Source organism: Mobula birostris, chromosome 26, assembly GCF_030028105.1.
Source record: "Mobula birostris isolate sMobBir1 chromosome 26, sMobBir1.hap1, whole genome shotgun sequence".
Classification (NCBI taxonomy): domain Eukaryota; kingdom Metazoa; phylum Chordata; class Chondrichthyes; order Myliobatiformes; family Myliobatidae; genus Mobula; species Mobula birostris.
The window spans coordinates 47,252,458-47,396,636 of NC_092395.1; the positions used below are offsets into that span (position 1 = coordinate 47,252,458).

The 144,179-nt window shown below is 44.7% G+C and overlaps 2 protein-coding genes across 3 annotated transcripts; both read left to right on the forward strand.

Annotated features, from left to right (window-relative positions):
• The first annotated feature begins 13,331 nt into the window (after window positions 1–13,331).
• On the forward strand, window positions 13,332–118,100 carry LOC140187960 (phospholipid phosphatase-related protein type 3-like). The gene is made up of 8 exons (XM_072243821.1): window positions 13,332–13,432; window positions 62,162–62,291; window positions 81,844–82,029; window positions 82,787–82,916; window positions 89,443–89,638; window positions 106,499–106,556; window positions 107,073–107,246; window positions 114,407–118,100. Exons 2-8 carry the CDS (start codon window positions 62,211–62,213, stop codon window positions 115,697–115,699), a joined length of 2,118 nt encoding a protein of 705 aa, XP_072099922.1. The 5' UTR covers window positions 13,332–13,432; window positions 62,162–62,210; the 3' UTR covers window positions 115,700–118,100.
• A 21,344-nt stretch (window positions 118,101–139,444) lies between these two features.
• Window positions 139,445–141,340, forward strand: LOC140188281 (sin3 histone deacetylase corepressor complex component SDS3-like). Of its 2 annotated transcripts, none has more exons than XM_072244381.1 (2): window positions 139,445–140,118; window positions 141,049–141,340. In XM_072244381.1, the coding sequence occupies exons 1-2, from the start codon at window positions 139,445–139,447 to the stop codon at window positions 141,338–141,340; spliced, it is 966 nt and encodes a 321-aa protein (XP_072100482.1). The 2 variants fall into 2 exon arrangements, with proteins under 2 accessions (XP_072100482.1, XP_072100483.1); XM_072244382.1 differs by having other exon boundaries at window positions 139,445–140,085; window positions 141,046–141,340.
• Window positions 141,341–144,179: the final 2,839 nt, after the last annotated feature.

The following is a 144,179-nucleotide window of genomic DNA, read 5'->3' on the forward strand; positions in this document are numbered from 1 at the left end:
GCCAGCATCTCATTCATTAATGCTGACAGCGGCCTGTCTCCCAAACCACCCAGGTGCAGTAAGCAGGCAGCTCGTTCGCGCCATGAGAGTCCGAAAGTCCTTATGAGCAGGGCTTTGAATGCTGTGTATTTGCCGTCCTCCGAGGGCGACTGTATAAACTCCTCAACTTGTGCAGCTGTCTCCTGGTCGAGGGAGCTCAGCACGTAGTAGTAGCGAGTGGACTCCGAGGTTATCTGCCGAATATGGAATTGTGCTTCTGCTTGTTCGAACCATAAATGGGTCACAGCGTCCAGAAGCTTGGCAGTTTTAATGAAACTGCGTGAACAGATGCAGCGTCGGTCATCTCTGGTCCAAATATCGTTTGGGCCGTCAGGGTCACCATTTGTAGCAGTGTGCTACACACAGCGCTAGAATAACCACACGTAGTCAGTGAGTTAGAGTTGCGATGAAAGAGATTTATTCAAACTTCGCGGTCTGCTTTAAAGCCTTCCCGTTCCCGCCCATCCTGGGGCGGTACTACTGTACCTTGGAAAAGATCCTTGTGCCGTGTAGGCTTGCTGCGAAGTCTTGAATGTGCGGCACAGTACTGTACTATTCCCAGACCCTTTCTGCACGTGGGATTTTCCCCCTGCTGGTGAAGATGGCCTGGCGCCCTTTTTGGGGCCGGCCCTCTGCCTGCGCGCGCTGTTGTGAGCCGGTTCGTGGGTGCCAGAAAGTGGGTCGCCGCAGTGTCTTACTATATCGCCCAGTACATACTCTGTCCCATCCCATCCCAGCTCTGCCCACCAGAAAAACCCTTGGGATAATTGCCTGGCACGATGAGTCTCCTCCTGCTCTTATTTCCTGTGATGTTTACTTTGGGAAACAGCTATTCCACCAGGGAAAATTGCCCAGAAAATTGATGCTTTGTGTTAATGCAAATTTAACACAAAGAAAGTCGCTGTTACTCTGTGATAGTCTGCCTTACTGTGAGTGGGGTCTAAGGTACAGCTGCAACCTGTGATCCAGTTCCCAGCTCTTTGGCATGGTCCAATTATGGCCCCACATTGATTGTTGCTACTCCTGGGCCATTGTCAAGCATTAGAGAGCAGGGCCGACATGTTAAAATTTTAAAATACTGTCAAAAAATCTTAAAAATTACTTTTTTAAATCTAAGAAAAAAACAAAGCAAATAAGAGCATTTAAAATAATTTAATTAGCCTAAATATGTAGCTCATTGTGCCTTTCTCCCTGCAGTCAGTTCCTCTTCTGTTCTAATGCGGCTACTGTAATCGCACTGTTTAACCCTTGCACGGGCTCAGGCAGCTGGGAAATAGATATGTGGAAACATGGGGCAGTGGGAAGCGGAAAAATGAAAGCACCTTTCAGTTCTTTAAGTCTGTTCCCCATTCATTGATTCACATGCTGCCCAGCATGTTCATGCCTATCTGTGCCAATCCCATTTACCTGCATACGGCCATTACCCTCAAATACAATTCAACCTAGCCTCTGGGGAGATAGTGATGGCTTAGCTGTTTGGTCATACTTGCTGCTAAGCCTGAAGAATGGGGCTTCATTGCAACACACAGGAAGCCAAACACACAAAGGTTAACAGCTGAGTAAGTGTACTTCCCACTGCACTGTCAGTCACTAAGTTGCCCAGTGATGTCCACTCGCACTAATTTATACTTGATGTCATGTCACCTCAGAGAAAAATATTTGATCTCCTCCCTAGATAAGCTCCCTCCCATCTTGCCTCAGTTCCCCAATTCCCCTCCTCTCCCCAGTGGGGGCAAACTTTGAACTCCCCTGTATCATTCAGTCCCTGATTGTCTGCCCTCCTTTCCAGAGAATAATCACAAGGCAACCATCCCTAAAGCATTTGCTCCAACTCATGCTGAAAGCTATTTCAGGAACAGCTGGGAGCAGAGCAGGGCACTGGAAATTTCTGCAGGATGAAATATACAGCTTTAGACTTTGCAACATTCAAACTGCTGTTGCTCACCTAACATTTCAATGGCCCGAGGCCAAGTGGATTAACAGGCTATAAATTCCAACTTGAAATGCATAACGTGCACAAATTGCTTCCGGATTTCATGCTGAATGAGCACATTGATATGTTGCTGGACTGCACGTGTGCTATCTCACAGACAGTGATATGGGAGTCCCATCTTCCAACAGCAGTCTAACAGTTAAGTGACAATGAAGCATTATCTCATTTAAAAATTAAAGGAAACCCCTATGGTTCTGTCTAACTACAGTTCCCGTTCATTTAATTTTACATCCTTTTATCCCATTCTTGTACTAACTTTATGGTTTCACAGTATGTGAAGAAGATGTCTTTATTACGATCTTCATGTAGTGGTGATCCACTGACTTGTAATTAAGAAGAAAATCATTCTGGGAATCTAAAATAAGAACTGAAATTGCCATATACACTCAACAAGTCAAGCAGCATCTGTGGAGAGGGAAACAGTCAGCTTTTCAGGTCCAGAACATTCCATCTATTATTAGTGATTAGGAGCATCAGGCTATCATTCAGAGACACATATTCCTCTCCCACTATGAATATAAATTTAGCCAAAAATCATTGGAAGTTATGAAAAACACAAGTCCTGGTAAAACTGCCAGACTGCAGTCAACAGCATTGATATATTCAGAATCAGGTTTAATATCACCAGCATATGTCGTGAAATTTATTAACTTAGCAGCAGTGGTACAATGAAATGCATGATAATATAGGAAAAAAGTAAACCAATTACAGTAAGTATATATACATATAAAATAGTTAAATTAAGAATAGTGCAAAACAGAAATAATATTTAAAAAAGTGAGGTAGTGTTCATGGGTTCAATGTCCATTTAGGAATCGGATGGCAAAGGGGAAGAAGCTGTTCCTGAATCGCTGAAAGTGTGCGCCTTCAGGCTTCTGTACCTCCTTCGTGATGGTTACAATGAGAAGAGGGCATGCCTTCGGTGACGGACACTGACTTTCTGAGGCACTGCTCTATTAAGATGTCTTGGAGGTTAGTACCCAAGGTGGAGCTGACTAGTTTTACAACTTTCTGCAGCTTCTTTTGGTCCTGTGCAGTAGCACTCCCCTCCCCGCCATACCAGACGGTGATGCAGCCTGTCAGAATGCTCTCCACGGTACATCTATAGTTCCTGAGTGCATTCAAGGGCAGTTGGAGAAGCACTTGAGGGAGAAGCAGATAGAGAGATATGCTGATAGATTGTGGGAGGAACAGGGGAGGAGATTTGAATGGAGCAGAGCCATTAGTATGGATGTAGTGGCCTGAATGGTCCATTCCTGTATTGTTTATCCGGAATAACCTGCTTCCAAAATGTTCTTCAGGGAGGGAACCTGCTGCCCTTGCCCAGTCTACCCAACATGTATCTCCAGATATGCAGCCAACTTGCTGACTCTTACCTTCTCAGGAAACCTGGCACGCCATACAATGGCGCTACATTAAAGCAGAAATGTAATTTCAGATGGACGGCCAGATTGGCATCAGGTTACAGGTGGCAAGGATGCCAGCAAATGAGCACCTCCCGTGGTCCCTCCTGATGAATTGGTGCTCACTATACGGAATGGCTTTTGGAGAAAGCACTGAAACTGAACAGAGAACAGGACACTCTCTGGATAAGGACTTCAGTGACAATCGTTAAATACTATGTAGTATTGCCACCAGCTCACTGACTGAACTGGCTGAGCTCCGACGGAAAGAGCTGCCAGATGGAAACAAATGAGAGAGATATATCCACCCCCTCACTGATGTACCTGTCCGTGACATCATTGATCGCGGTGACCCCCACACAGTTATACAATCGCGGTGACCCCCGCACAGTCATACAGCATGGGAACAGGCTCCTCATCCAACTCACCATGTTGACTAAATCTTGTGACGGAGTTAGATGCTGAGAGGGAGGAGAAGATGGCTGCGTGACGCAGCGTGCGCGGCCTCTCCGGTGAAATGATATCGTATTTGTTAAATAGGGGGCCATGCACTATTCTGATTTGATGGAGACAGACGTGAGAAGCACAGAGGAATATCTGGAGAAACTTCTGAAATGCCCGGTTCGCTGCCGCTGCCACTGTGCGATCGAGAATCTCTGGAGGGGAAGGCCCCAAATCCTCGGCTTTGCCTGATGCTGGTGGCCAGGGCCGGGGTCGAAGTGCTCAGCAGAGGTGGTGCTCGGTGCTCAGTGTCGGAGGGCTGGTTGGAGGCTTGAAGTTTTCGGACGACTCAGAGTCGGACTGTGATCGGGGTGCTTCCAGGATGCTGCATCGGCAAGTTTGCGGCGCTGGAAGCTCATGGCAGGGAGAGTTTTCTTTCTTCTCCCGTCTGCGTGAAGTCATGGGACTTTCGAGAGACCTTGAACTTTTTTACTGTGCCCATGGCCTGTTCCTCATCAAGTTATGGTATTGTTGCACTGTTGTAACTATACGTTATAATTATGTGGTTTTTGTCAGTTTTTTAGTCTTGGTCTGTCTTGTGTTTCTGTGATATCACACCGGGGAACATTGTATCATTTCTTAATGCATGCACTACTAAATGACAATAAAAGAGGACTGCGTGTCCTCATAATCTAATCTAATCAAATCTAATCTGCCTGCACTGGCCATATGCAGCTAAACCTTCCCTATCTATATCCCCATCCAAGTGCCTTTTAAATGTAATCGTACCTACTCTAGCAGGCTGTTCCATATACTAACCACATCTTTTGTGAAGAGGTTGCCCTTCAGGTCTCTTTTAAATCTTTCCCCTCTCACTTTAAACCGATGCTTTCTAATTTTAGACCCTCCTACACTGGGCAAAACTCGTTGTGAAGACAAAATCGTACTTTCATGCTGGGGATACCCTCTATTCATACATGGGATGACAGTCAAGCAAAGTGGGACTGACTCAAAACAAATCTGGCTGCTCACAAGTGGGCATTCATGAGGATCAGTGATTCACTTTCCCAAGGGAGTACCGATAAAGAAGAACGGTCGATAACCTGATCACTCACTGATGCCCTGTCTGGGCTTTACCAGGACCACTCTGCTCCAGGTATGGCCACAGCCCTGATGCAAAGATAGATGAAGGAGCTGAATTCCAGAGGTATGAGCATGACATCAAGGCAGCATCTGACTGAGTGTGGCATCTAAGACCCCAGGGGAAACAGAAGTCAAGGGGAACCAAAGGGAGAACTTTCCAATGATTAGAATCATTCATTGAATGAAGGCAGGTCGTGTGCATTATCAGTGGTCAATTATCCCAGGCTCAGGACATCAATGTAGGAGTTACTTAGGGCAATATCCTAGACCTAATTATCTACAGCTACTTCCATCAAGTGACCTTCTTTCCATTATTAGATCAAAAGTGGAATGTTTGTTGATGATCACACAAACCTCAAACTCACAAGTAATGAATCAGGTTGAAGCTGTGAACCCTTACCACATCTAGTTGTGAATGGTGGACCATTAAACAACTAACAGAGGGAGGCTCCGAGATATCCTTGTCTTCAACTTTGGCAGGGTCAAGATGTGATGTGAGAGACAGGAGTGAAGTATTCACACCCTCTCCAATGAAGCACTGAATGGGTGATACATCACATTTACCTCCTGCAATCTCACCATCACAGAAGTCTCCAGCCAATTCAATTCACTCATGCGATATTAATAAATACTAGGAGCAAAGGATGCAACAGTGGCTACAGAAGCAGATAGCATCCCAGAGTAGTACCACACACCTCGTCAACAGAACTAGCTGCACCTCTAATCAAGCTGTTACAGCACAGTTACCACACTGTCATCTGCCAAGCCATGTAGAAACTGTTGTTAACACTGCTATCAAATGTCATTCACTCACCAGCAAATGACTCACTGGTGCCCAGTATACTTTTCACCAGGACCATTAATCATGTCTCAGGCCAAATATGGACCAACAAGAAAAGGGCAGAGTGGCTGATATCAAGGCAGTGTTTGACCAAGTGTGGCATCAAGTAGTCCTGGGCATCAGGGAGAAAACACTCCAATGGTTGGAGTTACCTCTTGCACAGAGGCAGAGTGTTTCACGACAATCATCATAGCCCAAAACATCATTCTAAGCCTTAGAACAGGGATTCTCAACCTGGGGCCCACAAACCCCTCAGTTAAAGGTAGGGGTACATGGCATAAAAAAGTTTGGGAGCCCCAGTACTAAGGGATCTTCAGTGTACTATTGTAGAGCCAACCACCTTCACCAAGAACCTCCCTTCATCATAAACCCAGAAGTGGGGGATTTTCAACGATGATCAATTCCATTCACAACCCAAAAGTTGATGCATTTCATTCCCTATTGCATTAAAACCTGGACAAAACTCAGACATGGGCTGAGAAGTAACAAGTCAACATTTACATCCCCAAAGTGTCAGGCAATTGACACCTCCAACATATAACCATATAACCATATAACAATTACAGCACGGAAACAGGCCAACTCGGCCCTTCTAGTCCGGCCGAACTCTTACTCTCTCCTAGTCCCACTGACCTGTACTCAGCCCATAACCCTGCATTTCTTTCCTGTCCATATATCTATCTAATTTAACTTTAAATGACAACATCGAACCTGCCTCAACCACTCCTGCTGGAAGCTTGTTCCACACAGCTACCACTCTCTGAGTAAAGAAGTTCCCCCTCATGTTACCCCTAAACTTTTGTCCTTTACCGCTCAACTCATGTCCTCTTATTTGAATCTCCCCCATTCTCAATGGAAAAAGCCTATCCACGTCAACTCTATCTATCCCCCTCATAATTTTAAACACCTCTATCAAGTTCCCCCTCAACCTTCTACTCTCCAAAGAATGAAGACATAACTTGTTCAACCTTTCTCTGTAACTTAGGGGATGAAACCCAGGCAACATTTCAGTAAACCTCTCTGTACTCTCTCAATTTTATTTTCCTATAATTCGGTGACCAGAACTGTACACAATACTCCAAATTTGGCCTTACCGATGCCTTGTACAATTTCAACATTACATCCCAACTCCTATACTCGTTGCTATGATTTATAAAGGCCAGCATACCAAAAGCTTTCTTCACCACCCTATCCACATGAGATTCCACTTTCATGGAACTATGCACCATTATTCCTACATTTCTAGACCAATACCAAATACTCAAATCTATCGCATTAAAATAATTCAAAGACTTTTTCTTTATAGAAATTGAGTTGCACTCTTGGAATATTTTTGTACATTAACTAAAATAAATAAAATCATTCATTCTTTTCCATCTCAAAACAGACACAAAATATACTTCAGTTACTATAGCTGACCTGTAAAAGGCCATAGGACTACAATCAATGCTTTAAGACTCTAAGACATAGGAGCAGAATTAGGCCATTTGGCCTATTGAATCTGCTCCAGCATTTCATCATGGCTAATCCAGTTTTCCTCTATGCCCCAATCACCATGTAAAGTCTCAACATTACATCCTTGCTTTCATATTCTAGTCCTCTTGAAATGAATGCCAACTTTGCATTTGCCTTCCTCAGCACGGACTGCACCTGCATATTAACCTTTAGGGAACCCTGCACAGGGAATCCCAAGTCCCTTTGCACCTCAGATTTTCGTATTTTCTCCCCATTTAGAAAATAGTCAACTCTTTCACGTCTTCTACCAAAGTTCATGATCATGCACTTCCTGACAACTGTAAATCAATTACTTACCTTAGAAATAAGAAAAGAAGTCTATGGTGATACAATGTTAAATTCTTGTTGGTCATTGACAACACATAAGCTATACAAGTCATTAAGGAAATAACAGTTCTACATTATCAATGGGAAAGTTACTTGCATGACAAAGCACACAGAGGTTGCTACCCTCAACTAAACAAGTCCAGACATTCCTTGGTCAGCAGCAGGAAATCGGTGTGACATCAGTATGTTTTTCCATTGCGAACTTTCTGAAGAAGGTTGTCTAAATCAAAACATTAACTGGTTCCTCTTTCCACAGATGCTGCTTGACTGGCTAAGTTCTTCCAGCATTCGTTTTTCCAAATGAAATCTTGCATGTTTCGTGCATGATATCCAAATCTGTGCATCTGAACTCACAAGCCAGCTGCCCATCCAGTCAGAGCTTGCCAAAAAATGACCATACCTCCCACTTCAAACTAGTTTTCAAAACCAGTTTCCCTAATTCTAATCTCCGTCAAGACAACATCAGTGATTTCCTTCAAATTTGCTAAAGCCCTAACCTCATCCAGCTCAATCTTCTGCTCTGAGAATGGCATGGTAACATAGTGGTTACTGCAATGCTTTGCAGCACCAGCTGTAAAATTGATCGGGTTCAATTCTCCTTGCTGTCTGTGGGTTTGTACATTCACCCCATGACCGTGTGGGTTTCCTCCCACATTCCAGAGATGTACAGGTTAATGTTAGTAAGCAATTCCACATGTTCCCCTCTTACAGCCGGGTCCCTGCTCTGCGGTTCAAAATCCTGTCAGTTAATGGTTGCCTTTCTTGGGAATATTTGAACATTTCCAGGTTTTGTTCTATCTCCCTTTTGACTTCAGTTTACGGCCAAGGCCTTCCCTTTCCTTCTGCCTCCAATCGTTCCTCCTCTATGTTCACCCGGCTTCCCCATAAACTCATCTGTTCAACCACTCAAGGTGGCAGAATTTTTCTGCATTTTTCCTGAATTTATTAAAGATTTGTCTCAGATCTTTTTGCAGCATTTTCCAGTCTGCTTTCCAAACATCTTAGCTTGCAAGCTACTGTAACGTAGCAATTAACACAATGCCAGTGATTGGGGTTCAATTCCTGCCACAGTCAGTAAGGACTTTATACATTCTCCCAGTGGCTACGTGGGTTTCCCCTGAATGCTCTCGTTTCCTTCACATTCCAAAGATGTAGAGTTAGGGTTAGTTAGGTGTGGTCTGCCCCAGCACATCGTCAGACTATGTTCGTCTTTGATGCAAATGACACATTTCACTACAGTTTTATTTGTCATATAAATATCAAGACATAATCTCAAAATTCTTTTAATCCCTCCGAATCTAATTCATTTGAATGGTCCAAAGTACCTCTCACGTGTCCCCCAAGCCCATGACAAACCATAGGCACTTTGCTGTGTGAGATATGGTATGTGATATGACCAGACAAATTGCAGCTGCTGCTTTCGGAAACAAGATCCCATGATACTCTTTGTTCGCACCCATCTCATTCCCCTTCGACTCTTCCTTTATTTATATGATATAACTATTCAACGTTTGGGCCTATATTTCTGATGTTTGATATTCTCTGTGTTGTTCACTCGCATTTGATAATAATACATGTACTTCGAATCAACTCCTGTGGTACAATAATTGAAACAGGCATCTTGGAACGAACAGGAATGACAATTGATTAAACCATAAACTCAGGTAAAAACATAAAAATACTGCTGACCCCAGTACAGTTGAGAAGTTAATCTGACTGACCATGACACTACCATTGCTAACCTTCCTACTATCAACATCCTGGGATCATTATTGATCAGAAGCTCAGCTGGACCAGCTGCGCACCACAGGTACTGTGGCTACTAGGACAAATCAGAGGCCTAAGGTGTGTGACTCCCTTCCTGACACCTCACCGTCTATGAGTCAGGAGCGTGATGAAACTCTGGAATAGATGACAAAATGTCCTAAAAACACTCAATAAGTTCAACACCATCCAGGACAAAGCCAAGAGAGGGGGAGAAGGGGAGAGGGGGAAAGAGGAGAGGGATCATAATTCCCAAAATGCTTTACAGCTAATGATATAATCTGGAAGTGTTATCACTGATGTAATGCAAAATATAACACAGTCCATATGAGCACAGTTAGATCCAAGGAACAAGAATGTGTTATTGAAATGGAACTAATTTGTTTTTCCAATTCATTGTATATTATACCTTGATCATTATGAGGGAAGACTCTACCTAAACTGCCATATTGTGGAAAATGTATTATCAACAGTAGCATAATTGGGCAGGTTTGACCAGATCTTACCTCTAGAGCTCTGCTCTCCATCTCAGCTACTCTCAGAGATCTGTGACCTTCCTCTCAGTCAGTCCTGGGTCCAGTCTCAGGTTGGAGGATCAACCTCATATTCTGTTTGGCTAGCCTCCAAACTGACTACATGAACATTGATTTCTCTAACTTCCAGTAATTTCTCCCTTCCTCCTTCCCTCTTTTTCAAGTCCCCCTTCTTAGTTCCCTCTTACCCCTTCTCTACTCCTCATTTGCCATCACCTCCCTCTAGTACTTCTCTTCCTTCCCTTTCCTGGGTGGTCCTTTCTCCTCTCTTATCAGATTAGCCCTTTACCTTTTCCACCTATCAGTCCCCAGCTTCTCCCTTCATCCCCCTCCCTCACCCACACACCTTCCCCTTCACCCGGCTTCACCTATCGCTTACCGGCTTGTACTCCTTCCCCTCGTCTCACCACCTTATTCTGGCTTCTTCCTTCTCCCTTTCCAGTCCTGACCCAAAACTTTGACTCTTTATTCCTCTCCATAGATGCAGCCTCACCCACTGATTTCCTCCAGCATTTTGTGCGAGTTGCTCCAAACTCATCTTGTTTAAGCAGCAAATCCTACAAACCAAATCAATCCATTCCTTAGGCTCGAGTAATGAACTGTACACACCAAGGAATATGCAGGTAAAGAAACAATGACTACAGTCATCGGATGTACAGTAGCTTATTGGTATTGGTTAAATGATTTCATAAAATTGTTTATGTTGCGTAATTTGCTTTCCTCTCCAGAAATTAATTGATTTATACAAATTACCATAATTAATAATAAATATTACTTTTCGATAATAAAGTCATGAAATACTGGGAACTCTCAGTAGGTGAGACAGCATCTGTAGTGATAGACAGAGAGTTAATGTTTCAGATCAATCATGTTTCAATGACCTTTCATCAGACCCAAAATGTGAGAAAGCAAGAAGTTTTCAGTTGTAGTGAAAGAGTGTCTGACAGGATGGAGATATGGGTAACGTGAACACTGCTGGACCCATCTCAGAGAGGATGGTGACTGATTGCTAATCGTTCACTTTTGGTGCTTGACCTACAATTCATTAATGTTCAGCCCCAAATTTACATAAAACTATTTGCTTCATGAATACAATAGATTTCTTCTTGATAACATTGTGGCTTGCTCTAAAATAACATTGAATTATCCAGCTAGTTAAACAGGGCTTCAAAAATGACTGAGCTAGTAACTTGGATGGTTCAGTTAAGAACACACTGTCCACTTTAAGCAGAGATCAGTCACAACAATGGAAGAATTGCTGCATATAATGAGCTTTGTTCTCAGTCTGAAAGCTGGAAACAGATTGAATGGTGATCTCCAAAACCCAGTGGGATATACACCTGAAGGGGATAAATCTGGAGGACTGTGGGGTAAGCTCACACGGATTGGTTCAGCCACACAAATAAAGCAGGTATGATGGGCTGTTTTCTTTCTCTCTGTGAATCGGCTAGGAACTGTTTAAATGTGAAATGCCAGCAGTAGATGGAGTTAATCACAATTAGGATGTCTTATGTTTCTTCCAACAGGTGTAAAATTATTTTATTGATACTCGAGAAAGAAAGGTAATAGAATAGGTTAATACTGGTAAAGGTAATGACCGAGCTGGTAAATTGATAGCTGATTTCCAGCCACAGCATCTGGGCTCATTGAAACAAAATAGAGCAAACGCCTGCGGCATTTTCAGTGTATTAGTTGGGAATATAAACACTTTTTTCCCAGGCCCACACAATCCATAGCACTCGCTGAAGGGTCCATCCATCCGAATCATCCCCTTCTCTCAAGGCCAGCCATACATATGTGGAGAGTTGGGAATTCTCAGCCGCAGCTCCGATGCCGATGGCATTCAGCACGCTGCGCGCAGAAGCACGGGTACCAGAGGTCTTGTGTTAATCAAGTGCGACCGCATGGCCCGACCCCGCTGAACTCCCCCACTGCTGCAGCTCTCAGTACTTCAACTTCAAGCTGCCGAAGTCCAGTCAGGTACCGAGAGCAGGATACACCTGTGCAGCTTCAGTCAGCAGATGTCACACAAATCAAAGCAGCCAAATAAAGCTAATTGAAAGAAAAGCCTAAGAGAAAAGGCATTAAATCAGCCATGTGAAGACGAGTTAATTCTGCAATAATTCCATTGTGACATCTGGGAATGCGAGCCCCAGTCATCTATCGATTACTATCGATTCTGCTATTTATTGCACTGATTCAGGAGAGATCTCACGCTGAGGTGTCTATATTAATCAGCCTATCTGGAAAATTAAATATAAATTCACCTCAGCAATATAGTGGCTGGCTCAAGCAGACAGATTTTACCCATTGTAGAAGGAATGGATTTCAGAGATTTTTTGTTCTTGTTGAATATGGACCAGCAAATGTAGTTGTTAATATATGGTGTGCAGGTGTAAGAGTACGCAGATCTGGGAGTGTGAAGGTTAGTGTGTCGGTGCATGTGAGTGTGAATGTGTGACCGTGTATGTGTGAATGGGCGTGTGTCCACAGAACGGATGACATTTCCGACATTACAACGATGTCAACACGTCAATGAAGTGTCGCCGAGATACTTTAGCATATTCCGAAATTACGTTCGTGCGAAGGAAATCTGCAGAAGCTGGAAATCAAAGTAATACACACAAAACGCTGGAGCAAATGCGTTTTTCTCGTACATATTTATACTGCATTCATCCACACATGTATGGGTATGTATTCTATAGAAATAAATGTAAAATATATAAAGCACATGCAGCAACAGTTAAATAAAACCAGTATGTATATATAGTGTATGTATATTTAATGTAAAGACTTTAAGAGGAGGACAAACGGTCTCGAACCCCCCGCGGCAGGGAAATGGTTAAAGTGATCTCATCGCCTCACGGTTTGGTTTGGTTTGGTTTGGTATGGAGTGAGCCACGAGGTGCCGAGGCTGCCAGAGAGGGCTGGTGTTGGTCGAGGTGACCGGGCGCTCGGCGCTGGGATGTGGGACACGCACGGAGAGTGCGGTCAGTGGCTGTGGCTGGCAGGGGGCTCCCACGTGTTGACAGCCCGCTCGGATCCTCCAGTCACCTCCTGTTGGGTGTGATGGAAGCCGCAGTCTCCCCTTTGTTCTCCCCAGCCCGGAGATCTCTCCATGGTAACGAGGCCACGGGGCAGCGAGCACCCTCCAGCTTCGTGTGCACGCCGAGCAAGGGACATTGGTGTTAAGTGGCGAGGAGGCGACAGCAGCTTCCCCCGCTCCCAGGTGTGGCGGGCTGGTTTGGAGATGCCTTGGTTTTCCCGCAGCAGCTCCGCCTCAGTTTCCGGCCAGGCACAGGGCTGAGCACACCCCCTTTTTTTCCTGCTGGATTTTCCTCCCAACATCTGTCTGCAGAGCAGAGGGCAGTAGACACACTGCAGGGAAGCAACAACCTTTCCAATCTCCGCGCACCTCCTCTTCCAACAAAAGGTAAGCGGCTCCTTAAAACGGAATCTTCGGTCTTGCCCGTGCGTACTGCAGGGCTGCAGAGTGACAGGAGGCTGATGGAAGTTTCATTGTATGGACGCCGCTGTGATCTAAAGGGAAGGCTCCTCGATTCTTTGTTAACAGAAAATTAACCCAACACAGAAGTGAGAGACTGCCGAAGATAAAACGGCGAGGAGTTTAAGCACTAAGATTGTTCGCTTGTTTGGTTGCAACAAGGTCTATCCGCTGCTGTTCCCCATTCATGTCATGTGCTGTCCAACTTGATTAGATCGGTATATTTAAAATTTAATTCTGGGGAGCATTGTGCCTTTCCCCTGTGTGTTAATTGCCCTGGGGATTGAGGTCACAAGATTGGGCGTCCCTGGGATACTGACAATCATTCCCCCCACCCCATACCTCTGATGCCGAGAAAAGAAAAGGAAAGCTTGCATTTCGGAGCCACCTCCTTCAGTTACTCAGGAGTGACAGGAATATCTGTGTGTGTCCGCGTGCATTTTTTTTATTCTGCGTTTTGTACTTTTTTTCCCTTACTGTTTGTAAAATGTGACAAGAGATGTCTCAACTTTTGACTTCTGTAAAGTGAAACTACATTGAGGCAACAATAATGGAAATTGCAGAGCAACACACACAAAATGCGGGAGTAACCCAGCAGGTCAGGCAGCATCTATGGAAATAAATGCACTGCCGACGTTTCGGACCGAGGCGTTCTTCAGCACTCGTATTTGTCCCGATTGTATTGCTGCATCTGCAGAACCTTTCCTTTCTTTGACGGAACAGCAGTCACTTTTTGTGTTTGGTTATATTTCCGCGGGACAGCTGTCCTAGCCTTTCTTACCCTGATGCCAATGACCAACCCATCCCATAAACAAATGGGAGTTGGTTTGAGGAAGCATTTGAAAGTCAACTGTAGGTTCTTAATGCAAGTTGAAAAATGTAAATTCTCTTTCATGGTTGACACAGTACATGGAGACAATCCATGAAAAATGGTCACTTTTCTAGGTAGGAATGTGCCGGTGCCTTTTAGCCACTGAAACCATAGATCCATGTGTGCATGGGGATGTAGTCTGTGCTGGAGTCTGTTGGTTTGACAGTACCATTACTGATGACTGGTTGTAAGCTTTCCTTCTTGTCGTGGTTTCTGTGCTGTACAGGATACACTCAATGTTGCCCCTTCATATGGTCTCCTGGCTCCTTTCCCATCCATTGGATCAGTTCATAGGCTATTGTTGAACTCCAGAAGATGGCACCTCTTACAGTGATGATCGGGTCCCACCCCAGGAAACAATCTGAGTCAAGGCTGGTGCTCCACCGTAGTGCTGAGGAAGTGCTGCATTGTCAGTAGTGCCACTTCTAAAATGAGAAAATGATGCTGCCTCTCTCTTCATGAATGTGGTGTTATGATGAAAATTCCCCTGTTGACATAATAGAATATGGCTTGGTTTTCACCTGTTTGCAGTTTGCTGTTTCCCTTATTTCAACATTGGCACCCAAGTCTGCTCAACTCCCTAAGTGAAATTCATTCCTAAAATACTCCAGTACAATGATGGGTTTGCTATCAAACAGACCAACTAATATACTGTATATATAAGTTTCAACTAGACATGTAGTGATGGGTGGATAAAGTTACCTGACGTGGAGTGTCAACCCTGTGTCTGTGCACATAATGGAAGGTCTGTGAACCCCCTGGAGAAGGATTGCTTCATCACTGTATATTAGTTGTAAAACATCTTGGGACATCCAAGGGATGGGAAATGTGTCAGTGAATTCCAAATCTTTCATTTTAATCCTTAGCTATGACTTAGGAATGATTTTGTTTTTGTGTTACGTTTCAGAGGGTAGCAGAACCATGACACACATCATCATTTTTTGAGAGCTTGAAAATGAGAACTTGAGAACACTGTGTGATGTACATTGCTTGGAGTGTTGGTTGAGTGTGGCTTGGTCAGTCTTTGTGTTAAGTTACAGGTGGTAAGTGGAGTACTTGAGCACTGTGTGCAGTTCTGGTCCCCTTAATTAAGGAAAGATATACTGGTTTTAGAGGCAGTGTAGAGGAAGTTTAGTAGGTTGAGTTTGGAAATGAAAGGGTTAGCCTATAAGATTGAATTGCCTAGGGCAATACTCACTGGAATTCAGAAGAATGAGAGTAGATCTTATAGAAACATATAAAATTATGAAAATGATGGATAAAACAAAAGCAGAAAAGTTGTGTCCATTGCTAGGAGATACTAAAACTAGAGGACATAGATTCAAGAATTCAGGGGAATAGATGGTAGGACAGAGATGAGGAGAAACTGCTTTTCCCAGAGAGTAGTAAATTTGTGGAATTCTCTGCCTAGGCAAGCAGTTTTCTCCTCATTAAATACATTTAAGACATGGTTAGATAAATTTTTGCATAACAGGATAATTAAGGGTTATGAGTCCATGGCCAGAACAGCCAACCTCTTATTGAATGGCAGAGCAGGCTTGATGGGTCGGATGACCCACTCTTGCTCCCAGTTCTTGTCTTCTTGTGAGTGTACCATGATCTTCCTGATGAATCTCCTGGTGGGTCACTTTACTGTGCATTCAACCTCTGTTTTGGAGACCTCAGCAGATATTTTACACTCAAGGTGGTGAGCCTTTTGGATAAAATGTTTGATAAGGTCTTATTTGGTCCCTCAGGAAAACACTAATGATTTGAAGGAGACATGACATTGTATGTTGCTCTAGATTCCAGCACAGCCAATCTGCAGGAGGAGCTCAGCTGGTTGAGCACCATCTGTGGGAGGGAAAGGCATCATCGATGTTACAGGTCGAAGCCCTGCATCAGGGCTCGGGTCTTAATGGCGTGATGCTATTTGCAGAGGAACTCTGACTGGCATTTTGGAAACTATTTAAAGCTTGCCCAGCTTTAGGAAAGACATTCTTTGATCATTGTGTCTTTGCTGTCTGTGGAACTTTGTACACAATCTGATAACAATGGTTCGGACACTATTTTGCAAACCTACCCCACTGCAGTGCAGTCTTTCTGTCCCAAGGATGTAAACAGAGCTGCAGGAGTTTAGATTTTCTTTCTCCCTTCTCCCTTGCATGAAGGTTCTGGAAGAGCACCCCTTTTTTATATAGTCCAATCTTGCACTATTTCAAGGTTGAGAAAGTCTGGATGTAGCACCGGTAATTCAGTGAAGATTCTCTATTAACTGCTTAATCCTCAGGCAAACTTCTTGGTACCTTTTTTCTATAAACTGTTACAAGTTTCAGCCCCAAGTGGGGGTGAAGCAGTGAGGGCCAGGTTCTTGTTGTTTAAGCTCTGTCAGAAAGGGGGGCGGTGGTGGCGGACCCAAATGCAAGACATAGACACTGAAGTACTAGGAACAGGACTTGACTAGAGAGCTGGGACAAGAACACAGACATGGACTAGGACATTGGCTAGGCAAGCGGGACCAGGACAAGGAACCGGGAACTAGGAGCCTGGGCTTGGGCTCTGAGCCGGAGACTGGACAAGGACCCAGAACCTGGGTCTTGACTTGGGCTTGGATCCCCCAACTAGGTGGGAACATGACGTGGCTACAGAACAGGACATGGCTTGGGCTCCTTGAGGCGAGGACATGACGAGGCTTGGGTTCGCACTCTGAACCAGAGACTGGACAAGGACTCAGAACCTGGGTCTTGACTCGGGCTCAGACTCTGGAACTAGGCGAAGACATGACATGGTCTAGGGAAATAGGAACCTCGGAACATAAAGCTGGAAGCCTCGACTTGGTCGAGGGGGCGACAGGGAACGCAGAGACTTGGTCGAGGGGGCGACAGGGAACGCAGAGACTTGGTCGAGGGGGCGACAGGGAACGCAGAGACTTGGTCGAGGGGGCGACAGGGAACGCAGAGACATGGAACACAGAACCGGGCCCCCTCCTTGGGAACAGGACATAGGGCTGGGACTCATACATAGAATGCTGAACACGACGAGATGGTTCCCAGCACTAGGTAGCGGCAAACGGCCAGACCTACCTAGCAAAGGCATGGACACAGAGACAGTTCAAAACTACGATAGACAGTTCTTTATCTTGCTCTGGCAGTTGAACATGACAGCGGTGCAGCCGAGGGTTACAGGCAAGGCAAGGCTTTAGACGCTGGTTGCAGGGCAAGGCTTCAGGAGGAAAAGGCAGAGAGGGAATTCAGACAGGGGGTTTGGACAGGAACAATCTAGCAACTGAAGCTGAACCAAGGAGCTATTTATGTAGCCAGCCCAAAATGTGAACCAACTGCCTCAATTAGAGCACCCATCAGAAAAAAGGGAAAACCAGAAAACTTGGAATAAGGAACAATGGACCAGACCATGAACCGGAATCCAGACTTCACGGACCGGACCATGACAGTACCCCCAACCCATGGGAGCCTCCTGTCGACCCAAAATGCTTCCCCAGACTATGGACGGAATGGGCGGTTGGGGGGGGGGGGCATTCAATGGGAGAGAACCCAGGATAGCGAGAGTTAAATGACAGTGTCTGTGTTGCTGGGTCCATGTCTGGATGGACTGTTCTGTCATAAAGTGGGGCATTGGTGGCGGACCCAAATGCAAGACACAGACACTGAAGTACTAGGAACAGGATTTGACTAGAGAGCTGGGACAAAAACACAGACTTGGGCTAGGACACTGGCAAGGCAAGCGGGACCAGGACAAGGAACTGGGAACTAGGAGCCTGGGTTTGGAATCCGAGCCAGAGACTGAACAAGGACCCAGAACCTGGGTCTTGACTCAGGCTCAGACCCTGGAACTAGGCGAGGACATGATGTGGCTACAGGACACGACGAGGCTTGGGCTCCTCGAGGCGAAGACATGACGTGGCTTGGGTTCCTCGAGGCGAGGACACGACGTGGCTTGGGTTCCTCAAGGAGAGGACATGACGTGGCTTGGGTTCCTCGAGGTGAGGACCAACGTGGCTTGGGCTCCTCGAGGCGAGGACATGACGAGGCTTGGATTCGGACTCCGAGCCGGAGACTGGACAAGGGCCCAGAACCTGGGTCTTCACTTGGGCTCAGACTCCATAAATAGGTGAAGACATATTGTGGTCTAGGGAAACAGGAACCTCGGAATACAAAGCCAGAAGCCTTGACTTAGTTGAGGGAGCGACAGGAACGCAGAGCCTTGGAACACAGAGCCAGGACCCCTCCTTAGGAACAGGGATGTAGGGCTGGGACTCGTACACAGAATGCTGAACACAATGAGACAGTTCCCAACACTAGGTAACGGCAAACAGCCAGACCTACCTAGCAAAGGAGAGGACACAGAGACAGGTCAAAACAACAATAGACAGTTCCTTATCATGCTCCAGCAGTTGAACTTGACAGCAGTGCAGGCAAGGGTTACAGGCGAGGCGAGGCGAGGCAAGGCAAGGCTTCAGACATTGGTTGCAGGGCGAGGCTTCAGGAGAAAGGATTCAGACAGGGGATTTGGACAGGAAAAATCTAGCAACTGAAGCTGAACCAAGGAGCTATTTATGTAGCCAGCCCAAAATGTGAATCAGCTGCCTCAATTAGAGTACCCAACAGAGAAAAGGGAAAACCAGAAAACCTGGAATAAGGAGCATGGACCGGACCGTGAACCGGAATCTGAGTCAAAGCTAAACAAAACAATTGATATATTTGTGTTCTCTACCATACAGAATGAGGTGTGGCAGTTTTGATCTCTCAGGCATGGGTCAACTATGCAGAGCTATCACCACACTGGCAAAAAAATGTTTTGTGGACTGGTGCTGGCATGATGTGGGACTGTGTGAAGAGATTAGGGCTGAGAGAGAGTGGAGGGGAATTCACTCTGCTCACAAGCTGGCTCAAGATCTCAGCCACTTGCCGAAGAGAAACTCCATGGAAGGAAGGAGACTTGACTCAAGAGTTGCTGCAGTGTGAACCATTATTGTGCAAAAATAAACTGCTGGAGAACCCTGTGGGTCAGGCAGCAATGATGGAGGGAAATGGACAGTTGTCATTTCAGATCTGGACTGAAAGAGGTGAGGCAGCTCGTACAAAAGGGGAATTTGGGTGGAGCAGGAGCTAGCAGGTGATGGGTGGGTCCGGGTGAGGGGGGGTGATTAACGGGAGAGAGGAGATAGCAAACAGAGGCTGGGAAGTGATAAGTAGAAGCAGCGAAGGGCTGCAGGTGATAGAATCCATTAGTAGAGGAAGGCGGAGCATGGAATCAAAGGAGGGAGGCGGGGAGGGCAGATGAGAACAGTAGGAGAAGTGTTTTGTGATGGGTGGAGGAGGGAAAGAAACAAGTGATATGGGTACATGGGGAAATTGAGTAGACCAGGAGAAGAGAAAAAAAGGACAGAGAAGGAGCAGTTTACCCAAAATTGGAGGAGTCTGCATTTTATGCCATCAAGTTGTAGATTGGCCAGGCGGAATATGAGGTCCTGCTCTTCTGGTTTGCATTTAGCCTCACCCTGGCAGTAGAGGAGTCCAAGGTGAGGAGGTGGGGAGGAGAATTGAAATGGTTGGCGACCTGGAGATCCAGACGGCCATGGCAAGTGCATTGCCTAGTCTGCACTTGGTCTGACCAATATAGAGAAGGACACATTGAGAGCTCTGGATATAATAGAGAAGGTTGAAGAAGGCACCCGTGAACCTCTGCCTCATCCTTAATGCAGGAATCTTGATTATAAAAATCCAAGCTGGTGTCCTGGTGTAGAATTGAGTCATTGCTGTACTTTTGGTCAGAGCCTGCTGCAAATGGGACACTTAACAGTGAGCTACCTGAGGTAAGGGAAAGTGAGCCTGTGGCAGATCTGGAGGATAAGCAGCTATTCGAGACCCTGATCAATATTTCTCCCCCGTGCCAGCTCGCTAAAATAGATTATGCTGCCAAAATCACAATTCTTCCATGTGAGTTTGCTGTAAGCAGGTTGTTGGATACATTTTCTGCAATACAACAATGATTACATTTCAGGAAATGCTTAATTGGTGGAAATTGCTTTGGGTGTCCTGAGGTTATGAAGTGCTAAAAATGCAGGTTAATAGGACTAGGCAGAGCAATAGTTTGGCACAGACTAGATGGGCTGAAGAGCCTGTTTCTGTGCTGTGGTGCTCTATGTCTCTGCTTTGTATTCCCTTTCAAAAGAATGCCAGTCAACCTCACTGCTCAGTTGCTGCCAGGATGTCCCGCTGGAGGGGTGCTTTCTATTACAATCACCAAGTGTGCACAGGTTAGACAATGTACTTGTAACACTAGATCATAGTTGGAAACCAGAGCTGAAATCCAGCCTGAGCTTCTCCTGCTTAATGCTAGTATGTAATGAGTGCATCTCCGTGGCCTTTGTGTACGCCAGGTGGCCTCTGGTAGGGAGGTGGTTCCTCCTAATCTCAGTCTCCATCATCCAGCAGCCTCAGATCTTCCCAATTGTGGTGGAGGGAGGAATTTTGTGCAGGGACCTGGTGTAGTTTCCAAGCAACAGCCACAAGCAGTGAGGCTGCGGGATAGAAGGATCAGTTAATTCCATTGGTATGCTCATTTATAGCTCACACCAAGGCATTATTCTCAACTAAAAACTGGAAGAATGGAACAATAGCCACTGGGGTCTGGGTCAGCAGAAAGACTCTGCAATCAAACAGAAAATTTCATAACTTCTAGGTGTCCCAAAGCACCCTGTAGACTGTCTGACGTGTGACCAATGTTGCCTGGATCAGCCAGTTCGTACACAGCAACATCCCACAAACCATGATGAACTACTGACCATGATAATTTGCTTTAATGATATTAATTGTGAAGTGGAAACACAAGAGACTGCAGATGCCGGAATCTGGAGCAACACACAAGATGCTGGAGGATCTCAGTAGCTCAGGCAGCATCTATGGAGGGAAATGGACAGTCGACGTTTCATGTCAAAACCCTTCATCTGACTTTGCCTTCACAGATGCTGCCTGACTGGCAGAGTTGCTCCAGCAGCTCTATAATCCACAGGTGATTTGGTCAGTACACAGGGTAGAATCTTCTTCCCAAGTAGTTCTGTGGGATCTTGTGCCAATCGATGTCTGAGAGGACAGGTCGGTTTAATGTCCACTCCGACAGTGCAGCTTTGTTGTCTGAATCAGGTTTATTGTCACTGACATAAATGGTGTTATTGGGGCAGCAACACAGTGCAGGCATAAGAAACTGCTATAGGTGGCAATAAAATAAAGTAGTGCAAATGAAGAATGGCAAGGTATCTGTATGAGTTCATGGATTCATTCGCAATCTGTTTCTAAAACATTGAATGTGGGTCTTCAGGAAGCTGTACCTGCTTCCTGGTGGTATTAATGAGAAGCAGACATGTCCGAGATGGTGAGGGTCCTTTCTGATGGAAGCCATTTCCACGATGTTAGGGAGGCTTGTGCCTGTGATGAACTGGCTGAGTCTATCACCCTCGAAAGTCTCTTACAATCCTGTGCATTGTGTCTCCGTACCAGACTGTAAGGCAACTGATATATAATTCTCCTCACAGTACATCTGATAGTCTTTGGTCACATACTATAGAACATAGATGAATACAGAGCAGAAACAGGCCATTCAGTCCACAAGGTTGATCAAACCAGCTGAAAAGCAAATCAAAAACACCCAAAAACTAATCCCTCCTACCTACGCCATGTCCATATCCCTCCATTTTCCTTACATCCATGTCCCTATCCAAACATCTTTTAAAAGCCTCTGATGTATTTGCCTCTACCACCAAACCAGACAGCACGTTCCAGGCATCCACGACTCTCTGAGTAAAAAACTTACCCCTCACATCCCCCTTGAACCTACCCCTCTCACAATCAATGCATGCCCTCTGGTATTAGACATTTCAACCCTAGGAAACAAATACTCATGTCCACTCTATGTCTCTCATAATCTTATAAGCCTCTATCTGATGTCCCCTCAGCCTCTGACGCTCCAGAGAAAACAACCCAGGTTTATCCTGCCTCTCGCGATAGCACATGCCTTCTAAAACAGGCAGCATCCTGGTGAAAGTTGTCTGCTCCCTCTCCAAAACCTCAACATCCTTCCTATAGTGGGGCAACCAGAACCATACACAATACTCCAGATGTGACCCAACCAGAGTTTTATAAAGCTGCAATATAACCTCCTGACTTTTGAACTTAGTGCCCGACTAATAAAAGCATTCTTTACCACCTTATCAACCTGTGTAGACACCTCAAGGAGCTATGAACTTGAATCCCAAGATCTCTCTCTTCAGCAACACTGTTAAGAATCTTGCCCTTAACAGTGTACTGCCTTCTTTCATTTGCCCTACCAAGGTGCAACAGCTCACATTTATCTGGATTAAATGCCATCTGCCATTTCTCAGCCCATATCTGCAATTGGTCTATATCGTGCTGTATTCTTTGCCAGTCTTCTAAACTATCCACAACTCCAGCAAGCATGGTATCATCTGCAAACTTACTAACCCATCCATCTACATTTTCATCCAGGTCATTTGTATACATTACAAACAGCAGAAGTTGCAGCACAGATCCCTGCAGAATTCCACTGATTACAGACATCTCAAATCCCAAATCACTCAAACTCCTAATGAGGTCTAGTTGGTCTTGTGCCTTCATCATGATTGCAACAATATGTTGGGTGCAGGATAGATCCTCTGAGATTTTGACGCCAAAGAACTTGAAACTGCTCACTCTTTCCACTGCTGACCCCTCAATAAAGACTGGTCTGTATTCTCCTGACTTTCCCTTCCTGAAGTCTGCAATCAATTCTTTGGTCTTGCTGACTTTGAGTGCAAGGTTGTTACTGTGACACTACACGACCAGTCGATCTGTTTCGCTCCTGTAGGCCTCCTTGTTGCCGTCTGAAATTCTGCCAACAACAGTGGTGTCATTGGAGAATTTATAGTTATCATATGTTTAGAGAGTTTCAGCACATAGCTTGTTTCCAGCTAGTAAGTGAGAAGCGTTCCTGGTCTTTTGATCCATTCTGCTGAGAGCTGATGGGAATGCAGAGAGAATAAAATGGGATTCGTTCAAGATGACTGTAAAAGGGTGCTGGATGGTCAGCAGAGACTCAGTGGGCTGAAGGACCTGTGTCCATTGCCTTATGACTTAATGAGCCCAGCTCACTTCTGTAACAAAAGCAGAGAAGGCTGGAAACTCTCAACAAGTCATGGAAAGTGAAGCAGATAATGTTTCAGGTTCTTGACCTGAACTCTAAACGTGCTCTGCCTCTGGGGAAAGATACACCGTGAGCACAGTTGGGAGACTAGCACTGTCACCACAACATGGATCACAACTCAATAACTGGAGCATTAATATACACTAGACTGACTAATATTCAGTGATGGTTACCTGGAAATAAATGGAAGGACCAAGTCAGCAAGCACAGAAGGAAATCAGCACCTGTAGATGGCATGTATCTTAACCTGGGAATATACAGTTTTATTACTGTTACTGGGTCAAAATCCCCAACAACTGTGTGGGTCTATAAGACCATAAGACAAGGGAGCAGAAGTCGGCTGTTCGACCCATCGAATCTGCTCCGCCATCTTATCATGAGCTGATCCATTCTCCCATTTAGTCCCACTGCCCCGCCTTCTCACCATAACCTTTGATGCCCTGGCTACTCAGATACCTATCAATCTCTGCCTTAAATACACGCAATAACTTGGCCTCCACAGCTACCTGTGGCAACAAATTCCATAGATTCACCACCCTCTGGCTAAAAAAATTTCTTTGCATTTCTGTTCTGAATGGGCGCCCTTCAATCCTTAAGTCATGCCCTCTCGTACTAGACTCCCCCATCATGGGAAACAACTTTGCCACATCCACTCTGTCCATGCCTTTCAACATTTGAAATGTTTCTATCAGGTCTCCCCTTATTCTTCTAAACTCCAAGGAATACAGTCCAAGAGCGGACAAACATTCCTCATATGTTAACCCTCTCATTCCCGGAATCATTCTAGTGAATCTTCTCTGTACCCTCTCCAACGTCAGCACATCCTTTCTTAAATAAGGAGACCAAAACTGCCCACAGTACTCCAAGTGAGGTCTTACCAGCGCCTTATAGAACCTCAACTTCACATCCCTGCTCCTATACTCTATTCCTCTAGAAATGAACGCCAACATTGCATTCGCCTTCTTCACCACCAACTCAACCTGGAGGTTAACCTTAAGGGTATCCTGTACAAGGACTCCCAAGTCCCGTTGCATCTCAGAACTTTGAATTCTCTTCCCATTTAAATAATAGTCTTCCCGTTTATTACTTCTGCCAAAGTGCAGAACCATACACTTTCCAACATTGTATTTCATTTGCCACTTCTTTGCCCATTCTTCCAATCTGTCCAAGTCTCTCTGCAGACTCTCTGTTTCTTCAGCACTACCGGCCCCTCCACCTATCTTCATATTATCGGCAAACTTAGCCACAAAGCCATCTATTCCATAATCCAAATCGTTGATGTACAATGTAAAAAGAAGCGGCCCCAACACTGATCCCTGCGGAACACCACTGGTAACTGGCAGCCAACCAGAATAGGATCCCTTTATTCCCACTCTCTGTTTCCTGCCAATCAGCCAACGCTCTATCCACATATGTAACTTTCCCGTAATTCCATGGCTCTTATCTTGTTAAGTAGCCTCATGTGTGGCACCTTGTCAAAGGCCTTCTGAAAATCCAAATATACAACATCCACTGCACCTCCCTTGTCTAGCCTACTTGGAATTTCCTCAAAAAATTGTAATGGGTTTGTCAGGCAGGATTTTCCTTTAAGGAATCCTTGCTGAGTTCTGCCTATCTTGTCATATGCTTCCAGGTACTATAGACAATAGACAATAGGTGCAGGAGTAGGCCATTCGGCCCTTTGAGCCGGCACAGCCATTCACTGTGATCATGGCTGATCATCCACAATCAGTATCCAGTTCCTGCCTTATCCCCATAACCTTTGATTCTGCTATCTTTAAGAGCTCTATCCATCTCTTTCCTGAAAGCATCCAGAAACTTGGCCTCCACAGCCTTCTGGGGCAGAGCATTCCACATATCCACCACTCTCTGGGTGAAAAAGTTTTTCCTCAACTCCACTCTAAATGGCCTACCCCTTATTCTTAAACTGTAGCCTCTGGCTCTGGACTCACCCATCAGCGGGAACATGCTTCCTGCCTCCAGCGTATCCAATCCCTTAATAATCTTATATGTTTCAATAAGATGCCCCCTCAGCCTTCTAAATTCCAGATTATACAAGCCCAGTCGCTCCAATCTTTCGACATAAGACAGTCCCGCCATCCCGGGAATTAACCTTGTGACCTACGCTGCACTCCCTCAATAGCAAGAATGTCCTTCCTCAAATTTGGAAACCAAAACCGCACACAATACTCCAGGTGTGGTCTCACCAGAGCCCTGTACAGCTGCAGAAGGATCTCTTTGCTCTTATACTCAATTCCCCTTGTTATGAAGGCCAGCATGCCATTAGCTTTCTTCACTGTCTGCTGTACTTGCATGCTTGCTTTCAGTGACTGATGTACAAGAACACCCAGATCTCGTTGTGTTTCCCCTTTTCCTAACTTGACTCCATTTAGATAATAATCTGCCTTCCCGTTCTTACCACCAAAGTGGATAACCTCACATTTATCCACATTAAACTGCATCTGCCATGCATCTGCCCACTCACCCAGCCTGTCCAATTCACCCTGCATTCTCATAACATCCTCCTCACATTTCACACTGCCACCCAGCTTTGTGTCATCAGCAAATTTGCTAATGTTTTTTTAATTCCCTCATCTAAATCATTAATATATATTGTAAACAGCTGCGGTCCCAGAACTGAACCCTACGGTACCCCACTGGTCACCGCTTGCCATTCCGAAAGGGGCACGTTAATCGCTACTCTTTGTTTTCTGTCAGCCAGCCAATTTTCAATCCATGTCAGTACTCTGCCCCCAATACCATGTGCCCTAATTTTGCTCACTAATCTCCTATGTGGACTTTATCAAAGGCTTTCTGAAAGTCCAGGTACACTACATCCACTGGCTCTCCCTTGTCCATTTTCATAGTTACATCCTCAAAAAAGTACAGAAGATTAATCAAGCACGATTTCCCCTTTGTAAATCCATGCTGACTCGGACCTATCCTGTTATTGCTACCCAGATGTGTCGTAATTTCATCTTTTATAATTGACTCCAGCATCTTTCCCACCACCAACGTCAGGCTAACCGGTCTATAATTCCCTGTTTTTTCTCTTCCTCCCTTCTTGAAGAGAGGGACAACATTAGCCACTCTCCAGTCCAAAGGAACTCTGTAACCTCATCCTTGACAATCAACTCCAACAACTTCCCAACCACTGATGTTAAGCTAACAGGTCTATAATTTCCTTTTTGCTTCCTTGCCCCCTTCTTAAATAGCTGAGTGACATTTGCAATTTACCAGTCCTCCAGAACCATGCCGGAATCTATCGACTTTTGAAAGATCATCGCTAATGCCTCCGCAATCTCCACAGCTACTTCCTTCAGAACACGAGGGTGCATTCCATCTGGTCTGGGAGATTTATCTACCTTTAGACTATTCAGCTTCCTGAGAACTTTCTCTGTCGTAATTGTGACTGCGCACACTTCTTTTCCCTGCCACCCTTGAGTGTCTTCTGCTGATGTCTTCCTCAGTGAAGGCTGATGCAAAATACTCGTTCAGTTCCTCCGCCATCTCCTTATCTCCCATTACAATTTCTCCAGCATCATTTTCTATCTGTCCTATATCTACTCTCACCTGTCTTTTACTCTTTATATACTTGAAAAAGCTTTTAGTATCCTCTTTGATGTTATTTGCTAGCTTCCTTTCATAGTTGATCTTTTCCCTCTTAATGACCTTTCTAGTTTCCTTTTGTAAGCTTTTAAAAACTTCCCAATCCTCTGTCTTCCCACTAATTTTTGCTTCCTTGTATGCCCTCTCCTTTGCTTTAACTTTGGGTTTGACTTCTCTTGTCAGCCATGGTTGCATCCTTTTTCCATTCAAAAATTTCTTCATTTTTGGAATATACCTGTCTTGCACCTTCCTCACTTCTCGCATAAACTCCAGCCACTGCTGCTCTGCCGTCATTCCCACCAGTGTCCCTTTTCAGTCAACTTTGGCCAGTTCCTCTCTCATGCCACTATAATTTTCTCTACTCCACTGAAATACCAACAGATCAGATTTCGGCTTCTCTTTTTCCAATTTCACAGTGAACTCAATCATTTTATGATCACTGTCTCCTAAGGGTTTCTTCACCTCAATCTCTCTAATTACCTCCGGTTCATTACACAATACCCAATCCAGTACAGCCGATCCCCTAGTGGGCTCAACAACAAGCTGTTCTAAAAAGCCATCTCGCAGACGTTCTACAAATTCTCTCTCTTGAGATCCAGTGCCGACCTGATTTTCTCAATCTACTCGCATGTTAAAATCCCCCACAATTATCATAACACTGCCCTTCTGACAAGCCTTTTCTATTTCCTGTTGTAATTTGTAGTCCACATCCCTGCAGCTGTTTGGAGGCCTGTATATAACTGCCATCGGGGTCCTTTTACCCCTGTGATTCCTTAGCTCAACCCATAAAGATTCTGCACCTTCCGATCCTATATCACCTCTTTCTAATGATTTAATATCATTTCTTACCAATAAAGCCACGCCTCCCCCTCTGCCTACCTTCCTATCCTTCCGACACACCGTGTATCCTTGGACGTTCAGCTCGCAGAGACATGCATCCTTTAGCCAGGTCTCAGTGATGGCCACAATATCATACCTGCCAATCTGTAGCTGTACAACAAGATCATCCACCTTATTCCTTAAGCTGCGTGCATTTAAGTACAACACCTTAAGACCAGTATTTGGTACTTTTTGCTTTGATTTCACTGCAACTTTATTGCACTGCAACTCATCCCAATGGCTACAAATTTGCCCCATCACTTGCCTGTCTTTCCTGATATCTTTACTGCTCACTATCTTAGGTTTATTTCTGTTTTCCTCTTCCTCCGCTCTATCATTCCGGTTCCCATCCCCCTGCCAAATTAGTTTAAACCCTCCCAATAGCTCTATTAAACCATCCCGCCAGGATATTGGTCCCCTTCGGGTTCAGGTGTAACCTGTCTATTTTGAACAGGTCATACTTCCCCCAGAAGAGATCCCAATTATCCAAGGATCTGAAGCCCTGCCCCCTACACCAGTCTCTCAGTCACGCATTCATCTGCCTGATCCTACTATTCTTGCCCTCGCTAGCACGTGGCACAGGTAGCAATCCCGAGATTACTACTCTGGAGGTCCTGCTTCTCATCTTCCTTCCTAACTCCCGGAAATCTCTCTTCAGGACCTCCTCCTTTGTCCTATCTATGTCATTGGTACCAACATGTACCAAGACAACCGGCTGCTCGCCCTCTCCCTTCAGAATATTCTGGACCCGATCCGAGACATCCCGTACCCTGGCACCTGGGAGGCAACACACCATGCAGGTATCTCTATCAGGCTCACAGAATCTCCTGTCTGTTCCCCTGACTATGGAATCCCCTATGACTACCGCATTCCTCTTCTCTCTCCTTCCCTCCTGCACAACAGCGCCAGGCTCAGTGCCAGAGACCCGGTCACCGTGGACGGGATGCCCTGTCAGGTCATCCCCCTGAACAGCATCCAGAACAAGATATTTGTTGCAACCTCCTTACAAAGGACTGCTGGGGTTAGGATCTCACCACCAACTTCACAAGGGCAATTAGGAAAAGGCAATCAATTCTGGCCCGTGAATGAAAAATACACAAAATGGAAGTGTAAATATGGGTCATAAACACAAAATAATCTGCAGATGCTGTTGTCAAAGGAACACTCACAGTGCGCTGGAGGAACTCAGCAGGTCAGTCAGCATCAGTTGAAAAGATCAGTCGAGGTTTCGGGCCGAAACCCTTCGTCAGGGCTGAAGGAAGAACTTTGGGGAGGGTTTGAAGAATGCTGGCAGTTGAAAAAAACAGTAATTTTTAAGACAAAGGGGTGGTGGGGGGAAGCAGGGAGGTGATTGGCAGGAGAACAATAGTAGAAGGAGGCGGAACAATGAGGGAGGTGATGCGAAATAAGGATAGAGGAAGGGAGGGGGAGGGAATTACCAGAAGTTGGAGAATTCTATGTTCATACCAATGGGCTGGAGACTACCCAGATGGTATATGAGGTGTTGCTCCTCCAACCTGAGTTTAGCCTCATCATGGCAGTAGAGGAGGCCATGTATGGACATATCTGAACGGGAATGGGAAGCAGAGTTGAAGTGAGTGGCTACCGGGAGATCCTGTCTGTTGTGGCGGACGGAGCGGAGGTGCTCGACGAAGCGGTCCCCCAATCTGCGTCAGGTTTCACCGATGTAGAGGAGGCCGCACCGGGAGCACCGGATGCAATAGATGACCCCAACAGACTCACAAGTGAAGTGTTGTCTCACCAGGAAGGACTGTTTGGGACCCTGAATGGTGGCAAGAGAGGAGGTGTAGGGACAGGTGTAGCACCTACGCTTACAGGGATAAGTGCCGGGTGGGAGATCCGTGGGGATGGATGTGCAGATGAAGGAGTTGTGGAGGGACCGATCCCTGTGGAAAGTGAAGGGGGGTGGAATGGGAAAGATGTGCTTAGTGTTGGGGTCCTGTTGAAGGTGGTGGAAGTTGCGGAGGATAATGTGCTGGATCCGGAGGCTGGTGGGGTGGTAGGTGAGGACAAGGGGAACTGTTGTGGTGGCGGGAAGATGGGGTGAGGGCCTAAGTGCGGGAAATGGAGGAGATGTGGGTGAGGGCATTATTGATCACCTTAGAAGGGAAACCATGATCCTTAAAGAAAGAGGACATTGAGATGTCCTGGAACGGAAAGCCTCATCCTGGGAGCAGATGCGGCGGAGACGGAGGAACTGGGAATAGGGAATGGCATTTTTGCATGTGGCAGGGTGGGAAGAGGTATAGTCGAGGTAGTTATGAGAGTCAGTGGGCTTGTAGGAGATGTCAGTGGACAGTCTGTCTCCAGAGATGGAGACCGAGAGATCGAGAAAGCGGAGAGAAGTTTCAGAGATAGACCAAGTGAATTTGAGGGCTGGGTGGAAGTTTGAAGTAAAGTTGATGAAATTGATGAGCTCAGCATGGGTGCAGGAAGCAGCACCAACGTAGTCGTCAATGTATCGAAGGAAAAGTTGGGGAGCAGTACCAGAATAGGTTTGCAGCACAGACTGTTCCACATAAGCAACGAAGAGGCAGGCGTAGCTGGGTCCCATGTGAGTTCCCATAGCTACACCCTTAGTCTGAAGAAAGTGGGAAGAGCCAAAAGAGAAGTTATTCAGTGTGAGAACCAGTTCCGCCAACCGAAGGAGGGTAGTGGTGGTGGGGAACTGGTGAGGTCTATTATCCAGGAAGTAGCGGAGGGCTTTGAGGCCTTCTTGATGGGGAATGGAGGTGTATAAGGATTGGACATCCATAGTGAAAATGAAGCGGTCGGGACCGGGGAACAGGAAGTTATTGAAGAGGTGGAGGGCATGGGATGTATCGCGGATGTAGGTGGGGAGGGACTGAACTATGGGTGACAAAATGGAGTCCAGGTAGGCAGATACAAGTTCAGTGGGGCAGGAGCAGGCAGAAACTATGGGTCCACCGGGACAGTCAGGCTTGTGGATCTTCGGGAGGAGGTAAAACCGAGTGGTGCGGGGTATGGGAATAATGAGTTTAGCGGCTGAGGGTGGAAGGTCTCTGGAGTTGATAAGGGCGGTGATTGTGCGGGAGACAATGGCTTGATGTTTTTTGGTGGGGTCCTGTTCCAGGGGTAAGTAAGAGGAGGAGTCAGAGAGCTGCCGTTTGGCCTCAGTGAGGTAGAGGTCCATCCGCCAGACTACTACAGCACCACCTTTGTCAGCAGGTGTCAATACAGGTGTCAGATATCTTTTGTACAGAATAACAATGGATAAAAATCACCATAGTTTGATGCCTGTAACATATAGAATAGTTCAGATTTCATTCAAATCTGATAAATCTAATATCCTTCAAATGAATAACAAGCTAACTAACTTGAAGAGTTTTATGTTGAAGTTACACAGAGATAAGAGGAATGTGGTTGAGTTGATTAAGTGTTTACAACAGGCCTTTGATAAAGTATTATCAAGGCAGAAGGCTGTGAAATAAATGGGACTATTGGAGCATTTCACAAACAAGAGAAAATCTGCGGATGCTGGAAATCCGAGCAACACACACAAAATGCTGAAGGAACTCAGCAGGCCAGGCAGCATCTATGGAAAAAAGTACGGTCGATGTTTCGGGCTGAGACCCTTCTGCAGGACTGGAGAAAAAAAGATGAGGAGTAGATTTAAAAGGTAGGGGAAGGAGAGAGCAACGCAAGGTGATTGGTGAAACTTGGAGGGGGAGGGATGAAGTAAAGAGCTGGGAAGTTGATTGGTGAAAGAGATACAGAGATGGAGAAGGGAGTGTCTGATAAGAGAGGACAGAAGGCTATGGAAGAAAGAAAAGGGGGGAGGAGCACCAGAGGGAGGTGATGGGCAGGCAAGGAGATAAGGTGAGAGAATGGTGAAGGAGAGGGTGAGGGCATTATCGGAAGCTTGAGAAATTGATGTTCATGCAATCAGGTTGGAGGCCACCCAGACAGAATATAAGATGTTGTTCCACCAACCCGAGTGCGGCCTCATCGAGACAGTGGAGGAGGCCAAGGATTGACATATTGGAATGGGAATGGGAAATGAAATTAAAATGGGGGTCACTGGGAGATCCTGCTTCTAGCAGATGGAGCATAGGTGCTTGTCAATGCAGTCTCCAAATCTACGTCGGGTCTCGCCAGTACAGAGGAGGCCATGGAAAGCTGAAAGTGGGGGGAGGGAAAGGTGTGCCTGGTTGTGGGATCCTGTTGGAGATGACAGATGTTGCAGAGAATTATGTGCTGAACGCGGAGGCTGGTGGGGTGGGAGGTGAGGACAAGAGGAACCCTATCCCAGGTAGGGTGGCAGGAGGATGGGGTGAGAGCAGACATGGTTGAAATGGAAGGATGCAGTTGAGATACAGTTATCGATGAGGTCCAGCAAGCACGTATGCTCCATCCACCAGAAAAAGCAGGACCTCCCTGTGGCCACCCATTTTAATTCTATTGCCCATTCCCATTCCGACATGTCTATCCACGGCTGCCTCTGCAGTCCTCTAAACTGTCGTATTAACTTATGGAGAGAATAAATAGAGAAGTTGCAGGAGCCAGAAAGTAGTAGCCAGCAGCTGCTTTTTTCTCAGAATTCCCGCTTTCTTCAATATAGTTTAAAAATGTGATATACATGACACAATATCCTAATCTTCAGAGATTGCAATGCTTGGAGACTTTGGACGACAGTGAGGAACGTGATCATGGATTAATCATGGTACTGGCAGGCTGGTGGAATAGACAAAAGTCTGGTGGGTGCAATTTAATGCTCATCAAAGAAATGTTGCATTTTGGTAGGAAGAATGAGAAAAGGTGACATAAACTAACAGAAAATGATTTTCCAGTCACCCTGTCCATAGGTAGTTACAGTAGGTTCTCCCTTGGAATAATGGCCACTGGTATTGGAAGAAATAGAATTGGTTCTGTGTTCATTGGATCTGAAACAGATGAAAAACAGGGAGGACAGCAGTGGAAAAAGAGAAGCAATGACCTCTTACCTTCCCGGGTTTTTGGCAGGTGCCCTCTGACCAATACTTCCCACCAGGACGGTGTGCATGCAGGCTGTCCCTCCATGAGGTCCTCATTCACTCGCCCACGCCTCTGCCGTCTGAAAACCTCGAGCCCAGACTGCCCTCACAGTCAAGTTCAGGGTGACCCTTGTTGTCAGGATCACAGTCTCTGGATCTCTGCTCAGAGAAGCCACTGATGACACTTTGCTGCTCTGTGGTGCGTTGCAGAGGTCAGAACAGCAACCTCCAAACTGGGAGAGCTGTGACATGCACTCAATGTGAATTTTATCTCTTACGCTTAGAAGGAGCTTTTGGTCGCAATGCAGGGCTCCCAAAATGCAGGTGTTCGTAGAGGTATTCCTATCCTTGTACTACCCTGGCAACCTCCTGCTATGAACCCCCTTTGCACATGGAAACTTCCTTCTGTGCTCACTGGTCATTAGAACCGTGTGTAGATTCCTCTGCCCCTTGTGGGACACTGCCACTCTCTTCCCCATCACTGGAGCACAGGCTCATTCCTTGTCAATGCCCCTAGTTCCTCGAGCATTGTTTGTGTTGGAGAGTGATTCTCTGAGCTCAGAGCTGTAAGGAAAGGAGACAGAGGGCATGTACACTCAAGTGTGTTTGGACAAACTTGGGTTGTTTTCTTTGGAGCAGCCAAGGCTGAGGGGAGACCGGACTGAAGGTGATAAAATTATGACAGGCATAATAGAGTAGACAGCTGATATCTTTTTTCTGGGATTGAAATGTCTAACAACTTGAAGATGTGTATTTAAGGTGAGAGGAGGTAAGTACAAAAAATAATTTTTTTCTTTTTGTTTACACAATACATGGAATGTGCTGCTTGTGGTGATCATGGGCAGATCAAATATGGGCACTTAAAACTTCTTAGATAGGCCCATGAAGTGTAGAGATTGGGGTGGATATGGACATTGTGTAGGCAGAAGGGATTGACTTAGTTAGGTGTTTAATTGGCTTGGCACAACATTGTGGGCTGAAGGGCCTATTTCTTTGTACTGTTCCATGCTCATTAAGAAAGAGGATGTGCTGGAGCTTTTGAAAAGTATGATATTAGATAAATCGGCTGGACCAGATGAGATGCACCCCAGGGTACTGTGGGAGGCAAGGGAGGAGGTTGCTGAGCCTCTGGTGATGATCTTTGCATCATCAATGGGGACGGGATAAGTACCAGAGGATTGGAGTGTTGCAAATGTTGTTCCCTTGTTCAAGAAAGGGACTAGAGATAACCCAGGAATTATAGACCGGTGAGTCTTACTTCAGTGGTTGGCAAATTGTGGGTGAAGATCCTGAGAGGCAGAAGTTATGAGTATTTGGAGACATAATCTGATTAGGGATAGTGAGCGTGACTTTGTCAGGGGCAGGTTGTGACTTACAAATCTGAATGAATTCTTTTAGGATGTAACAAAACACATTAATAAAGGTCGAGCAGTGGATGTAGTGTATATAGATTTCAGTAAGACATTTGGTAAGGTACCCCATGCAAGGCTGCTTCAGAAAGTAAGGAGGCATGGGATCCAAGGACACCTGGCTTTGTGGATCAGAATTGGCTTGCCCACAGAAGGCAAAGGGTGATTGTAGATGGCTCGTATTCTGCATGGAGTTCGGTGACTAGTGGTGTTCTGCAGGGATCTGTCTGGGACCCCTCCTCTTTGTGATTTTTATAAGTGACCTGGATGAAGAAGTGGAGGGGTGGGTTAGTAAGTTTGATGATGACACAAAGGTTGGGAGTGTTGTGGATAGTCTGAAGGGTTGTCAGAGGTTACAGTGGGACATGGATAGGATGCAGAACTGGGCTGAGAAGTGGCAGATGGAATTCAACCCAGATAAGTGTGAAGTGGTTCATTTTGGTAGGTGAAATTTGAAGACAGAAAATAGTATTAATGGTAAGACTCTTGGTAGTGTGGAGGATCAGCGAGATCTTGGAGTCCGTGTCCACAGGACACTCAAAACTTTTGTGCAGATCGACAGTGTTGTTAAGAAGGCATATGGTGTACTGGCCTTCATCAACTGTGGGATTGAGCTCAAGAGCCAAGAGATAATATTACAGACCTTGGTCAGACCCCACTTGGAGTACTGTGCTCACTTCTGGTAACCTCACTACAGGAAGGATATGGATACTATAGAGAGAATGCAGAAGAGATTTACAAGGATGTTGCCTGGGTTAGAGAACATGCCTTATGAGAATAGGTTGAGTGAACTTGACCTTTTCTCCTTGGAGTGATGAAGGATGATGAGGGGCATTGAACGTGTGGATAGCCAGAGGCTTTTTCCCAGGGCTGAAATGGCTAACACGAGGGGGCATAGTTTTAAGGTGCTTATAAATAGGTACCGAGGGGATGTCAGGGGTAAATTTTTTTCACACAGAGAAAGGTGGGTACGTGGAATGCACTGCCGTGATAGTGGAGGTGGATACAATAGGGTCTTTTAAGAGCCTCTTAGGTACATGGAGCTTAGTAAAATAGAGGGCTATCTGGTGGGGTAATTCCAGGCGGTTTCTAGAGTAGGTGACATGGTCGGCACAACATTGTGGGCCGAAGGGCCTGTAATGTGCTGTAGATTTCTATGTTCTATGAGTTTCTGATAAGGAAATTTTGACCCCTATCTTTTGGCACGATTTCAGAACAGCTGTCAGTAAGTTTTATATTTTTGGAGCCTTACAAAAAGCTATATGGAGATTACTAGTGATATTTTAGCATAGAAATATTGTATAGGATTTCTTGGACCTTGGGTCCAATGTGTCTTTTGTTTGAAAAATTGAAAACTGTTTGCAGACAGTAAATGGGGATGCAAGCATTAATACTGGAGAGAGAGTTGTCACCGGCAGGTGCTTGGTTGACTGGACTGAGGCTGCTTCATCCGGACTCTGCCCAACTGCCAGTGAGTTGATACGGAAACTTGCTTTGAATTGACAAAAGCTGCTTCACCAGCACGGGCAACTGACTGAGTGGCTGTGCATTGACTGTTAATTGTTAATAATATCCAGTACAGCCTCACTCCTCCTCATCTCAGTCCAGTGGCACTGGGGAGGAGATGGAGCCTTGTACTGCTACCCATTCTGTCTTTTTGTGGCATATTTAAAACCTTGTTCTCATTTTTCTTTCCTTTTTTTTGCTTGAAAATACAGGCATTGGAGGTGTGTGGTTTCATTATAATAGTTTTGTGAATGCAGTCTGTAAGAATGATGAGGTGGAGATGAACTGCGATGGTTGGTGGAGGAGACAGCAGAGTGGGGAAGGTGGGTTAGAGAGAGAATGAGGATTGTATCCAGAGAGAGGTGGTTTCTGGAGGCAGCAATGGAGATTTTAGGTCGTTAGATAAAATAACAATGTATGCAGTCCAGTTTATTTGTTGAAAAATACTGCAGTTCAGCATTTAGTAACTGAGTTATGACTCCACCATCATCCGTGTAGTCTCCTGCTGTTCAGAGTTCTGCAAATCTGCAGCAGTGGCTGCTTTTGTTTTGTATATTTTACATCTGTGTTTATCTTTATGTGTAAGAGGATGGATGTTAGACTCTATGACTTGACATGTTGAAAAATTGTGAGTGCCATCATTTAGATTATTTCCAAATTCAGGGGAATGCTTTGTGATGTACTGCTGCATTATCCCTCAACATGCTTCCCATAGACAGATAATAGATTTAGTAACTTGTCTAATCATTCCTTGTGAGAGCTTGCTGTTTATAAATTGCTTGCATCCTTTTCTTTGTCCTGCTCTGAACAAAAACTGTCAAAACACTTGTAAGGGGATTTCGTCTTTTATGTTACTGTGTAGGCTAATTAAAAATGGCTTCTTTGTTATGTTATACTTTGGAATGCTTCTTTGTTACGTTAAATGCTGAGAAAGTTCTTGCGCTGGCAGTTTGTTTTGGTTTATCTACTGATAAGAGGACAAATGAACCAATTGGGTTAGTTGTTATGCCTGTGGGGTGTCTGTAAGAGGTTGTATGTGCGGGGTTTTGGGGGAGAGAAGGCGGGAGAGAGAGACAGGGGATGGACCAGGTGCTATGTGTCCGCTAACGGGGTTGGACCCTGAGGAGGGCATTCGGCGAGGAGAGGAGATAGAGACAGACTCATGTGGAGCGTCTGGTCGACAACCGTTGTTGGTCCCAGACAGCCGGTCGAGGTGGTCCGAGGGGTCGCAGGGTGAAGAAGAAGGGTCCTGAGCTCCAACGGTTTTTGTGCACGAAGAGATTGAACTTTGATAAGTGTGGCGCCTTTTATTTTCCTTTTATATTTTATTCTCTATTAATTATATAGTTCCAGTAATATATATAACTGTAAATCATTTAATCCTATCTGGTGTATTGTCGGTTATTTGGGCGGGGTGGGGTACATCACACAGCATCCACACAAACTAATTACCCAGTTTGGTGGGGTCAAGGGCTGTTTCCCTCGACGACAGTGAGCCGAGCGACCCTGAGGGCGGCCAGGAGGGCTACGTTGTGGGGGCTCGTCCCAGATTGGATCTACTGGTATGCTGTGTGGGTGCCCTGTTTAAATCTGTAATGTGTGTCTCTGTGGGTTATTTGCTGGTTATTGCTGCATGCGTGGTGGGTGCGGTCTTTGTTCGAGTTCAGACTAGCATTGACGAGTTGGAGGTGGCACTCAGGGCTGTCCATGCTGTTGGGAGAGAGAGGAAAAAGTGGTCTGCTTTGGACGTAGTGTCTGCGAATAAATATTCTAGCTCTGGCAGGCTCCGCCTGGCACTTGGGATAGTGTCCACCCCAAGAGGGGCGGAGGCGTGCGAGACGTGTGTGGAGCAGATCTCGCAGTTGTTAGATGAGTGGCAGTGCTCGGTTGAGGGAGAATGACAGGGATTGGTTGAAAGTTTGAGTAGGCGGGCTGGTGATGGTGTTAGAGCTGTCAGGTTCACTTACACCATAGTGACAGCTGTCAGTTATTTGAAAGAGGGGGGTAAGTTTTCAGTGTGTCCTCTCTGGCAAGGAGGGCAGCTAAATTGCTTGCAGTGCCAGGGGGATCATTTCAGGGGATCAGTTGTTCAGCTGATCTGAGAGGTGTCGGGAAACTTAGTGGAGGCCCAGTGGGGGAACGGCTTGGGGTCTCTGGGGAAGTACGTTCCCAGCAATGTACCAATGAACTTCCGAAAGGAAAAGACCCCATTCCTGAAGGCTTAGATGGGCCACGCCCCAGGGTGTCATTACGGATAGAGGGAAGTGATGCTAAAGCCATCCTCGACCCCGGGGCGCAGATCAAGTTGTTGTACAGTTCGTTTTACAACCGGTGTCTGAAGCATTTATCCTTGACAACCACAAGGGCACCGGAGATTTTGGGTACTAGTGCCAGTAGTTATCCAGAAAACGATGATTGATTAATGACCCTGGAGTTCATGGGGGCGTTGTCTGGGCACCCAGCGTGTCGAGTTGCTTCTGAGGACGTGTGTAGCAGCCTTGAGCCGGTACCGAATTTAAACGAGACCCAGCGGTGGTACGGCTTGGGGAAAGTAGCTGAGGGTGAGACCCCCTTAGTAGATGCTCCGAACTACCACGAGGGAGGGGAGTTGACCCCTGAAGACACCTCAGTGAGAGAGAGGTCGCAGCAACTCGACCCTAGCGGCGTGGAAGATGAGGGCAGCGTGTGTGTGGATTATGCGACGTGGTTTAATGTGCTGGATCTGAGGAGTGGATGTTGCCAGATCCTGAGGAGTGCGGCTATCGAGCCGAAGACAGCCGTTACTAGTTCCCTAGGACTCTTCCGATCCGAAAAGATGCCCAAGGGCATATCCGGAGTCCCTGCATCCTTCCTGCAGGGCATGAGGAAGACCATGGGGGAAGTGAAGGTGTGTGGAGTTTTGACGTATGTGGATGACCGCCTAGAGCTTGGATTCGCCTGGGGGGACTATGAGGCGAGGCGAGTGGCTAAGCCCGGGCGACCGAAGCGAAGTGTCAAATGTGGAGGAGTTTTTGGCCGGAGGAGTTTGGTGCAATGTGAGAAAATTGACCCGACATACCAGTTGAACTTCCTGGTGTTGGAACAGACGGTGGTGGACCGGGGGATGGAAACCCAGGTTGTCAATGTGAATGAGACACAAGGGAGAGAGGGGATTTACATCGCTGAACTGAGTGCTCAGAAATGCCGGCCGGAGACTGAGTGCCGCACTTGTGGGACAATCATTGCAGACTTGGAATTCACGCTCGTCAACGTGGAGAAGGAGCAACGGAATTCCGAGCCGACACTGCGGTCATGTACTGATGAATTAATCCAGAGAGAAGAAATAATGACCGACCTTTGAAGGGATCAGCAGAAACGCAAGACGTCTCGACTGCAGGAGGCTGAAGAGGTAGCCCCGGCTAAATGTTTCTTAAACAGCAGCTACCGATCGAGGGAATGAGGAAGAATACGGATTCGAAGGATGATGTGCTGGACATGTGGTACGTGCTGCCTTTCGCTAACTTCCCCATGATTGAGGAAGAGACCTTTGGCCCTTCTCCCACTGAGTCAGGTGCAGTAGGGAGGGCTAGCTGTGGGCAGTCTGAGTTGCGGCAGGACCAGAAAGGAAAAGAAGCGGGGCCGCGGACACGGGACAGGGGGCTCCGAGCTGTAATGGTGGCTTGAGTGACAGAGGAGTTGGCAGGCAGGCCCGAGATATCCCTAGTAGTGTCTGAGCCTTTAGGGTTTAGGTGAGGGGGTACAGAGGTCTTGGAGGATTAGGAAGCTCCCAGAGAGGTTGGCCTATGTAGCGCCCGTGGGACGGGCGTAAGGTCCTCTGTTTGGGGAGCACTGTCACTGTGTGCATCTGTGTATGTGTGTGTTGTGTGTCTGCAGGACTGGTTGGCGAGTTAATTAGAAGTCATGAGGACATGACTTTGTTTGGCGGGGGGAGAGTCTAAGGGGGTTTCGTCTTTTATGTTACTGTGTAGGCTAATTAAAATGGCTTCCTTGTTATGTTATACTTCGGAATGCTTCTTTGTTATGTTAAACGCTGTGGGGTGTCTGTAAGAGATTGTATGCGCGGGGTTTTGGGGGCAAAAGGCGGGAGAGAGAGGCAGAGGATGGACCAGGTGCTGTGAATCCGCTAACGGGGTCAGACCCCGAGGAGGGCGTTCGGTGAGGAGAGGAGACAGAGACGAACTTGTATGGAGCATCTGGTCGACCACCGTTGTTGGTCCCAGGCGGCCGGTTGAAGTGGTCCGAGGGGTTGCAGGCTGAAGAAGAAGGGTCCTGAACTCCAACTGTTTGTGCACGAAGAGATTGAACTTTGATAAGTGTGGCGCCTTTTATTTTCCTTTTATATTTTATTCTGTCTTAATTATATAGTTCCAGTAATATCTATAAACTGTAAATCATTTAATCGTACCCGATGTATTGTCTGTTATTTGGGTGGGGTGGGGTACATCACACAGCATCCACACAAACTAATTACCCAGTTTGGCCGGGTCAAGGGCTGTTTCCCTAGACAACAGCGAGCCGAGCGACCCTGAGGGTGGCCGGGGGGCTACACACTTCTGGATGGTTCAAACCCATGAAGGATCGTAAGGAAATGGCAGTTTCCCTGTCTACCACTTTGACTGTCCTCGTCCAAGTGGGTACTCTAGGTGCCACCGTGAGTCCTGTAGTGGTTAGCACGATGCTATTACGGCTCAGGGTGTCGGATATTACAGTTCAATTCTGATGTCATCTGTAGGGCGTTCATACGTTCTTCCCCCTGAATGCTTGGGTTTCCTCCCGCAGCTCTGCTTTCCTCCCACATTCCAAAGACATGGTGGTTAGTTGGTTAATTGGTCACTGTAAATTGTCCTGTCATCAGCTAGGTGGATTACTGGGCGGCACGGCTCGTTAGGCAGAAGGGGCTGATGCGCGCCATATCTCTAAATAAATACATAACTATGTGTCCTTGAGCGTTGTACTCACCTTAGTTGTGGGAACCCCATTTGTGTTGGATTTGTCTATCCCGGCATCTGACCTCTCTGTTTTCAGCTCTGCTCGCGGCCGTCTATGAGGCACAGCTCTCCAGTAAGTGCCAAGTTTGTAGCAAAGTCTCCTTCTTATCACTGCCAAAGGGGAGGAAGCATGGGAGCTAGAAGAACAATTGTTCTTCCCCTTTGCCATCAGATTTCTGAATGGTCCATGAACAATACCTCTTTGCCCTCTTTACATATTTATTGTAATTTATGGTCATTTTTCAGTACTGCCTCCACCCAAAGAACAAATGTCAGAACAAAACATTTGTCGGTTATAATAAACCTGATTCTGACCGGGAATTTCATGTTATTCTGTGCTCTCCGTGTCAGGAAGTTGAGTTTCATACCCTCCGCTACCCTCCACATCATCTCCACAGTATAAGGCGGAAAGAGCACTGCACTGTGGGAAGTGTCACTGGTCAGATGAGACTGGGATAAAGACTCTGCAGCTTTCTGTGGATATGCGTGATCTCAAGGAGCTATTTCACAAAGGAACACTCCCTGTTATCCTGGCTAAGGTTCAATCTCTCAACTGAGCTTCAGGTCACACAGAGCAGAAACAGGCCGTTTGGTCCATTCTGACCATCAGAACAGCCAATGCATAAATAGAAACAGGAAACACTGGAAAAACTCAGCAGGTCAGGCTGCAGCGGCAGGAAAAGAAACTGAGCCAATGTTTCAGGTTGAAAACCCTTCATCAAACCAGGAAAGGAAACCAACAAAGAGAGAGAGGACACGTCTTTGATAGAGTAAAACTGGAAATAAGCTGTAAACCAGTCTATCTGGCCAAGGAAGAAATGAGAGTGGTTAGAGGGGGAGAAGCTAGATAAAAGAATGTAGGAGTTGTGAAATGCAGAGCAGGAGGATATGCCTGGCTGGTTAAGATGGGTACGTTCAATGCTCCCACCAATACTAATCCCAATGACCTACACTTGGTCTGTACCTTCTCTGCCCTAGAGAGGTAAGTGCTCATCCAGATATTTTGTAAGTGTTGCAGTCTCGTCTTCCACCACCCACTCAGGCAAGTGCCTTCCGGATTGCAATCACATGATTACTAATTTACAACGTGATAAGTCACTTGCACAGTCGTATGTGGAGAACATTCTGACAGGCTGCATCACTGTCTGGTATGGAGGGGTGACTGCACAGGACCGAAAGAAGCTGCAGGAGGTTGTAAATCTAGTCAGCTCCATCTTGGGCACTAGCCTACAAAGTACCCAGGACGTCTTTAGGGCGTGGTGTCTCAGAAAGGCAGCGTCCATTATGAAAGACCTCCAGCACCCAGGGCATGCCCTTTTCTCACTGTTACCATCAGGTAGGAGGTACAGAAGCCTGAAGGCACACACTCAGCGATTCAGGAACAGCTTCTTCCCCTCTTCCATCCGATTCCTAAATGGACATTGAAGCTTTGGACACTGCCTCACTTTTTTCTTAATATAGAGTATTTCTGGTTTTGCACATTTTTTAATCTATTCAATATTCATAATTGATTTACTTGTTTATTTATTATAATTTTTTTATTTTATTGATTTTTTTCTCTCTCTGCTAGATTATGTATTGCATTGAACTGCTGCTAAGTTAACAAAGTTCACGTCACATGCCAGTGATAATAAACCTGATTCTGATTCCAATTTTTTAAAATTCCTATCACTTTGTAACTGTGGGATCTTAGGCAAAAATAGGTTCTCCACTTCCTACTGTACAGCTCGTTGGCAGAAATAAAATTGGCTCAAACCACGAGAGCAGGTTCACTCTGTCGTCTTTCTCAGTTGAGGAATGACCCGTAGCCTACTGACCTGTCATATGTTTTTTTTCACTTGCCTGATAATAATGGTAGACTGTTATCTTTTACAATCCTTCAGGTTTGACCACCAGTTTCGTTCTTAAGGAATGTTTTCCCTGGATGTTGAGTGGAGCTATGAGAATTGGGACTAATCTTGTCCATCCACAGGGTCAGCCAGTTCAGTCTCCCTAGTATCGGTTTTGTGCTCCTGTTCTGTGTGTTGTGCAGGTGGTGGAAAATTTTAAAAATACTTTTAATTTGCTGCTCTAGGATTCTTCAGGAGGGAACCATACTGGAAGTCCCAGCACCAAGTGGTGATGAGGGGAGGTTTTGACAGAGTAACTAGCTCTGATTTGGAAGATGCTGCATTGAAGGGTGCAGGACAAGGAAACAGGAAACAGGGAGTTATTTTTAGTTCCACATTTGTGGAAGCATTTCTTGTGTTCGTAACTGATCTTTTTCATGTCCTACAATTACCTGGGGATTTAGATTTGGCTCGGTGAGCTGAACGCACAGGCATAGGGTTGTCTAGTGCCCTCTCATCACCGCACGGCACTGACAAGTGGACAGAGGCACCTTCAGGACTGGGGAAAGGGGAGAGAAGGTGGGAGTGAAGTCCAGTGGTGGGCCCTTGCTGCAGGGAGACTGGGTTGGAAATAGGCAGGTGCTGAAAGCAGGCTGGGATGGACAGGAGTGGGGAGATGCGAGTCCCTCGCCACTTTTCAGGGAACAGGTGGATAGAATGAGTTGTTATAAATAGGAAGGTTATTCAGTGCAGTGAAAGCAAGATCTAAACTCCACACATTGAGTTAGAGGTTTACTATCACTGACATATTGTGCAATTTTTTGTTTTGCAGCATCACCACAACGCATAAAATTTACTATGTTACAATAAGAATATATAAAAAGTATAAAAGAGCAAAATAATGAGGTGGTGCTTGTGGGTTCATGAACCATTCAGAGATCTAATGGTGAGAGGGAGGAGGGTGTGCTGAAAATGTTGAGTGTGAGTCTTCAGGCTCCTGTACTTCCACCCTGATGATAGGAATGAGAAGAGGGCATGTTTTGGATGGAGAAGGTCCCTCATGGACGTTGCCTTGAGGCATTACTTTTTGAAGACGTCATCAATGCTAGGGAGGCTAGTGTCCATAATAAAGCTGGCTGTGTCTATAGCCCTCTGCAGCTTTTTCTGATCCTGTGCATTGGCAACTACACAGGAAAGTGAAGCAGCATTCAGAATGCTGTCCGTGGTACATCTGGAGAAATTTGCCAATGTCTTTGGTAACGTAACAAATCTCCTCAAACTCTTACTGGCATGCCTCCTTTGCAATTGCTTTGAAATATTGGACCCAGGATTGATCTTCAGAGATGTTGACACCCAGGAACCTAAACTGCTCATCTTTCCCACCATTGACCCCTCAATCAGGACTGATATGTGTTCTCCCAACTCTCCCTTCCTGAAGTCCTCAATCAATTCCCTGCTCTTACTGATGTTGAGTGCAAGGTTGTTGTTTTCAACACCACTCAACCAGCTGATCTATCTCACTCCTGTGTGCTTCCTTGTCACCATCTGGGATTCTGCCAACAGTATTTTGATGGTGTTTGTGCTGTGCCCAGCCACATGGTCATAAGTGTGGAGAGTCTTCCCAGAACTGATTGCTGCTGCCTTTCTCTGCAACTTTTGGCCTTGTGCATGGTTAATATTAGACATAGAATATTGAGTCACTGTAACCTGTGGAGGCTGGCTGAGTTATTCCTGTCATGCTGCAACATACAGTATTATGCTACATGTAAAGAATTTCTCCTCTGCATTTGATGTGCTTAGAGTAATGAGACAGAACACAAAGTGAAAAACATTCCTTCATTAGCTCTGTGCCCAGGAGAAGCCAATTAGCTCAGTGCTGTAGATGTTATTGCTTTACTGAGTCGCTACTCCAGTACCCAGAGGTTGAGGTGGAAGAACCTTCTGGCTGTGGCTGTTTACGAGCTGGGGCCATGTGACGCAAGCTGTTCTAACTGCGTAACACTCATTTGCTGAATTCCATCCACTATGAGAATGAGAATGTTTGTCACCTGGAAGAGGGGGTGGTAAGATCAGTTTCTGCTGATCCTAGACCCATCTCCAGCCCCTTCACCTTCCACCGATGCCTGCTTTCTGGTTGTGAGATCGACAGTAACATGATGGGCCGGTGCACTTGCTGAGGCCCAGACAGATCGTGCATGGTCCTGAGAATAATGCTGGGCTGCTTGGACCAGGGGCAACACAAGCACTTCAATTCCTGACCTGTCAGCAGCCCAGTTGGAACCATGCCTGTGTGGTGATGGTTCCTTAACTCTCGTTTTCTTTCTGCCCCCACCCTTTTAAGACCCTCTTTGAAAAGCAAATTGAGCTTCAGAAAGCTGTCCTTTATTTTGCTGTCCATTTTTGTCTGATATGGACTCCTGCTGCAAGAGTCTTTCTCTTTCTTAAAAAAAATAGTCCCTGAAAAAACATTTGTTGCTCTAACCATGAGGTGGTCCTTGTATTAAACCACCCCTTTATCCTGGGGTCCCATTTGCCAGAGCTGTGACCATAGAGCAGTCATGGAAAACTGTCCCTTCAGCCCAACTCACCCACACCAACCAAGGTGATTAATTGAGCTAATCCTATTCGTCTGCATTAGGCCTAAATCCATCTCAGCCTTTCCAATCCATGTAACTTTCCAATCTGTGTCCCTTCCCGAATCACTGTTAAATGTTATAATTGCATCCATCTCCATCACTTCAGATAGAAATTCAACACCTCCTGAGTTTCACTGTTATATGGCTTCACCTCAGGAGATCCAGGGGCTGAGCAAGTCCTTAATCAGAATCAGGTTTATTTTCATAGACATATATCGTGAAATTGTTGTTTTGCGGCTACAATACAGTGCAAAACATGAACATTACTATAAGTTACAATTAAAAACAGTAAGTAAATAGTACTTCTTGGACTGTTCAGAAAACTGATGGCAGAATGGAAAAAGCAGTGGCAGACATCCCACCCTGCAAAAACTCATTTCAGGGAGGTAGTACCATCAATTTGCAGGAGACTCTGGGAGAGGTGGGATGTCTGCAGTAGAGTAGCTCCTTAGCAGCTAGCCAGCTAGTTTAAATAACGTTCGCTGTGCTAATAAACGAATGACACTTGTCAAACTCACCTCAACATGTCTTTTACATTTTAACCCACCATGGGCAATAGAAAAGTCACTGTTGCAAACAGCGCAGCGAGCAAAACTGTCGTTATTTTTGACCTACTAGGCAGGGGTACACTTTAGTGTAGTCTGGGGTGATGTACATTTTATATTTTCTTTTTTTGGAACACTCTCCCATGGCATGCTCTCTCTCTCTCTCTCTCTCGTGGTCTCTCTCGCGCTCTCTCTCTCTCTCTCGATCTCGCTCGCTTGCTCTCGCGCTCTCTCTCTCTCTCGCTCGCGCGCTCTTGCTTGCTTGCTCTCTCTCTCTCGTGGTCACTTTTGCGCTCTCTCGGTTGCTTTCTCTCGCTCGCTCTCAAAAAGTTGATTTCCGTGATATTGTATATAATTTGCGGGCATCAGGGAGCCACTATTTATCTGCTGGAGACTCCCGGAACTTCCGGGAGAGGTGGGATGTCTGCAGTGGACATGACTGTGGATGGTGTTAGTGAGCAGAATACTGTACAGCTTGAAGTTGCTATTCAGTTCATAGGTACTGAGCTGATTTACACAGAGAATGGTTTAAAACGATCGCTCCATTACAACAATAGCACCTGTGACTAATGGAGATTGAAGCATAAACTGTGCCATTTATAAGACATTCATATGCAAGACAATCAAATGTGAACAAATGCCATTATCCTTCTGAAGAGATTTGTAGTGTGATCAGTACAGCATAGTGCAGTCTAAAACTGGATGCCTGTTAGATCTGATTATACAAGGAAAGCGCACTTCAGCAAACTGCGAATCACTAGAGAAAATTTCTGTTTCTGCCAAACCCCCTCCTGCTCCCCCTCCCCCCAACACTGGTTGCCAGAAACACTGTCAGTAAATGTGGTGGCTTAAGTGGCGGACGCTGTACCTATTGTCTTCTGTTACCCACATGATCTGGAATATTCTGTTCTGTCTTTCATTACCATTGTGCTTTTGTTTGGAAGCGGAGAAAAGAACAGCATTTTTGCTGTTTTGAGTGTGTGATGATTCCTTGGGTGAATTTGCAATCGTTCCCCGATGCTGTTGGAGGATGGGGCCGGTGTTCTAGATCCTGGGCAACGTATAATTGATGCGGAAAGTGGATGGTTCACATTATGATGTGTTTCTGCTTTCTGGTTGCTCCTTTTTTTCTGTTGCTATTTTGGGCGATTTTGATTGACATCAGACGACATAGCGCCAGATTGAAGTAAACTGAGCTGAATTGAACATGCCTGGACTCTTTGTATTCTGTATTTTTTGCCGTTTGCACAATTCGGTTTTTTTGTACGTGGAGGAGGTTAGTGTTTTCTTTGTTCGGGTTCCATGGTTTTCTTTGCTTCACAGCTGTGTATGGGGAAGACAGATCTCAGGGTTGTACACTGCATGCATACTTTGATAGCAAATGTACCTCGTTGTCATTCGTTAAAGGGCAACTGGAAAACAAATGTACCTTTCTTGGATTTTGAATGGTAGGGTTAATGGGTAATGGATCGTGATTCCCAAGGTGAGAGAGGGTGTAAGAGTCAGTGGGTGCTATGCCCACTCAGAGGGGTAGTAGCATGGATGCAGGGTAGATGTACTGAGTGAGCTTTTAATACTCATTCACCAGGCTGTCAGTATGAAGCTGCGTTATTGGATGATGACCCATTCAAGGGGTTTTAGTATCACACTTTGAGCTTTTACATTCATAGTCATACAGCACAGACACGGGCCCTTCAGCCCAACTTGTCCATGCTGACCAAGATGCCAAAAAGCTCATTTTGATTGGCTGCTTTACAGCCAGCACCAGCTGCTTCTCAGAGCTTACACATACCAGACTGCAGGACAACGTGCTGAGGGAAGGCTCTGAAGCTTGCAGTCCATGTGGGGAAGGACCACCCCAGTGGGTCCTCCTGCTCCCGGACCGAGGGGCTGAGGCCGGCGGGGGCTCCTCGCACACCAGAAAGGTATTTCACTCCAGAGGGCCACTTGAGAGGCTGTGTAGAGAAAGGTGCACCACACGTTTAGAATTGACCAAATGAGACTACGAATGTGAAGAGTTTTGGACTGTGTTCATTCTTTTGTATATATTTATTCTGAATAAATTTTATTTTGAAATGTAAAGAGCTTCTTTGGGTGGTGAAAAGAACATAAAGTCTATATAAACATTAAAAATAATAGGAAATTGCAGTCAACACCAAATATAAAACTGTTTTCTTTCTTTAGAATTAGAAGCCAGAAAGCAATGCTGAAGGGCTTTGGTAGGACTGCCAGTCTCCCTATCATTTCACTTTTTGGTTCCCATCTCTACCCCTCCTCTCAATAATTGCATCAGAAATCTTTCAATTTGACATTTCATTCCTCCAGTTGGATTTCTGCGTGAGTTTGCGGCTACGGTACTTGACGTAATTTCTCTCTGCTTTGTCCAGAATGATCATGTAGAAAAGAGAAAAGAATTTTGTGAATTTCTTCGGCACCTTTGGTAACCCGGGATGCCCCGAAGTGTTTTGCAATCACAGGTTCTTTTTACAAGTGCAGTTCCTTGTGACAGAGGTAGCATGCACAGTGACACATTGTACACAGGAAGGTGCCACAAGCAGCGCTGACTTCGATCCTTCAGGCTCTGAGGTAGCAAATTATCTTCTGACTTGTGCTAAACCTACAGTACAGTGTCAGTGGCATTTTGAAATAGGTGGAAATGTACAGATCACGTATGTTACTCCACCACATGTTTAGTGCTTTCAGCCATGGAAACCTCCCTACAATGTTGGCCATCGGGCAAATACTGGCCTTTTCTCTAAGTGATATGTGGAATGTTTTAAATGTTACCCTAACGCTTTATTGACTAATAAGACATGTGAGAATGCATCAGTCCCTCAGTATATTTTCGCTGTATCAGTTACTAGAGTTGGGTATAAACATGTAGCTATCAGCTTCAGATGGGCTTCTGCTGCTGCTAAGCTGTGTGGCATCCTCGGGACAGAGTAAGAGTACATTCTTCTAAGCTGATTGGACAATACTTGCGGGAACGTTTAACCCAGGTTTGTGTGTTGCCTACCATGTACAAGAGTCCAGGATGCCTCAGAGAGGCTGCAGGAGATTCTCTAAAGGCAAGGTGAGCAGCCAGATGTCGTGGAGCACACTGGCACCAATGACATAGATGGAAAGGGGAAGAGGCCCTGCATATTGAGGATAGGGAGATAGGAAAGAGACTGAAGGGCAGGATCCCGAAGGTAGTAATCTCTGGATTAATCGCAGCGCCATGTACTGCTGAGAGCAGGAATAGGACAATAGTACAGGTAATTTAGTGGATGAGGAACTGGTGCAGGAGGCAAGGTTTCAGGTTCTTGGATCATTGGAACCTTTTCTGGGACAGGGGTGACCTGTAGAAGAGGGAAGGGTTGCACCTAAACTGGAGAAAAACCAATATCCTAGCCGGGAGGTTCACTAATGCTGCTCGGGAGTGTTTAAACAAGTTTGGCAGGGAGGTGAGAACCAGGGCACAGGCCTGAAGTGAAGTTTTGGACAAGAAGGTAGATGTTGGGGCCAGTGAAACCAGGCAGTAGAAATCTAATAGATACAATGGGATGAATAGTTTGAAATGTGTGAATTTTAATGCTAGGAGTATTATGTGATAAGTTGATGAACTTTGAGCATGGATCTGTTAGGTGCATCCAGAAAGATTTCTTAAACCAATATGTGGGTAGTCCAACAAGAGAAGGGGCTGTACTGGACTTGGCATTGGAAATGAGCCTGGCCAGATGACTGACCTTTCCATGGCTTGATTTAAGGCTTTATTGACCCCATGGAAGAGTTTTACATTGGAGTAAGGCAATTTGTGGGAATATCAGGCAGGAACTAGGGAGAATTAATTGGGAACAGCCGTTTTTGGACAAATCCACATCTGCTATGTGCAGGGTGTTTAAAGACCAATTGCAGGTATGTTCCAGTCAGAAAGAAGTACAAGGAAGGCAATGTAAGAGAACCTTGGATATCTACAGAGGTGATGAATTCAGTCAACAAGAAGAAGGAAAAGTATGCAAAGCTTAAGAAGCTAGAATCAAACAGAGCCCTTGAACATCATAGGGAAACCAGAAAAGAACTTAAAAAGGGAATTAAGAAAGACAGGAAGGGCCACGAAAAGTCATTTGCAAGTTATATCCCAAGGCATTCTACACTTCAAGAGCAAGGGGATAATTAGGGAGAGCATAGGAACACTGAAGAATAAAGAGAGTACACTTGCTTGGATGTGGAGAACGTGGTGAGGTCCTTAATGAGAAATTACTTCAGTATTTACCAAGGAGAAGGACGTGGAAGACAGGAAATCGGTGCTGAATGTATTGATATGCTGGCACATTCGGAGGTAAAGGGAGGCAGTTCTGTTGGTCTCTTAAAGAGTATTAAGTCCTCAGGGCCTGTTGGAATATACCTCAGGTTACTGAGAGAGGCAACAGGTGAGATTGCTGGGGCCTTGACCAATATCCTTGTGCCCACTCTAGCCACGGGCAAAGACCTGGAGGACTGGCAAGTAGCTAACCTTGTTCCGTTATTCAAGAAGGGAAACGGGAATAATCCTGGGAATTATAGACCAGTGAGTCTCATGTCAGTAGCAGGGAAGTTACTAGAAAGTATTCTTAGGGATAAGATTTATGAGCATTTCGAAACACATGGCCTAATTAGGAATAGCCAGCTTGGCTTCCTCTGGGGTAAGTTGTATCTTATTAACTTGATTGAATTGTTTTTACAAGGTGACGAGAGTGATTGATGAAGGTAGAGCTGCGGATTTTAGTAAGGTGTTTGATAAGGTCGCTCATGGGAGACTCATCCGGAAGGTTAGGATGCATGGGATCCACGGTGAATTAACTGTTTAGATTCAGAACCAGCTTGCCCATTGAAGACAGAGGGTAGTGGTTGAAGGGACCTACTCCTGCTGGAGGTCTGAGATTAGTGGTGTTCTGCTGGGATCTGTACTGGGACTTCTGCTGTTGGTGATGTACATAAATGAGCTGGATGAAAAGATAGATGGGTAGGTTAGTAGTTTTGCAGATGGTATGAAGATTGGTGGTATTGTGGGTAGCGTAGAAGACTGGCAAAGAAAACAATGGAATAGGGGCAGAGAAATGGCAGATGGAGTTTAACCTGGCCAAATGTGAAGTGTTACTCCTTGGTAGGTCAAATGCGAAGAGACAGGACACTATTAAGGGCAAGGTCCTCAACAGTGTTGATGAGCAGAGGGATCTTGGGGTCCAAGTTCACAGCTCCCTGGAACTAGCTACACAGGTGGATTGTGTGGTTGAGAAGGCACATGGCACGTTTGTTTTTATTACTTGAGGTGTTGAGTTCAAAAGTGAGGAAGTTGTGTTGCAGCTTTGTAAAACTCTAGAGTATTGCTTACAGTTCTGGTCAGCACATGATGTTGAGGCTTTGGAGAGGTTTACCAAGATGTTGCCTAGATTAGAGGGCACGTGATATACAGTAACGAGAGGCTGGACAAACTTGGATTGTTTTCACTTGAGTGGGTGAGGCTGAGGGGAGATCTGAAAGAAGGTTTTAAGATTATGAGAGGCATAGGTAGAGTAAACAAGCAATATCTTTTCCCAAAGGTTGAAATGTCTAATACCAGAGGGCATGCATTGAAGGTGAGAGGGGTAACTTCAAAAGCGATGTGAGGGGTAGGTTTTTTACACAGAGTGGTGAATGCCTGGAATGCACTGCCTGGGGTGGTAGTAGAGGCAAATGCATTGGAGACCTTTAAAAGACATTTAGACAGACATATGAATTTGAGGAATGTGGAAGGTTATGGTCATTGTGTAGGCAGAAGAGATTAGTTAGCCATTTGATTACTAACTTAATTGGCTTGCCACAATGTTGTGGGCCAAAGGGCCTGTTCCTGTGTTGTACAGTTCCATGTTCTGTGTTCTATGACATGTCCGTAGAATATGTTTTACAGGGAGATGGTAGGTGCCTGGAATGCACTACCAGAAGTGGGGGTAGAGGCTGATACAATAAGAGCATTTAGGAGACTTATGGATGAGAGGAAAATGCAGGATTATTATGGGCCGTGTAGGAGTAAAGGTTTAGATTAATTGTGGGATAGTCGGCACAACTGACGCAAGAGAAGGCCTATAATATAGCAAAAATTAGTGGAAAGATAGAATAGGGATCTTTTAAAAACAAAAAGAATCCAACTAAGACAACCATGGGGTGGGGGGGGGCGGGAGACAGGATGAGATATGAAGGTAAGTTAGCCAATAATATAAAGGAAGATATAAAAAGCTTTTTCAGATATATAATAAAAGAGAGATGAGAGTGGAAATGGTCCCACCGGAAAATGTTGCTGGAGAATCAGTAATGGGGGACATAGAAATGGCTGATGAATTGAACATGTATTTTGCATCAGTCTTCACTGTGGAAGACGCTAGCAGTACGCCAGAAGTTCAAGAGTGTCAGGAGCAGTAGTGAGTGTAATTGCTATTACTAAGGAAAAGGTGAAAGAAGCTGAAAGATCTGAAGGTAGGCAAGTCACCCAGACCAGATAGGCTACACCCAGTGTTCTAAAAGCGATAGCTGAAGAGATTGTGGAGGCATTGCTAGTGATCTTTCAAGAATTACTCATTTCTGGAATGGTTCCAGAGGGCTAAAAAAATTGCAAATGTCACACCACTCTTCAAGAAGGGAGGAAGGCAAAATAAAGGAAATTATAGACCAGTTAGCCTGAATTAGTGGTTAGGAAGATGTTAGAATCCATTATTAAGGATGATCTTCTTGGAGGCATGTGATAAAATAGGCCAAAATCAGCATGGTTTCCTTAAGGGGAAATCTTGCCCGGCAAATCTATTGGAGATTCTTTGAGGAACAACAGGCAGGATCAACAAAGGAGAGTTAGTCGATGTCGTTTACTTGGATTTTCAGAAAGCCTTTGACAAGATGCTGCACATGAGGCTGCTTAACAAGATAAGGGCCCATGATATTACAGGAAAGATACCAGCATGGATAGAAGATTAGCTAACTGGCAGGAGGGAAAAAGTGGGAATAAATGAGGCCTTTTTGGGTTGGCTACTGGTAACTAGTGGTGTTCCACATGGGCCACCGTTGGGACCACTTCCTTTTATATTATATGTCAATGATTTGAATGATGGAATTGATGTTTTTCTGGCCAAGAGTGCAAATGCTACAAAGATAGGTGGACGGGCAGGTAGTGTTGAAGAAGCAGGGAGTTTGCAAAAGGTCTTAGACAGATTAGGAAAATGGGAAAAGAAATAGCAGATAGAATATAGAGAAGGGAAAGGTGTATTCATGCACTTTGGTAGAACGAATAAAGACAAAGACTATTTTCTAAACAGAGATAAAATTCAAAAATCAGAGGTACAAAGGAACTTGGGAGTCCTTGTACAGGATTCTCTAAAGGTTAACTTTCAGGTTGAATCAGTGGTAGGGAAGGTAAATGCAATGTTAGTATTCATTTCAAGAGGACAAGAATACAAGAGCTGAGCATTCATTAGGCATTAGTCAGACCACATTTGGAGAATTGTGTGCTGTTTTGGGTCCCTTATCTAATAAAGCCATGTGCTGGCTTTGGAGAGGATCCAGAGGAGGTTCATGAGAATGATTCCAGGAATGAAAGGGTTAATTTATGAGGACTGTTTGATGCCTCTGAGCCTGTACTTGCTGGAGATTAGAAGAATGAGGCAGGAGGGATCTCTTTGAAACCTATCGAATATCAAAAGGCCTAGACAGAGTGGATGTGGAGAGGATGTTTCTTATAGTGGGAGTGTCTAGGACCAGAGGCACAGCCTCCGAATAAAGCAGGGGTTCACAACCTGGGGTCCACAGATCCCTCGGTTTATGGTGGGGGTCCATGGGATAAAAAAATTGAGAACCCCTGGAATAGAGGGACTTCCTTTTAGAACAGAGATGAGGAGGAATCTCTTCCACCAGAAGGTGGTGAAGATGTGGAGTTCATTGTCACAGATGGCTGTGGAGGCCAAGTCATTGGGTATGTTTAAAGTGAAGTTGATAAGTTCTCGATTAGTCAGGATATCAAAGGTTATGGGGAGAAGGCAGGAGAATGGGGTTGAGAGATAATGAATCAGCCATGGTGAAATGGCAGTGCAGACTCGTTAGGCTGAATGGCCTAATTCTGCTCCTATACATTATGGCCCCATGATCAAACATTGTGGGCTGAAGGGCCTGTGCTGGTCTATGTTCTAAAACATCAGCTAGCATTCTTTTGTGGCAGTAGTCTGGTTATCTTTTAGCAGTCTCCCTTTTTTAATCACCCTGTACCCAGGGTGGCAGTGCGGTGTCCAGGATGAGCTCGTGCCTGGTTGGGACTTGCAGTGGCTTTTCCTTGACACTTGCCCACAGAGTGGTAAGCAAAGCCAGACTGTTCTGAAGCAAGTTGATATTCCTTGGTGATGCACTGTATTTGTCACATAGTCCAATGTTCCAAAGCCCTTCAAGAGTTTACTACCATGGTGGCTGATTATGCTGAAGTTGTACAAAACATTGGTGAGGCTGAATGTGGAGTTGTGTATGCAGGAAAAAAACTTTGGAAAAACACTGAGAAAATTTACCATGATTTTGCAGTCATGTGAGTACCTGAGCTATAGTGAAAGTTTGAGTAAGTTAGGACTTTATTCTCTGGAACGTAGCAGAATAATTGGAGATGCTAGAGGTATACGACATTATGTTGGGCACAGATAGGGTGAATACATGCAGGCTTTTTTCCCTTCAGGATAGCTGAGGCAGGCATTAGATTTAAGATGAAAGGCTCAATATTTATGGGCAATCTGAGCTGAAATTCTTCACTCAGTGGGTGGTGTGAGTGTGGAATGAACCTGGAGAAGTTTGGATTGGTACATGGATGAGAGGGGTATAGTTCAGGTGCAGGTAGTGGGATAAGGCAGAAGACCAAACTGTCGTGGGCTGGATGCACTTTCTGTGCTTTAGCTCTCTATGATAGGGTGTACGTATGGCAGCATGAAACAGAACTGCTCTGGTGGTTGGGACGATGAGTCTGGGTAAGGGTTTCTGCAATGATTAGCTGAAAATTGAATGCTGGTGGGCCATGGAGATGGAGGTGCAAAGGCTGCAGCATCAGACCAGAAACTCTCAACTTCAGTCCCTTGCTGAGTTTGCAGATTGCCACAGTGCCCGTGCATGATCACAGTGTCCATCAGCAGAGGTGTCCCAACATGGGCCAGTTCCTGATTTCCTTAGCTGTCCATTGATGACATAGCTTGACTTTGAGCAAGTCCATCTTTGGGCCTGAGTCTGTTGCTCCCCAAGTGGAAGGAACTGGCTCTGACTGCCTCAGCCGAGATGTGAAGGTCTGTGGGGAGTGTCTGTTCCCTGCAGATTCACCAGTGCAAAATCTCAGTGGGAGTAGACTTATTAAATGTGCCAAAGCAATGCTGTGTTGTGCTGTCCCAGTGATGACTGTAGGGGAGTTTTGTTGGCCCATGCACACTGCAAAGTTTTTGCACCTCATCACTGTGATACACTATCGTTTCTACACGCCAGCCATGCGTACGTTTGGGAGATAGGCGCTCTGCTAATGAACGCCTTCCTTGCACCATCACATTGGGGCTTCTTAAAGCTTTTCAGGCACTTTCCTGGGTAAAAGATATCAGATAGCTTGTGAAGGAGTGCATGGAAGAGTGTATATTTAATCATAAATTTTATTGTATTTCTTTATTTTCCTGTAAATGCCTGCAAGAAAATGTATCTCGAGGTAGTATATTGTAACATACTATGTGTGTACCTTGGATAGTCAATTTACAAAAAATCCATTAAAAAATGGGCAATTAGTACTCAGCATTGATTGAGTGGACCTGGTTCTGTCCTGTACACTCGTTGACTCTGTCAGTGCCTGACTCCCAATGTGCCAACAAAGGTATCTACCCTTTTTAAGCACCACATGAGCTGTGTTCTTTATTTCAGCATGTTACACACTATTAGTACCACAGCAGCAGCTTCACCAGTACACACAGAGTGTAAGCATCAACTGCTGATGGGAAACTCTGCTGACGAGAGACTGCCTAGCGCTGGGTAGCCAAGAACAGAAAAGCCTGCAAAAGGTGGTTAACACAGCCCAGTCCATCACAGGCAAAGGTTTTCCTCCCCCCACCACCATTGAGCACACTTACGACTGTCACCACAAGAAAGCAGCATCCATCAAGGACCCACACCATCCAGGCCATGCTCACCTCACGCTGCTGCCATCAGGAAGGGGGTACAGGAACCTTAGGGCTCACACCACCAGTTATCGTACAACCATTAAGTTCATGAACCAGCGTGGATAATTTCACTCAACTCAACTCTAAACTGATTCCACGACCTATAGACTCACTGTCAAGCACTTTGCAACTCATGTTCTCAGTATTATTTTTTTATTATCTGTTTTGGTAATTGCACAGTTTGTCTTGTATTACACATTGGCCGTCAGTCTTTGTAGTGGTTTTTCACTGGATTCTACTGTGAATATCTGCAAGAAAGTGAATCTCAGGGTGGTATATGGTGACGTGTTTGAATTTTGATAATAAATTTACATTGAACTTCAGAAAGTGAAGTGCATCAGGCATTATTGTGGATACGGAGGGATAGAGTTTCCAGTCGAGACCCTGCACCAGGTCTGAAAGTGGGTGATAAATTGTTACACTGGGCAAACAGTGAGCCACAGTCCAGTCCTGTGAGAATGTCTGTGTCCAGTCACTGGATGCCTCCAAGAAGAGACCACTTCAATTTAACACCGGTGATGTATACCACTCTCTCCACACTGGAGAGTTGTACTCCTTTCTGAGATCTGCTGCTGGAAGAGATTGCCAGGTGGACTGAGGAAAATATCAGAATATCAGATTCATTATGAATGATGTATGTAATCAAGTTTGTTGTACAGTGTAAGATATAACATTTCTATAATTTGCAAAAGGAATAATTAATGCAAAGAGAAGTATAGTGAGATAGTGTTCATGGGCTCATTGTCCATTCGGAAATCAGATGGCTGGGGGAAAAGAAACTGTTTCTACAAAGTTGAATGTGGGTATTCAGGCTCCTGTACCTCCTCCCCAATGATAGTAATGAGAAGTGGTCATGTCCAGTCGCAGACAGCGAGGGTCCTTAATAATATATGCTGGTGCATTGAGTACTTCCTTTTGAAGGTTCCTTAATGGTGGGACTGGCTGAGTTCACAACCCTCCGCACCCTCTTGTGGTTCTCGGCATTGGAGCCTCCATACCAGGCAGTGATACAGTCAACTAGAATGCTCTCTGCCATCTATCTATGGAAATTTGCAAGAGTCTTTGGCGTCATTCCAAATCTCTTCAAAGTACAGCTGCTGGCATGCATTCTTTGTGGATCTGATGATGTGCTCAAAACCTCTTTGTTGGAAGGCAGCATTCCTACTGACTCTTGGGGATCCCTGATCTGCAGCCATTCGAAGTGAGGAAGAAAGATCCAGCATAGGACTGAGACCTCTGCACCAGGAGAACGCTGAGACCTGTGGAGTGGAAGGAGTGTGGCAACTCACGGACCACCCACCTGCCTACCCCATCAGCCACCCCTTGCCCTGAATGTGGAAGAGTCGGTGTTCCCACACTGGCCCTACGAGTCTCCGCAGAACAGAGTGAATGCAAACTCTCGTGGCCAAGGGGATGCCAAAAAGGGGGATGAGGGTGTCTGGTTGGATCATTCCCTATATGTCCTGCTATCGTGTGCTGCTGTATCTGTCCGTGCCCGGACAAAGCTAATTGTCACCTCAGAGCAAGTGTTAAAGGGAGAAGAGCTTACTCCTGCTGTAGACAAGGAAATAACAGTTGAGTGGGAAACTCTCTGTGCCTGCTGATTGAAATGGTAAACAGGAGCATCCTGTGGGAATGCAGATGTTACAGCCAAATTCTCCAGGGGCCACTCAGAAGGCCAAGTAACATCTTTATCTGGCTGTTGTCAGCTTCCAGCATTCCGAAGGAAACATCCACAGGATGAGCAAATATTTTGGGGGAATAAATAATTTATTTTATGGAAATAAGGTACAAATTCAATATTCCTTAAACTGAGAGGAGCCTGGAGTCATGGTGCTAACCTATTGCTACGTATTGGAGCTTTTGACATGTTTGCAGATCCCTCTGCAGATACTTGCTGCAGTGCTGATAGGCACATTGAGGGTGGCCGAGGTGGGGATTAGTTCAAAGGCTTTGTTCCTGGTTCATCACTGCTGCCAGCTGTGGCATTTGTTCTTTAGCCTTTGCCACTACAGAAGAATCAATCGTGCTGCTGTTGAGGTGGAATCACACAAAGCATCGTTTTGTTTGTGTGTGGCACCTTGACCAGAGCAAAATGTTCCTCTTGATCTCATTGGCACAAACAAACTGGTGGGGGCTTGGCAGGCAGGGGCAATGGTAAAGCCTCTTTACTGGGGTACTTACAATAATGAGTTATACAGTAAAGAATTTTCTTCCCCTGGGGAATGTGTTGTCAGCCTCTGGAATTCTGTAGCCAAAAGGGCCATGGAGACTCAGTCACTGAGTAATGATTTAAGACAACTGATGGGTTGTCAGGTACCATGTGGTGCTGAGCTTTCGGGAGCAGCTCTCAGCTTACCAAATGGTGGGGCAAACATGAAGGCTGAGTGGCCTTGTGTTTCTATTTCTTACATTCTGTGATTGGAGGAGAGTCAGCTGACAGCATGGGAGTCAGACAAAAGGTTCACAGGAGACTGAGACAGACTCAGGGTAATGTACAGCACAAATATGGGGTCTCACAGCCCATTCTGCCAACTGGGATGCTTCTCTATGCTAATTCCAATTCTCTTCATTAGGTCTGCATTCCCTTACTCTGTAATTGTACCTGCATTCACCACCACCCCTGGAAGCTCATTCCAGATAAATATCATTGTTTGTGTGGAAAAACCTCTCCTTTAAATTTCTACCCACTCACCTTAAATCCATACCTTCCAGTTGTAGCTGCCCTGTGTTGCAAGGACGTGGCTGGGGACAAACCCAAGTGCAGGACACAGATGCTGAGGCAGAGTCATTAGGCATAGCACCTCCACAAACAGGGAGCCGATATCCAGGAGATGATGCGAAGCTTGGAACTAACAGTTCTCAGGAATAGGAAACAAGGTTTACTCTCACAAGAGTCAACCAACAAACTGGCAGCTTGTTGCTGTGGTCACAGGGTTCTTATCCTGCTGTTTGATGGGAAGCAGGTTCGTGTAGTTAGTGATACCTGGGAATGATTGGAAACTAAATGAGGTGATCGAGGCCCAAATCTTGAGGCAAATGGCAAAGTGGGGGATTGCCAGACGGGACCATGACACACTGCCTGGGAAAAAAAGCCCCTGTCTCTCTATCCTGTCTAAGCCCCTCATAGTTTTATAAGGCTGTCTAAGGCCACCCCTCTGCCTCCTCATTCCAGTGAGAATAAACACAGCCTATTCAACCTCCCCTTATATCTACAGCTCTCCAATCCAGGCAACATCCCGGTAACTCTCCTCTTCACTCTCTTTATTGCTAACACATCTATTCTGTATCATGGTGACCGGAGCATAGAACAGCACAGTAACAGGCTCTCTGGCCCACAATATTGTGCCAAACTAGTGAAATTAGTAACCAAGTGCTCACTAAACTAATCCCTTCTGCATACACAATGTGCAAATATCCTTCCAGTTCATACATGTTCACATGTCTAAGAGCCTCGTGAACGCTCCATCACGTTTCCCTCCGCCACCACTCAGACAGTACATCTCAGGCACCCACCATGACTGTACAAAACTTACCCTCCACAGCTTGAACTTGACCCCTCTCACCTTAAATGCATGCATTCTGGTATTATTAGACATTCCAGCCCTGGGAATAGGATAGCAATTGTCTGTCCAAGCCTCCCATAATCTTATAAACCTCTTTCAAATCTTCCCCCAGCCTCCACTGTTCCAGAGAAAACAACCCAGGTTTACTCACCCTCTGAATCACCCTGTGATTCAGGCAGCATCCCATACAAACTGTACCAGCACTCCAGCTGCAAAGGGCAAAGAAGGACAACCTTCGTCACTATCCTAGGGACAGGGAGGGGCGAGGCTGGATGTCAAAACAAGGATGTAAACTGTTGTTGTAGTGTATTGTCAATTGCTGAATTATGGTGTGATCTGTTAACTCTACTGGGTTTGACTGTGTAAATCAGCTGCTTCAGAAGGGCACCTTCCTGAAATGCCAATGATTGGTAAATTTTCAGCAACCCATTGGCCACTGGTGTCCTCTTCTAGGTCCAGCCCTTCACTGTGAATGGAATTTAACTTCTCAAGCTGTCAAACTGAATTCCCATCTTTTGAGTTGCTGGCTCATATCTTTTGGTTTGCCTGTGCAAGTCCAATGGTAACGAGCACAGTCATACCCTGCTGAGGTTTCTGTCACAATGGCTGAGTCTACACCTGACAGTACCTGGTTGGACTTGAACCCCAACAGACCACAGGTCCGGAGCAGATGACTGATGCTTTCAACTTGCATCTCAACTTTGGAGATGGCACTGATGCAGAGTGAGCATCTTTCCACTTGCTCTGCTTTCTTGGGCTGTTAACATCATTAATTTCGATGACTTTTTATGTAATAAAAATTGAATTCCGAGCAGCAGTATGAATTAGAATATAGCTTTGATGCATTGCCTCCTCTGCAGAAAATATTTGGTTTTGTTAACCGAAAGAGCAACCAACCCTGGGACTGAACAAATACAGTGCCTGATGCTATCGGCAGGCAGGTCACTTTTAATAAAAGCACCTGTGCATTGGACAACCGGTTTGACTTTCCCTAAATTGTGCTGGCAGCTACGACATGCTCAGATAAAAGGTTGTTTCCCCTGCTGAAAACAAAGCAACTTCAAAAGCTCGGTGCGGCACGGAGCGTGTCTGGAGCGCAGGGCTGTTGACTTCACAAGAAGAGTAGGAGTTACAGACAGAAGAGACTAAAACAGGTGCAGACGGTGCTGATCATCCAGCCTGGAGGTAATTCAGACTGGCTCCCTGTTGAACAGGTAATGTACACAGGGCCCATTGCAGTTGGATGTTATCTGCCTGATCTGTGCCAGCCCTGGTTTAAGCGCATTATTGCTTCTGAGCCAGAAGGCTGAGGTTCAGTCGCATCCTTTTGGATGAGACATCAGAACTGGAATCTTCCCTCAGTTAACACATTATCTAGTCTTCTCAACATAAAATCGAGATGTGGAAGCTTGTTGTGTGTAAATTGTTCCTATTTTATAAGAGTGTGTACACTTAGAGAAGTACAGCCCAGGTTCATTCTTTAGGATTCACAAGGTTTACAACAGTGTTTTTATCAATACAAATCTATGGCTGTATACCAAGGGTTGTCTCTGTGCCTCTCTCCTAAATGGCCTCGTGGTGTGTCTCTTGTAAACTTTTACCAACTCAAAAATTAGATCCTCTGTCCCAAAATTTGTGTTGTTCCACTTACCCTACACCTCTGTCCTCAAAGATCTACCTTAGCTTCTGGCTAAACAATTCTCACTTTTGTTCTTTTCTCTGCAAAGACCTCACCTCTCCCTGTCTATAATCTCCTCTAGCCCACTACCCTTGAGATCTCGACAGCCTGTTCTTGGTCAACCCCACTTCCCTTATCCCACTAACATTGGCCACATGTCCTGCTGCCAAGGCCCTCAGCTCTGAAATATACTCAATAAATCAAAAACAATTGGTGTCAATGTTTTGTTTTTCAACATTCCTATGAATCTCTTTTAGATTTTTTTCACTATGTTGAGGAAAAGTTGTCTATGACCTCTGTCAGATTAAAGGTCTGCTTCCCTGCTGTAATATGATTGTTTTATTCTATTCCTGGAGGTAGATTTTGTAGTTGCTTCCTGCTGTAGTTGCTTCCTGCTTCCTGTGGCAGAAGTTACAAATGGTGGAATGATTTGATCAGTCTACAGAAAATGCTAGAAATAATTGGCAAGTCAGGCAGCATCTCTGGAGGGAGAAACGGTTGATGCTTCATTGGCTTTAATGAAAGCTTATTCATCTGAAACATCAACCATGATTGTCTTTCCACAGTTGCTGCCTGACTTGCTGAGTGTTTCCAACATTTTCTGATTTCAAACACTGATAAAGTTCACTTTATATCTAAAATGTGGAGCGTACAAAATTTTTTAAAAAATCAGCTGTATTGTCAGTGGTGATAAGTTGAGATGATATTAAAGGAACTCTTCTTTTTCTACAGTAGATTATGTGACTTCTCCCTGGTCCAGAGGGAGTGATAAGTCATCAGTATGATCTCTGCAAAGGAAAGGCAGAAGAGGAAACTTTCCAAGGACAGCATGACTTTGCTTCCCTGTTTCTACTTTGTCGAGGTGAGTCGAGGTTGTATAAAATGCCGGAGGGCCAGGAGCAGGGATAGAGTGAGGCTGTACCAGCAGTCAGAGTGTACAATTCCCTGAGCATTCCCCTCTGCCCTTTATACTTGCCCCTCCCTGAGGCAAGCTGGGGCTTCGTACACCAGCTGCTCAGCTTGCCACTTGCTATTCACAAATCACACACCGTGTCTGATGGAACTCTCGGCACCTCGCCTGCTTACTGTGCAGCAGGCAGTCAAACAAAGAAAGGCTTGATACGTGACTTCTGCAAGCTCAGGTTTTAGGTGCAACAAAATGCTATCACAGTTATAACCAAAGCAGGTTGTTTGTGCTCAGCTACGTCCCACACGTTGCAAGCATCTGGTAATTGCCTTCGTTGATGTTGGTTGAGAGGTAGACGCTGGTGAGCGGTCAGGGCTGTGTCGTGGCATCTTCTGTGTGCAGCTGGAGGCAGTGCTGTGCGTAGCCTCTCATCTGGGAGTGCTGCCTTCAACATTGCTGCAGCACTTCCCATCACTCCGGGTGGAGCTGGAGAGTCAGGAGTGGAACTTGCACTTGTGACCTTTCGATCCAGGAGAGGGCACAGACCACACCTGATATGGAGCTGCTTGAGGAACAAGAGAGTTCTCATGGGACACACCGCAGTACCTTTCACTACACTGGCTAACGTGGGTGATATCCAAGCATGAACATCAATATAGCATGACTCGGGGACGTACTGACAATGTGTAGAGAGAAGCTGGTGTCTCATAGGGTGCTCTGTGTAGAATATCCATTCAGGTTGTTGTTGACTGCAGACTACACGTCCATCCATTTAGCCAGAAAACTAAACTAGAGTTTCTCCACAAAGGTACCTGGTCCTATTTGCCACCAATTGTATTTGAATTGAATTGATTACTTACATCCTTCATATACATGAGGAGCAAAAATCTTTAGGTTCCATCTCCATCTAAATGTGCAATGTGCAATTTATAGTAATTAATAAATAGTAGTTACAACATTTAACACTTTGTTACTGAAAAGAGATGTTGAAATGTTCAATATGAATACAGATTAGCTAAAATTGAAAGAAACAACTTGGCAAGTAGCTCCTGATATAATTTATTTTGAACATAGAAATAGAACAATAAAGCACAGTACAAGCCCAGATGTTGTGCTGGCCCTCTAACCCACTCCATGATAAATCTAACGTTTCCCTCCCGCATAGCCTTCCATTTTTCTTTCATCAATATGTCTGTCTAAGAGTCTCTTAACTGTCCCTAATGTATCTGCATCTACCACCACCCCTGGCAGCATGTTCCATGCACCCACCAGTCTCTCTGTAATAAAGCAACCTACCTCTATAAAAACCCTTTCACACCCCCTCAACCCAAACTATACTTTCCCCCAAACACCTTCAAATTATACTCCAACGTATTAGCCATTACCGCCCTGAGAAAAAGTCTCTGACTGTCCACTCTATCTAGGCCTCTTAACCTCTATCAAGTCACCTGTCATCCTCCTTTGCTCTAAAGAGAAAAGCCTTGCCTTGTTCAGCATATCCTCACAAGAGCTTGGCTTCATCTTAGAGGAATTTTTGGACTGGTAAAGCTTTTACTCCAAAATGTTGTGTATCTTCCTTTGTCACTAGCCTACCTGTCTAAGTACAGGCTCAGTTTTACTCCCCCTCCTCCTCACCCACACATGCCTGGACAGGTCAGCTTACTTAGTCTTGGGCAGAGAGAGGGAGATGGTGACCACGAAACGAGTTGTATGTACAGACTGTAAAGCAGTGATTTAGTTCAATCCCTGCCCGTTTGTTTGGAAATTCTGAGGCTTTAGCTTCCGACTTGCCCATAATCCGGGGTCCCAGGTCCGTGCAGGATGTGAATCTAGAGCCAGGAGCCCAGAGAATAGTTTGCGCTGGAGCCAGACCGTGGGCCAGAGTTGCAGTTGGGGCTCAGAATCCAGAGGTCGGCAGCATGTGTAGGATTGCAGACAGATTCTGGATCCAGAATACATCACCAAGTTTACTGGGAAATTTATTAAACTACCATGTAACATGCTAAGAAAAAAAGTGAAATCAAAGACTGTTTGGATATTGATGAAGTAACATCCATCGATGTGTCAATAGACCTCCTCATTCCCACCCCCTCATGCCTCTCCTCGTTCTCCTTCACTGCTAGGGTGAAGCTAAATGCAAATGAGAGGAACAGGATCTCATACTCTGCCTGACAGCATGAATATTAAATTCTCCAATTTCAGATAGCCTGCTCTCCCAGTCCCTTTACTCTCTCCTCCTGATCTATACAGTTTCTCCTAAACCCACCCTCATTCCCCTCCTCTACCCACTCCAGACCCCCCCAAATCCAATGTTTCCATTTAGCCCCCCTACCCCATTTCCCTTATCTAGTTCCATGCTCCACCTTCCTCTCCTATCAGGTTCCACCATTTACAGCCTTTAGTCACCTCCCAGTCTCTGCAGTTAGTTCCTCTTTCCTCCTCTCCTCCATCTGCCTATCTCCCCACTCACCTCAATCCACCAATCACTTGGAAGCTGCTGTCTCACCCTTTTATCCACCCTTGTCCAGATGGTGCGTGCCAGAAACATCAACTGTCCTTTTCCCTCTGCAGGTTCTGCCCAACTTACTGATTTTTTTCCCAGCATTCTGTTTGTTGTCTCAGATTCTGGTATCTGTAATCTTTTGTGTCTCTAACCCAGCAACATTCCAAGGGGTCTCGATTGCTTGTCTATAACCGTTGTTCAAAGAAATATTTATCCACCTGGCATTAGATGTGAAGGAATCTTGTGATGGGAGAACTTGAGAGAGGTGATGGTGAGGTTGAACTGGGTGGTGATAACACGTGGGCACTGGCATTGTGCTTGCAGATGAACTCACCATTAGCTAGTTGGTTGGAGAGGAAAGAGGGGGGACCCAGCATTGACTCTTGTGGACTTCAGACATATAGGGTAGGGGCAAGAAGAGAAACTGGGGTGCTAATTACCTGGCTGCAATGGAAGCAAGGGTAGTTCCATCCACTGGGGTGGCAGAGTGAGAGGAAGATTAATCAGCCATGGCTGATTCTGCTGGCTGGTGGAGAAGGAAAAGTTCAGACAGATAAACATTGTTACAACCACGCAGAATGCCTCTAGTCATCCTGGAAGGGCAGAAGTCGGGTGGAAGGATACTGTCTCAGGATTGTGGGATACATAAGCAAGAATTGGGAAAGCCAGAGGTTCAGGGAGAGGAAGGGGAGATTGGTGATGAAGATGTAGCTGCAGGAACAGTTGGGTAAAAGGTTAGTTTTTTGAGAGTGGGGCAACAACAGAAAGATAACAGGACACAAGGGGAGAAAATCGGTCAGGATGTCAGCAAACACAAGGAAGGTGGGTGGTCAGCAGATTAGTGGGAACATAGCCTAAGCTTCAATGGTACAGATTTCAGGGAGCTCAGTGTACTCAGTATTGGGTGGGGGGATGTTTGGGAGGGATAAGTAAGAAAATAAACCACTCCAGAATAAACCACTCCAGGAACTCTCCTGGATACAATGGGAGAGCCACTCTATGCACAGCAAGTTCTCACAAACTACACCGATCAAGCCTCCTCTCATTTTGTGAGGGAAAATATTAGCCTGGATTCCACAGATAACTGACCTGCGCCAGTTGCAAAAACAGCAACAATAGACAGTTTACAGCCACCTGACGGTTTCACATCTTATCCGAAAGATTACACTGTAGGGGTCCCTGAATAGTCTGCCAGTGCCAAGCCAATATTTTGATCTTAGTTTTTTGAAGTGGGACTTGAATCCACAGTCCTTGGTCTCAGAGGCAGGAACGCAGCCAGTTTGTGGCAATCCACAGGCAGGAGGGGAATGGTAATGGCCATTAGCCCAATTTGGTCAATGATGGATGAGTTGGCCCTGGGCACTCTTGTTTGAAAGCTTCTTCCTGAGCACAAATGAGGAAGGATCTCTGGCAGTGAGTAATGGCAGTAATAACTTCCTTGTTCAGGCAGATGTGTCAGTCTGGGTCCGTACACTGAGTTGCACACACAAATGAAATTGGGGATGAGCAGATAGCCTATCCAATAGAAAATTAGCTTTACGGCCTATTGTGAGATTAGAGGTCAGGTTCGCTGATGTGCAAATGATTACAGATAGGGAATAAGAGAATGGGCGGTTGTGGCAATGGATTTTGGAAAGAGAGAAGGCAAGGCAAACTCTAACAGAGATCCATACCATTTCTGAGAATGCAGTAAGTTGGACCTTTGGCCCTGGTTCAGGAACTACGTAATCAGAGTATAAGATATATGTATGTAGGACTGGTGCCTGCCCTTGAATGGGCCTCTTGTATGCCAAAGATCTTTCATTCTCCCTCACTGTGGCCCCTGCATTGCAGTTTCTCAGTAACTGTAGCAGAAAGTTACTCTGTAACTTTATCTGAATTCTGTTTTTATTTCCTTTTGTACTACCTCAGTCTGCTTAAATATGGAATGATCTGTCTATACGGCTTGCTAATAAAAGGTTTTCTTTTATCACAGTAGATATGACAATAATAAATCAATTGCATATTTGATACTTGCATTTATTCTATACAAGAGTAGTGGAAATCATAGAAGCATACTGTCATACTAAACCACAACAGGGACCCTCGGCCACCTTTGTTCATGCCAACTAATTTGTCTGCTTTAGGCCCTTATCCCTCTACAGCTTTCCTACCTAACAACCTGCTCCAAATCGGAGATAGTGTTCCAGATGGTATTTGATTCCAACTTGGAGTCGACATCTCCTTCAATTGGGGCTGAGCCCCATCATAGGAAGGACAACATTCCATATGATCAGTTCTTCACATCTCTCCACTGCACAGTGGGACCTCCTCATTCAGGACCTCTGCCCTTCCACAGCTTCTATATTCACCATTTCAAGCTTACCACTTCCCCATCCTGGACATTAGCAGGCGCAGGTATTGTGGAAATTTGAAGACTCCCAGAATAAATCTTACTCAGTCTTAGTTATTAATTGCTCATTATGATTTGGGGGGGGGCACTATGGTGGGACTGAGGAGGGGAGAAAAGGGTCAGCCGTGATTGAATGGCAGAGCAGACTCGATGGGCCAAATAGCCTAGTTCTGCTCCTGTGTCTTATGATAATTAAATAGGTTTTTGATGTGGATTCTCAACTCATTTTGTACCATGCTAAATGGATGTGGTATAACTTCCCATATGTGTTGTTTTCATTCAAGAACAGAAACTAGCTCCTGCAATTGTATTATGCATCAGCTGCTCTGGATCTACTTGGCAGCTCAGATGGAAATCCTCTATTCTGCTGCTGTTGGCTGTGCCTTTACCATGTTATGTTACCTGTCGGCTTTATTCACAATGGGGAGCCAATAATCTCTTCTGTGATGCTGGCTGAGGGGAAATATTGGTCAGGCTATGTAAATGGAAATCACAGCACCTTATGGGAGTGCTGAGAGAGTTGCTGAGCCTTTTGTGACCCTTCATGATGAACACCTCAGTTCCCACCGTGCCTTTATATGTTTGAAAAGAGATGGATTTTTTAGAATCATTTTCATAATAAGATTTTTGATGAAATTGTCCCTTGCCTACTCATGACATTGTTCCTTAAAAGATCGAAAATAATCCCAATTGTAACTAGACACTGGTTGTTCATAACTTTGTTAGGTTAATCCTTTCTATGCCACAGATGATTTTTTTCCAGAATTTCGTCCCTTCTTGCTCTTAAAATGTTCCCGAAACCACAATTTGACTGCAGTTTCTGATAGCTTCCCAGACTACAGAGTACTCATCTGGTCAGATGTATCCTCCCCAATCGCCTTGTACACCCTCCCTGCAGCTTAAACAACTTTTTCTGTTTCCTTCCCGGTTCTGACCTGTAATGTTGACTGCTTCCCTTCCCAAAGTTTCAGCCTGAGCGTTTACAGTAATTTCTGCTTTTATTATACATTTCCATCATCTGCAGTTTTTTAAATTTTCTCCCTCCCCCGCTGCTCGGACAGCATCTCACAAAGCTTAAACACAAGAGATTCTGCAGATGCTGCAAATCCAGAGCAGCACACAAAATGCTGGAGGAACTCAGCAGGTAAGGCAGCATCTATGGAAATGAATAAACAGTCTGCAATTCAGGCTGAGGCCCTTCTTCAGGACTGGAAAGGAAGAGGGGAGAAGCCAGAACAAGAAGGTGAGGAGGGGAAGGAGTGTAAGGTAGAAGGTAGAAGGTGATAGGTGACACCAGATGGATGGGAGAGGGGAGATGAAGTAAGAAACTGGGAGGGGATAGGCAGTAAAGGGCTGGAGAAGAAGAATCTGATAGAGGAGAGTGGACCATGAGAGAAAGAGAAGGATAAGGCGCACCAGGGCAGGAGAGGAGAAGAGGAGGACTTGAGTGGGGAATTGAAGGAGGAGGAATAGTAGTGAGTGATGAATAGACAAGGGAATCATGGGGGACAAGGTTTCCCTTCCTCCACCACTGATGATGCATCTCCTCTGTTTCCTAGACATCAGGCAATCCCATCTTCCTGCCACCTTAACAGTGATAGACTTCCTCTTGTCCTCACCTACCACCCCATTTGGATGACAGAAATGATGTCTTTATGGCCAAGCTTGCAGGTGTTGCAAAGATAGGTGGAGAGGCAGGTAGGGTTGAGGTAGCAGGGAGCCTGCAGAAGGACTTGGACAGATTGGGACAATTGGCAAATAAGTGGCAAATGGAAAAAAGTGTAGGAAAGTATATGGTCATGCACTAGAAGGAATGAAGGAGTTGATTATTTTCTAAATGGGAAGAAAATTCAAAAATCAGAGGTGCAGAGACTTGGGTGTCCTGGTGCAGGATTCCCTAAAGGTTACCTTGCAGGTTGAATCAGTGGTAAGGAAGACAAATGCAATGTTAGCATTCATTTCGAAGGACTAGAATACGAAAGAAAGAATGTAATACTGGGGCTTTATAAGGCATTGGACAGATTGCACTTGGAGTATTGAGAGCAGTTTTGGGCTTATTATCTGAGAAAAGATAAGCTGGCATTGGAGAGGGTCTAGAGGTGGTTCACAAGAATGATTCTGAGAATGCCAAGTTTAATGTATGAGGAGCATTCAATGGCTCTCGGCCTGTACTAGCTGGAGTTTAGAAGAAAGTGCAGGGTGATCTCATTGAAACCTACTGAATTCCAAAAGGCCTAGACAAATTGGATATGGAGAGGATGGTTCCTGTAGTGGGTGTGTCTAGGACCAGACAGCACAGACTCCGAATAGAGGGACATGCGTTTAGAATAGAGATGAGGAGAAATTTTTTTAACCGCTGGGTGGTGAATCCGGTGACTGCTTTGCCATGGATGGCTGTGAAAGACAAGTCATTGAGTATATTTAAAGCAGAGGTAAATAGGTTCTTGGTTAGTTAGGGTGTCTAAGGTTACGGCAGAAGGCAGGAGAATGGGGCTCAGCGAGATAATAAATCAGCCATGTTGGACAGGTGGAGCCGACTCAATGGGCCAAGTGGCTAATTCTGCTCCTTTGTCTTATGGTTCGATGAACCTTTGTATTCAGCACATTGTTCTCCACAACTTCTGCCACTTTCAATCGGACCCTACCACCAAACACATCTTTACCTCCCCCCCAGTCTCCACTTTCCACGGGGATTGATCCCTCTTGATTCCTTTGTCCATTCATCCTTCCCCACTAATCTCCCTCCTGCCACTCAGTCCTACAAGCAGAAGAAGAGTTACACCAGTCAATTAACCTCCTCCCTCACCTCCATTCAGGACCCCAAATAGTCCTTCCAAGTGAGGCAACACTTCACTTGTGAATCTGCTGGGGTTAACTACCGTATCTGGTGCTCCTGATATGGACTCCTCTGTATTGGTGAAACCTGGTGTAGATTGGGGAGCCGCTTTATCGAGCACCTTTGATCCATCCATAGCAAGCAGGATTTCAAAGTGGCCAACCATTTTAATTCCTATCCCCATTCCCAGTCTGATATGTCAATCCTTGGCCACTTCTTCTGCAATGATGATGTCACTCTCAGGTCACAGGAGCAACACCTCATATTCTGTCTGGGTGGCCTCCAACCTGATGGCATTGGCATCGGATTTCTCCAAGTTCCAGAAACCCCCCCCCTTTCAATTTTCCACTCTGTTCCCTCTTACCCCTCGCCCTCTTCAGCCGCCTATCATCTCGGCCGGGTGCCCCTCCTCCTTCATTTGGTCCATTCTCCTCTCCTATCAGATTCCTTCTTCTTCAGCTCTTTACCTTCTCCCAACTTCTTGTTTCATCCACCCACCCGGCTTCACTTCTCACCTTCCAAGAATGCACCATTTGAATGGGCAACATCATCACTCCCTCTAAACTGCGGGGCTCCCTTCTGGCACTGTGGATAATTTTGACCAGAAGGACTACAGAGGCTCGAGAAGGTGGCACCTCCAACTTCTCAAGGACATGTGAAAATAGACAACAAATTCTGGCCTTGTCAGCATCCCCCAGATGCTGAATGGTGAATAAATATAAAGCAAAGTACACTTTATATTTAAGAAAATCCTCTATATTTAGCTATATGCTCTATATTTAGATAAATCTTCTGTGTTCAGATATGTCAAGATGTAGACTGTCTTGATATATTTTCTGCACTGGAGATCAGTACTGCTTATTTTTAGTCGAATGTGTCAATGCATTGATATTGTTTAATGAAGGAAGGACTCAAGGATGAAGGCCAGGTTTTTTAATGTAAATGAGTTTTACACGATCCTAGAGGCACTGTTCAAAGCTGTAACTGTGTTGTGTGGGTTGAGGAAGAGTGAATCACACGAAGCGCCAAATTTCCCAAAGGGCCTTGAAGATGCGAGACGTAAGAGCTAATTACTGACTGGCCTATAATGCCTACAGTTTCCAATGGTGTTATGCCATTACGTCAGTCTAGCTAGATCAGATATTGGTTACTTACCATCGGCAGTTTGGAAGAACGTTTTCTGGGCCGCATCTGAATCTTCAGCCATCATAGAACATAAAACATAGAAATTTAAAGCACATTACAGGCCCTTCAGCCCACAATATTGTGCCAACCATGTAACTTACTCTAGGGAAGCCTAGGATTTCCCTTATGCAAGGCCCTCTATTTTTCTAAGCTCCATGCACCTATGTAAGAGGCTCTTCAAAGACCCTGTTGTATCCGCTTCCACCAGCACCGCCAGCAGTACATTCCACGCACCCACCACTCTCTGTGTGGAAAACTTACCTCTGATATCCCCTAAGACGTATTTCCAAGCGCCTTAAAACTATAATCCCTCTTGTTAGCCATTTCGGCCCTGGGAAAAAGCCTCTAGCTATCCACACGATCAATGCCCCTCATCATCTTATAGACCTATAGATCTCAATCTCGTCAAGACTTTCAAACAGTGTGGGGACCCTTTCTGAATTATTTTCAAACTTTCAAAAGCCTCAATTCATTGTTTAAATTTAGATGTTGGCTATTATTAATTTTTATTACACGAGAAGGTATTTTACCTTTTTTTCTCCTAAATAAACAGCTTCATTCTTGGTAGGGGTTAGACTCTTTTTTTGTAATAAATTAGTATATTTCAATATAACTATTGACTAACCTACATGAATACAGGGTAATGAGATTGTTATTATGGATAGATATAATGTAATTGGTAGTTTTTTCTTCTCATTTTTGAATTCTTATATATGCTTTCTTGTACTCTGTATTCTTCTATGTAGAAACTAAAAATATTGAAAAGGAACAAGGGAACAACATTTGCAACCCTCCATTCCTCTGATATTTCTCCCTTCCCTATTGATATTGCAAAGATCATCGCAAGGGGCTTAGCAATCTCCTCCCTCACTTCCCACAGTAGCCTGGGGTATATCTCATCCGGTCCCGGTGACTTATCTAACTTAATGCTTTTCAAAAGCTCCAGCACATCCTACTTCTTAATATCTATCTGCTCAAGCGTTTCAGCCTGCTGTAAGTCATCCCCACAATTGCCAAGATCTTTTTCCCTGGTGAATACTGAAGCAAAGTATTCATTAAGAACCTGCACTATCTCCTCCGACTCCATGCACACATTTCCTCTATCACTCCTGATTGATCCTATTCTCACACGGCTCATCCTCTTGCTCTTCGCATACTTGTAGGATGCCTTGGGGTTTTCCTTAATCCTGCTCACCAAGGCCTTCTCATGGCTCCTTCTGGCTCTTCTAATTCCATTCCTAAGCTCTTTCCTAGCAACCTTGTAATTTTCCTTGTAACTAGATTTTTTTATGTCCTTTGTACACCATGGTTCTTTAACTCTACCGTCCTCTCCCTGCCTCAATAGACCATACCCATGCAGAACTCCATGGATATGTTCCCTGAACGTTTGCCATATTTTTGCTGTGCATTTCCCTGAGAACATCTGCTACCAATTTACACTCCCAAGTTCCTGCCTAATAGCATCATATTTCCCCTTGCGCCAAGTCAATGTTTTCCAAAGTTTCTTGTTCCCATCACTCTCCAGCACTATGGTGAAGAAGATAGAGTTGTGATCACTACCTCCAAAATGCTCTCCCATTGCGAGATGTGACACCTGACCAGATTCATTTCCCAATACCAGATCGAGTACAACTTCTCCACTAGTATTATCTTCCAGTATTTCATCCTGTTCCTTTCTCCTTTGTTTCTGATGTAGAAGAAGACCATGCAGCCCATTGGTCCATGCTATCTTACAGAAGGACAATCCCTCTAGTCCCATTCTGCCTCCCCATTTCCGTGTAACCCCATGCCTTCCTCTCGTGCACAATGCTCATTGACTCCCGTGGATTCTTTTTGCCTTTTAACAGTGCTAACGTGTCATTTCTGGTAAGCAATCAACCTACTGCCACTCTGCTTGGGATAGTCATCTCTCAGACTTCAGTTCAGATAGAGAGTGATCTCCCAGACTTCAAATTCAGTTTACAGGTATAGCCTTCCCTGGGGTCAGCTGAGTTTGTAGATTTATTACATACTTATGGCTAATTAAGGCCAATGTCTTAAAAATAGCTGAACAGGTTATTTTCCTGTTGGCTGCTTTGGGGTTTCTGCTGTACCAGTCCTCTGCATGCTTCCTATGATCACAACAGAGGCTCATTGGCTGTAAAGCACTTTCTATACCCAGAGCTCATGATGGCCACTGTGTAAGCACAGCTATCGCTTGTTTTATGGTGCAAGATCAGTCCATCTCAGCAGTTTTCGCCAGTAATAAGCTCATAAAGGAGGTTTGTTCTGTGCAGTGGGCGATGAGGTAAGTGGAGTATTAGCCAATGCGCAATAAATAACAGAAATTGCCCTGGGTGTCAGGGGAGGGAAAACAACCTTCCAGAGTTCCATTTATTTTTATTTTCATTTTTATTTATTCAGAGATACAGCGTGGAATAGGCCCTCCCAGAACTTTGAGCCACACTGCCCAGTAACCCCTGATTTAACCCTAACCTAATGATGGGACAATTTACCTCCCCTCTACGTCTTTGGACTGTGGGAGGAAACCAGAGAACCCGGAGGAAACCCGCGCATTCCACAGGGAAGACGTACAGAGTCTCCTTACAGAGGATGCTGGGATTGAACTCTGAACCCTGAACCCTGATACCCTGAGCTGTAATAGTGTCACCCTAACCGCTACGCTACCATGGCGACCTTATAGATTGGCAATGGAGCCTAGCTGAACAGGTCATTGCCCAGTAGGACTGTACTTCAGTTGCAGAACTGCGAATGTACTTTCCATTGATTTGTCAATCTAGCTGTGAGATTCCTTCAAATGGGAGTGTCAAACAGAAGTCTACCACTACACAGCAATGGTGAGTCCACAGGTGAATTTACAACATCACAGTACTTTCTCAGTGTGAAGCTGGGATCTGTGCAATTTGCTATTTAGATTAACAAGTGTTCTTAATCTAAATGCTGAGACAAAAACATCTCCTTTATTAACTCTTGTGTGTGCACACGTATATTGTTCATGAGAGTGAAGGGGGTTTACAGTGGTTCACTGAGTGTGTGTGATGTAGTATATATAGTGCTCCATTATGTTTCTGTATGTGTGAGAAAGAGCTTGTGGTCTAGTTGGGGTACAGGTATCTCTTTAAGAAATTTATAGTGATCCACTTTGTGAGATTTAGTTTTTATATTTCTGTGTGTGAGATACATTGTGTGTGTTTATTCATGAGATGTATAGTGGTCCATTTTGTGTGTATATTTATCTTTGTGTATGTTGACTTGGGCAGTATTCTCTGGCAATAAGAGTCTTCACTGATTGCAAAGGGTTTTAGGTTAACCATTGTGACTATGTGTTTCAAAGAGGCCTTTTGAGTATTGCTGGGAAAAGGAGCTTTGGAATGTGCCCGAGGGGAGGTCTTACCCTGAAATAATGAACAGCGTGCGTTGAATTGTGCCCCTGCGTGAGAAGGATGCAGTGAATACAAAGGTCCAGACTGGATCCGTTGCTGTTGACGAACCAATGTGACTCCTATTTAACATTATAAACTTTGCCCTAATTACAGAATCACAATTTCAGAAAGGTCCCAGAGTGCCCTGAGGTATGGTGACAGGACTCAGCATTACTTCTCTACCCAGTGCAGGCAGCAGATTCTTACGTTGGAGGCTGGCCTGGTGAAGAAGCAGAGGAACCACAGCCAGTAGGCCGAGGAACACTCTAATATTCTTCCAGATGGGCACACAGAAAAGGAAAGTAGATTAGGAAGGCTGAAGTGGAACATTTTCCTTGTGAAATAGGGTTAAAAAACTTAATTGTTGCGAAGTTACGTGTTCTAGCCTGGGGACTCCCTGGAATACCTCCAGAAGAATGTGCATGCCTCCTGGGAAGCCATCTTACGTGAGTAATAGTGCCCCTAGGTCCAGCTGATGCCAGAGGACACTGTTCTGAGCAGGTCATAAGTTGAACTTGCTCTGGGTTTTATGGTTGCCTTACTAGTGGCCCTTAACCATACAAATGATCGCATGTGATTCACTATGTTCAGAGAGTGCTGTATAAATGCAAGTTTTCATTGAGTGAAGATTGTGAACCACAGGACATTCTAGAATGGTGATCTGGAAGAAGAGAAGATTGGGTCGTTCGAAGATCTATTTCCCTGAAATGAGTACGGGAATGACTTGCTGTAGACGGTGGAAGGAGGTGCCTATTCTGCGGCAGAGGCCTCAGACCATTCTGTACTTTCAATTCATTCTCTAGTTTCCATTTGTATTCATACTGATTGGTAACAAAATGGGAACTAACCACATGGCAAGTCACAGGCACAGGTTAGCCTCAGAATGTTAAAGTGTGACTCAGCAACCAATACCCACCGGCGTGAAGAGTTTGCTTTTCCACATGCATTTCTACATTAAAAGATAGTGATAGTGTATCTACAAAAACGTTTTACGTCACAAGAACAATAAAATATCAGCTTAAACCCAGGCAGGTTGGAATTCTCCACTCGCAAAATATCGTGGGATAAATGAGAAATGCTAACAAGGTGCTTGTCAGAACTAATTGCCCTGAGCCCGGCCGTCTCACAGAAATTACACAGAGGAATGGAAATTGCTTGGTGAAGCTGGGGTAGGGTGGTTGGTGAGTACAGCATCAATGGAGATGACAGAAACGGGTGAGGGGGAGGTGTGAGCCATGACTGGGGAGGTGCAGGTAACTGGAATTTGGGGGGAGGTGTCATTGATAGGGTGAGGGATGAGTGGAGGGAGGTGTCAGAGGCTGGTGGATGAGTGGAGGAAAGTGTCAGGGATAGGGTGAAGAAGGAGGGATGGATTCGGTATCGGTGACAGGTGTGACACAGGAGGGGTTGTGATACAGGAGGGACTCCTATCAGTGATGGGTGTGACACAGGTGGAGTTCCTATCGGTGATGGGTCTGACACAGGTGGGGTTCCTATCGGTGACGGATGAGACACCGGAGGGGTTCCTATTGGTGACGGGTGTGATTGGTGACGGGTGTGACACAGGTGGGTTCCTATCGGTGACGGATGTGACACAGGTGGGGTTCCTATCGGTGATGGGTGTGACACAGGTGGGTTCCTATCGGTGACAGATGTGACACAGGTGGGTTCCTATCGGTGATGTGTGTGACTCAGGTTGGTTTCCTATCGGTGACAGGTGTGACACAGGTGGGGTTCCTATTGGTGATCGGTGTGACACAGGTGAGGTTCCTATCAGTGATGTGTGTGACACAGGTAAGGTTCCTATCAGTGATGTGTGTGACACAGGTGGGGTTCCTATTGGTGACGGGTCTGACACAGGTGGAGTTCCTATCAGTGACAGGTGTGACACAGGTGGGGTTCCTATTGGTGACAGGTGTGACACAGATGGGGTTCCTATTGGTGACAGGTGTGACACAGGTGAGATACCTATCGGTGATGTGTGTGACACAGGTGGGTTTCCTATCATTGACGGATGTGACACAGGTGGGGTGCCAATCGGTGACAGGTCTGACACAGGTGGGTTCCTATCAGTGACGGGTGTGACACAGGTGAGGTGCCTATCGGTGACGGGTGTGACACAGGTGGGGTTCATATCGGTGATGTGTGTGACACAGGTGGGTTCCTATTGGTGACGGGTGTGACACGGGTGGGGTTCCTATTGGTGACGGATGTGACACAGGTGGGTTCCTATCGGTGACGGGTGTGACACAGGTGGGTTCCTATCGGTGACGGATGTGACACAGGTGGGTTCCTATCGGTGATGGGTGTAACACAGGTAGGGTTCCTATTGGTGACGGGTGTGGCACAGGTGGGTTCCTATCGGTGATGGGTGTGACACAGGTGGGGTTCCTATTGGTGACGGGTGTGACACAGGTGGGGTTCCTATTGGTGACGGGTGTGACACAGGTGGGGTTCCTATTGGTGACGGATGTGACACAGGTGGGGTTCCTATTGGTGACGGGTGTGGCACAGGTGAGGTTCTTATCAGTGATGTGTGTGACACAGGTGGGGTGCCTATCGGTGACGGGTGTGACACAGGTGGGTTCCTATCGGTGATGGGTGTAACACAGGTAGGGTTCCTATCGGTGACATGTGTGACACAGGTGGGTTCCTATTGGTGACGGATGTGACACAGGTGGGTTCCTATTGGTGACGGGTGTGATTGGTGACGGCTGTGACACAGGTGTGGTTCCTATCGGTGATGGGTGTGACACAGGTGGGGTTCCTATTGGTGACGGGTGTGACACAGGTGGGGTTCCTATTGGTGACAGGTGTGACACAGGTGAGATGCCTATCAGTGACAGATGTGACACAGGTGGGGTTCCTATCGGTGACGGGTTTGACACAGGTGGGGTGCCTATCGGTGAGGGGTGTAACACAGGTGGGTTACTATCAGTGACGGGTGTGACACAGGTGGGGTTCCTATCGATGACGGGTGTGAGAAAGGTGGGTTTCGTATCAGTGATGGGTGTGACATAGGTGAGGTGCCTATCGGTGACAGATGTGACACAGGTGGGTTCCTATCGGTGATGTGTGTGACTCAGGTTGGTTTCCTATCGGTGACAGGTGTGACACAGGTGGGGTTCCTATTGGTGATCGGTGTGACACAGGTGAGGTTCCTATCAGTGATGTGTGTGACACAGGTGAGGTTCCTATCAGTGATGTGTGTGACACAGGTGGGGTTCCTATTGGTGACGGGTCTGACACAGGTGGAGTTCCTATCAGTGACAGGTGTGACACAGGTGGGGTTCCTATTGGTGACAGGTGTGACACAGATGGGGTTCCTATTGGTGACAGGTGTGACACAAGTGAGATACCTATCGGTGATGTGTGTGACACAGGTGGGTTTCCTATCATTGACGGATGTGACACAGGTGGGGTGCCAATCGGTGACAGGTCTGACACAGGTGGGTTCCTATCAGTGACGGGTGTGACACAGGTGAGGTGCCTATCGGTGACGGGTGTGACACAGGTGGGGTTCATATCGGTGATGTGTGTGACACAGGTGGGTTCCTATTGGTGACGGGTGTGACACGGGTGGGGTTCCTATTGGTGACGGATGTGACACAGGTGGGTTCCTATCGGTGATGGGTGTAACACAGGTAGGGTTCCTATCGGTGACGGGTGTGACACAGGTGGGTTCCTATCGGTGACGGATGTGACACAGGTGGGTTCCTATCGGTGATGGGTGTAACACAGGTAGGGTTCCTATTGGTGACGGGTGTGGCACAGGTGGGTTCCTATCGGTGATGGGTGTGACACAGGTGGGGTTCCTATTGGTGACGGGTGTGACACAGGTGGGGTTCCTATTGGTGACGGGTGTGGCACAGGTGAGGTTCTTATCAGTGATGTGTGTGACACAGGTGGGGTGCCTATCGGTGACGGGTGTGACACAGGTGGGTTCCTATCGGTGATGGGTGTAACACAGGTAGGGTTCCTATCGGTGACATGTGTGACACAGGTGGGTTCCTATTGGTGACGGATGTGACACAGGTGGGTTCTTATTGGTGACGGGTGTGATTGGTGACGGCTGTGACACAGGTGTGGTTCCTATCGGTGATGGGTGTGACACAGGTGGGGTTCCTATTGGTGACGGGTGTGACACAGGTGGGGTTCCTATTGGTGACAGGTGTGACACAGGTGAGATGCCTATCAGTGACAGATGTGACACAGGTGGGGTTCCTATCGGTGACGGGTTTGACACAGGTGGGGTGCCTATCGGTGAGGGGTGTAACACAGGTGGGTTACTATCAGTGACGGGTGTGACACAGGTGGGGTTCCTATCGATGACGGGTGTGAGAAAGGTGGGTTTCGTATCAGTGATGGGTGTGACATAGGTGAGGTGCCTATCGGTGACAGATGTGACACAGGTGGGTTCCTATCGGTGACGGGTGTGACACAGGTGGGTTCCTATCGGTGATAGGTGTAACACAGGTAGGGTTCCTATCGGTGACAGGTGTGACACAGGTGGGTTCCTATGGGTGACGTGTGTGACACAGGTGGGGTTCCTATCGGTGACATGTCTGACACAGGTGGGGTTCCTATTGGTGACGGATGTGACACAGGTGGGGTTCCTATTGGTGACGGGTGTGACACAGGTGGGGTTCCTATTGGTGACAGGTGTGACACAGGTGAGATACCTATCGGTGATGTGTGTGACACAGGTGGGTTTCCTATCATTGACGGATGTGACACAGGTGGGGTGCCTATCAGTGACAGGTCTGACACAGGTGGGTTCCTATCAGTGACGGGTGTGACACAGGTGAGGTGCCTATCGGTGACGGGTGTGACACAGGTGGGGTTCCTATCGGTGATGGGTGTGACACATGTGTGGTTCCTATTGGTGACGGGTGTGACACAGGTGGGGTTCCTAACGGTGATGTGTGTGACACAGGTTTGGTTCCTATTGGTGACGGGTGTGACGCAGGTGAGGTTCCTAGTGGTGACAAGTGTGACACAAGTGGGTTTCCTATCGGTGACGGGTGTGACACAGGTGGGTTCCTATCAGTGACGGGTGTGACACAGGTGAGGTGCCTATCGGTGACGGGTGTGACACAGGCACAGGTGGGTTTCCTGTCGGTGACGGGTGTGACACAGGTGTGGTTCCTATCGGTGACATGTCTGACACAGGTGGGGTTCCTATAGGTGACGTGTGTGTCACAGGTGGGGTTCCTATCAGTGACGGGTGTGACACAGGTGGGGTTCGTATCGGTAATGGGTGTGACATAGGTGAGGTACCTATCGGTGCCAGATGTGACACAGGTGGGGTTCCTATCAGTGAGGGGTGTCACACAGGTGGGATGCCTATCGGTGATGGGTGTGTCACAGGTGGGGTTCCTATCGGTGACGGATGTGACACAGGTGGGTTCCTATCGGTGATGGGTGTGACACAGGTGGGTTCCTATCGATGACGGGTGTGACACAGGTGGGGTTCCTATCGGTGACGGGTGTGACAGAGGTGGGGTTCCTATCGATGACGGGTGTGACACAGGTGGGGTTCCTATCGGTGACAGGTGTGACACGGGTGAGGTGCCTATCGGTGATGGGTGTGTCACAGGTGGGGTTCCTATCGGTGACGGATGTGACACAGGTGGGTTCCTATCGGTGATGGGTGTGACACAGGTGGGTTCCTATCGATGACGGGTGTGACACAGGTGGGGTTCCTATCGGTGACGGGTGTGACAGAGGTGGGGTTCCTATCGATGACGGGTGTGACACAGGTGAGGTTCCTATCGGTGACGGGTGTGACACGGGTGAGGTGCCTATCGGTGATGGGTGTAACACAGGTGGGGTGCCTATCGGTGATGGGTCTGACACAGGTGGGGTTCCTATTGGTGATGGTTGTGACACAGGAGAGGTGCCTATCGGTGATGGGTGTGACACAGGTGTGGTTCCAATCGGTGACGTGTTTGACACAGGTATGGTTCCAATCGGTGACGGGTTTGACACAGGTATGATTCCAATCGGTGACGGGTGTGACACAGGTGGGGTTCCAATCGGTGACGGGTTTGACACAGGTGGGGTTCCAATCGGTGACGGGTGTGACACGGGTGGGGTTCCAATCGGTGACGGGTTTGACACAGGTGGGGTTCCTATTGGTGATGGTTGTGACACAGGAGAGGTGCCTATCGGTGACGGGTGTGACACAGGTGGGGTTCCAATCGGTGACGGGTGTGACACAGGTGGGGTTCCAATCGGTGACGGGTTTGACACAGGTGGGGTTCCAATCGGTGACGGGTGTGACACAGGTGGGGTTCCAATCGGTGACGGGTTTGACACAGGTGGGTTCCTATCGGTGACGGGTGTGACACAGGTGGGGTTCCTATCAGTGACGGGTTTGACACAGGTGGGTTCCAATCGGTGACGGGTTTGACACAGGTGGAGTTCAATCGGTGACGGGTTTGACACAGGTATGGTTCCAATCGGTGACGGGTGTGACACAGGTGGGGTTCCAATCGGTGACGGGTTTGACACAGGTGGGTTCCTATCGGTGACGGGTGTGACACAGGTGGGGTTCCTATCAGTGACGGGTTTGACACAGGTGGGTTCCAATCGGTGACGGGTTTGACACAGGTGGGGTTCCAATCGGTGACGGGTTTGACACAGGTATGGTTCCAATCGGTGACGGGTTTGACACAGGTGGGGTTCCAATCGGTGACGGGTTTGACACAGGTATGGTTCCAATCGGTGACGGGTTTGACACAGGTGGGGTTCCAATCGGTGACGGGTGTGACACAGGTGGGGTTCCAATCGGTGACGGGTGTGACACAGGTGGGGTTCCTATCAGTGACGGGTTTGACACAGGTGGGTTCCAATCGGTGACGGGTTTGACACAGGTGGGGTTCCAATCGGTGATGGGTTTGACACAGGTATGGTTCCAATCGGTGATGGGTGTGACACAGGTATGGTTCCAATCGGTGACGGGTGTGACACAGGTGGGGTTCCAATCGGTGATGGGTGTGACACAGGTGGGGTTCCAATCGGTGACGGGTTTGACACAGGTATGGTTCCAATCGATGACAGGTGTGACACAGGTGGGGTTCCAATCGGTGACGGGTGTGACACAGGTGGGGTTCCAATCGGTGACGGGTGTCACGTTGTACTGATAACTGGCATTCACCTTGCAGCTTCCCATTGTGGCTTCATCAATCGTTACCCTTTATTTTCTGGAACTGACTGACATCTTCAGACCAGCTAAGGTGGGCTTCCAGTGCTATGACCGAGCCCTGAGCATGCCGTATGTGGAACCCAGTGAGGAACTCATACCATTACTGATGCTCCTCAGCCTGGCATTTGCTGGTCCAGCAGCCTCTGTAAGTAGCGCTGTCTTCCCTCAGTAAGCGCAGCTTGGTCGGACTTTGGAACAGCTCCCCCGCCTCCTGTTCTAGTTATCATGGCTGGATCAGCTTCAGTTGCTCCAGAGCTTCCAGCACTTCACAAAAACAGCCCTGAGTGTTGTGAATGAGCAGGGCTTAGTGCCACGAACCTCTGCACCCTAAGCTCACTCCTAGCTGAGTCCTTGTAGCACTGTGTTGGCAAAAACTAGAATCAAATGTACAAATGGTGATGGACAGAAAATTCTACTCTCGTCATGACATGCTGATGAGATTTCCTTAGCTCTTCCCCTCAAGTCTCACTGGGGATTGGGAGAGCCTTTGTTGCAATTTTGCCTGAGTTTAAATCAATTTCTGTCCAATGTACCTCAATTTGCCAAGAGTGCTAGATTCTGGTCTTTTGACTGATGCCCATCTGGCCCAAGGTTTGGAATGATAAGATTCAGACTTTCCATCTCGTCCCCTGACTTGGTCAGAACCTGCCAGCTGTCCCACCGCTACCAAGGTTTTTTGCTACAAAGCATTCCAAGCGGCTGTTGTTGCTGACGTGAGACCTAAATGCGGATACTTTTAAGCATGTTGTGTTACACTGTATTGCAGCCTTTGGTTTTCATGGTACCTGTGCTGTGTGGTTTTAAGACCATAAGACAAAGGAGCAGAAGTCGGCCATTTGGCCCATCAAGTCTGCTCTGCCATTTTATCATGAGCTGATCCATTCTCCCATTTTCCACCGCAGATTATGATTGGTGAAGGGATTGTCTACTGCTGCCAGTCGAAACTGAAGAATAAGGAGTGCTCCGAAGGCAGCATTAATGCCGGTGGCTGTAACTTCAACTCCTTCCTCCGACGCACCGTAAGGTTTGTTGGTAGGTTCAGCAGTGCTGTGTACTTTACTCAGTGCATTGTTTGACACAAGTTCTGAGGCAATGGAAAGGCAGGGACCGTGCTGTTTACAACCTATGACTAGACATGGCATCAGCCTCTATTAGCCTACAACAGGGGCAGGTTTAATGCAAGGAAAGTGATGTGCTAGACAGCTTTGGCAAGCCTTTTCTTACAATCTCACAAGGTCCTTGGCAAAAGTCCATGTGGAGGAGCAGATTGTACCGAGGACCTGTGAAAAGATTGGTGGGAAGTGAATGTGTTGGAGATGTACATCTGGGAATTGCACAGCACTCCTCTTTAGGCTTTGTCCAGTGTTGTGGATCACGGGGTCATCATTGTAAAAGAGCAGACACTTTGTTTCTGAGGTTCGTGGAATGGCCTTGTCAGGTTCTGTGGAATGCCAAGTTAAAACTGGCAGTGTGGACTGCAGGAGAGGCTCTGGAGATGCTCCCAGCAGTCATGAGCACTGTTTCCCAGCAGCAAGCACACGATGTAACATTAACCATAAATTTCCTGTGAGAGATAATCAAGGCCCTCCATTGGCCGAGGTTGACCATGGGTGCATCCTACCTGTTTACATGAGTGTGGGCAGTACGATATGGAGGGCCAGCGGTTGCCCGTGTAGCAGGTTCCCCATCTTCTCACAGCTGATGAATCCAAAAGAATGGCAGAGGCTGATTCATTTAGCACCTGTGATGTCGCTGGAGTTGCTAGTCAGTGTTAAACTCAATGTAGGACTGCCTTAGGGACTCCAGCTTGGGACTCTCCCTCAGGGTTTGCTGCCGAAGCCTTCCCCTTAAGTGGGTATAGCTGCAAGGCAGCGGAAGTTTGAGATCGGAGTTTTCATTCTCCTAGATGAGCTGCCAAACGTGGCTGATGAGCCCATCTGTCCAAAGCAACTGCTTTAATGTGCTATTGACCCACTTTTACCCCTTTTACTCTCAGTAGAAATGGTTCTGCCGGGCTTCGTAGCTAATTCACACACAAAGGCCAGGAAGTGGACTTGGTTATCAGAGGCTATTTGAGATGTATGACATTGGCAGCATTCAATGGGTAGTGGGAACTTATCACCACAACCTGTCCCGGCTATGACAACGTTAAGGAGATCAAAGTAGGATAATTTCCCAGGCAGTCTGTAGAAGAAACTGCAGACTCTTCAACATTGTAGGTGAGTGAAGCCACCCTACATCTGATTAATGTTATATCAGGCAGAAACTAATCTGTACCAAATAAAATACCTGGCTCTTCTCCAAGCCATCTTTCTCTGGGAAAAGCTTCACCTACTAGTGAGATCTTCCTCAGCTTATGGTTGTGATCACTGAACTCAAATTATTTTGAATGGAGTAAAATGTATTCCACCATTTCCTCCTTCATCGTACTGAATATTAAACACACTATCCTCAAGTCTAACTTACTAATAAGTTAGAAGTGGGTATTAATCAATTGGACTTCACTGTACCTTTTCCAAGCCACACAACCACCCATTGTGTTCAGTAATGAGATAGTGATGGGGGAGCCTTGCTCGTGGGGGCAGGTTCGAGAGATAGCAATCAAGGACAGGATTAGCAACCATTTGTTCGAGTGCAGATTGATTGCAGAAAGGCAGCCTTGCTCATTTCAAGCAAATCACATCTAACTAATGTGACAGCTTTTTTGATGTAGTAGCAGCAGGCTGATGAGGGGGAGTAGCTGACGTGACAGGGCTGGACTTCAATAGGCAGGTGATGAAGTGCCACATTGTGGGCTTGTCATCAAGACTGAGACGCATGATATGTAAGCAGAAAGGATGGGAACTTAGCTGAGTAACAGGAGCCAGTGGGAAGGAGTAAAAGGGAGGACTGGAGGTAAGTGTAGAATGAAGTTCCCTGGAGAGTTTGTGACGGGGAATATATCTTTCTTTCATGTATAGTAAATGTGTGTCCAGGGCCCAGTTCTGCAGTTGACACGGAACATATAAGCTTTTTGAACCACGATTAATTAACTTCAAGATGTGCAATGGAGGCAGATGAAATCTGATGCCTCTAAATTTGAGATGTTACATTTTGGTAGAAAAAAAGAAGACACAATTCTGAAATGGGGACAACGTTTTGGGGTACATACAGAGCTGTGCTGCCACTGTTTTTGGTTTGTCCTCTCCATGAGAACAGCATTTCCCCAAGGGCTGGTGATGGAGGAACCCAGCACATTAATGTTAAAGGCCTGATCCCAAAGCACCGACCATCCCTCTGCTTCTATAGATGCTGCCCGAGTCACCGGGTTCCCCCAGGAGTTTGTTTTCTGTCTGTAATGTGTGACTCCGTGAGTTTGGTTTTGGCAGGCTTATGTTTAACTTGTCTGCAGGACATCTCTCCCGACTTAGTCACAAGGTATTTGAGAGCAGACATTGGCATTGTCACTTGGGCTGGGGGCAACTTTGTCCAAATTTGTTGCCTCAGTCAGTGCTGCACTACTCTGCACAGTTTTATTCATTCCCTCTTTAAATATAGTATAGGGGGAGACTGAGTAGTGTGTTCAGCCATTTCAGAGGGCCCTCAGTGATCAATCACAATGTTGCCTCCAGCTAACTGGACTCTGAAAACTCAGAGAACAAGGAGAACAGATTGGCCCAGTGACCAAACCGCTCTGAAGTTTGAACAACAAAATTCCTTTTTTATATGGAAATTGATTAGTTGGATACAGATACTAGTCAATTCTCAACCTTGTGTATGTTCTAATCATTTATTTGCATAATCAATCACACTATGAATATGCATACAGGTGTTAATAGCCAATAGAAACTACAAATTAATGGCCAGTAATACCTCAGATGATGATATTGACGTTGACTCAGACCTGAGAGGCCAGTGTCGGCATTTTCACGCCTTACAAGTCGCGGTTCGAAAGGCTGTGTGGGGCGCCACTTCTCGCACAGATATTTCGCAGTATTATTTTACAAGGCCAAGTTGCGAACTCGACGTCAACCCGGCGCGGATGGAAAGTGCGCACAGGAGCAGTCTGTCACTGGATCGAACTTGGGAACCTCCGTTCTCGAGCCCAGCGCTGATCTCACTGCGTCACCGGCCGACATCATCATCATCAATACCTCAGAGTTAAACTGATTGTCCAATATATGGTGTGTACCTTGCATCCTTATCTTGTCTTGCTATGCCAAATGGCCTTGGTACCCAGCCTTGAACAGAAAAGCTGTACAAAGGGGAGTTGGGCTTTGAAGGGCCATGTTCAGTGTGGACGACTGTTCCTGTCAGCACATCTTGACTGTTGCGTCAATGAACTTCCACACACCCTGAAAAACCTGTACAAAGGGAAGTCCAGCTCAAAGGTTTGGTTCAGCTTGAGACTGTACAATGTCTGTACTCTGTGCTGGCAGCAGTACAATATTTTAACCCTTGCCTTGCTGCAACATTTATCACATGTTAAGTCTGGAATCTAGGTCAGATTGGGGAAGGGTGACTGTCATTCGTGGGGGCACTGAAGGCGGACCCAAATGCAAGACACAGACACTGATGTACTGGGAACTGGACTGGACTAGAGTTAGGGACGGGACTGGACACAGACTAGGAGGTGGGACAGGAACACAGACTTGGGCTAGGACTTTGGCTCGAAAAGCAGGACCAGGAAAAGGAACTGGGAACTAGGAGCCTGGGTTTGAACTCAAGCCAGAGACTGGACAAGGACCCAGAACCTGGGTCTTGACTGGGGCTCAGACCCTGGAACTAGGCGAGGACATGACGTGGCTACAGGACTGGACATGGCTTGGGTTCTTCAAGGCTTGGCTACAAGACTGGACATGGCTTGGGTTCTTCGAGGCTTGGCTACTGGACTAGACGAGCTTTGGGTTCTTCGAGGCTTGACTACCAGACTAGACGAGGCTTGGATTCTTCGAGGCCTGGGTATGGACTCCGAGCCAGAGACTGGGCAAGGACCCAGAACCTGGATCTTGACTCGGGCTCAGACTCCGGAACTAGGCGAAGACTTGACATGGCTACAGGACTGGATGAGGCTTGGATTCTTCGAGGCTTTCCTGGGCAGGATGAGGAACTCCTTCTTAGAGCACAGGGTCGAGACCGTTCCTAGGATGCAGGGCCGGGACGCTTTCGCAGAACCGGTCCCCTTCCTTGGACGCTGGGCCGGGATGCTTACTAGGATGTGGGGCCGGGACGACTGCCGAGGTAAACCGCTGAGGAAACTGTCAGGGATTCAGATGGAGAGGGGTAGGGAACAGACCAGCCTCAGGGTAATGACAAAGACGGCCTGACTTACCCCACGGAGGCAGGGACAGGAAGGGAGCTCAGTCCGGGGTGGCTCCGAGTCTCGGGGCAGCCAGCTACCTTGGCTGGCTACAGAAACAACCGAATCCATATCTAGCTCGGAGTGCAGACGGCCACTCAGCTGGTCTCGGAAACAGCTGAATCCATACCACGATGACTGCTCCGACTAGAGACAACAAGGCTCCATGAAGCGGTGGTCCTCCAACCAGGCCTAGAGATCACCAATGGCTGGTCTAGCCCTCCACCGGCAGGTTGTTCCAAGGGGATACTGACAAGTCAAACCAGCACCGACACTTGACCCCAGGGTCACTTCCATTCCCAGCCCCAGGACGATCATCAGGCGCCTATGATTAAGCCGAAATGAAACAAGGGGTAGCCGGAAGACCCGGAGTCCAGAGTCCATGGACCAGACCGTGAACCAGAATGCGGACTTCACTGACTGGGCCATGAGAGTGACAAATACTGGTTCGTGAGTGATATTTGTAAAGTAGTTTCTTCTCCTCCCCAGCAGTGCATTGCAGAGCCACCCTAGCAGTTGTACTCTGTCTACCTGCGACGGGATGAAAACTAAGGGTGTTAACACTAAGCTGCAGCTGCCATTTAACTTCCACTGTTGGCACTGTAGTGCATTAAGTTCTGATCTCCGATGATGTCTCTGTGGGGATTGCATGTTCTCTCTAAAACTGTGCATATTTTCCATGGGTGCTCCGCTTTCCTTGCATACCCCAAAGATGTGCAGGTAGGTAGGTCAGTGAACAGCTGAAATTGCCCCAAGTGACTGGTAGAATCTGGGAGACTCAATGACAATGGAAGGTGAATAAAAAAATAAGGCTTGTGTAAAATGGGTGCTTGATAGCACAGATATGATGGGCCAAAAGGCGTGTTTCCACTATGACTGACAGACTCTCATCTGTGAAGAATACTTAAGCTCCTGTCCCTGTAGAGCCTGTTTTAAATTGAGAACAGAATGGATTAGAGCAATGAAATTTCCAATAATTTATTTCATTTGGGGTGATTTCAGCAAGCTGTTTTGGCTCACTGTGACTTTAATTCAAATTCAGCAACATGCAAGGTCATCTCAGCCTTTTTCTTTTTGCATGGTAATAAATCTGAAAGCCAACATCTGTGTCCCGAACCTGGACTTCAAAGGGAGCTTGTATCGATGAACTTGATGCCATCTGGACTCAGCGCTTGGGAGAGATCTTGCTGCAGAATTGCATCTATGAATAATTCTTCCTGTAGCAAACAGAGAGTTAAGTCAGTGACCAAATAAGTAGGAACAGGTTTTAAATTCTTTATGCTGTTTATAATTGAATCCCCATTTCTATTCAGTGTTGAGTATTTAAAGCAACACAACTGCTCTCTGGAGATCTCCAAACACTGAAGGGAAATGAATTCTGACAGGCTTAATTCACTTCTCACTGCATTGAGCATGTAACACAATATTGAGCATTAATTACCACTAATTTGATCGGATAAGTTTACAGAATATGGTGATAAAGAATATTGCATCAGCATGGTTTCTGCACTGGTGTCCGATAAACTTTCAATGGGTTGTTAAAATGACAGGGTGCCCTCCTCTACATATGAACCATCACCATAATGTAGGGTAAACTGATTTCCAGCGTTCTCATCTGCATTCCTGTGGAACTTGATGCTGTCATCCCAAGGCAGTATTGATATTCATCGTGCTGTCTTGGATTAAGAAGTGGAAACTGTAGGATTAGTGAGTTTCAGGGAAGCGCTTCAAGCAGCAACAAGGAATCTGCTCGGGGGGGGGTAGTGGTGTTGAAGAGCATCTGTGGGAGGAAAGGAATTTGGGGACAAAACCCTACAGCAAGCCTTCAGTACCTTTGTGATTCAAGTACTCGTCTCTATCCTTAAATGTTGCACAACTCCGGTGGCCCAAGTTTGATTCTGTTCTCTGTGTGGAGTTTGCATGTCCTCCTGTGACTGTTTGGGTTCCCTCGAGGTGTTTAAGTTTTCCTCCTATATCCTGAAACGTGCAGATCAGTAGGTTAGTTTGCTGCTGTAAATTGCCCCTAGTTTTCTGGAATCTGGGGGATTACTGGGAATGTGGGGACAATAAAAGAGAGTTGGTCATTTTGTGTAGGTGGATAGTGGATGGTCAGTCCGTACTCAATGGACCGAAAGATGTGCTCTTTGCTGTATCTCTCTGTAACTTTGTAACTTGACCTGCTCCATCGCCCTCTCAGGCAGTGTTGTCTTGGTGTTGCAGGTGTACACGTTTTCGGACTCTGTGCCACAGCTCTTGTGACCGACATCATTCAGCTGGCGACTGGGTACCATGCCCCTTTCTTCCTCACCGTCTGCAAGCCAAACTACACCCTGCACGGCATCTCCTGTGACAACAACCCTTACATTACCAAGGATATCTGCTCCGGCTCTGACCGTCATGCTATTGTGTCAGCGAGGTAAGCTGGCACTCACACTTGAGGTTTAGCTGTCCTCAGAGCCCCCTCGTGGTTATCTGTTACTAAATGGTTTGAGTAAACCTCCTGTGGCTGAGTGAGCTACTCCTGTGTAAAATGGTTTGTTCTTTTTGTCATGAAGATGCTGGTACAATCCATGAATTCAGCCTCCTCACTGTGTCAATGTGCTGGAAGCTGTGGGTTTTTGAGTACATCTTTCTTCACTAACAATGAAAAACTGAGCTGAACCCTTCCACATCGTTCTCTTGTTTTGTTTGTTCAGAGTACAGATTTATTTTATCACCCTTGGTAGCTGTCCCTCTCAGTCCCTGATTTATATTCTAGCCTCCATGACCACGAACACTCAGTGTGTGGGTGGTTTTGATCTGTGTTTTCTGCCCCTTGCTGACTTGTCGCTCGATTATCTAAAGAGTTTCTTTTCCTAGATTTTCCTCTGCGTTCCTTCTTCCCATCTAGTAATATCAGGGTTACCCACCTTCTCTTCTATTGCATCCACCTCATATAAAATAATTGCCAATGTTGATCAATTACAAATATGTTTCCATAATGGCTACTAAATTTACATATTTATTTATTTCTGTTTCAATCTTTTTTATTGAGTTTCAAATTGATAAACATAACAATGATAATGATAAAAAGAGATCAGGATTACATTAAGAACGGTTAATGTATACAGACACAGACTCTGAGTAATATATTTAATTTAAACATCCCAAACTCTTAATACCTGAACATGAAAAAGATTCAAAAAAAAAGTTTTTACCCCCTACACTAAAAATAAACAAAACAAAACAAAACAAGGGTGCCATATTTCATTGGTTAAGATCATTATTTGTCATTAACTCCACTCCTCTATACACAAACAAAAAGTTATTAAAAAGGATTTGGAAAAGGTCAACTTATATCATATGAAAATGTTGAATAAATGGCCTCCAAGTTTCTTCAAATTTAACCAAAGGATCAGTGATATGACTCCTATTTTTTTCCAAATTTAAACATGGTATAGGTTAGCAAAACCATTGAAATGTAGTGGGGGAATTAGAATCTTTCCATTTAAATAAAATGGATCTCCTCTGGCTATAAATGTAACAAATGCAATCAAATGATAAGCTGAGGGGGATAAATGACTAAAGTCTATCATTGGTAATCCAAAAATTGCAGTAATAGGATGAGGTTGTAAATCAATACACAAAACTACTGAAATAATATCAAAAATGTCTTTCCAAAATTTTTCCAAAAGAGGGCAAGACCAGAACATATGCGTCAAGGAAGCTACGTCAGAATTACATCTGTCACAGACAGGATTTATATGATCATAAAAACGAGCTAATTTATCCTTAGACATATGGGCCCTATGAATCACCTTAAATTGTGTCAAAGCTTGTCTAGCACACATTGAAGAAGTGTTAACTAGTTGGAGAATTTTTTTTTCTTTCTTTATTAATCTCTTTATTGATTTAAAAGGAACATAAATACGATCAAGAAGAGAATTATTTCAAATATACATATCAATAACAATACAAACAGAGATTGAAATAGACATTAATAGACATTAATAATGACATTAATTAAATAGACATTATGTATCAAAATCATACAGTGTTAAGCTAGTATAAAATATATAATAAAAAAGAAAACAACACGTCTCCTCTTATTAGTTCATGAAGAGGAAAGAAAAAACTTTGAATTTTAAATGAAGAAAAAAAACCCACTACACTATACAAAAAAAAGGGAAAAAAAGGGACTAGGCAGTCCATTTCGAGGATACGAACAAAAAAAAGAAAGACTTTCTGATCAAATCTAAAACTTCAAAAAAAAATTGGAAGGGTAATAAATCAAATTAAATGAAAACATTGAATAAAAGGTCGCCAGATTTGCTCAAATTTAAAGGATGTATCAAATGTCCGACTTCGGCACACGGTATTGGGGGTAAGGTATTGATGTGGATAGAGAATTGGTTAGCGGACAGGAAGCAAAGAGTGGGAATAAACGGGACCTTTTCAGAATGGCAGGCAGTGACTAGTGGGGTACCGCAAGGCTCAGTGCTGGGACCCCAGTTGTTTGCAATATATATTAATGACTTGGATGAGGGAATTAAATGCAGCATCTCCAAGTTTGCGGATGACACGAAGCTGAGCGGCAGTGTTAGCTGTGAGGAGGATGCTAAGAGGATGCAGGGTGACTTGGATAGGTTAGGTGAGTGGGCAAATTCATGGCAGATGCAATTTAATGTGGGTAAATGTGAAGTTGTCCACTTTGGTGGCAAAAACAGGAAAACAGATTATTATCTGAATGGTGGCCGATTAGGAAAAGGGGAGGTGCAATGAGACCTGGGTGTCATTATATACCTGTCATTGAAAGTGGGCATGCAGATACAGCAGGTGGTGAAAAAGGCAAATGGTATGCTGGCATTCATAGCAAGAGGATACGAGTACAGGAGCAGGGAGGTACTACTGCAGTTGTACAAGGCCTTGGTGAGACCACACCTGGAGTATTGTGTGCAGTTTTGGTCCCCTAATCTGAGGAAAGACATCCTTGCCATAGAAGGATTACAAAGAAAGTTCACCAGATTGATTCCTGGGATGGCAGGACTTTCATATGATGAAGGACTGGATGAACTAGGCTTATACTTGTTGAAATTTAGAAGATTGAGGGGAGATCTGATTAAAACGTATAAAATCCTAAAGGGATCGGACAGGCTAGATGCAGGAAGATTGTTCCTGATGTTGGGGAAGTCCAGAACGAGGGGTCACAGTTTGAGGATAAAGGGCAAGCCTTTTAGGACCGAGATTAGGAAAAATTTCTTCACACAGAGCATGGTGAATCTGTGGAATTCTCTGCCACAGGAAACAGTTGAGGCCAGTTCATTAGCTATATTTAAGAGGGAGTTAGATATGGCCCTTGTGGCTAAAGGGATCAGGGGGTATGGAGGGAAGGTTGGTACAGGGTTCTGAGTTGGATGATCAGCCATGATCATACTGAGTGGCGGTGCAGGCTCGAAGGGCCCAATGGCCTACTCCTGCACCTATCTTCTATGTTTCTATGTTTCTTATTTTCTCTAAACTTAAACAGGACATAACGGAGAAAAGCCAAAAAAAAGAGTGTAGGTGGATTAGAATCCTTCCACTTCAGTAAAATGGCTCTCCTAGCCAGTAAAGTTGAAAAGACTGTCATACGTTGAGCAGAAACAGGAATATTTCCTGATTTCGATGGGATAATCCCAAATATTGCTGTAAGTAAATTAGGTTGTAGGTCCAGATCCAAGACTTTTGATAACGTTTTAAAATCATCTCTCCAAAAATTGTCTGGCTTTATACAAGACCAAAACATATGAGTTAAAGTGACCACCTCACTATTACATCTGTCACAAATAGGATTGATGTTGGAAAAGATACGCGCTAGTTTATCCTTTGACATATGGGCCTGATGCACTACCTTGAACTGTATCAATGAAAGATGGGCACAAATAGATGAGTTATTAACCAAATGAAGAATTTTACTCCACTAATTATCTGAAAATGACCCTTGAACTTCCAATTCCCAAGTACGTTTAATTTTATCATTAGATATCATTCGTAAATTCAATATCTGTTTGTAAATTATAGCTATCAACCCTTTTTGAAGTGATTTAAGCTGAAAAAGAGCATCTGTCATATTAGGTGTATAAGCAGAAGAGTAATTTGGCAGCAAACCACGTAAAAAATTCCTAATTTGTAAATTTCTAAAGAAATATACATTAGGTAAACCATATTTATCCACTAACTGAGAAAAAGACAATAAACAGTCCCATAAAAACAAATCTGAAAAAGTTGTTATTCCCCTGGTTTTCCAAATTAAAAAGGTCTTATCCAAAATTGATAGTTTTAAAAAAATAATTAAAATGGATATTACTAGAAAGAACAAAATTATTTAACTCAAAAAATGTACAAAACTGAAACCAAATTCTTAAAGTATGTTGTTACGTACCCCGTAACTGGGTTGCCAAACCAGCAGAAATGGATCACTCAGTTGGAGTCTGGATTACTGGAACTAAGAAAGTTTTATTAAAGAAACAAGCAACACAGTACTCTAATCAAAAGGGTAATAAATGCAACAGTTCAGCAATGATAAACATACATGTACACAGAATTAGGATAACAGGATCAATCAAGCTCTATCATCGTCTAGGGGTAAATGACCAGTTTCAAAGTGACGCAAAGTTCAGTTCAATTGAGTTCAGTTCAGTTCACAGTAATCACTGCCGTGGCGATGGACGGTAGGGGGAAGGAGAGAGAGAGCAAAACGAATGAATATTCAGACGGCTTCCACACAGACCCTCGATATTCTTCACAGTCAGCTTTCGGGCGAGCCCTTTGTAATGTCTTCTGAGGTCACCGACTGTGACCCCTCTGTTTCCAGATACGATCGTTTCTCTGCGGTGAACCTGGCACCCAGGCAAGGGCGGACACACACCAGGTTCCCGCCGATCGTACCTTTCCACCCTGTGCGTCTATGACTTGGTCCCGTGGTCAGCCCTCCAAAACTCCCACCGACTTGTGGGAGGTGCACCACTTCCAGGGTCTCGTTACCTCGTGGTGTCGTGTGTGTTGCCTTAGCGAACCTGTCCCTTTTTATCCCCCTGCTGGGGTATCGCCTGTCCATCAAACTTCAAACAGTTCAGGGTTCAAAGAGGAGCCGGTCTTGACAATTCCCAGACCGCTGTCTCCTTCCGTTAAGCTCTCCCGTCTCTTCATTAACATTTCCAAATGCTGCTCCATTGTCTTTACTTATCTCTCTCTCCTGAAGACAGGTGGCAGATCAACTGTTGGTCCCACTGGTGATAGCACAGGACAGTCAATATCTTAGTCTATGTGTACTTTCGTCACAATGTTTAATAATAGGATTAAACTTTTGTCTACTAATCTTAGAAAACAAAAAGGGAAGAGGAGCTCCCAGTAAAGAGGCCAAAGAGAACCCCTTCACCGAGTTTCCCTCCAAATCCAACTATGGACATACATATATGTCTGAGTAATGAATCCAAAAAGTAATATATCAAATATTAATTGCCCAATAATACATTCTAAAATTTGGCAAAGCCATACCACCATCCTTTTTTAATTTCTATAATAAAGGTTTACTCAATCTAGGATTTTTATTATTCCAAATATAAGATAAGATTATAGAATCTATTCTATCAAGAAACGTTTTAGGAACAAAGGTAGGAACTACCTGAAATGTATATAAGAATTTTGGTAGAACTATCATTTTAATAGCATTAATTCGACCTATTAATGATAATGTCATAGGTGACCATTTAGAAAGCATTTGTTGGGTGTAATCAATTAATGGGAGAAAATTATATTTATATAAGTCCTTAAAACTTTTAGTAATTTTGATACCAAGAGAAGTAATTTTTAGCAATACTAAAAGGTACTTGGTGATATTGATCCGAGTAATTATTACTGGGAAATAACTCACTTTTATATAAATTTAATTTATATTCAGAAAAACTACTGAGAAGAGTTTAATAGCAATTGTTTATGATTTAATTACGAAAATACGTTTGGGTATGTCTGATAAAATTAAAAATGAATGGAAAGAGAACTTCAGGTATCTTTACCCATAGAGAAATGGGAGAAAATTCTCCAACTAGATCTCTGTCTCCCAGCTTATGAGTTCGGAAATTAGTCGTTATTGTTTTTCACTCTCCTGCTTAAGTACTGCCAATCTCCTTTAACAATACTTCCAAAGTAGTAAATCTTTTATCGAATTTATCATCCAGGAGCTTCAAGATAGCCTCCAAAGTAAGTTGAGACTGTTTAGGCAACACACATCAAAGTTGCTGGTGAACGTAGCAGGCCAGGCAGCATCTCTAGGAAGAGGTACAGTCAACGTTTTGGGCCGAGACCCTTCGTCAGGACTAACTGAAGGAAGAGCTAGTAAGAGATTTGAAAGTGGGAGGGGGAGGGGGAGATCCAAAATGATAGGAGAAGACAAGATAGGGAGGGATGGAGCCAAGAACTGGACAGGTGATTGGCAAAAGGGATATAAGAGAATCATGGGACAGGAGGCCCAGGGAGAAGGAAAAGGGGGCGGGGGGAAAAACCCCAGAGGAGGGGCAAGGGGTATAGTCAGAAGGACAGGGGGAGAAAAAGGAGAGAGAGAAAAAGAATGTGTGTATATAAATAAATAACGGATGGGGTACGAGGGGGAGGTGGGCATTAGCGGAAGTTAGAGAAGTCAATGTACATGCCATCAGGTTGGAGGCTACCCAGACAGAATATAAGGTGTTGTTCCTCCAACCTGAGTGTGGCTTCATCTTTACAGTAGAGGAGGCCGTGCATAGACATATCAGAACGGGAATGGGATGTGGAATTAAAATGTGCGGCCACTGGGAGATCCTGCTTTCTCTGACGGACAGAGCGTAGGTGTTCAGCAAAACGATCTCCCAGTCTGCGTCAGATCTCGCCAATATATAGAAGGCCACATCGGGAGAACTGGACGCAGTATATCACCCCAGCCGACTCACAGGTGAAGTGTTGCCTCACCTGGAAGGACTGTTTGGGGCCCTGAATGGTGGTAAGGGAGGAAGTGTAAGGGCATGTGGAGCACTTGTTCCGCTTACAAGGATAAGTGCCAGGAGGGAGATCAGTGGGGAGGGATGGGGGGGACGAATGGGCAAGGGAGTCGCTTAGGGAGCGATCCCTGCGGAAAGCGGGGGGGGGGGAGGGAAAGATGTGCTTAGTGGTGGGATCCCATTGGAGGTGACAGAAGTTACGGAGAATAATATGTTGGTCTCGGAGGCTGGTGGGGTAGTGGGTGAGGACCAGGGGAACGTTATTCCTAGTGGAGTGACAGGAGGATGGAGTGAGAACAGATGTGCGTGAAATGGGGGAGATGCGTTTGAGACTAGAGTTGATGGTGGAGGAAGGCCTCCTCTACTGTAAAGATGAAGCCACACTCAGGTTGGAGGAACAACACCTTATATTCCGTCTGGGTAGCCTCCAACCTGATGGCATGAACACTGAATTCTCTAACTTCCACTAATGCCCCACTTCCCCCTCGTACCCCATCAGTTATTTATTTATATACACACATTCTTTCTCTCTCTCTCCTTTTTCTCCCTCTGTCACTTTGACTATACCCCTTGCCCATCCTCTGGGTTTTTTCCCCCCTCTCCCTTTTCCTTCTCCCTGGGCCTCCTGTCCCATGATCCTCTCATATCCCTTTTTCCTATCACCTGTCCAGCTCTTGGCTCCATCCCTCCCTCTCCTGTCTTCTCCTATCATTTTGGATCTCCCCTCCCCCTCCCACTTTTCAAATCTCTTACCAGCTCTTCCTTCAGTTAGTCCTGACGAAGGGTCTCGGCCTGAAACGTCGACTGTACCTCTTCCTAGAGATGCTGCCTGGCCTGCTGCGTTCACCAGCAACTTTGATGTGTGTTGCTTGAATTTCCAGCATCTGCAGAATTCCTGTTGTTTGTTGTTGAGACTGTTTAGGCTGTTCAATAACACCTTCTTTCTTTCCATTTCCATTACCGGCTTCCTTGCCTTCAGCTAATGCCTTTTTTCCTCTAGTACTCATCTCCATTGATTAAAAACCAAAATTCAAGCATATAGAAGTGTTATAAACACTTTGATATAGATAGTAAAAGGGTGGTAAAAAGATTAAAAAGTGAACGGAGCAAAGCCAAGATGCCATCTAGCGCCCCAAGAGAGTCTCTTCATATTTATTTCTATTTGTACCATTAATTCATCTCTTATGTTATGCTTGCTGCATGCATTCAGATAAACAACCCTCTTTACCCCCTACTCTTCCCTTGACTAAAGACTAATATAAATTCTAATGTCTCTATGCATGTCACTATTCCTCATTAGTGACTATAGTCGCATTAACTGCCAATGCCAAGCTTCTCAATTGATGAACAAGTTAAAACAAATTGGGAACAGATGTACATGAAGAAATTTAAATCAAAAATACGGAGATTGTTTAGGGAACACCTGCTTGGGGTTCTGGACGGGTTTGTCCCATTTGAGGCAGAGGAAGGAAGGTAGGGTGAAGGAGCCATGGTTGACAAGAAAAGTGGGGCATCTAGGCAATAGGAAGATGCAGGCATACTTAAAGTTTAGGAAGCAAGGATCCGGTAGGGCTCTCAAGAGTTATGAGGGAGCCAGAAGCTAAGAAGGGTCTTAGGAAAGCTAGAAGCGGACATGTGAAGGCCTTGGCAAGTAGGATTAAGGAAATCCCCAAGGCATCGTACACATACAGTATGCGAAGAACATGAGGATGACTAGAGTGAGGGTAGGATCATTCAGGGACATCATTCATGTGCCTAGAATCAGAGGAGGTTCTTAATGCATACTTAGTCTCTGTATTGACCAATGAGAGGGATATTGGTGAATGTGAGGTCAGCATGGAGCTAACGTGCTGGAATTTATGGAAAATGTTAGGATAACAAAGTCCCTGGTCCCGGAAGAAGATATACTCCATATTACCATGGTGGAAGTGGCTGATACAAGAGAGCATAATTTTAATATGTTTAGAAGAAATTATTGGTGGGGAGGGGTGTGGTGTTAGAGAGAGCTTTCCTCAGGATCACAAGAGGGCATAATTTTATAGTGACTGGAGAAAAGCACGGGGGGATGTCAGGTAGGTTTTTAGTGGTAAGCGCATAGGTTGCACTGCTGGAGGTGGTGGTAGAGGCAGATATATTAGAGACGTTTAAGTGACTCTTAGACACATGGATGAAAGGAAAATGGAGGGCTATGTAACAAACAAGAGAAAATCTGCAGATGCCGGAAATCCGAGCAACACACATCAAGTGCTGGAGGAACTCAGCAGGCCAGGCAGCGTCCATGGAAAGAAGCCCTGTCGACATTTCGGCTTTTTTCCATAGATGCTGCCTGGCCTGCTGAGTTCCTCCAGTATTTTATGTGGAATGTTAGGTGGGAGGGTTAGATTGAGCTTGGAGTAGATTAAAAGGTCAGCACAACACTGTGGGTGGAAGAGCCTGTACAGTGTTATGTTCTATCCCTTGAAACAGCTAATTCTATTATTTATTTCAATAGATTTTTATGAATATTACACAACCGGTATGTCCCTATATTAATTGTGTCATCCAATCAATACTTCCTGCTTGTAATAGAATGTCATTTGTGTTCTATCTTCAAGCAATGGGGTGTTTGATCAGACATTGCAATAGGACAGACGACGCTATGAAAGACACAGTGAAAGTAACAGCAGCAACTGCACAGAGAAATTAAACTGCAAAGAGCTTTTCATGTCCTTTTACACTAAAACAGACCATTCATTTGGTGGTGAGCATTTTATTTTGTTAGCAGGCTAACTGTTTGACGTCCCTACCTCGTTCAGATGAACGATAACAGGCATCAGGTTTTGTGTCAGCGTGGAATCACACAGACTTGACCAGACACCAACATGTTTGCTTCCTAAGGGGCCAGTTGGGATTTTATGACAACTTTTTGTTCACATCAATCTGCGGTAGCTAGGTCTGAGCTCAGTTCTCTGGATTACCTGTTCATCACTGTGTGGGCTAGCAATTTAGCTTGTGGACAGAAGGATATCAGTGTGGAATTTACAGGCATATATATAATTTTCTTTCCAAAACTATTCAGGATCCCAGTGCATCGAGACCTATGGCCGCCCTTAGCAACACCGACATGTCTGTGATCCACACCACATCTTCTCTGAGCATTGCTCCACCCTTCCCTCTCCTGCACAGGCTTCTGCCAAAGCCCCACCGTCCCAGTCTGCCACCTGTATCAGCACTTTTGCTTGTACTTTTGTCCTAGATATAGTTGCACTCAGCTGCTGTAGGAGAGATCTCAACTGACACCTCACTCAGTGATACTTCAATACAAGGGAAAATCTTTGCAGTCACATCCCATCACATCTCAGTATGGTTGAAGGAGGTTACAAAGATCTGCAAAGGATGAGACCGTAAGGCAATCGAATACAGGGATGAGAACTTGGAATTGAGATGCAGTTCAACCAAAAGCTGGTGCAGAGATAAAGGGTGAGTGGAAGTTGGTACGAGTTGAGAGGGCAGCAGATTTTAGGGTAAATCAGGTTGATGGAGGTAGGAAGAAGGTGTGAGAACGGTCCGGAGAACATTGAAATAGACTGGCCTGGAGGTGACATGGCATTGCTGAGACCTTCAGACAGATCTGCCATGAGGTGGAGGCAAAGGGAAGTGGAAGTGTGGAGTCTAGTTGATGGTGTTGGAACTTCATCTAGGTGACAAGTATATGATCACCAGTCTCTGGGAAGGTCTAGTGAAGGGATGGAAGCAGAATAAGTTGAATCTAGTGTATGAGGGGTTACCCAACTAACATGGCAGTCCTAACTAACTGAAGAAGTTCAAGTTGGGTGTGAATTCCTTACAGTATGATCTATGGGACTAGTGTAACCCAGTGATCATGGTTCTCCTCCAACCTCCACACTTCCACTTCCCTTTGCCTCCACCTCATGGCAGATCTGTCTGAAGGTCTCAGCAATGCCATGTCACCTCCAGGCCAGTCTATTTCAATGTTCTCCTGACTGTTCTCACACCTTCTTCCTATCTCCATCAACCTGATTTACCCTAAAATCTGCTGCCCTCTCACTTGGCATTGAGACCCAGGTTCACATCAGAGCAAAGACCATGAACTGCATGCGTAGACACCAGCCAACAGCTTAATTGCCATGTACTTTGCCAGCTAGTCTCACAAGTTATTCTTGTTCTCAGAGAAAGAGACTTGCTTTTTTAAAGAGAAATGATTCTCCATTAAGTGTTCTTTGAGCCAATGTAATAGTGAAAATTTTCATACGTTCCAGCAAGACTGAGGCTCTGACAGAGTAGATCAGTCTTTTAATAAGCCTGCCCCCATGTTGTGGTAATTCATCTGTTAGTATCTCGAGCCTCTGTGAAAAGGATGTTCTGTTTCCCTGCTCTCTTTTAACACACCATGTAGTGTATGCCATAATTTCTCATATCTCATTGCTCGTGGTAGGGATCTAGACACTGTGGGGTCAATTTCAAAACCAAAATCTGAGCCCAAGGTCTGAGACATGAGGTCACCATGGAGAAGCAACTGAAGTAAGCGTTGACTGTAAAGGTGAAGCAGTTTCCTGGCCTTGTTGAACAGCTAACTCCCTTTCCTGTGTTCCCGACTGGAATCATAAGTTGTTCCATTGTGGGACCAAATATTTTAGTTGAATGCCAAGCTCCAGGGGTCTCCACAGTTATAATATTTTGAACGTGGAAAAAAATGTTGAAATTACCCTGAAATCAAACTCCATTGCAAATGTCAAGATTCCATGTTGCAGCTCATAATGACCAACATATTGGCTGGCTTCAACTGCGCTGGCATGGAGTTACTGCTGGTGGAGCCTCCTTTTTATAGTGGGGGAACACACAGTGAAGAGTACAATGGCAATGGGTAGAACTGATTAGAGATCTGAGGTCCTTTAACATCTGCCAGACGATGCTGAGGATGTTCTACGAGTCTGTGGTGGCCAGTGCGATCATGTTTGCTGTTGTGTGCTGGGGCAGCAGGCTGAGGGTGGCAGACACCAACAGAATCAACAAACTCATTCGTAAGGCCAGTGATGTTGTGGGGGTGGAACTGGACTCTCTCACGTTGGTGTCTGAAAAGAGGATGCTGTCTAAGTTGCATGCCATCTTGGTCAATGTCTCCCATCCACTACATAATGTACTGGGTCGGCACAGGAGTACATTCAGCCAGAGACTCATTCCACTGTTACGTACCCCGTAACTGGGTTGCCAAACCAGCAGAAATGGACCATTTAGTTGGAGTCTGGATTACTGGAACTAAGAAAGTTTTATTAAAGAAATAAGTAACACAGTACTCTAATAGTAAGGATATAAATGCAACAGGTTAGCAATGATAAAACACACATGTACACAGAACTAGGATAATAGGATCAATCAAGCTCTATCGCAGTCTAGGGGTAAATAATCAGTTTCAAGTGACGCGGAGTTCAGTTCAGTTTAGTTCAGTTCGCAGTAATCGCTGTTGTGCTGTTGGGGGGAGAGAGAGAGAGAGAGAGAGCAAATGATGATATTCAAATCGGATTCAAACAGACCTTTGATATTCTTCGTAGTTAGCTTTCGGGCGAGCCCTTTATAATGTCTTCTGAGGTCACCGACTGTGACCCCTCCGTTCTGGATACGATCGTTCTTCTGCGGTGAACCCAGCACCCAGGCAAGGGCGGACACACACACCAGGTTCCCGCCGATCGTACCTTTCCACCCTGTGCGTCTATGGTCGGTCCCGCGACCAGACCTCCAAAACTTCCACCAACTTGTGGGGGGGGGGGGCACAACGCACCTCCAGGGTCTCGTTATCTCGTGGTGTCGTGGTGTGTGCTTTGCCTTAGCGAATCTGTTCCTTTTATCCCCCTGCTGGGGTATCGCCTGTCCATCAAATTTCAAACAGTTCAGGTTCAAAGCAACCGGTCTAAACAATACTCGGAACTGTGTCCTCTGATAACTTGGTCTTTTGTCACACCCCACCCATCAAAGGATACACACAATTATACATGTTCATCAGCTCTTTGGCTAATACAGAGAACTTTACGTTGTCAACCCTTGACAGACAGTCAGCAATCACATTTTCCGTTCCTTTTATATGTGTTATTTTAATAATCCTCTAAGACCAGGCTCCAACTTAGCAAACTTCATAGTGGCCAAAAACACTAATGAGTTGTGATCAGTGTAACTCCTCAGTGGTTTTCGTCCCAGACACAGATAACAAGGGTCGTCCCGCACCAACTTAGCATTCTTTGGCAAGGGCTTAGTAAGAGGGTGAGTAATATCCGCAAAGTTTTTTTTTGCAAAACTTCCGACAGTACTCCATCATTTCCAAGAACCTTCTCAGGGCTCTCTTGTCTGTCGGGGTGGGGACTTCAGAGATAGCCCGTACCTTAGCCTGCATCGGAGCCAGCTTCCCCTGTCCTACCACAAATCCCAGATAAGTGACCTTCGCGTGGCCGAATTCACTTTTTGCGAGGTTCACTGTCAGGCTGGCTTCAAACAGCCATTTAACCAGTGCCACACTGTGCTCCTCCTACGTGTCACTCCAGACCACTACATTGCCAATATACACTTCTGTGTTCTTTAGCCCGTTTGTCACTGAATTAATCACCCTATAGGGGTGTTGCTCACTAGGCTGACCTGATGTGACAACAGCACCATGTCCCGGCTCTTTGCATCGCCTCGGGACATTCGGACATCTGTGTGCGTGCCGTTTAATTAGCTCTCGTAAAGGGTCACTTTGTTCGGGGATTAAGGGAGAGACCTTATCAGCAAAGCTGGCCAAAACAATAGGCTTCTCCCATCTGGTCGGCACCATACTTATCTTTTCAAAATGGGTTTTCTCCTTATCAGGTGGCACACTAGCCTCATTAATTTTCGTGATAACACCGACTAGGTCTGTTCGTCTATCGTGGCAAGCTGTTAGCATATCAAAAGCCTGTAACTGTGTTAGCTCACGTCTACAATAGTCAATAACATCCTTCCTCCTGTGTGGCCAGTAAAACTCTTTCATGATTCCGCCGACTGTTTTCCTCCCCCCAAAATGTCCACCGAGGGGTATCTTGTGGGCCAGGTTAAGAATCTCATCCCCATAAATTTTTGGCACCACCCCCCATTCCTCATCTGCGGGCACGGTACTTTGTCCCCATTTCTTCCTTAGTACTCCCTCTTCCACACAATAGCCCACTGGCTCCCTTTTTTAATTCTTCTTCGGAGAGAGCTGTCTCCGCCGAAACCATCAGCTCCTCGTCTCGCTCCTGTGCCTGTACAAATTCCTTCCTGGCTAATGATAAATCTAACTTAATTTCCGTTTCACTACACTGCTCCTCACTTTCTAACCCCTTCTGATACAAGGCTGGTAAAAACGTCTCAGCCAAAACTATATTTACTTCAGCAGCCTTTCTAGACATGCCCCGAGTCACTGCGCAAAAGGGATAAACCTGTGAGTCCATGGGCGGGGCCTCAATCCTGGCAGGCTGGCTTGTCAATCTTACTGCTGCGTACACCTCTCCGCCGGCGAGGTCATTACTGAGTAAGACCTCCACGTCTTTCATTGGTGGTTCGGGCCTCACCCCGATCGTGACCGGTCCAGAGACCAAGTCGCTTTTTAGGTGTATCTAGTGCAAAGGTACTGCTTCAGTCCCTTTCCCAATGCCTTTTATGACCCTGAACTCCCCAGTCTGGGTCTCTGAACTAAAATCTAACACACTCTTTAATATCAATGACTGACAAGCTCCCGTGTCTCTCCAGATCCGTACTGGAACTGGGTTTAACCCCTCCTTCACCGACACCAATCCGGCCGAGATAAACTTCTCGCGCCCTTTCTGAACTTTATCAGACCTCTTCTCTCCTAGCGGTTTGCTTACCAGCTCAGTACAGCCAGTCAGAACCGTCTTTTTCCCTTTTCCCATCTCCTTCTTTGGGGCAAAGCACCTGGACGCAAAGTGTCCGACTTTCCCACAATTATAGCATACAACCCCAGGAGACTTCCTACCAAACTGCTCCCGGTCTACCTTATCCTTCTCACTAGTGCCCGGCTTACTTTCTGACTTTTCTGGCGGACTCTCCCCGCCGTCCTGACTACCCTTCTGGTAGCCTTTACTCGGGGTAAACTTCGTTTTATGTGTCAACGCGTACTCATCCGCTAACTTAGCAGTTGCGGCTAACGTGGCTGCCTCTTTCTCATCTAGGTAGGGTCTCATACCTTCAGGGACACAACCTTTAAACTGCTCAATCAGGATCAGCTGTAGCAGTTTGTCATAATCCCCATTGACCCCTTTCGAGGCGCACCAACGCTCACAATATGTCTGCAGCTCACGGGCAAACTCTAAATACATGCAGCCCCACTGCTTCCTCACATTCCGGAACCTCTGCCGGTATGCCTCCGGGACCAACTCATAAATCCTGAGTATGGCCTTTTTCACCACCTCATACCTCTGGGCATCTTCTGCGGACAAAGCCGAGTAAGCTTGTTGGGCTTTTCCTTTAAGTACACTCTGAAGCAAAACAGCCCGCTTATCCTTCAGCCAGTCCTGACTTGCAGCAACTTTTTCAAAATGGAGAAAGTACCGATCAACATCGGTCTAGTCAAATGGGGGAACCAGCCTAACCTCCTGGGTCGCCCTGAACCCTCCACCTCGGTTCAGCATGGGCCCCTGCGCTGCCGTCATCTTTAACCTCTCCAGCTCAAGTTCCCTTTCCCTCTGTTTCTCCAACTGCCTCTCTTCTCGCTCCAACTGCCTCTCTCTCTCTCGCCATTCTAACTGTTTCTCTTCGTGTTCTAGCTGCCTTTACGGAACTCGTGCTGGAGTCTCAATTTTTCAATCTGCACCTGTACTGCATCTCCACCAGGTTTTCCAATAGATATCACCTCCAGTTTCCTTTGGGGAAACACACCTTTAGACACATAATGCTCTGTGATAGCTCCGTGCATCTCCTCTCTCCTCATTGTCGACTTCCCCTTAACAAGATTCAACCGTTTGGCCACAGCTGCCAATTCCGCTTTCCTGGCATCCTCTAATGCCTCCAAGGTCGGCGCCTTTAGAAATTCCTCAATCTCCATTTCTGCTGTTTGCCTTTTCTTTCTTTCGGGAATTTTAACCCAATCAATTTACCCCGTCCCAAATTTAGCGTTCAAAATCGCGGACGAGAACCCCACTTACGTTACGTACCCCGTAACTGGGTTGCCAAACCAGCAGAAATGGACCATTTAGTTGGAGTCTGGATTACTGGAACTAAGGAAGTTTTATTAAAGAAATAAGTAACGCAGTACTCTAATAGTAAGGATATAAATGCAACAGGTTAGCAATGAATAAACACACATGTACACTGAACTAGGATAATAGGATCAATCAAGCTCTATCGCATTCTGGGGGAAAAATGATCAGTCTCAAGTGACGTGGAGTTCAGTTCAGTTTAGTTCAGTTCGCAGTAATCGCTGTTGTGCTGTTGGGGAGAGAGAGAGAGAGAGAGAGCGAATGATGATATTCAAATCGGATTCAACAGACCTTTGATATTCCTCGCAGTTAGCTTTCGGGCGAGCCCTTTGTAATGTCTTCTGAGGTCACCGACTGTGACCCTTCCGTTCCGGATACGATCGTTCTTCTGCGGTGAACCCGGCACCCAGGCAAGGGTGGACACACACACACCAGGTTCCCGCCGATCGTACCTTTCCACCCTGTGCGTCTATGGTCGGTCCCGCGACCAGACCTCCAAAACTTCCACCAACTTGTGTGGGCACAATGCACTTCCAGAGTCTTGTTATCTCGTGGTGCCGTGGTGTGTGCTTTGCCTTAGCGAACCTGTACCTTTTATCCCCCTGCTGGTGTATCGCCTGTCCATCAAACTTCAAACAGTTCAGGTTCAAAGCAACTGGTCTGACAATACTCGGAACTGTGTCTCTTTTCATTAAACTCTCTCGTCTCTCATATTAGCATTTGGAATGTTTCTCCCTTTGTCTGTCTTATCTGCATCAATCTTCTGATAACTTGGTCTTTTGTCACACCACCGAGATGCAGCACTGAGCGTCATAGGAAGTCATTCCTGCCTGTGGCCATCAAACTTTACAACTCCTCCCTTGGAGGGTCAGACATCCTGAGCCAATAGGCTGGTCCTGGACTTATTTCATAATTCACTGGCATAATTTACATATTACTATTTAACTATTTATGGTTCTATTACTATTTATTATTTATGGAGCAACCGTAACGAAAACCAATTTCCCCCGGGATCAATAAAGTATGACTATGATCACTGCTCAAGATGGGGTTCTCTTTAGCTTAACTCTTCACTCTTCTTCTCCACAGGAAGAGCTTTCCTTCCCAACACGCCACAATCTCTGCCTTTGCAGCGGTGTACATCTCGGTGAGTCTCTCCGCTCTTTAACAGCGACTCTTTCACTGGGCATCAGGAGATCTGCAGTGCAAACATAACAATAAACTCTGTGGAATGTGACAATCCTGTTATATGTTCCTTCCAAATGTCTCAAATGGCTCCCATTGTGCTAGATCACAACACTCCCTCAGCAGTCCTAGAGATAGATTGAGCAGAGCTGCCTCGTTTCCTTTGTGATTTGGACTTGAATGATGATCTCATAAACATATTTAAAAGGATTTTTATAGTGTATATGAAGTGTTCTTGGTTGGGAAATCAAGTATGATGTGTCATAAAGTTAATGTGGATTTACTGGGGACATAAATCAGGAAGCAATTTCTTATGCAATATGTGGCTATAATCTGGAATTCTCTCCCCAGGATGCACTGGAGCATTGGAGAATGAGAGGGATATATTTCTGGAGGGATTGAGGGGATTAAAACTGAGCTATGGATTAGCGTGATCTGATTGAATAGGATATTGATATCTCCCATGCTTTTCTTTCAGATGTACTTTAACTCCACAATATCTGACTGCACCAAGCTACTGAAGCCAGTTCTGGTATTCGCCTTTGCAATTGGTGCAGGAATCTGTGGCCTGACTCAGATCACTCAGTACAGAAGCCACCCGCTGGATGTGTATGTGGGCTTTATCATTGGGGCCGGGATTGCTGCATACCTGGTGAGTGGTGGTAAGGGAGTCAACAACAAGGGGATGAATGTCCTCTCGGTCTCTCATGTTCTTGTCAACATGCCCCCCAAGGACCCCTGGGGGAAAAGTAGTTGTTTTAATTCATAAACAAGAGATTCTGCAGATTCTGAAAATCTAGGGCAGCACACACAAAACGTTGGACGAACTCAGCAAGTAATGCAGCAGCTATGGAGGAGAATAAGCATTTGATGTTTCAGGCTGAGACCCGTCATCAGGACTTGGCCCAAACATTAACTGTTTATTTCCCTCCTTAGATGCTGCCTGACTTGATTTTGTGTGTGTTACTATAATTCAACCCTTTTCGTCCCAGGTTCAAGAACATCCCTTTAACTACTTGGTTCTTAGACCAGCCTGCACAACCTCGTCACTACCTCCATATAGCAACACTATGATTGTTTGTTTCTCTTGTGACTTGTATATCTAATGTTATCTGCCTGTGATGCTCCCGCAGGAGGGTTTTTCATTGCACCTCTGCACGTGTGTGCATGTGACAATAAACTCAACTTTAACTTCAATAGGTTTCAGTAGGTACATTTAATGTCAGAGAAATATATACAATATACATCCTGAGATTCTTTTTCTTCACAAACATCCGGAGAAACAGAGGAGTGCCCCAAAGCTCCTCCCCAGCTCCCCCTCCCACCCACAAGCAGCATCAAGGCAATGACCCCCCCCTTCCCCAACCAGCAAAAAAGCATCGGTGCCCCCCACTGAGCACTCAAGTGTGCAGCAAAGCATCAATAAAGACACAGATTTGCAGTACCCTGAAGACTACTAGTTCACCCAGTAATTCAACATACCACAGGCTCTCTCTCTTCCTAATAAGGGAAAACGAGGTATCCCCGTTTCACAGTGAGAGGGCAGACATAACAAACAACTCGCTTATTCATGATGTTAAAAGTCTGTTGCACCGCTTTTTCCGAGCTCTGTGCCCAAAGAGCTCGGGTCTCTGAATACACAGCCCACGGTAGCTATCCTGCTGCCCGATGTTCCATGTTCTCCCACGATGCCTCAGTCAGGGTTACCGTCATTGAATCAGCCCGTCTCCAGAGCCATGGCGATCAGGCACCCTGAAGTCAAGCTGTTCTTCCAGGCCGTGTCCTTGGGATACCAAAAAGTGACCGGTCATGAGGCCCTGAGAGTGGGTCCCATTCCCACGAAGAGCCGAGGTCAGAGTGTAACTCCAGGTCAGGGTCTTCAAAAGAACCTTGAAAAGGAAAAAAGATGTCAAAGATGGAAAGAGAGCTGTTTCCAAAGATGCAAGTAAAGGAGTTGCCGTTTAACACCATCATCACTGCTCCGCCTTTCAACTCCGACTTTCATCACAGATAGCGAAAGGTATTTCCCAAGCACAGGAAGATGTCCCAGTTGACAGCAAGATAAATGACTCGGTTTCAGAATGAATGGCAGTGAGTTCTCCCTGTCATCTCAGACCAACACTAGGTAGTGAAGTTGCCCTCAAGCAGTTCTTGTGCTTACCAACCATGAGATGGGAGCTTTAAGATTCCCGAGAGGGCAGCTTCATACCTCATCTGACGCAGAGCACCTGCACGACTTCTTCCCTGAAGAGCTTATCTAGATCGGGTGCCTGTGTCTGTGAAGAACACTTGAATCGGTCGTTCTGAACCTGGAAAAGTTCTATCACTGAGCAACATCACACATGATTGGCCAAAGATCAGTTGAGAGGCAATGTCATTTAACATGACAGTCAGAAACTTGGGAGCGACATGTTGCTTCAGGAGTCAGTACTAAAACCATTTAGACCCAGAGCCATAGGATCGGAATTATGCCATTCAGCCCATCGAGTCTGCTCTGCAATTTGATCACAGCTAATTTATTATTCCCTTTCAACTCCATTCTCCTGCCTTCTTCCCGTAATCTTGGACACTCTCATTAATCAAGAAACAATCAACCTCTGTTTTAAATATACCTAATGATTTGGTATCTGCAGCCGTCAGTGACAATGAATTCCACAGATTCACCACCCTTTGGGTATACTTACAGGCCTGAGAATTGGTTCTTATTTTATCGATGTGCATGGAAATATTTTTCCTAAGTGCACCTTAATTCCATTCTGGCTGATCAGTTGTTTTATTTATGAGACAGTTGCTCATTCTGCAGAATGCACAGCAGACATCCATTGGGACGCCCCAAGATAGAATCTCATTAACTGGACACCGAACACTAACAAAAAACATTACCAGAGTCCTTGCCAGCAAAATCAGATGCTCAGCCCCATGAATGAAAGACTCCAATTCAAAATCCTCCCGTTTTGTTCTGTAAATGATCCTGATGAGGTAATGTCAGACTGCTCAAAGATGCATTTTGATATTTATGAAATTCCTCCCTTACTTATGCTTAGTTTTAAAGTAACAGGATACATTGTGCGCCTTTCTGATCGCGCATCTATAGAGAGGATTTTATTAGGGTGGAAAGAATGCAGCAAAGATTCCTGAGGATGTTACTGGGACTGGAGGGCTTAGACAACTGGAGGCCGAGAGGTGATCTTCATGGAGGTATATAAAATCATGATGGGCATAGGAAAGGTGGAAGGACAAAATCTTTGTCCCATGATAGGGGAGTCTAAAACAATCCACCTGCTGAACTTCACTGCACTTTTCCTATTGCAGGTATATCCTCGCTGTGGTAGAGAGGTCAGTCCTGGTCTAGACAAGTCCCTGCATAATTGGTACAAGATAGCTCTAACCTCATACTCAGATCTTCCTACAATAAAAGCTAATTTGCCTTCCCAACTGCTAGCTGAACAAAGACATACAAGTATGTCCCTCTGCACCACATAATCTTTCAATCTCTCAACATTTAAGCCCAGCCTTTCTCTTTTCTCTGTGACAAAGGTAACTTCACATTTTTCCAGATCGTTTCATCTATCATGTTCTGCACCATTCATTTAGCCAGACTGCGAACCAATGGAACATGCTCAGGGTCAGCGTAACTTCTCAGCTTTGTATCTCCAGATAATCAGTCACCAATGACTGACACTTACAGAGCCTAGTCAAATGTCTGTGTAAGGGTCACAGTGAAAAGGAGCATGAATAAGCATTCACATCAAGCTACATAGCGTGATTGTAGTGATGAGGGAGCTTCCTGAAGGAGGAAGGAATGAAATGGAGAGAAAGAAAAAGCTGATGAAAATTTCAGAGCTATTGGCCAGTCACAATCAGCTTTATATCGCTGACACTTTTCAAGAATTTTGTTGTTTTATGGCAGCAGTACATTGCAAGGCACAAATTACAAGAATAAATGAACAGTGATAAAGATAATAATGAGGTAGTGTTCATAGACTGTTCAGAAATCTGATTGCGGAGGGGAAGAAGCTGTTCTTTAAATGCTGAGTATGAGTCTTTGGGCTCCTGTATCACCTCCTTGATAGTGTAAAGCAGCTGAGGATATGGCCATTGGGGAGAGACAAAACTGGGAAATGTTCCACAGGTGGAATGGTGAATGTAGGGGATGCAGGGATTGTAGGGCTGGAGAAGATCGCGGCTGGTGGTTGAATACAGGCTTTAGGTCTGGGAGAGGTTACATGTAGGATTGCAGGACTGAAGGAGATTACATGTGTAGGTGGACATGCAGAGAACAAGACTGGAGGGTTGTAACTGGGCAAAGTTGCCTGGAGCTCTGGCTAAACTGTCAGGGAAGACGGTATGGCTGGAAGAGAGTATATGGAGGCTTATAATTCTGGAGGTGATTTGGTAGACAACTGTGAGTCTGGGAAGTTACACAGAGGGTTATAAGGCTGGAGGAGATGATGTGAAGAGCCAAGTAGTAGGAGGTTATGTGGATGAAGGGGGATAAATGCAGAGTTGTGCAGATGGGGGCTGTAGGGTTACAAGAGGTTGTAAAGCATGCTAGAGTTACAGGAAGTTATATGGTCTTAAGGCTGAAGGGAGTTACTTTAAAGAAAATGAGAATGAGTCTTGCAGTGTTTAATAGGGTTTTAGACAGACGGGGAATGAAGGGATATAGATCTTGTGCAGGCAAATAGAATAATTTAAACTGAAGGTCCTGTTCCTGTGTTGCACTGGTCTATATTCTATTTTATAACCGGAATGCTGGTGCAGGAGGTTTGCTGAGCTGCACAATGGGATGATGGGAAATACACCATGAAATCTTGGATCAGGTCAAATGTCGGCTGGGACTCGAGTTGTGAGTTTAATGCCACATGCATAAGGACAAGTATACACAGATGCAATGTGAAACTTGCAGCAATATCACAGGTACATGGGATCAGATACACAAGGAAAACCAATTAAAATAAATTATACATCATTTTTACAAGAAAGAACACAATTGAACAGTACCACAAAATCCATTTTAGTGCAAAGTGATCATAATGTCGTTATACTGAGGTAGTGATTAAGGTTGTGGGTTGGTACAACAACAGAATGGCAGAAGGGAAGTAGCTGTTTCTGAACCTGCTGGTGTGGGACTCCAGGCTGACACCATCTGCGGGAAGGTGGCATGGGCTGGATGGTGAGCATCGGTTGAAACTTGCAGTTGACTCATGGTCCCATCTCCTCCAGGACAACTCAGACTGTCAGAGAAATGTCTGCTACCGTGGCTGTTTCTGACAGCAGTGCCGATCAGGCTCCTAGTCTCTCTTAAATGAAGCGTAGCTAGCAGGGCTCGGTCCAATTATGAGCCAGCCTGACAAAGGCTGCACCTTCCTTGGGTACACTGTGAAGCAATGCTATGGAATGAACTAATTCCTGGCTGCGTACAGTACATGTCTGTCAGCTAGCTGTTCCCATGGGAAACACTTCACCACGGTGCTGGCCACGGGTATTAATTACACATCCAAATGTGACAAGTGGTGAACATTCCAGGATAATTATAGCTGAGCAAATGTTTCAACAATGCACTGCTTACTGAAGCAAGTCTTCATCTGTGTTTTTCAGAAGGAACTGGAGAAAGAGTGAGTGATCTCCTGACAGCTATAAATATAATAACTTGACATCCAAACCATTGTTCTCTCACTACTGTAAACATCAGTGGAATCATAAAAACTATCTGGCACCTTATAAGTGAGAACAGTTTCATTTTTGAAAAGGAATTGCAGATCAAAATGAGAAGAACATGCTCTGTGATGCTCTCAAAAAGAAACCTTCACAGCGATCAAATAGTTAGAAGCTGTTTAGCCCCAGAGACTACTCTGATACTCATTTAGATCACTGCTGCTCTGTATTTTAATTCCATTTAACTGCCTAGGCTCCACGTCACTCAAACATACTTCAACAAAAACCTAGAAGTTCCAATCCAGAGGAGTCAGCCTCCTGGAGAAAGTTACCACATCCCTACCAGCTTTTGACCAAATGCACAAACCCCTGTTTCGTTCCACAGAATCTCTTGCTTTAACTTCAATATTATGTCTCCTAACTTACCCAGTGGCAGAAATAATCTCTCTTTTTTTTCTGCCCTATTGAATCCCTTCCCGCCTTGATTGTTTCACCTGCTTGACATTGTGCACGCGAGAGATTTTGCAAAGACAGCAATAATTTAACTCTTTAGTCGACCTAAAGGAATAGTTCCAAGACACTGTTAGAAGGACTCATTGATAGGGGTGGCAAATCAAGATGGGAATGTACGATTATAAGAAAATAGGGGCAGGAATAGGTCATTTGGCCCCTTAAACCTGCCCCCACCATTCTATATGTTGATGCTGAATTGGACCTCATCCTCTCTACTATGTCCATCTGCCAAAGGCCTCAATTCTTCCAAACGTGTCTCTATTTCCCCTTTAAGTGATCATTCACATGTACTAAGATGCTATTATTTAAGATGTACTATTATTGTCACATGTACTAAGATGCAGTGAAAAATGTTGCTTTGCATGTCTTCTAGACAGATCGTTCCCTTTGCATTGAGGTAGTAGAACGGGAAAAGCAATAACAGAATGCAGCATAGAGTGTTACAGTGTCAGAAAATATCTAGCGCAGACAGGCGGTAAGCTGTAAGAGCCAGTGATGTAGATTGAGAGAGCAAGGGTTCATTTTTGTCACAGAAGAGTTCTTTTTGGAGTCATGTACCAGCAGGATATAAGCTGTCCTTGAGCCCGGTGGTGTCTGCTTTCGAGCTTGTGCATCTTCTGCCTGGTGGAGACGAAGCAATGACTCGGGTGGGAAGAGCTCTTGATTATGTTGGCTGCTTTCGCAATGATCTGGCCTCCACAACCTATTGGAGTGGAGAATTCTAGTGATCACCACCCTCAATGAGAAGTTATGAGGAATTTCAGTTTTAAATCTCTGCCCAAAATGTTAAAACTATATCTCCCTAAATGAGATTCTATCACTTATGAAAACACCTCCACATCAACCCTGTTAAGCCCCTGTAAGATCTTTATTCTTCTAAACTCCAAAGAATATCAGTTTAACTCCTTTGCCCATTGGTGATAGAAGCTTCCTGAGGTGTGCTGACCATTTGCGGCCAGTAACCTGGCTGGGTAACAGACGCAATGTCAGGCCATCTTTGTGTTGGGAACTACAAGTCAAAGGTTTGAAGAACTAAGATACAGGGGAATCTGTAAACAAAACTGCCATCCATACAGACAGGTATATGGAGGAATTTAAGGTGGGGGGTTATATGGGAGGCAGGGTTTGAGGGTCGGCACAACATTGTGGGCTGAAGGGCCTGTACTGTGCTGTACTATTCTATGTTCTATGTTCATTGCAACAGTACATTGAGACAGGACAAGGGGAAACAGTAAGAGGTTGCAGAATAAAGTAGTACAGTTACACTGAATGTGCAGTGCAGGTAAACAATCAGGTACAAGGCAATAACGAGCTAGATTGTGAAGTCAAGAACCCATCGTAGCTTTACACCAGTGGGATAAAAGCTGTACCTGAACCTGGTAGTGCGGGTATCTCCTGCCAGATGGGAGAAAGGAGAAGAGACAATGTCGAGGGTGGGTGGGGCCTTTGATTACACTGGCTACTTCATAAACAGAGTCTATAAAAGGAAAGCTGGTTTCCATGATGTGCTGAGCTGTGTCCACAATCCTCTGCAGTTACTTCATGTCACGGGCAGAGCAGTTTTAAAGCTTGAATCGACTCTGAATTATCACACTCGATTGTGACTAGTGGAAATTGCTGTTCCTTATTTTACTCTGACAGGGGTTTCATGCAGTCGGGAACTTCAAGGCATCAGAGGATACGTCTCCCAGCAGACCATCCCCTAAGAGTGGGCTCAGACCCCTGACACACCTCCACCATGACTCAGTCTACCAGCAGAGCAAATCCCTCAGCACAGACGAGCTCAACCCACAGCCCCGGCTCGATGGATTGCAACAGCAGTTGGCCCAAAGGGAGAAGAATTCCCTGAACAGCTTGAAACGGGCAAGTGTTGATGTGGAGCTGCTAGCACCACGCAGCCCGATGGGCAAGGAGAACATGGTGACCTTCAGCAACACCCTACCCCGTGTCAACACCCCAAACCTGGACGAAGCTGCCCGCCGTCACATGACCATCCATGTCTCAATGGATGCCTCTCGGTCCAAGCAGCTGATCTCCCAGTGGAAGCAGAAGTCAGTCGATGCCATGTCACTGGATCATGACCCCGCTATCAGCCAGTCACAGCCTCAGATGAGGACGGCTCTGGAGCTGAGGGGTGTGGGCTTTGACCAAGACGAGCCCGCCCCCTCGTCGCTCTATCCCATGGTTCAGGCCAGAAACTCGGAGAGAGGTGGCGGTGCCCGTGTCCTCATCCAATCGCGGCCTGGGACCTCCCAGCTGGTCCACATCCCTGAGGAGACCCAAGGGAACACCAGCACCTCCCCCAAGAGTAACTCGGCACGGGCCAAGTGGATGCTCATGGCGGAGAAGGGAGGTGTGCCGCGACCTAACAACCAGCCCCGCATCATGCAGGTGATTGCCATGTCGAAGCAACAGGGCATGATCACCGTCACGCCGAAGCACTCTGAGGGCTCCAGTAGCTCCGAGTCCTCTCACTATAAGTCTCCCTCAGACCGTGACTCTTCCAGCATCGTCACAGTGGATGCCCACGGTTCCCACCCTGTCGTGCATGTTTCCTCTGGGAATGGCGTGGGACCCTGGGAGTGGAAGTCCCCGCAGGGCAGCATGGACGTCCATGAGGCTTATGAACTCAATGACCTAAACCGGGACTACAGGAGCTATAGGTCGGCCAAAACTAATGGCAACTCTCCGGGTTCTTCTGCCAGTGACCTCGAACAGGAGGATACACACTTCTGCAGCGTTGCCACCATTAACGTCACTGGAGCTGAGAGGAGTGAAACCAATTCGGACACACTGACCATTGGCTCTAGCCGGGACTCAACCCTCAGGAGAAAGCCCAACACGGTGTATCTGGGGGAACGGGAGTGCAGCACTGATGGTGACCAAGAAGCTTACTTGAAGAAACTTCATGCCAGCAGGAGATTCAAAGACTAGATGGAGTGTCAGCTCTTGTTCTGAAGCCACTCACTGCCGTATCAAACTGTTCTGAATTGGTTATCTATGCAGTGCGTTTGTTCCCACATTGAATCTAACAGGAACAGTTGCCTAAGATTTTCTGCTATCAGAACCCTCCAGAGGTTAAGTCATAAACTTACTTCAAAGCTGATTTCTCTGCATTTTGAAACTTCCCCTTTGAACAAAGGACATCCTGAAAACTGGAGACCAGCATTAAATAACCCAGCCTCTGGAGATATTGGCTAGACATTATTTAGAAAGAATTGTATTTAATAGCACCTTTCATGACTCAAGAACTGGTCCACAGCTAATTACTGACTTAAGAGGGCCTTGATACTATTGATTGTTTAAACTCGCATGATACTTGTTTTCTTATCAGAGTTTAAGGCTCTTGGATTTTTTTTTTGCCCAGCATTGAAGTTGCAGATTTAAATTAGTAATGGCTGAGGAAATAAGAGATGAAATTTGTGATCTGTAGGTGATGCTGATAGTGTACTTTGTTTTATCGCAGCTTACTGATATATTGGTCAGCATTCTGTGCCAAGCACAGCACTTTGCAGAATGCATGTGGAGGTGAAGATCTAGTACATCTGTGCCAAACCATCGCCAGCCCTTTACAACAAAAGATTTGGTGTAAACTTGCCGATGGTTCCAATGCATAAGCACTTTAGTGCTGAAGTCTTTTGATTGACGATGTCACTGATAGTAAGTTTGCAAGCAAAATGGTATTCACCTTCCTTGCTCCACAAAACGTCAACCTGGAACTCCAGAACAACTAAAGTAAAACCCTGCAGGTGCTGAAAGTATTGACTAAAACTAGCATGGGATAGATCCCAGCAAGTCAGGTTGCATTCACAGAGAAAAGCAGAATGAATTGTTTTGGTTATTGCAAATTTTGGAAAAAGATAATCTATTGTAATAATTCATTCATCCCTGAAGTTGCCCAACTCAGAGCATGTCCAGCTATTTTCTGTTTATGTTAGAATAATTATGAATGAATCTAAATGTGATCACTATAATATAGATGAAGATGAAACCTCTAAGACAGTTCTACTGGAAAACAGATTATTAGATTTTAATGTAGGACAGGTATTGTCCAGTTTGAAATGAAAGCAATATATTGTAATGCAATACATTAACTATTGAAGTCTACATGAATACCCACACCATCTGGGATGTGGATGACAACTGCTGCTGTCTGTGGTGTTAATCTCATTTGTACATTATAAATTAACTTTGCTCCTGCTATTTTAGCAGTCCCGGATGGAAAAATTCACTCCAAGGCCATCACTGTGAGGTTCTCACATGTGTGATTCAGTCGAACAAGTTTTCAGCCACTCGCTAATCTGTCCAGTCCACTGAATGTGCACGTCACACTGCCCAGTTTACCCTGGTGTCAGCTCACCACTCCCCCCACCCTCCCACACACACGCGCACACAAACACACTGAAACTAGAGAGGCTATACAGCCCCTCAAGCTAAATGTATCCTCCTTTTGCTGAAGGTTGAATGGAGTGGAAAATGAGGATTCAGTCAGGAGGAAATCAGATCAAGCGAGCAAGTCAGCTGTTTTTACCTTCAGGTCTGCAGTGGCTGCTTTGCACTTTCAAATTAACCATTTGGAGATTAAATAACTTCCTGATGATAGGGAGTTTTTCAGGATTTGAAACCTGCTGAGAACCATTTTTATGAATGTCACTGGCTTATTCCAAAAGCTGCAAAGAATGTTTGCTCAGTATTTACTCTGGAGCTAGTAGCCTGCTGTTTTCAGCAGGATGACTGGTCAGTTTTATTTTTCATCATTAATTGGTAGAGCCAGCTTACCTGAAGCAGAGAGGTGATTGTCGGACCGCTAGTAGACTTATGCAGCCACTACATCATGGGAGGGATGGATGTGCAGACAAGGAAGGGGAAGGAGGTTGAGTTTGAGTGACAGACAAGGACAACTGAAAGAGTAGTAAGATTATTGGCCAAAATAAGATACTTGGATAGACAAAGGAGTGAGGGGTCAGTGGCATATTTAGTGGGTGCCGATGGTCCCGCACTGGCATAAAAGAATGACAACAAAAGGTTACATCTAACTCGGTGATGTTGGGAAGCTGAGATAGTAAATGAAAAGCTGAACACAGGCACACTCCTGGAAACCCTGTGTTTAATTATTTGCTTGTGTAAATAAATGTTTACTGACATATTGGAGGCTGGCTCCAAAAAGCTCTTCTGTCCGTGCTTGTCTGAATGATTACTGTTCATAGAGTAACTTTGTTATTAACTGTGAGGAATAATGCACTTGGTTTTGTGAAGCTAACTGTTGTGCTATGCTGGTGATTTTAATGGTAGCTCCTGCTGTTCTGAAGTATTTTGTACCTGGAAGGTGTCACTTGAACAGAAACAAACTTTAAAATTACTTGTGAATTCAATAAATGTCATTTTAAGAAAAGAGCTGAGTGGATTAAATAAGATTCTGTTTCTGAGTGGCTCATTTCTAACAGCATTCCCAATTTTTATGCGCCGCCTTTAATGATGACTAGATTTTTTCCATAACTGTATTCGCCTAATTAAGTTCCCTAACACATTCCATTTGACGAAGTTCAAAGTAAAATTTATTTCGAAATAAAATTTGTTACCACAGCACTGATTCTTGAGGCTTTGGCGAAAACTTGTCCCACTAAGAAAAGTGCTAATTCCATTGAAAATGAATAACATTTTCTTATTTAAAATAATCAGGGTTGATCATCTGGGGGTCTTTTGCACAAATGCAACATTTTTTCAAATGTTTGTTTTTAATTTTATAAATTATATGATTACATGATATCCCAGTACCTGTCACAACCATGATGTGTCAACACTGTCTCTTTTGTATAGAAAGAATCATTTTAAATGATGACATAAATTTATGCATTTTAAGTAGAGGCCAGAGGCAGCCAGCAACAGAGGTAAAACAAGATGGCTCCTGTATACAACTCATGCATGTCATGTAAAAAAGTGTGTGTTTGTCAACACCGTCAGGTTTTCTGTCTGGCGGCAGTGACACGTGGTTTGACGGTGTTGACAAAAAAATCCAAATTCTCCTCAATAGAGGCTTGAATATAATTTATGATCACAGTAAATAGTGATATGGCTTGTAATGTTTCATTAACCTCTTTATTTATAATATACATAATTTCCCCTTTATTTCTTCCACACACAGGCCTACAATATTTCCTTACTATATGTAACCCCAGTGACTAAAACCATAAATGAATTTAGTTGCACCATTTCATAATCATTTTATAAAATTTCACCAAATTAAACATAATTAAATTCATGGTAATTTTGCACAATTTCATAGTAATTCCATTAAATTCTGACCTTCCTTTTATGCATTATGGCTAGGCAGCAGCTATCAGTGGAGGAGCGAAGGGGAAGAAACAGGGAATACCAAAAAAAGCAGAGAGAGAAAATATATAGTGAGCCAGAGTTAAAGGAGGAATACCTGAGAAAGGAAAAGCAAAGATGGAAGAAGAGAGCAGAGGATGGGAAGATAAAAACTATCAGTGATTTGAATGAAAGGAAAAAGAGGAGTAAGAGAAAGGCGTGGAAACGTAAACAGGAAGAGTCAAGAGAGCGTGAGGGAAGTGCCCAGAACGCCCAGAAACTGCCCCAGATAGTCCATTGGATCAGACTATACAGGAGCCAGCTCGCAGTAGGCAGTCTATAGCAGGGGAAAGGGAAAGAAAGAAAACAAGAGCAAGATACTTGAGGGAGATGAAAGCTTTGAAAAATAAACTTCAAGAGATAATAAAAGATAGGAACAAACTGAAAAAGCGTTGGCGACAAGAGCGAACTAGAAATACGACAGATATACCTGCTGGTGTCATTAATTGTGGAGATTGGCTTGCAGTCATTTATGACCAAAACTGGTGGTTAGCAAAGGCTGTCACCGTGGATGCGCATCATCAAGATGCTTGAGTGGAGTTTTTCCACCCTCATGGGCCCAACGTGCGCTTCCATCCAAAACCAGGTGGAAAGGTATATACTTCATACCAGTTGAAGATATTCTGGTCAAACTGATGGAGCCATCATCACCGGATCGTGCAAGCAGGACGAGGGAGATCTACCACCTGTCTGCTGAAGTCATGGACTTCATGGAGGAGGAGCATATTAATTGCCTACTTCCTGATAAAGCTGACTGAAAGCTTTCGAAGATTTTCAAGCCCAGAAATGGATGGAATTTTTTTTTAGTTCCTGGTGTGTTTTCTGATGTTTATACTTAAACATTGCAGTTGTACTGTAGTTTTTATTTTGCTGTTTACTGTTGTTAATATTTACAGAAGGATAAAATGTACATGACAAATTGTTATTTGTTGTACCAAATTGTTAAATAAAGTAGTTAAGCAAGGAAGCACTGACTTTAGTGGTGAAAAGGTTGGAATTGTTTGTTGTAATTAGGCCACTGCCACCATCGTCAGGTCTCAGTCACCACCGTCAGATGGAACTTCCTTTGTTTTAAATTAACATGCTTATAATCTGTTCCTCCAAAACAATTGATCTATTAAAGTAATTGTCTTTTTAAAATTAAAAATGTTTTTATGTCCAAAATTGTTATTTTGTATATTTAATGCTAATGATAAAAGTTGCATGATGTAAGAGTTTTTAAAGGAGTAAACGTGAAATAGTATAAAAAATGAACAAAAGTTAATATTCAACATTTAACAGCATATATGTGTACCTATAGTGTAGACACAATGACTTAAAAGCTCTAAATCTATATAAGACTAAATAAATAGGAATAATTAGCTTTTTATTGTGTCAGACTGTGTTGACAAAAACTAAGTAATGACAGGAAAAACATTTTATAAAAAATTACAAAATCAGGAGGTTGCAACGAAATATTGCTTGATTGCTGAGACCTTGTTCTATAAGCATGTAAGTTTACATTTCTTAACATTTAAAATTTTTTCTTTTCAAAATTAAAATCTGTTTTATCCAAATTCTCAAGAATCAGTGACAATACATACATGTCATCAGATACAGCCCTGAGATGCTTTTTCTGTGGGCGTACTCAGCAAATCTATAGAACAGTAACTGTAACCATCAGGGAACAGTTAACTATAAACTGCGCAAATGCTGATGTAAGTAAATAGCAGTGAATAAGGAGCATGAAATAACAAGATAACAGAGTCGTTAAATGAATGTAGTTACCCACTTTTCTTCAAAAGCCCAAGGGTTAGACCATCAGACACGAGCTCGAGTCGGCTCCTCCATCCCATCATAGTTGATCCCAGATCCCACTCAACTTCATACACCTGCCTTCTCTCCGTATCCTTCAATGCCCTGACCAATCCCGCAACCATCAATTTCCACCTTAAGTATACCTATGGACTTAGCCTCCATCGTAGTCTGTGGCAAAGATTCCACAGATTCGCTACTCTCTGGCCAAAATAAATTCCTCCTTACATCTGTTCTAACAAGTCGCCCCTCAATTTTGAGGTTGTGCCCTCTAGTTCTAGATACACCCACCATAGGAAACATACTCTCTATATCCACAACATTGGGAAGGTTTCAATAAGATTCCTCTGCATTCTAATAAATTCCAGTGAGTACAGGCCCAAAGCTGACATACACCCCTCACTTGTTAACTCCTTCATTCCTGGAATCATCCTCATGAACCTCGTCTGGACTCTCTCCAATGACAGCACCTTCTTTCTGAGATGTGGGGATCAAAACTATTGAAAATACTCCAAGTGCAGCCTGACTAGTGTCTTACAAAGCATCAGCATTACCTCCTTGCTTTTAAATCTACTCCACTTGAAATAAATGTCAACATTGCATTTACCTTCTTTACCACAGACTCAACCTGTAAATTAACCTTTTGGGAATCTTGCACGAGGACTCCTTAGTCCCGCTGGATCTCTGAAGTTTGAACATTCTCCCTATTTAGATAATAGATCCTTTTACCAAAATGCATTATCATACATTTCCTTTTCTTTCTTTCTTTTCCAATATTTTTATTAATTTCTTACATAAAATAATAGAGTACAGTAGAAAATATAATATATATCGATTATAATATAATGAAATCACAGATAAGGTGTAATTACCCCATATCCATATAAAATTAAATTTAAACATAATATTGAAAAAAGATAATTATATCATTACAAAAAAAATCTAAAACCATTACCAGAAAAAACAGTTGTTAGTTTAAAAAAAAGGAAAAGATCCTTAACATATAGTAGAATATATTATTTGCCAACATCTGTGCTTAATACCAAACCAAAGATTATGAAAATAGTTCAAAAAAGGTCCCCACAATGTTAAAAAATCTTGTCTAGGTTCGGAAATTGAACAGTGAATCTTCTCTAAATTTAAACATGACATAACATCGTGCAAGCAATGAGTACGAGTAGGCAGAGTGGCATCCTTCCACTTAAGCAACAATGCCCTCCTGGCTGTAAGAGAAATGAAGGCCAATATATGCAGATCCTGTTTCTCCAAAATAATATCATTTCCTCCAACAATACCAAATAAGGCCGTCAAAGGATTACGTCTAAATTTACTTTAAAAAGCACCGAAAAAGTTTGAAATACTTCCTTCGTATATTTTTAAAGACTCGGACAGGTCCAAAACATATGGATTAATGAAGCTTCTCCAGTATTACATCTATCACAAAAGGAAGATATACGAAAGAAAAGGAGGTGGGTGGCATTGCTGGTTAGAGAGGAGATTAATGCAATAGAAAGGAAGGACATTAGCCGGGAGGATGTGGAATCGATATGGGTAGAGCTGCATAAAACTAAGGGGCAGAAAACGCTGGTGGGAGTTGTGTACAGGCCACCTAACAGTAGTAGTGAGGTTGGGGATGGCATTAAACAGGAAATTAGAAATGTGTGCAATAAAGGAACAGCAGTTATAATGGGTGACTTGAATCTACAGATAGATTGGGTGAACCAAATTGGTAAGGGTGCTGAGGAAAAGGATTTCTTGGAATGTATGCGGGATAGTTTTCTGAACCAACATGTCAAGGAACCAACTAGAGAGCAGGCCATTTTAGACTGGGTATTGAGCAATGAGGAAGGGTTAGTTAGCAATCTTGTCGTGCAAGGCCCCTTGAGTAAGAGTGACCATAATATGGTGGAATTTTTCATTAAGCTGGAGAGTGATATAGTTAATTCAGTAACAAAGGTTCTGAACTTAAAGAAGGGTAACTTCGAAGGTATGAGACATGAATTAGCTAAGATAGACTAGCAAATGATACATAAAGGGTTGACGGTGGATATGCAATGGCAAACATTTAAAGATCGCATGGATGAACTATAACAATTGTTCATCCCAGTTTGGCAAAAGAATAAATCAGGGAAGGTAGTGCCCCCTTGGCTGACAAGGGAAATTAAGGATAGTATCAATTTCAAAGAAGAAACATACAAATTAGCCAGAAAAAAGTGGCACACATGAGTACTGGGAGAAATTCAGAGCCCAGCAGAGGAGGAAAAAGGGCTTAATTAGTAAAGGGAAAATAGATTATGAGAGAAAGCTGGCAGGGAGCATAAAAACTGACTGTAAAAGCTTTTATAGATATGTAAAAAGAAAAAGATTGGTTAAGACAAATGTAGGTCCCTTACAGACAGAAACAGGTGGATTGATCGTGGGGAACAAGGACATGGCAGACCAATTGAATAACTACTTTGGTTCTGTCTTCACTAAGGAGGACATAAATAATCTTCCAGAAATAGTAGGGGACCGAGGGTCTAGTGAGATGGAGGAACTGAGGGAAATACATGTTAGTAGGGGAGTGGTGTTAGGTAAATTGAAGGGATTAAAGGCAGATAAATCCCCAGGGCCAGATGGTCTGCATCCCAGAGTGCTTAAGGAAGTAGCCCAAGAAATAGTGAATGCATTATTGATAATTTTTCAAAACTCTTTCGATTCTGGATTAGTTCCTGAGGATTGGAGGGTGGCTAATGTAACTGTGCTTTTTAAAAAAGGAGTGAGAGAGAAACTGGGGAATTATAGACCGGTTAGCCTGACATCGGTGGTGGGGAAAATGCTAGAGTCAGTTATCAAAGACACGATAGCAGCACATTTGGAAAGTGGTGAAATCATTGGACAAAGTCAGCATGGATTTGTGAAAGGAAAATCATGTCTGACGAATCTCATAGAATTTTTTGAGGATGTAACTAGTAGAATGGATAGGGGAGAACCAGTGGATGTGGTATATTTGGATTTTCACAGGAGATTAGTGTGCAAACTTAAAGCACATGGTATTGGGGGTAAGGTATTGGTGTGGGTGGAGAGTTGGTTAGCAGACAGGAAGCAAAGAGTGGGAATAAACAGGACCTTTTCAGAATGGCAGGCGGTGACTAGTGGGGTACCGCAAGGCTCAGTGCTGGGACACCAGTTGTTTACAATATATATTAATGACTTAGACGAGGGAATTAAATGCAGCATCTCCAAGTTTGCGGATGACACGAAACTGGGTGGCAGTGTTAGCTGTGAGGAGGATGCTAAGAGGATGCAGGGTGACTTGGATAGGTTAGGTGAGTGGGCAAATTCACGGCAGATGCAATTTAATGTAGATAAATGTGAGGTTATCCACTTTGGTGGCAAGAACAGGAAAACAGATTATTATCTGAATGGTGGCCGATTAGGAAAAAGGGAGGTGCAACGAGACCTGGATGTCATTGTACACCAGTCATTGAAAGTGGGCATGCAGGTACAGCAGGCGGTGAAAAAGGCGAATGGTATGCTGGTATTCATAGCAAGAGGATTCGAGTACAGGTGCAGGGAGGTACTACTACAGTTGTTCAAGGCCTTGGTGAGACCACACCTGATGTATTGTGTGCAGTATTGGTCCCCTAATTTGAAGAAGGACATCCTTGCCATAGAGGGAGTACAAAGAAATTTCACCAGATTGATTCCTGGGATGGCAGGACTTTCATATGATGAAAGACTGGATTGACTAGGTTTATACTCGCTGGAATTTAGAAGATTGAAGGGGATCTTATTGAAACGTATAAAATTCTAAAAGGATTGGACAAGCTAGATGCAGGAAGATTGTTCCCGATGTTGGGGAAGTCCAGATCAAGGGGTCACAGTTTGAGGATAAAGGGGAAGCCTTTCAGGACCAAGATGAGGAAAAACTTCTTCACACAGAGAGTGGTGACTCTGTGGAATTCTCTGCCACAGGAAACAGTTGAGGCCAGTTCATTGGCTATATTTAGGAGGGAGTTAGATATGGCCCTTGTGACTAAAGGAATCAGGGGGTATGGAGAGAAGGCAGGTACAGGGTTCTGAGTTGGATGATCAGCCATGATCATACTGAATGGCGGTGCAGGCTCGAAGGGCTGAATGGCCTTCTCCTGCTCCTATTTTCTATGTTGCTATGTTTCTATATCCGAATAAAAATGAGACAACTTACCTTTAGACATATGGGCTCTATGAACCATTTTAAATTGTAGAAGGGAATGATGGGCACATATCAAGGAAGTATTAACCAATTTAAAAATTTCATTCCAAGTGTCCTCAGAAATTGAAATCTGTAAATATTGTTCCCAAAGATTTTTCATTTTATCTAAAGGATTATTTCTCATTCCTGGCAACATAGCATAGATATTAGAAATAGATGCATTTTTGAAGGGTTTCAAATTAAAAACTATATCAAGTAAATTTTTATCTGGACTTTTCGGAAACGTATAAACTTGAGAATGCAAAAAGTCTCTAATTTGTAAATATCGAAAAAAAAGTTAGTTCTCGGTAGGCTATACTTAACTGACAGTTGTTCAAATGAAGAGAGAGTATCTTCAACAAACAAATCATAAAAACATTTAATACCCAATCTATTCCACTCTTCAGAAAACTACATCAGACATAGACAGTTTTTAAAAAAGTTAGAAAAAATGGGACTGGTGTGATGGGGTCCTGAATTACCCCTATAAAATGTGCTCAATTCCCCCTATGAAAAGAGAGAGAGAGAGAGTTATTTAACACAAACATCTTGTTTAAAAGAGAGAGAGAGACGAAGACTGCTCACAGGTTGTTTATACTTTCTCCAAGGACATTGCCTGTTTGTACATTCTTACAGAGACAGCAAAGGGAGAGTTATTTGAGAGACAGTTGGTACTCAGTACGGGGAGATAAATAGAAGGTCAGATGATAGCCCTCAGACACATGATATTGGACACTGAATGAGCTTTGTTGTGCCCACAGAAAAAGTGGGTTTTTGGAGGATCGATCAGTGGCTCTTGCTGTGTGAAAAGTAAGTGACCGGTGGGGGAGTTGTTCGTGTGGCAACCCTTGCCTGGGTTGATAATTCCACTACTGAAGAACTGTCCGCTTTGTTGCAGTCACAGTCAGTGACTTTTAAAGGATTTCGGAGGATAACGGGAAGATCGACGGCGTCAGCTCACCTGAAGACTCAAATCTCTCTCTCTCTCTCTCTCTCTCTCTCTCTCTCTCTCTCTCACTCTCTCTCTCTCTCCATCACTACTCAACTCAAAACCATGAACTGAACTGAACTTTACTAATTTACTTACTTATATATAATCATTGCTAAGCTGTTTTATATATCTGGTTTTATATTACTGTATTGCGTAGTTACTAATAAATATTATTAATTAATAGCAATACTGAACTCCAAAGTGTTTTCTATTTCTGCTGGTTCTTTAACCCGTCACGGGGTACGTGACACTGGAAAGTGAAAAACTCAATAAACCAAAATATTTTCTAAATTGTACCCAAATCCTCAAAGTGTGTTTAACTACAAAATTATCAGTTAAGTTACTTAAAGACAAAAGGAACTGAGGATCCAAGAAGAGAAATAATAGAGAATTTATTAACAGAATTAGCTTCTAAGAAACCCAGATCGGATAGTCCTCTTGATTAATATAATATAACCAAAACGTAAGATTTCATCCATTGACTGCCCAGTAGTAAAACCTGAAATTGGGTAAGGCTAAACCTTCATTCTTTTTAGCTTTTTGAAGATGAACTTTATTTAATTGAGAAATTTTATTCTTCCATATATAAGAAGATATAATAGAATCCAAAGAATCAGAAAAGGATTTAGGAATGAAAACAGGTATGGCCTGAAATAAATATAAAAATTTAGGCAAAATATTCATTTTAATAGAATTAATTCGGCCAATCAATGATAGAGGGAGGGGTGACCAATTTGAAAGTGCCTTCTTAACGTAATTCAGAAGTGTAAACAAAATTTCCTTAATAAGGAATTTATAATTCCTAGTAATTGTTATGCCCAAATAAGTAAATTGATTTCTTACAATTTTAAAGGAAGATTACTATTAACTAATACCAAATTATTCAAAGGAAAAAGTTCACTCTTATGAAAGTTAAATTTATATCCAGAGACCTGACTAAAGCAAGAAAGTAAAGAAAGTACGGAAGGTAAAGAAGACTCCACATTAGAAATGTAGAGCAAAAGGTCATCAGCATAAAGCGAGACTTTGTGAGTAATACCCCTCCTTAAAATACCAGTGATGTCATTAGATTCCCGGAAAGCAATAGCTGAAGGTTCCAAGACCAAATCAAAAAGCAAAGGACTCAAAGGACAACCTTGTCTAGTTCCGCAATAAAGTTTGAATGGTTTAGAGTACTGATAGTAAGAACCTGAGTGGAAGGAGATAAATAAAGTAATTTAATCCATTGGATAAAATCGGGCCCAAAGTTATATTTTTCTAAGGTTTCAAATAAATAATTCCATTCAACCCGATCAAAGGCTTTCTCAGCATCTAAGGATATCACACATTCTGAAATCTCTTTAGAAGGGGAATAAGTAACATTGGTACATGTTGGCACGTGACCAAGTGGTTGAGGTGTTTGTCTAGTGATCTGAAAGTTGCTAGTTCAAGCCCTGGCTGAGGCAGCGTGTTGTGTCCTTGAGCAAGGCACTTAACCACACATTGCTCTGCAACGACACCAGTGCCAAGCTGTATGGGTCCTAATGCCCTTCCCTTGGACAACATCAGTGGCTGGAGCGTGGGAAACTGCCGGTCTTCCACACAATCCTTGCCCGGGCCTGCACCCTGGAAACCTTCCAAGGCACAAATCCATGGTCTCATGAGACTAACAGATGCCTATAAAAAAAATAACATTCAATAAACAACAAGTATTAAAGTGGGAGTATTGATTTTTGATAAATCCAGTCTGATCATCAGAGATAGGGGAACGTCGACTCAGACCATGAGAGGCCTGCGTCAGGCATTTTCATACCTTACAAGGCGCAGATAGGAAGTCCTCGCACAGACACTAGAGCAATGTGTGATTAAGTCCCTTGTTCAAGGACACAAACACGCTTCCACAGCTGAGGCTCGAACTAGTGACCTTCAAATCACTAGATGAATGACTTAACCACTTGGCCACCTGCCCAACATCAAAGATAATAGATGGCAAAATATTTTCAATCCTACAAGCCAAAAGTTTAGATAAAATTTTAGTATCAACATTAAGTAAGGAAATAGGTCTATAAGAAGAACATTCAATTGGGTCCTTATTCTTTTAAAGAATAAGCGAAATAGAGGCTTCATGAAAAGATTGTGGCAACTTACCTAATTTAAAAGAGTCGGAAAGGACAGAATAAAAACGAGGTATAAGCAAAGAGGAAAAAACCTTATTAAACTCTCCAGAAAATCCATCAGGACCCAGAGCCTTCCCCGAGTGCAAAGAGTGAACAACCTCGGCAATTTCCTCATAGGAAATAGATTGATCCAACAATTTTCGAATATCATCAGAAAGTGTAGGAATGTTTAAACAATCTAAAAATTATAGAGAATTCTACTCTAAACTTTATAGTTCTGATCCTCCGAAAGATAACACTCTAATGAAACATTTTCCAACACTGTATTCCATTTGCCACATTTTTGCCCATTCTTCCAATTTCTCTAAATCCTGCTGCAATCACATTGCCTCCTCAGCACTACCTGCCTCTTCACCTATCTTCATATAATCCACAAACTTTACCACAAAGCCATCAATTCCATTATCCAAATCACTGAATAACAATGTGAAAAGTAACAGTCCCAATACTGACCCCTGAGGAACACCACTAGTCACTGGCAGCCAACCAGAAAAGGCCCCCCTTTACTCCCACTCACTGCCTCCTGCCTGACAGCCATCTCCTGCCTCCTGCCTCTATCCATGCCAGTGTATTTCCTGTAATGTCATAGGATTCTATCTTGTTAAGCAGCCTCATGTGTGGCACCTTATCAAACACCTTTTAAAAATCCAAGTAAGCAACACCCACTGCCTCTGCTTTGTCCACCCTGCATGTTACTTCCTCAAAGAATCGTGTCAGGAAAGATTTCCCTTAACAGAAACCATTCTGACTTTGACTTATTTTATCGTTAGTCTCCCCTAAACCTCATCCTTAATAATAGACTGCAACACTTTCCAAATCACTGAGATTCGGCTAACTGGCCTATAATTTCCTTTCTTTTGCCTTCCTCCCTTCTTAAAGAGTGGAGTGACATTTGCAATCTTCCAGTCCTCCGGGACCATGCCAGAATCAAGTGATTCTTGAAAGATCATGACCAGTGCTCTGGGAGGTAGTCCATCTGGTCCAGGTAATGTATCTACCTTAAGACATTTCAGTTTGCCTACCACTTTTTCCTTTGAAATAGCAATGGTATTCATTCCTGCTCCCTGACACTCACAGACTTCCGGCACACTGCTGGTGTCTTCCACGGTGAAAACTGTTTAAGTTCATCTGCCATTTCTTTGAACCCATTACTACCTCACCAGCATCAATTTCCAGTGGTCCAATATCAACTCTCACCTCTCTTTTACTCTTTATATAACTGAAAAACATTTAGTATCCTGCTTTATATTGTTGGTTAGTTTGCCCTCATATTTCATCTTTTCCCTGATAGTTTTTTGAGTTGTCTTTTGTTAGATTTTAAAAACTTCCCAATCATCCAACTTTCAACTCACTTTTGCTACCTTATATGCACTTTTCTTGGCTTTTATGCAGTTCCTAACTTCCCTTGTCAGCCATGGTTGCCTGCCCCTGCCACTTGAGAACAACTTCTTCTGTAGGACATATCTATCCTGCACCTTGTGAACTATTCCCAGAAACTTCAGCTATTTCTTCTCTCCTATCATTCCTGCCAGTACCCTCCAATCCACCTGGGCAACCTCCTGTCTCCTGCCTCTGTAATTCCCTTTATTCCATTGCAAACTGATACACGTGATTTATGCTTCTCCCTCTCAAACTGCAGTATGAATTCAATTATATTATGATCACTGGCTCCTAAGGATTCCTTTACATTAAGCTCCCTAATAAGATCTAGGTTATTACACAACATTCAACTCAAGATAGCCTTTCCTCGAATAGGCTCAAGCACAAACTGTTCTAAAAAGCTTCCTCATAAGCATTCAACAAATTCCCTCTCTTGCAATCTGATTTTCCCAATCCTCTTGCATTTGAAGTCCCCCATTACAATTGTGTCATTGCCTTTATTACATGCCTTTTCCAGCTCCCTTTGCAATCACAATCTCACATCTTGGTTACTATCTGGAGGCCTATATTTGATTCCCATCATGGTTGAGGGGTAGTAACTGGTTTTGAACCTGTTGGTGCAAGTTCTGAGGCTCTTGTACCCTTTACCTGATGACAGCAGCAAGAAAAGAGCATAGCCTGGGTGGTGAGGGTTTTTGACGATGGACGCTGCTTTTCTACGGCAATGCTTCATTTAGATGTGCTGAATGGTTGGGAGGGTTTTACCCATGGTATACTGGGCCGATTCCACTACCTTTGGTAGGATTTTACACTCAAAGGCACTGGTGTTCCCATAGAAGTTTGCCAAGGCTGTCGATGATGTGCTGAACCTCCGCAGACTCCTGAGGAAATAGAAGCACTGTTATGCTTCCTTCACAATTATATTTATATGATGGGTCCATATACTTCGAAATTTTAAATCTATTCCAAAATGAGTGATCCCCATTGAGGTGCCTGATGATGGAAAGCCAGGATGTCTAGTCTGGCCCAAGAAAGTTCCAGATGTTCCAGATGGGTCAAAGTTTCTGATCTTCTGTGATTCAATCAGATTTCTTGCAGAACAGCATTCATACCATGTTAAAGACGATAATAAGCTTGTGTGTGAGAATAGAAACTGTGTCTATCTCCACCCAGTAACACACACACAGAGGAGTCGCAATGTCAGGTGATGTGCAGACATTTTTCTATATTTGAAGCAATGTTAAGATTCTGCCTCAGGGATTCTGACTGGGGTTTTGCTGTGAGCAAGAAGAATTATTCACATTATTTTCTAATTTGAAATACAATCCTTGTTTTCAGAATTATTGAGGGTTATGGTCCACCTTTGTCCCGGTAAGCTGATCAAGTATGTGGGCTAGTATTCCCAAGTTGTCCAGGGTCGTGAGTTCAAATCCCATCAGGTTCTTGGATCAATAGGATCTCTTCTTGGGTGGAGGTGATCTATACAAGAGGTATAGGTTGCTCTTGGGCTAGAGAGGGACCAATATCCTTGCAGGGAAATGTGCTACTGCTACATGGAAGGGTTTAAACTAGGTTGGCAGAGGGTTGGGACTCCGAGCAGTGGCAAGTCCTGGGATATAAAACTGTTTTAAACAGGTTCTAAGAAAATGAGTCAGTGAGAGCAAGTCTAGTAATCAGGATAGCCAGGGATACAGTAAAGGCAGGTAAATAAATACTCAGTTAAGCTACATTTGTGAGCAGAATTATCTGCAGTTTAATGTGGAAAAGACTAAGGAGCTGGTGGTAGACCTGAAGAGAGCTGAGGTACCGGTGACCCCTGTTTCCATCCAGGGGGTCAGTGTGGGCATGGTGGAGGATTACAAATACCTGGTGATACGAATTGACAATAAACTGGACTGGTCAAGGAACACTGAGGCTGACTACAAGAAGGGTCAGAGCTGTCTCTATTTCCTGAGGAGACTGAGGTCCTTTAACATCTGTCGGATGATGCTGAGGATGTTCTATGAGTCTGTGGTGGCCAGTGCTATCATGTTTGCTGTTGTGTGCTGGGGCAGCAGGCTGAGGGTAGCAGACACCAACAGGATCAACAAACTCATTCGTAAGGCCAGTGATGTTGTGGGGATGGAACTGGACTCTCTCACGGTGGTGTCTGAAAAGAGGATGCTGTCCAAGTTGCATGCCATCTTGGTCAATGTCTCCCATCCACTACATAATGTACTGGGTGGGCACAGGAGTACATTCAGCCAGAGACTCATTCCACCGAGATGCAGCACAGAGCATCATAGGAAGTCATTCCTGCCTGTGGCCATCAAACTTTACAACTCCTCCCTTGGAGGGTCAGACACCCTAAGCCAATAGGCTGGTCCTGGACTTATTTCCTGGCATAATTTACATATTACTATTTAACTATTTATGGTTTTATTACTATTTAATCAGTTATGGTGCAACTGTAACGAAAACCAATTTCCCCGGGATCAATAAAGTATGACCATGACTATTTATTTTGGTGCATGAGGTTTAACAGGGAAAGCAGATGAACTCAGAGCATGAATTGGTTCTGAGAACTGGGATAATTTAGATAACAGAAATATGGCTGAGAGAAGGGCAGGACTAGCAGCTCAATATTCCAGGATACAGACGCTAAAATAAAGGCATCCGTTAGCCTTGCGAGACCACGGATCTGCGCCTGGAAAGTCTTCACTCTCCAGGGCGCAGGCCTGGGCCAGGTTGTATGGAAGACCAACAGTTGCCCATGCTGCGAGTCTCCCCTCTCCACGACACCAATGTTGTCCAAGGGAAGGGCATTAGGACCCATACAGCTTGGCACCAGTGTTGCTGCAGAGCAATGTGTGATTTAGTGCCTTGCTCAAGGATACAACACGTTCCCTCGGCTGGGGCTCGAACTCACGACCTTCAGGTAGCTAGTCCAGGTAGCTATTCCTTAACCACTTGGCCACGTGCTCACACAGACGCTACAGGCATGACAAAGGTAAAGGTAAATGTGACAGACATAAAGAGGAGATGTAGCCCTTTTTTGATAAGGGAAGGTGGTTAGTGACATTCTTGGGGGATTGACCAGAGAGACTATATGAGTAGAACTCAGAAACAAGAAAATGATGGTCATTCTGGTAGGGCTGTGTTGTAGATCCCATCCTCCATAGGATCTTGAAGAGGAGTCGTGGAGGAGGATTGCTCATAGTTGTAAGAATTATAGACTGTTTTACTAGAAGATTTTAATTTCCCCAATGTTGAATACCTAGATTCTATAAAGAATGAAATTTGTAAAATGTATCCGGTACAGTTTCCTGAGTAAATATATAGACAGCCCTACTCGGTAGGGTGAAATACGGGATTTCCTCTGAGGGAATGAGGCAGGGCAAGTGGCAGAAGTTGCAGTACTTTGGCTCTAGTGACCATAATTCTATTAGTTTTAAAAAGTTGTCAGGTCCACAAGTTAGGGTCCTAAACTGGAGAAGCACTAATTTTGGAGGAATTGGAAAACATCTGGCAGAGGATGATTGGGTGAATATGGCTGAAAGGAAAGGAAAGGGATGAATGTCAATGTAAGGCTTTTAAGAGTATGAAAGCAAGTGTCCAGGTGTGGCATGTTAATGTCAGGGTGAAGGGTAAACCTGGCAAGTTCATGGAATCTTGGTTGACAAGAGATATTAAGGCTCTGGTCAAGAAAAAGAAGGAAGCTTACATTGGGTTTAGAAGATCAGGATCAAACAAATCCCCTGAAGTCTTTCAAAAGGTTAAGAATACACTAAAGAAGGAAATCAGGAGAGCAAAGACAGGGTGCGGGATATATCTGGCAGGTACGGTTAAGGAAAACTCAAGAGGTTCTATAGCTATTTTAAAAGTGAGAGGATGACTACAGAGAATGTCGGTTCTCTTGGAGCTGAGCAGGGCCACCAATGTCTTGAGCCCAGGAGATGGGTGGGATTTTTAATTAATATTTCTCCCTTTTGTGTGCAAAAATCATGGCTGCTCAAGAGATGTTTTGGAGGACATTCATATTACTAGGTGTGAGGTATTTGCAGCCTGGCAGGACATTAAGATAGATAAATCTGCACAGTCTGACCAAGGGCCTTGGACTCTGTGGGAGACTAGAGAGGAAATTATGAAAGCCCTTTCAGAGATACTGTATTTGTTTCACCATCCTTCACTGGTAACGTTTCAAAAGACTGAAAGGTGGCTAATATGCTGATGTTTAAGAAGCAAGGGTAAGCCAGAGGCCAGTCAGCCCAGCATCAGTGATGGGGAAGTTACTGGAAGGAGCTCCAAGGGATAGACAAGAGCCAGCGTGGCTTTGTGCATGGGAAGTCACGGCTGAGGAAGTAGAGTTTTTGGAAGTGAATGAGGATGGGATGAATTTTGCCTATTTGAACTTTGGCAACTTCAAAAAGGTAAAGTAGGTTGGTCTGGAAAGTTAGATCCCTTGGGGTACTGGGAAAATTAGTTAAGTGATTCAAAGCTGGCTTTGAGATGGGAAGCAGAGGATAGTGATTGAAGGTGTTTCTCATAATGGAAGCTGGTGACTAATGTGCCATAGGGGATAGGGGTCGGTGTTGGCCCCTTTGTTACTTATAAAAATTAGCTGATGTGAATGCACAAGACATGATCAGTAAGTTTGCAATGTAACAACATTAAGAGGTGTTGATTGTGAAGAATGTTTTTGTAGATTACAAGGGGATCTTGATCACATAGGGAATTGGGCTGAGAAGTGGTAAGTTAATTTCTTTACAGGTAATTTTGACATTCTGGCAAGCCAAACTAGCATAAGTCTTATACCATGAATGGTTGGACACAAGGGAGTGTAATGGAATAGAGGAACTTGTAAATACAAGTGCATAATTTGTTGAAAACGGTGTCACAGGTGAACACTCCTCTTGACAGCTGAGAACATGCCTGAACCACCACTCACTTTTCAGGTCTCTTTCAGTACTACATACAAGTGAGCTGCCGGGGCTGCTGGCACAGATCTATGTTTGAAGAATTGTTACGATAATGGAAAGGGACAAGCAGACACATTTTACGAGCCTGCTACAATGAGATATTAAAAACTGCTTGCAAGAAAATATGAGAAAATATTTGATTAGAATAATATTAACAATTGAGTATATGATGGAATATGTGATTATAATGAGCGTTCAACCAATTGTTTAATCAGCCACAGCACAAGAGTATTGGAGGAGACTGAATGGATTCTGAGACAGTGTCAATAGGCCAGTATTTATTTCTGATCCCAACAATGGGTCCACTGGCTGTTTCTTGGTGATTCCAACAGCATGCAGGAAAGCTTTGGTGTGAAATAGCAAGATAAGAGTGCATCAGCATGAAGTGTGCACAGAGCAGTCTGGTTAATCCAGTCTGCAAGGCAGTCACTGTGTAAATAGTGAGTTGATGGAATGAGTGTAGAACGGAGGTACAAAGGTGTCCTAGCATTGGAAGGAGGTGGTAAATCTGACACCAACATCTCATAATGTGACAGGGAAGGGGGAGTAAGGTAAACCCAAATATTTAAACTCAAACTCTTTGAATCTGAGTCATTATTTTGTGGCATTTAAAATAATGAAATAACAGTCTAAGACAGCATTGGGTGACCCAGTAATGCAGTTGTCACCTCACAGTTCCTGTGACCCTCAATCCTGACACGTTCAGCATCCTCTCAGTGACTATGTGGGTTTCCCCCCAGGGCTCTGGGTTCCTCCCACAAAGAGCAGGGGAGTTTCACAAGGATGTTGGGACTTGAGTGACTGTGTTATGGGGAGAGCTTGAGCAGGCTGGGACTCTCTTCATTGAAGTGTAGAAGAATGAGGAATGATCTTCTAGAAGGGAAGGTACAGGGTCAATATGTAGTGTCTTTTTGCTAGGATTGAGAAATGCAGAGCCAGAAGGCATTGGGTTAAGGTGAGATGACACAGAATTAATAGGAACCTGAGCAGCAACCTTTTCATCTAAAAGGTGGATTGAGTAGCCAGGGGAAGTGGTTGGGCCAGGTACATTAACACGTTTAAAATGTACTTCAACAGGTGAATGGAAAGGGAAGGTTTAGGGCCAACGCGGTCAACTGGGTCAAGACTAGATGGGAATTAGTGTAAATGGATGTTGGAAAGCTGGTGTCCACTCTGGGCTGGAGGCCCTGTTCCTGTGCTGGGTAACTCTAAGATCCTAAATTTACAAACCTCAAGGCACTGGAAAGATTGTATCAGGGCTTTGGCAGCAGTGGAAATGGTCAAAGGACTTGGATCACGGATGCTGGGGTCAAGGCTGAGGAGTGGGGAGTTTAAAGCGTTCAAGAGGAATTTGCAGGTGAACCCTTGAAGCAAGGCTACCTCAAAGCAAACTAATCTTGGTGGGATTTCAAGTGGATGAGGAAAACGTTCTCTCCCATGTTAAATAGCTTGTGGACTCTTCAGGCATGAATAAAAGAGATGTGTGCTATATTTTTTTACCCAATATAGCACACAGCATATCAAACTGCAAACTCATCTGCCTGCTGCTTTAGGTGCAGGGAATAGGCAGTCCTGAAGAAATGAAAATCGTGACCCACACTCTAGACCCTTACACCCTACTCTCCGACGCTCAGGAAACTGCCAGCTATTTACACATACTTGTGAAGAACACTGCCTTCATCAGTCAAGGAATTGATTGCAGGAGTTTCATGTACAGCATGTTGTCGAGATGACACCTGGAGCATTCTGTGCAGTACTAAACGTCCAGTTGTAGGAAGGATGTCATTAAGCTAGAAAGGATGCAGAAATTATTCACAAGAAGGTTACTGGGACTGGAGGGCTTAAGTTATAAGGAAAGGCTAGAATGACTGGTGTACCGTATAGCCTACAGTATAATAAGGGACTACTTTATGTTTTAGTACCACGTCGTTGAATGCGCTATTAGGTGCATATTGAGCATGCGCTATTAGGTGCGTATTGATCTGTACGGGTGTGCCGAGTTTGGTTTCTGCCTGTAAAGAACCATGAACCTTAGCTCCCGTCTCCAGCGTTTTTATTAATAGCATTGTTGTGTAACCAGGCCACATACACAACAAATTGGCGACAAGGTTAATGAACCTATATCGTATTGGAGCACCGTGTTTTAATTGATAACGGCACTCAGAAGAAGAGCGCAAGGAATGAGCCAAGGAGCGGGAGAAGGAGGCAGAGCGAGGCCGCGAGTCCGAAAGGAAGCGGGAGCACAGCCAGGGTCAGGAACGTCAGGAGACCAAGAGACACAGTCGGAGTCGCAGCACATCAAGCCGAGACCACAACTGGCGCTGACCCCCAGGGGCTGAGGGTCTGCCTGTCCCAGAAGGGAGATAAAAATGAGCGACACACACATCTAGATGGAGTGCGCTCGTGGTGCTAGCAAAAAGGCCACGTGAGTCAAAAAGGAAAATAAGAGGAAAACAGGGCTTAATTAACACCACAAGGATGGCAATGATTGGAACCATTACAGCATTTGATAGTGGCATTGAATACTGGGCAACTTACATTGAAAGAGTGGAGTTATATTGTGAGGCTAACGGTGTTAAGGATGTAAAGAAAGCCAACGTCTTACTCAGTATTAAGGGAGCAAAAACATACGGCCTGCTACGGAGCTTGTTAACCCCTGAAAAGCCAGCTGACAAAATGTTTAAGCAAATAGTAGACACTCTCCAACAGCATTTAAACCCCAAACCACTGGTCATGGCTGAAAGATTTAAATTTCACAATCGGAATCACAGCGAAAATGAAAGCATTTCTGAATATTGTGCTGAATTGCACATGGAAGTGTTTCTTCTTTTATGTTACTGCTAAGTCTAATAAAATGGTTTCTTTGTTATGTTATAATAAAATGGCTTCTCTGTAATGTTAGCTGCTGAGTTAACGGTAGCAGCTTGTTTGGGTTATAATTACTGATTACGGGAATTGTATTCATTTGCTAACCAATTGGGATAGATGTTATTCTTTCTTGTGTGTCTGTAAGCTATTGTTTTCGCGGGCTTTGGGGAGAAGGCGCGATGGGGACAGAGAGAGGAGACGCGATGAGAGAGATGCTGTAAGCTGAGTGAGGATCGGAACCAAGAGGAAGACCGAGGCCCAGGGCTTTTCAGGAGGAGAACCGAAGAGGAAGGACGTGGGACGCCCTCTGGTCGACCACTGTGGTTGGTCCCAGGCAGCTGGTTGAGGAGGTCAGAGGAGATCGAATGGTGGAAAGAAGACTCCGTTAATTGAGCTCCAACGGTGTTGAATATACCGTCTAGGTAGTCTCCAGCCCCTTGGTATGAACATTGATTTCTCCAAGTTCCAGTAATTCCCTCCCCCTCCCTTCTCCTATCCCAGTTTCTCTCTGCCCCCTCCCCCAGCTGCCTACTACCTCCCTCATGGTTCCGCCTCCTTCTACTACCCATTGTGCTTTCCCCTATTCCTTCTTCACCTTTCCGGCCTATCACCTCCCTGCTTCCCCTCCCCCACCCCTTTATCTTTCCCCTTATTGGTTTTTCACCTGGAACCTACCAGCCTTCTCCTTCCCACCCTCCCCCCACCTTCTTTATAGGGCCTCTGCCCCTTCCCTCTTCAGTCCTGACGAAGGGTTCCGGCCCGAAACGTTGACTGACCATTTCCACGGATGCTGCCTGACCTGCTGAGTTTCTCCAGCATGTTGTGAGTGAACTTTGATAAATTTGGCACCTTTTACTTTCCTTTTATATTGTATCTATTAATTACATAGTTCCAGTAAGATCTATAAAGTGTAATCTGTAAATCGTACATTGTGTGCTGTCTGTTAGTTGACGGTGTGGGGTACACCACACGGCATCCACACAAACTTGATTACCCAGTTTGGCGGGGCCGAAGGCTGCTCCCCCTATACGAAAGTGAGCTGAGCGAGCCTGAGGCTTTCCAGGAGGCTACACTCAAATTATCAGAACATTGTCAATTTGGAGCTGGTCTATCGGAAGCATTGAGGGACAGGCTGGTGTGTGGAATGCACTGTGAAACCACACAGAAGAAGCTTCTGTGTGAAAGAGACCTTACATTTGAGAAAGCACTAAACATTGCAATATCAACGGAAACAGTGGCACAGGGTGCTTCCGAGATACAACAAAAAACTCTGGAATATACCACAAATAAAACATCACTGAATAGGAATGAAGAAAAGAAATGTACCATTGTGGGAACAGGTCACGTGACCTTGGTGACTGTTGGTTTAAAGACAAAGAATGCAGAAACTGTGGCAAACAGGGCCACACTGGCAGAGTATGCAAAGCTAGTCAACAGCAGAAAAAGGGCAAAATACAGAGAAACAAGAAACCTCAGAAAGGAAAATACAACAAGGTACACAAAATGAAAGAAGGCAGTTCTGATGAAAATGACTCCGATGAAAGTGAATTGTCTTGTCGGCAACTTCACAGCGTGAAAAAGACAGATGATTGAGGAGTAATATGGATCACTCCACAAGTGGCGGGAGTGAGACTGAAAATGGAGTTGGACACAGACTCAGCTTTAACAGCGATCTCTGTACACGACTACAAATGACTGTTTTCGCACATACCTCTGAAACGAACTAAGCTTCTACTAAAGACTTACACAGGACAGAAAGTGTGTCCCAAAGGTAAAATCAAAGTGACAGTGACCCACGGAGACAAAACACAGCAGCTGAACCTCTATGTACTGAAAAATGGAAGACCACCATTGCTAGGACGTGAATGGCTCAGGAAAATCCAGTTGGATTGGCACACCATCAAGGTACTAGATGTGTCAACAAAGGAGGGCAGCTCGGCGGGGAAGATGTCCGCAGCTCTCCTCTCACCCATTTTCGTCTATTACAACGACGTGGAGGAGCTAAACAGCATCGACGATGAGGACGAATGCAGTATCCGTGGCCGCGACTCGGACGAAGATACAGAGGATGAAAGTGAGACAGATATTGCCAATAAACAGGATGATGAAGACTACCTGGAACTAAAAGAGCAGATGTACCAGGAGAAATTGACATCTCTCAAAAGACAGCTACAGCAGTTACAGGAAGGCACTTTGCAAGAGTATCAGAAGAGGATGAAGAAACTAGATCAACAATACAAGGAAAGAATACAAAATGCAGAGCTTTTTCTGCAACTGAAGACAGAACAAGTGGAAAGGAATTATATTAAAGAGAAGAAAACAGCAGTGAAGGAATTTGAAGATAAAAAGATTGAGTTAGAAGAAAAGAAAATGATGATTGAGAATGAAAGGCAAACAATGGAACTCACAGGAGATTCTATGGAGGTAAAGTCAATAATAACTAGGAAACGGAGGAGGAGACCTAATGATCCTGTCCCAATTACCGACAAAAGACGAAAACCTTCACCTGCACAGTTAACTTACTTGTTAACAGATAAACAGATAATGGAAGATCTGCGAACACTCAATAAGCTTAAATCTCCAAAAAGACCAGCATCTCCATTCAAACAGAACAGCTTTCGCACAAGGTAAATCTCAAACCAATCATTTCCTCCACTGAGAATCATGCACTTAATCCTTTGGAGGAAAGCTTCTTTTGCACATACATATTTTGAATCCTCAGCCAATGTGTCTTGTTTTTCACAAAGAAGTTGGAAAACAGCATCAAAACAGAGGCGAATTCTGGCAACAAACTGTGAGGTTTCTATCGTTGTATTTTCACACTTGTGCTGAATGTGCACCTGAAGGAATTCTCCCTCCTGAGTCCGACAGATAGCACTGCAGGTAAACCTTAATACCAGCAAAACTGTACTTTAACAGCAGCTTAAGAACAATGGAACGAACAACAGGATTCCGATCAACTGCTTCATCAAATGGTGATCGATTACTGGTAAAGTACTGATCTTTCTGTGAGTCATTGGATTGCCCCAACTTTTGAATAACTAGCAGAGACAGCGATCACCAACCACTTCTTTGTTGGTGGCAAGTCATTTTTGAAGCAGACCATGGAAACCGAAGCTACGAAAAATGCATCCCACCTCTTGCAAAACATGACTGATTTTGCTACAGCTTCACTTATTTCTTCTGTTACCGCTGGTACATAATCAACACCTAGAGAAGTACGGCACAGTGGGCAGAGTCGTTGTCCTGATTCAAGCCACCGTTTTATACATTTTAAACAGTAAAAATGATTACATGGAAGCAGGATGGGATTGTTGAGTTCTCCTAAGCAAATTGTACATTCTTTCAGATCATACCTGAAGAACAGATATCCTGCACTATCTTTACAGTCCCTGAGGACCTGAACCACAGCTCGAAAGAGCCCTCAGGATCTCACATCAGAATTACTGTTCAAACTCTTTGCAAGTTGACTAGTGTAGAATGCAACCTTGTTCTCCATTTTATCATGTATTTCTTTAACTCCCAAAATGATGTGTTCCACAAAAAGTGACAGCATCTCCGTCTTCTCCTGAGCATCTTCCCAGCACTCCTGCTGAATCACCAGCACGAAGGTATGAAGCACGAATAGAAGATGGAAAATTATATTACGATAAGGGATGGCATCATAAAGGTCAGGCTATCTATTTGGAATCTAAGGTGAATACGGAGATTGGCTGTGTAATTAGCTCAGTTGGAACAAATGAGATATGGGTAAGGAAGACAAGTGAGAGCCCAAAGATGTGTATATATGTAGGACAACCTCACAGAGGAGTCTTCATTATACAGAGACAATCTGCTGCCTAGAACGCTTAGCAAGTTGGAGGAGCACATCTTCTTAACTCCCTATGCTCAGAGGTCAACTTTTCATGACTTTTATATGGAAACTTGTATTAAAACAAGCAAGTTTATTGACAGACGTTACCCGGACAAGCAGAGAAGACCCCCCAGAGACTTGAGTTATAAATGGGTCTTAGAGCAAAAGTTAAAAAAAGGCTTGTTATAATTTGATATTATTACATTACTTTGTTATAATTTGATATTATTAAGTTACTAAGTAAACAAATGGTAGGCATTTGTATGTTAAGGATAAACATATTTGTTTAGCATAGTGACCCAGTAAAAAAACCAGTTGATACACTATTAAAATAAAAGGGGAGGAGTGTACTGTATAGCCTACAGTATAATAAGGGACTACTTTATGTTTTAGTAACACGTCGTTGCATGCGCCATTAGGCACGTATTGAGCATGCGCTATTAGGCGCGTATTGATATGTACGTGTGTGCCGAGTTTGGTTTCTGCCAGTAAAGAACCATGAACCTTAGCTCTCATCTCCAGCGTTTTTATTAATAGCATTGTTGTGTAACCAGGCCACATACACAACAACTGGGATATTTTTTCCTGGAGTGTAGGGGGATGAGAGGTGGCCTTACAGAGGTTTATAAAATCATGAAGAGCATAGATAAGGCACAGTAGTTTTTTAACCAGGTTCAGGACTAAAGGATATCGATTTAAGGTGAGAGGAGAAAGATTTAAAAGTGATATAAGGAGCAACTTATCCACACAAAAGATAGGAATGAGCTGCCAGAACAAGTGTTAGAAGTAGGCACAATTACAATGTTTAAAAGATATTTAGACAGCTACACGATCAGGAAAAGTTTAGATGATTTGACTTAAGAACAGGCAAATTTCAGTTCACACAGAGATCTTGGTCACTGTGGACAGCTGGGCTGAAGGATCTATTTCTGCGCTGTACAATTCTGACTTGCAGCTTTATCCCCCATTACCAAGCACTGGCCAACACCATACTTTGTTACCAAGTGATGTTCTCTGTCCTTCAGGGTAGCTGGCTTTCTTCTCTGATCTCTCTTTACTCATTGTGTCTTTCACACTTGGAATGGTTTTGCTGTCCCATCCTAAAATCTATCCAGCCTGATCTATGGATGTTCTTGATATACCACACCAAACATCATAGAACAACACTGCAAATTAGGTCATTACACAAACCCTATAGTTTTAACACTGATTAGTTTAGGTACAGTATATTTTTATTAGTTAGTTTGACTAACAGCATGAGTTTTGATAAAAATAACTTCAGTATGTTTCCCCAGTCCCTTATTCCCCTTTCTTGTACCAGTTGAGATGGAAAGTTGGGCACAGCGTTCCCAGATAGAATTTAATCCTGACAAGTGTGAGATGTAAACACGAGGAAATCTGCAGATGCCAGAAATTCAAGCAACACACACAAAATGCTGGTGGAACGCAGCAGGCCAGGCAGCATCTCTAGGAAGAGGTACAGTCAACGTTTTGGGCCGAGAACCTTCGTCAGGACTAACGGAAAAAAGAGATAGTAAGAGATTTGAAAGTGGGAGGGGGAGGGGGAGATCCGAAATGATAGGAGAAGATAGGAGGTGGAGGGATGAAGCCAAGAGCTGGGAAGTTGATTGGGAAAAGGGATACAAGGCTGGAGAAGGGGGACAGAAGGCCTTGGAAGAAAGAAAGGGGGAGGGGAGCACCAAAGGAAGATGGAGAACAGGCAAGGAGTTATTGTGAGAGGGAAAGAGAGATAGATAGATAGATAAATAAATAAATAAGGGATGGGGTAAGAAGGGGAGGAGGGGCATTAACGGAAGTTAGAGAAATCAATGTTCATGCCAGTGTGATATGTAGTATTTTGGGAAGTCAAATTGGAGTGGGACATACACAGTAGTTATTAAGGTGCAAATGAATGCTGAGCAGATAGACTTTAGAACTCAAATCCACAGTTCATTGTAAGTGGTAGAACAGGTAGGCAGATGGTAAAGAAGGCATATAGTACGCTTTACTTCAAAGGTCAGGCATTAAATATATAAGTTTGAATTTTATGTTACAACTTCACAAGACACTGGTTAGATCTTACGTGTAATTCTGTTCACCACATGTTAGGAAGGATGTAATTCCACCGGAGAGAACGCAGAGGATATTCATCAGCATGCTGTAACCAGTAATCTGTTGGAGGAACTCAGCAGATCGAGAAGCACCTGTTCACGTAAGGGAACTGTCATCATTCCAGGCTGATAATCTTTAATCTTTTTTCCTGTCTGAGGAGTAAAGTTCAAAGTAAAATAAGATAGCATCCTATCTGCTTTAGGTTTAAGGTGAGGAGAAACAGTTTTAAAGAGGATCTGAGGGGTAAGTGTCTGCATAGAGAGTGGTTGCTATCTGGAACTCAGAATTAGAGGAGGTAGTGGAACCAGATACAACTAGAGCATTTAAGATGCCTACAGACTTAACTGAAAAGGCATAGAATTGGAATCAGGTTCATTATCACTGATGTATGTTGTAAAATTCATTGTTTTACAGTAGCAAGACATAAAAAACTTCTTAAACTACAGTAAGAAATAAAATCAATAAATATCACAAAGGGGAAAAGTGAGGCAGTGTTTATGGGTTCATGAGCATTCAGAAATCTGATGGGTGAAAGCAAGAAGCTGTTTCTAAAGGAATGAGTGTGCATCTTCAGGCTCCTGTACCTCCTCCCTGATGGAGATGAGTACGGTGAGCGTCCTTAATGACAGATGCTGCCGCCTTAAGGCACTACCTTTTGAAAATCTCAGTGTTGGGGAGGTTTATGCCTGTGGTGGAACTGGATGGGTTTACAGCCCT

Bases quoted from the DNA above. Each gene is read 5' to 3' on its own strand.
- LOC140187960 (XM_072243821.1), top strand. From the start codon at position 62,211: ATGATCTCTGCAAAGGAAAGGCAGAAGAGGAAACTTTCCAAGGACAGC. The intron at 106,557-107,072 runs GTGAGTCTCTCC...CTTTTCTTTCAG, and splicing joins TTGCAGCGGTGTACATCTCG to ATGTACTTTAACTCCACAAT. The intron at 107,247-114,406 runs GTGAGTGGTGGT...TTACTCTGACAG, and splicing joins CCGGGATTGCTGCATACCTG to GGGTTTCATGCAGTCGGGAA.
- LOC140188281 (XM_072244381.1), top strand. From the start codon at position 139,445: ATGTCCGCAGCTCTCCTCTCACCCATTTTCGTCTATTACAACGACGTG. The intron at 140,119-141,048 runs CACAAGGTAAAT...ACAAAAAGTGAC, and splicing joins TTCAAACAGAACAGCTTTCG to AGCATCTCCGTCTTCTCCTG.